This window comes from Leptinotarsa decemlineata, unplaced genomic scaffold, assembly GCF_025532065.1.
Source record: "Leptinotarsa decemlineata unplaced genomic scaffold, Ldec_3_MD MMD2_tig00000505_RagTag_RagTag, whole genome shotgun sequence".
NCBI classification, from domain to species: Eukaryota; Metazoa; Arthropoda; class Insecta; order Coleoptera; family Chrysomelidae; genus Leptinotarsa; species Leptinotarsa decemlineata.
The window spans coordinates 11,717,445-11,835,443 of record NW_027412549.1 but is presented as its reverse complement, the minus strand read 5'-3'; the positions used below and the strand labels follow the sequence as shown (position 1 = coordinate 11,835,443).

Sequence of the window (117,999 nt, the reverse complement as noted above, 5' to 3'; positions counted from 1 at the left end):
TGTTTACTAAGCAAAGAAGATGTCGTAACCAGAAAACAATTGGAAGATAGCACAACTCTAAGCAGTTCGTTTCTGGAGGCAGTTGATTGAAGAAGATCTTTCCTCACTGGTGAGAAGAACGAAGTGGTAATGTGGGCAACTCCGAAATCTACAAGTCGACGACGTAGTCATCATAGTTGATGAAGATTTACGTAGAAATGTCTGGCTGAAAGGCATCAAATCTGCAGTTTTTCCTGGCAGCGATGGCCAAGTGAAAACGGTAGATATCGAGACCAAGTTGGGAACCTATCGCCGACCAGCAATGAAGATTTTCAGATTAGATGTAACAAAAAATGAATAATAGGTTTCCCATCACTGAGAGGAACAATGTTACATGATATTTTTAAATACTCTACAGTTATTTCTTTTTATGTTATTATTCTCCTTGTTAGCTATATGAGAGAGCGAAGACTGAATTTGAATATGTAGAAAGTTAGAGATTTTCTTAGACTCGAAATATTTTAATTTAAGTAAAAAAACAGTACATTTGAAGATTTACACTGTTTTTTTGGCATGGATTATTGATCAAATTACAACTACAAAGTCTTAAATAGTGACGGGTTTGGTGATAAAAACTGTGAGAAATAGAGAAGATTTATTTCTGGTGATTTTGAACTATAATACTATCCCAAAAACTGACCTTCCAGCATTCTTCTGCTTGGAAGAAGATTGAGAACGTATTTCATGAAGAAATATTGAAAGCGATGTTTCTTAAAGGTGAGACCAGAAAACAGATGAAAACTAATGAAGTCAACCAAAAATACGTTATGATAATGTTGTTGATGTTTTTTTTGAATAGGGCGTGTAACATATATTCGTTGATTACATTTTGTAGCATTACTATTTATAATTGAGCTGCTTTGACAGCATGGCACATGGGTGGTCGTTAGAAATCTCGTTGAGAATTTTCCTTGTTAGTTAGTTTTGAATGCCCTTTATGACATTATATAGACAGGTTGTTATACAATTATTAATTGTAATAAAGTCAAGAAGTGTTTAAACTTGGGCGTTATTATTTAACCATAGTCACAAAAACAAGGATAATATATCAAGATTTAATAAAATTAACGTGAAAAGGCATTATCAACTTTTATTCAAAACATTATTTTATCCCGAATATTAAAGCTGCTTTCGTTCACCCACATTCTGTATTGTGATTAGAAAGAATAGATACCTTCTATACCCGAAATCACCTTGTTCTTCAAAATGCACAATTACTAATACACAAGACTCACCAAATCGCGTATAATGAAGACTTGAAAAATATAAAGACTTGGGTGGCAACAGAAGTTACAAAATACTTATTATTATTGACATCTATCTATCTATCTGTCATTCTTCGAAATATATTCAAAGATACTAGGTGTATTTTCGTCACTCTGTATAATCATTCGATCATCATTAATTTAAATCGCCTAGATTCATTTAGTGCAGATGATGGAATGAAAAATAGCTTATCACCAAATGAAAGCATCAATTTATCGAAACTTCACACATTTGATTGTGACCTTTCATGCGAGATACATGTTCAGTGTTGCAAAGTAAGTTTCAGTTTATGCCAATTTTAATTAACCAAGATTTATAAAGATTATTTTCTTTTCTATACAATTATGATCAGAGGTTACCCTCGACTTCATATGAAATGAAAATGTATATGTTTTCAGGGCGCAATTTTAAGCAATCTTGGAATTGACATAAATCGTTTATAAAATTTTTGGGTTGAGGAAGACCAGCATGGTGGCAAACTGTTGGAGTCATAACTTTTCACTGTTTTCAAAAAGTGCTCATTATCTTCTTTTGTGGAATATATGATTTGTTTTATGATTTATAAGTAGGCAAGCTTACCTAGGCATATCATACCTAGGCATACCTAGGCATATCATTTGAGATGAAATTTATTCGGTTATTTAAAGAGTGAAGGTGATGAAAGGATATGGATTGAAATTAATTCAATTAAAAATAGTTATGTGAACTTTTTGATAGGCAAATTATTATAGGCATGTTTGTTAATAAATTATGTTTGATAAAAATATGTCCCATTGAGTTATCTGATGGGTGAAGGTCGATCTCCTACCGGTAAAGTAATTTAGGATGTCTTCTGTATTGATACTTTGGCTTATCTTGATATGATATCGGAAATGGCTAATAGAGATACAGATCATGCTAAAAATATGAAATTATGGAAGATTCAACATATTGTTCAAAAACTGTAACAGGCAAATGAGACAAACATATTTTCAATAAAACGAGTTTGCATTATAATTGGGAGGCTACAATTCTTGGCTCTATTTTTCCATTTCAAAGTCTTGAAGGAACCTTCATTCGCCACCCTTGGGCTTAATGGGTTGAAAAATATCGATAATCTGTGTTTTACTATTAGTGACAGTAATCCAATACTTACCAAACCCGAAATGGTTGCTGTTGTATTTGAAAATGGACCTATATTAAGTGAGAGACTATTTGAGAATTATTTAGAAACAATTTGGAAGTTACCATCAACTTTTTTCTAGAAGGTTTAGACATTTATAATTAAGCAGCATACAATGTGAAACCTGTTCTTTATAATCGTTGTGCGTTACATGGTTTACCATGGTATCCACCTACCAGTAGGTGGCACAAATACCAATAATTACCAATAATGGAATTGGTGATATACCAATATATCACCAATTCCAATAAAGTCCACCTGTTTCTAAAAACAGGAATGGAAGTGAATTGCACATTCGATATGTTATACACTGATACACAGAACAATGAATTATATTTTTGGTTTTTCTGTCTGTGAAGTTCTTATTTTATGAGAACTTTTCAGACCTCAAATGGTATCGAAAGAATATTCAGCAACAATGTTTCAATACCCTGATACTGAATTCAAGTGAAACCTGATGTGATTATTTCTCATACTTTTTCAGATTAGCAGTACCCAAAGAAGTCATAAAAATTAATCACTGAAACTTTCAACTTACCTTAGAGTTTTCTAGAACCTCTACAAGTTTCGTTGTCTTTGGATTCAAAATGTCATATGTATACTCATGGATCTTACAACTTTTGATTGTCTTACTTACTTCAGGAATTTTCATCTGGAAATATAGCACAAGAAAATTCGATTATTGGAAAAAACGAGGAGTATTCAATCCTCAGCCAGTCCCTTTTCTGGGAAATCTTTCTGACATTCTATTTATGAGGAAAAACCTCGCGGATTTGATAAAGACACTTTATTCCACAACAGATTTGCCGTACCTTGGATTTTTTGCATTTGATGAACCCTATCTGATGGTTAGATGTCCTAAACTGATTCAACGCGTCCTAATTAAAGATTTTTCATACTTTTCCGATAGAAGCGTAGCTACACCTCCACATGATGAGATTATGGCGAGTTTCACATTCTTACAAAAGAATCCAGCTTGGAAAAGAACTAGAAACAAACTCACCCCTGTTTTCACATCGGGAAAAATTAAACGTATGTTCACTTTTGTGAATAGCGTGGGCGAGAATTTAGTTGACTACTTACAGAAAAATTTAGGAGATATCGAAGCAAAGGAAGTGGCGTCTAAATATTCGACAGATGTCATAGCAAAGTGTTGTTTCGGAATTGAATCCAAGTGCTTTGACGATGAGGATATAGAGTTTCGAAAATTTGGGAGGAATATGTTTGATTTCACTTGGAGAAATGCTGTTGCTTTCGTAATTTATTTTTTCAGACCGCGGTGGGTGGGTACTTTTCGAGTTGATTTTATAAACCAAAGTTCTATAAAATTTTTTTGCCAAGCATTTTCAGAGACCATGAACTACAGGAAGTTGTGCAAGATGAAAGTGGGAGATTTTGCGGATTTAATCAATGACTTGAAGGAGGCTAGTCACTCACGCGAATCAGGTAATTGATTATTTTTCACACTCAGTTTTCTTAAAGCATAATGAAATCCACTGTTGATCAGTTATTTTATCTGAATTTTAAATTACTTATATCGATTTTTTATGCCATACGTTCCGTTTGCAACTGCTGTGTATATTATTGAAGGCGACGGGGCAACGGCGAAGTTCTTTAGGTAGTCTAATGAACAAGTTCAAAAACATGAGAAATAGAGATAAAGGTCCTAAAAATATGAACGATAGCCCATTCGATTTGGAATCACCTCTAGAAAAATGTTTTTGAAGGATTTCGGTGCAGGTAAAAATTGCAATTGTTATTAACAAAATAAGATTTAAAAAAAGGTATTTAGTTTTTCGTTAATAACTCAAAAAACTTTAATATTTGAGCAATTTTGAAAAAAGCTCGTTAAAGAAGAGGAAATTTCCGATGAAAAAGTCGTGACTCCCGAAACTCTATCTCCATTATTTATAATTTTAATTTGACGTTGAAAATAGGGTTCCACGCGACTGTTACGGCATAAGCGCGCTGCCGCTGAAAAGAGTTTATCAAAAGAAATAATTTTTTTATAACATAAAATGTCACTTTGAAAATTTAAAAAAATCTAGTATCTTCTTAACACTTGAATGAATCGAGTCCCGTAAAAAATATATATATATATATATATATATATATATATATATATATATATATATATATATACATATATATACAGGCTAATTCACGGTGGATGGCACATTAGACGTTTCTGGTGAACCAGACAACGGATCACTTTGAAAATTTAATGGAAGGCATATTCGGACATTCTCTAGCCAACTAAAATATTTTCGACAATGCGGTGTTGCCGCTTCTATTAGAAAGCAGTAGCAACTTTGATTTTTCAAATGGAACACTCTGTATATAATATTATTTTTGGAATCTCCAACAATTGCCCGACAACTTTTCTTGATATTTCCCTATACCTATCTGTTACCGTTTTCGAAATAAAAATTAATTTCAATTTTTTTCTTCGAAAATCATGACTTCTAAAAATGCCGATATCTTTTAGTTAAGAAGTACTATGATATCGAAATTTGGTTTGAAGTTAGGTGATACTTGGACACTTCCCACACGTCAGCCTAATCTCCGTTACTTCAATACAGGGTGGTAAAAAAATACAGTTTTTTCGTTTGCTTGAAAAAGTTGCTGAAATTTGATTATTTTAAATGGAACACACTGTATATTATTGAAAATTCGGAAAGCCGCTGAAATACCTATACCTAACTAGTCAAGTTTCGGACTTATGAACATTTATTTGTGAAAATGTCCCTTCAGAATGGTATTTCCATTCGGTATTTGGTAAGCAGGCCATGATTACTATTTGACAGTAGCGTTGTGACATTCTCCTAATAATATCGACATTTTCGTCACTTCAGAAGTTGCAAATACCTTCAAAACGATGGAACAAAACTATTCAATTGAAGTTCTTTATGAATTTGTTTATTATTTTTGGACAGTGTGACAAAATCATCAGCAGAACATGTAGAAAGTTCAATGAAATGTATCCGAATCTACCGCCAATGAACCTCAAGAAATTTATACGAATTCAGAACAATTTCAATGCATTTGGATCAACTTTAAAAGCACCAACAAACTTGCCTCGACCCGTAACTTTCGAAGACAACCAGATTAATGTCTTAGCATATTTTCACGCATTTCCCGAGTCATCGATAAGAAGTGCTGAAGAAGATTTGGGTATAAAATATTCATCGGTTCAAAGAATCTTGCGAAGACATAAAATGCATGATTATAAATTCACCAAAATTCAAGCAATGAAGCCTCAAGATCCTCAACAGAGAGTAGAATTTTGTGAAATGTTGTTGACACGCATTCAAGAAGATCCACTTTTTTTTAATAAAATTATTTGGACTGATGAATCGAAATTTTCGAGAGAAGGGATTTTCAATAGAAAAAATCGTCATTATTGGTCCAGTGAAAATCCTCACGTCACAAAAGAAGCCGGATTTCAAGAAAAATTTAGTTTTAATGTCTTCTGCATGTTGATGGACAACAAATTGAGGTACGTGATATACGAGGAGTCATTAACATCCAGAAGCTACCTGAATATTTTGGAGAATACTGTAGACAGTTTCGTGGATAATCTGCCACTCGAAGATTATCGAAACTGTTGGTACCAACTAGACGGAGCTCCTGCACATTGCACAAGAGGAGTGAGCGCAGAACTGGATAGACTATTTGACGATCGGTGGATGAGGCGCTTGGGACCATGGAATTGGCCAGCGAGATCACCCGATCTTAATCCATTAGATTTTTATTTGTGGGGAATGTTTAAAGAAAAAGTTTACAAAATACCCGTGCGTTCGAGAGATGAATTGTTAGAAAGGATTGCCCAAACATTTGAAGATTTGGATCCCAATGAAATCAGATCTGCCACCACGAAAGCATTTTAAAGTGCTTGGAAGTGAACGGCCAGCGATTCGAACATATTTTGAAATATTCCACATGATTGTTTTACTTTTTTATAATTATTCATATCAATATTTCCAATTTCAAGTTTCTTGGTGCTTTTTTAAAGTTTATCCAAACATATTGAAATTGTTCTGAATTCGTATAAATTTCTTGAGGTTCATTGGCGGTAGATTCGGATACATTTCATTGAACTTTCTACATGTTCTGCTGATAATTTTGTCACACTGTCCAAAAATAATAAACAAATTCATAAGAACTTCGTTTGAATAGTTTTGTTCCATCGTTTTGAAGGTATTTGCAACTTCTGAAGTGACGAAAATGTCGATATTATTAGGAGAATGTCACAACGCTACTGTCAAATAGTAATTATGGCCTGCTTACCAAATACCGAATGGAAATACCATTCTGAAGGGACATTTTCACAAATAAATGTTCATAAGTCCGAAACTTGACTAGTTAGGTATAGGTATGATACACAAAGAAAGAAAGCAAATTTCAGCAGCTTTCCGAATTTTCAATAATATACAGGGTGTTCCATTCAAAATAATCAAATTTCAGCAACTTTTTCAAGCAAACGAAAAAACTGTATTTTTTTACCACCCTGTATTGAAGTAACGGAGATTAGGCTGACGTGTGGGAAGTGTCCAAGTATCACCTAACTTCAAACCAAATTTCGATATCATAGTACTTCTTAACTAAAAGATATCGGCATTTTTAGAAGTCTTGATTTTCAAAGAAAAAAATTGAAATTAATTTTTATTTCGAAACGGTAACAGATAGGTATAGGGAAATATCAAGAAAAGTTGTCGGGCAATTGTTGGAGATTCCAAAAATAATATTATATACAGAGTGTTCCATTTGAAAAATCTTGAAAAATCAAAGTTGCTACTGCTTTCTAATAGAAGCGGCAACACCGCATTGTCGAAAATATTTTAGTTGGCTAGAGAATGTCCGATCCGAATATGCCCTCCATCAAATTTTCAAAGTGATCCGTTGTCTGGTTCACCAGAAACGTCTAATGTGCCATCCACCGTGAATCAGCCTGTATATATATATATATATATATATATATATATATATATATATATATATATATATATATATATATATATATATATATATATATATATATACGATTCTGCGATAAAAGTTCATAAAAATTTATTAATTGGTTAATTATCATTCTTTATAACTATTGCAAAATGAAATATCTAAAAATTGTTGATATTTTTTGTTTCAATTGATATTTAGCTATGTCTGTTTTCACATTAAACAATGTCAGTTATCAACATAGGATATGAATTTTTTACGTAATTTGTTTATTAAATTGTTTTATTAGCAACGGAAATATCAACAAATCAGCAATTGTTCTGTATTTATATTTAATATTATTTGTAGTGAGGCAATAAAATATATGGTAATTCTCCTGAATTGGAAGTTTTGAAAGAAATAATTTGGGGATTTATGTTTGGTCGTTCATTAAAGGCAGGTTCTGAGAATTTTCATCAAAATGCGGGTTTTCGTCAAAATTCTAAATCTGCTGACCTTTGCAATAATCGTTATAAGCTATTTCTTCGTGACATTGACCTAGGTCATCGAATGAGTAAGTGGGGCAGAACTGACTTTGGGCATCTACTGGAAAATTTTCATCTTGATTTAATTCAGTATTATATAGGGTATTCCATATTCGTTGGTCTATTAGACGTATCTAGAGAACAAAAAAGATGAGAGTTTCAAATTTTGGTTACCGATGTCGATGGCTGTGGTCTATCGTTTGAAAATATTTCCATCACCGCGTTGTTTTCACATCTACATGTAACAGACACAAACTTGGAAATTTCAAATAAAACATCCTATAAATTATATCATTTTTTAATTCTACATCAAAATCCAAGTTACTTTTGTGAACCATGTTCTAAACCTATCTCTCACCGTTTTTAAAATAATAATCAATTTGTAATTTTTTTTGGCAAAAACATGGTATTTTTAATATTTAGTATCGCATGAATTAACTGATACATCGAACTCAAATTCTGGCAACATTGAGATAAGGTATGATGGTCATTATTTCAGAACGGAACTCAAATCTTATTTTATACAGAGTGTCTGAAAAATACGACTCAATTTGTATCTTTGAAAAACGACCATAACTAATTTTTTTCAAAGGGAACGGTAAATTTTCGGACACCCGGCGATTTTGAAAAAATTTTTGACTGTACTTACGTATTTTGATGCGTAGATTACGAATCCGAAAGAAACAAGCGGTGCTCTCCCTTATTTAAAAAGTTACGGCCCTTCAAAGTTCAGAAAAGGGCAACTTTTCAGCCTTCTTTTTCACTAAATAAACTATTTAAAAACACAAGCATTTATTCACTAGGTCACCTTTACACCTTATTCCTCCTTCTTTAACACTTTTCACTTCAATAATCAACATTTTTCTTATAAAAATGTTAAAAAATGTACGGAGCTGCTTTTTGGTTACATATCACTATATTTTACGTTTTTAAGGTTAATGATATGGTTGGTACGACTGATGCAGTCTTATAAAAATGTTAAAAAATGTACGGAGCTGCTTTTTGGTTACATATCACTATATTTTACGTTTTTAAGGTTAATGATATGGTTGGTACGACTGATGCAGTCCATATTCCGTAAGTGATTCAAATGTTTTTTAACTTCATTCTTTAGATCGTAAATTGGTTTTTGGTGGTGTATTACGAATTTGAAATAGTAGGCGACGGCAAATACCAACCGCTTTTTTCTGAAATGTCACTAGTAACTAACCTAAAAATAGAATAATGTCATCAGGAGAAGCATTCGTTTTTAAATTAAGTTTTTTATAAGAAAAATGTTGATTATTGAATTGAAAAGTGTTAAAGAAGGAGAAATAAGGTGTAAAGGTGACCTAGTGAATAAATGCTTGTGTTTTTAAATAGTTTATTTAGTGAAAAAGAAGGCTGAAAAGTTGCCCTTTTCTGAACTTTGAAGGGCCGTAACTTTTTAAATAAGGGAGAGCGCCGCTTGTTTCTTTCGGATTCGTAATCTACGCATCAAAATACGTAAGTACAGTCAAACATTTTTTCAAAATCGACGGGTGTCCACATAACGAAAATTTACCCTTATCTTTTACGTTTCGGATGCCAAAATCTGCCTCCGTCTTCAGAAATGGATAAAAAATTCGAATATATACGCAGTTATTCCTTTTTTGATAGCTTATTTCTTTACTTCATCGACAGATGTCAAAGAAGTTTTGAAACATGAAATTATGTCAATGTTGTTGATTGGCAACTGAAACATTCGATGTAATACAAGGTACTCTCCGATATCAGTTTGTTGCCATTTCGCCACTATCCAAAGTTTTCTTCAAGATGGGTAGCCAAGTACGGTCTATTTCTAAGGAGCTATTCGAGATACAATTCCCTCCAGACATGAGAATATATGAGGAGTAAAGAAATAAGCTATCAAAAAAGGAATAACTGCGTATATATTCGAATTTTTTATCCATTTCTGAAGACGGAGGCAGATTTTGGCCTCCGAAACGTAAAAGATAAGTATTATTTCTTAATAATTTTTTTGATAGGCAAAATTGTTAAATACGACAAGTTACTGATAAATAGAAGATTTTTCTTTGTGAAAAATACTTTGATTTTTACGCAGTAACTTATCGGGGTAAACTAAAAAGTTTGCTCTTCTACACTTGTATAAAGTTCTCCATTATAATTTTTATATTTTTTCAGATTATGGAAGGTAACAATTACCCAATAAAGGTTGATAAAAAATTAATTTTTTTCTCCACAAAAATGACTTTCGTTGAATAGTTTTAATTTAAACATTAATTTTCAATTTCGCAACTGAATTTCGGCAAGAATCATGATCTAAGTGTATCATAATCTAAGTCTGATTTGAAAAACAAAATAATGAATTTGACAATAACTTGTTTAAATAGTTCGACTGTCATATTGAATAGTGAAGATGGATAATAATAATTATTCGAACTCTTAAAATCCTAAATTCGTTCTATATTCATTTATTTCACGACTGATAACATAATAACATCATCAATCGATCAATGTTTTCAAGCGAATGGTCAGCATTTCAAGCACCTGAGCTAGTGAATTTTTGTCATGTCAGTATCAAATGTCGAATAATTGTGAAGCTAGTTTCACAATATTATATCTTGTTTTTTAATGTAGAAATAATTTTGTAATCAATTTAATTTTGAAAAGTGTTCGTTCTTCTATGAAATTTCATTCATGTATTCCATTAAACCTTTCTGAACTAATATAAAGTTATTATTCATTACTCAATGTGTTCAATAAATACTTTTTTCGCCGAATTTTGTAATTGAAATGTTATGATGTATAGAAGCAAAAAAATTATAGAATAATTCATATCTCATAAACGGTCAGAGATAATTGAATAATATACAGGGTATTCCCTTTGAAAAAAATTAGTTATGGTCGTTTTTCAAAGATACAAATTGAGTCGTATTTTTCAGACACTCCGTATAAAATAAGATTAGAGTTTCGTTCTGAAATAATGACCACCATACCTCATCTCAATCTTGCCAGAATTTGAGTTCGATGTATCAGTTAATTCATGCGATATTAAATATTAAAAATATCATGTTTTTGCCAAAAAAAAATTACAAAATGATTATTATTTTAAAAACGGTGAGAGATAGGTATAGAACATGGTTCACAAAAGTAACTTGGATTTTGATGCAGAATTCAAAAATGATATAGTAATATAGTATATAGGGTTTCTTTTTGAAATTTAGAAGTTGATGTTACATGTAGATGTGACAACAACGCGGCAATGAAAATACTTCCAAACGATAGATCACAGCCATCTACATCGGTAACCAAAATTTGAAACTCTTTTTTTTTGTTCTCTAGCTACGTCTAATAGACCATCGAATATGGAATACCCTGTATAGCTCTTCAGAAATAAAGTTTCTTTGTTGGGATTGTCTTGACATAAAGCCTTGCGAATTTTGTTGACAATTGTTTGTCGAGTGGAAACACTCGCAGGTCGTGGAAATATTCGATTTTGTTTGGTTTGAAAACGTTTTGTTTTTGTTGCTGATTATTACCAAAAACTTGTTAGTTGGTGAAGAACTTTTGTGGCTGATTGTTTGGCTTCGAGTGAATGGGAATTGGTTGTGATGGAAAGTTGTTTTGCGCCCGGAAAAGTTTATTTTGAGTATGATTATCAAAAGGTTGTCTTGGCACGGGATTAAAATATCTTTGTTGTTGAACAGGATGAGTTTGTTGTTGTAACGGTGGTCTTATGTTTACAGGAGTTGCTCTGGTTAGAGTTCTGCTAGAATAATTTTGAAAATAATGGATATTGTCTTCTTGAGTGACTAATTGTGATGCTTCATTAAGTGATTTCGGTCTCATACAACGGATAGTAGTACCTAATGGTTCTTTCAACCATGACGAAAGTGTTTTTAGAGTTAGATTGTTGTAAAGTGTTCTTTTTAAAATTTTTGAAGCATCATCTACCTCATGCAAATCTATGTAACTACAAAGTAAATTGAGCAGGTTGAGGCAACGGTCATGAAACTGTTGAGGTTTTTTATTATTTTGTTGCCGCGAGTATCATCTCTTTGGTCTGCAAAGTTTCTAGACAGGGTGGCTTTGAGGTCATTCCATCTAGAAACATTCTGTATATTAATAATTAATTTGGGATTTTCTATCACTTTGGAAATTAGGGAATTCAACAAATCAGTGTTCTGAAAATTATCAGCATTCTGAGCATCATAAAATGTTTTAATTATACTGTCACAAACTGAAATACATCTGTTTAGATCATTTGGATTTCCGTCAAACTGAAGGACACAGCTTAAGTGTTCTGGTTTGAATAGTTGTGCCATTTTTTGTTCAAAGTTTTCGCTAACTGGTTCGATTGAAATATTTGAAACTTGGTATGGGAGATAGGAGTCAGCTGAAGGAATATCCAGTGAGAATTTTTGTACAACATCAAGTTGTACTTACATCAAATAAATTGAGGCTCTGAGCACTTTCCTATAAAGTCAACTTCTGGAATCACAATTATTGTCTTCACCAGGTAGTATTCCTTGCAAATTTGGATAATATTGGTTTCCAATTCCGTTGGTTCACTGCTGATGGTGCCTTCGACGAATCTTCGATAGATTGGGTGTCCTGATATCCAAGGAGTCACTTCGTTTCAAACACCTTCACAAATGAGCACCAACTGTTCGATAACCGATTATTCGTTAATACGAGAATTTTCCGTTCGATACGAATCAATCCCGGTAATCCTACCGACTGCGCCAAATAACTTATCGAACACTCAGTCTTTTTTAAAAAATCAATTTATTTACTAAAACAAAAAAAATTAGACAAAGGTACGTCTTTACAGCAAGAAAGTTTGATTATGAATGCCGGCCAGTTCCCTGGAATCTTCGCAAGTCGGCTTATCTCCCGGTGTTCGCTTTCGTAGACTCAGCATTCTTTCTATGGGAACCGTGTTGGACGTTGATGTAATTCACAGAAGTTTGTCTTCTTGTCTTTCCTATTTGAATAAACGGTCCGAAGCGTATAGAAGCAATATGGTTTCACGCCAGATCATTCCGAGAACATGTTCAGCATAAACATCTAGCATACAGACGGGTCGAAAACCGAACATTGGATGGTAGCTGGAATTTATTTTGCGAGGAGAAATTTTCATTTCAGTTTTCCGTTCGGTCAGTACACATCTGTTTTCTAGGCTGAAATATATGCAATCGTGCATTACGCAATGATCATTGGTATGAAGCCTCAACAAACTCACAAGATCAGTATTTCCATAGTCATCAAGATTGCTTTGGGAAACTGTCGGGTGTTAAAGGTAAGGAAAAAGCTGATGAGTATGCCCGTTATTTCATGTACCTATAAACCTTGAACCAAATGCAGGGGAAACAAAATCTTTGACATGGAATTACTTGGAGAAGTGGGTTTATAAGAATTATAGGAAGACTGGAAAAATATACCCGGGAACACACACGGACCATCCAAGAATGAAATTGTTTCAATGCACTGGACACTATCCATTGAGAGGATACCTGAACCAACTATGACTAAACAATAGACCTTAGCTGAGATAATGCAACAAAGGTGCAAATACAGCTCCCAGGAGGCAAATAGTTTATTAATATTCCAACTACAAATTTATGAGTGAACGTTTTTTTATAAATCAAAGATAACCAAGCACATGAAAACTTTGTTTTAGCAAAATCTGAAATAAACCTTTGAATCATCACATAGGTTCCTGATTTTGGCGCCAATGAAGTCGGGGGCATCAGCTTTGTGAAGAAATTTGATATTTCGATCTCTCATAGTTGACGTTTACAAAAAATTCGCTAGGACCCATTGATTTTCAGTTTGAGGAGAAACTTTTTCGATCACATTTTAACTTTCCAACTCTGATATAAAAGTCGAGTGATACTTTGCTGAAAACGGCATCCATTTCTCTTTCAACGCTATTTACTGTTTTACATCTGATGATATCAAGACATATAACTTTCAATCATGGTTCAATCAAAAACAATATGGAAGCCCGAACTGAAACGTTGGTTCTTTCTCAGATCCTGTTATCTTGATAATTTTGATGTGAACTGGGTTTGATGATGAAGATATATGTTCACTAAATCTACTTAATCCGTTTAAGTAACGAAAACTGATAAGTTCCTGCAATTTTTTAATGAACGACGTGTCGGATTTGGTAGCCGTGGTCTGCAGGTTTCTATACCGATGATCATGATGGACATTATCAAAGGCGATTATGCAACGGACGAAATACTCTGATAATTCTCAAAGCCGATACTACAGTGTTGCTTAAGGTTCTAGATTTTATTTGTTTCGTGGTGCGCCTGGCCTCATTTTTATTATTGAATCAATCGCCACGATAAGCGAGCAATCAAGTGCAGGTAATCAGATTTCATTGATATGGATTTCCTCTTTCATCCGAATTCAAGTATTTCTATTGCCTCCCTATACAGACTGTGATAGTAACTTTGGGTTCTACCGAGAACTTGGGTCTCTTCAAACGCAATAATATAGGTATTTTCTCTGAGTGCACGTTCCGCTACTGTTGACTTACCGGTATGCCACAAGCGACATTTTATTTCGTGTTCAGGGTGCCAGGTATTTACACTTCGTTACTTGGCTCCAATGTCTACCCATCCACAGCTGCAAGGAATTCGTTAAACCCCCGGTGTTGCTGAAGGCCATCTGAGTTGTTTATCTATCCTTAGACTCTCTCTGATGGTTTCAATTCACCTGCATATCGATTTCCCGTTGTGTTTCTCTAGAACTTTCTCGATACTGTCGGCAACACTCTTCATATTGGCAGGAAATTTATTGTCAGGCTTTGACATTTTTTTTCTGAGCCGCATAATCCGCTTGAAATCAGTTTGGCACTCACATCTTTTTTAAAATAATTGAGTTCCTTGGGTAGACTCTCAAGTACACAGATCCGTTTGGCTCTCTCAATTACCCCACACTTGCCGTGGCTGGTAGCTGGGGTTATTGTTGGTTTCTTATATACTATATGTCCCAATGTTTGATCTTAACTAATATGGGAAAGATGTAACCCTCGAAAACAAAGAACTAACGGACCTGACTATATCGAATTAGGAAATTCGATATAAACTAAACCAAACATCTCGGCGGATTCGATGGAAACCTCCAAATGAATCATCACCAATCAACATATTATCAACAATAGTCTCAGTGAGACCTAGAAATATATTTCGCCCCCGTATGATAGGAAAATAGTGGTGAATCTTTCTGAACGGACATTATCTATGACTCTAGCCTACGTATCCTGCGGGCCCATCATTGTGAATATTGAATCAGGGATTCCTGAAGTTATTGATGAGGCAACCCGCATTGGAACATCGAGGATCTTGACAGGCGTAAAACCACTTGAGGCGAACACAACACTGGAAGAGAGGAGCTGAAGAAGCTAAATAATGACAAGGATACACTGGTATTGCCTGTTGACAAAGGAAATGCCAAGGAATACAAGAAGAAAATTGTCATCTCACTGAATCCAGAGATGTAGTATAGAAAACCTATTCGAAATGCAACCACCAATATTCTGAAAAGAACGAATGGGTTTCTGACTGATTTCATAGTAAAATCATGAACTACAGCTTACGAGTTGGTATTCGAAAAATTTATTAAAAAAAAAAATATATCATATGTTTCGCCATCACAGTAACTTTTTGGTAGCGAAAAGCTACTGTGATAGCGAAACATGTGATATATTTTTTGAAACTAAACTTTGTGAAGTTCAAATCTAAAGGTGTAGTTTATGACAAGAACGAATAATCTATTCCATTCATCACGTCTTGTTGATATTACGAAAATGCTGCTCAAAAAATCCGGGGCCCTATCGACACGTCCATATGGCCTGCCATAAATCGACAGAGATAATGTGCCACCTATCGTAATGCGATAGGTTCAGCTACTTCTGAGCTGGCTGAACACTTGCAGCCGCTTACTGGAAAAATAGGACATTTTATCGAGAAGATGGAAAATGTGAGGTTAGGTCCAGAAAACATCCTAGTGAGCTTCAACGTGGTCACGGCAAACATCGCTCTATTGGAACATTGTTCATCATCGACATATTTCCAGTGGGCTGGTGCTTTCTATTCACGAATGGATCAAAACGCAATGGTCAGCCTTTCAAGTTCAGTGGTAGCAATCTTTCTTATGGAAAAATTCAAACACTGAGCCTCAGAGCGAGCGGACGTGAAGCCATATTGTTGACTGCGTTACGTTGATAACAAGTTCGTTGTATAAAACTAATTACTCTCCAAGACTACATAGAGAAGCGATGTAAATTCAGGAAGAGACATTATTTCAACCAAAAGAGATCAACATTAATGAAATCTGGATACCTTTACTCAATTGCTCTCGCATTAGGTCTTTCAATCCAAAAAATATGAACGAAGCTCGTCACTGATGAAATAAATTTATAGACTCAAACCATTTATGTAGTATCAATCTCGAGGACAACCATAGCACTTTGTCCGTTGCCTCATGGCTTTTAAATATGTATACATCAGTTGTGCCCCCTTTCCAATCGAATGTGAAAAATAATAATAACTATTTTTAGCCCTGAACGAAGCATATGGTCAAGCCATAATGTTTTTCGCAGCAGGATTTGAAACCACAAGTGCCGCTATATCTTTCACTCTTTATGAGTTATGTCTCAATAAAGATATACAAGATGAGCTCAGAAAGGAGATATCTGAAACTATTGGAGAATACGGCGAAGTTACGTATGAAGCAATCCAAAAAATGAAGTATTTGAGGATGTGTATTGACGGTGAGTGTTTCCTACATAAATATTGGAACATTTAACGCATCTTGCAAACTTCCAAATGAAATTTTTATTATCAAGTGTTGAAGAAAATGGTAACTATTTATTGAGGTGATGCCTATGTGCTTATTCAGAATTATTTCATCATTACTTTTGATAGAAACAGGTCATATTAAATTAAGCGATTTTTTTTCGCAGAAACCCTGAGAAAATATCCAATAATAGCTTTTTTGGATCGTATTTGCAAAGAAGATTATGAAGTACCAAATACAAATTTAGTAATTGAGAAAGGAACACCAATATACATTCCAATTTATGGATTGCATATGGATGAAACCTACTTCACAAATCCTGAAAAATATGATCCAGATAGATTTCTGAAGAAAAATATCAACGAAGCTGGATTTGTTTATATGCCATTCGGAGAAGGACCCAGAAAATGCTTGGGTATGTATCTTAAGTATATAATTGAGATCATGAAACATGAAATAACATCTATGAAGAGAATAATGTCGATATAAAGTGTGAAATATTTGTCAACAAATTGAAGTTTTATATTAACAAAAATACCACCGAAGTAAGAGTTAAAACAAGATCAACTTCAGAAAGAAAGGGATAATACAAAGAATACTAACATTCATATCACAAAAAAATGATTTATACAAACGGAACATTCCTGACGATTACACATTAGAATAATTTATAATGATTTTGAAAATGAACTGAGAAACCTTATCAAAGCAGCAAAAAAAGTTTTTTCCAAAGTGAAATAAAGAGAAATGAAAATAAGTCCAAAGCTCTATGGGAATGTGTAGATGAAGTCTGTAACAGAAAGATATCACAAAGATATATTGATGAAATTAGATTGTAAAACCAAAATATGATACATGCAAAAGTAGAAATTTCAAAGGAATTTAATGAACACTACAGCGAAGTAGGTTACAAACTCGCAAAAAACATTGGTGCATCGATAGCATTCGAGGAAGTGTCAAACATAAAGTATTTAAAAACCAATAAAAGCATGAATACACAAATGTTGAAAAATATTTCAGAGCTAATTGTAGACCTACATTGCCAACTCGTCCTTAGAAAACGGAAATTGTCCTGAAATTTTAAAAATTGGTGTGGTCAAAATACTATACAAAAATGGGGATGGGGACTTGAGATGGCTAATTACAGACCAATATCATTGATTTCTAATATAGCAAAAATCTAACAAAAAATTATAAAAATTAAATTTACTGGATTCCTTAAAAAATCAACCTTCTGTCAGAACACGTATTATATCTGACTCAAAAATTAGAAGGATTTTTGTTTCGCTTCAAACTATTGAAACAATGGCTCAAAATTTCCTTTATTACTACAGTATATTATGGTTTGGTTCAATCGCAACTCTCTTATGGTATTATAGGTTGGGGAGATATCAGAAATACCCACTTGAGATGTTTGGATACTTTACAGAAAGAATTCTAAAAATTTCGTTAGGCAAAAGTAGAACCAGTGGAACACATGTATAGTACCCGAAGAAAAGAAAATACAGTTTTAGCTACATGATGCCAAAAATTGGTAGTCCAAACACACTCTAGTTATCTTGGCCCAAAGATCTCGAGCATAGTACCGGAAAAAATACAACTTATTAATAAACAAAATGCATTCAAATTCAAGATTTATATATATATATATATATATATATATATATATATATATATATATATATATATAATATATATATATATATATATATATATATATATATATATATATATATATATATATATATATATATATATATATATATACAGTGTGACCCATTTAAAATGGAACCACCCCTGTAGAATGTGCATTTTTCAATCAATCTCAATTTTTTTTTATTGAAATATTAAGCATGAAAAACTGTATCTTGACACTAACTTTCACAATTTTAGTTTCATTTCCAAGGCACTCTATGGTTTTCCGTAGCCCAATACCAAGCATTTTGCGATGAAACTACCCCATTGGTGCTGAAAGAAGCTTCATCACTAAACATTATGCAGTTTAAAAAATTTCTTGTATTCAGGTACTCGCCTTGTGCCCACAAACAAAATTCCATACGTTTCACTTCATCACCTGCCTTTAAAGAGTGAAGAAATTTAGGTTTAAATGCTCTCATTTTGTTTTGTTTAAGACATCGTCGAATAGTCTCTCTCGGTAAGTTTAAATCCAAACTGGCGACTCGTAAACTTCTGTTTGGGTGGTTTCTGAAATAATCTAAAACAGCGCCTTCGTTTAAATTTCTTCTTCGGTGATTATTTTTTGAAATATGTTTGCTGACTGCACCGGTTTCTTTAAATGTTTTGTTAATTTTACTGACGGTGCTTCTGTCAATGGGAAGTCGATTTGGATGTCTGTGATTAAATATCCTAGCTGCTTCTCTTTCACTATGATAATTGTCCCCAGAAATTCTCACAATTTCAATTCTTTCTTCTAATGATAATTGCAAAGCTATTATTAAATGCACGTAACTAACAACTATTATTTTATTTATGATTAACTGTCAAAATCACAGCCTACTGTTGATTTATTATAAAACCTTTGCATAATGAGTTCAGCTTCCTCAAATTATTGATATCTCCTCTAAAAGATTGTTTTAGCTGAGTTATGAAGAATTTACAGGGAACAATTTTTGTCCTGCTCTCTGTTTTATTATTGAATAAATGATTTCCATGCTTTAAATCAATTTGATTTTAGCGGCTATGCGGAAGAATGTACTAAGTACTGCATAACTTGAAAATGAATTTTTAATTTTCTGTTATTCTAGAATACACTTCTCGTAACCTACACTCAAATAAATGATTTTAAGGGAATATTATCCACAAATCCAGTGGCGTAGTCAGATTTTTATTACAAAACGCTTGCACCACAAATCTCTCACATTACCATATTTTCAGGAGTTATAACTGTAGAACGCATTGAGCTGTTGACTTCGGATTTTCACTGTACAAATTCACTGGTGTTCTACTTGGTGATGACAGTGTTGTCAGATCTCAAATATGTCTATAATCTGAATAAAAATTACAAACAAATACTTTGTTTCCAAAATTGAAGTTGTTGTAACTTCGTTGTTAACAAATATTTTTTAATGAAAATTTGACAGTTTTGATTTATAACGACTACGAATCCAGTGGTGTAGTCAAATTTGAAAACAAAAATTGCCTAATAAACTTTTGCCGTTTTTGACAAACAAAAAAAACCATAGAGTGCCTTGGAAATGAAACTAAAATTAGTGTCGAGATACAGTTTTTCATGCTTAATATTTCAATAAAAAAAATGGAGATTGATTGAAAAATGCACATTCTACAGGGATGGTTCCATTTTAAATGGGTCACACTGTATATATATATATATATATATCTATATATATAATATATATATATATATATATATATATATATATATATATATATATATATATATATATATATATATTAATTATTAACGAAATATTAATTAGATGATATCTTGAGGTTGCAGTCAAGGTCAAGTATGAAAACTCTTTGCTAGTTTGTCAAGCTTTCGGAAATGTTTATTTCTTTCTTCAGGACAACTGAAAAGATAATTGTAAAAATACGGTTTTCATTTACAATATTTGCCAAGCTTTCGCTTCATTTTAAAGCTTCTTCAGGGCTATCTGAAGTACAAATTGGTTTGATTTCAACAGGAAAAGGTTAATATTGATACTTACAGTAAATATAAAAAAAATATATAGTACAAAATAATTGTAGAAAGTTTGTAAAAAAAATTATCAAAAGATTGAATTTAAATTGACTTAATATTGGCAAAATTGATATAACTTCGTTCAACAATTTTGAAAAACAAATAGTTGATGTTCATGGAAATATATAGTTATGTTTGATTTATAACAAAATGTCAGAGAAAATTCGTGTTTGACTTAACAAATTGAAAAAAGGAATACGTGATGGAAAATTCCCAATGATGTCACTTACTTTTATTTATGTCTTAATGTAATAAATAAGTATATATTGTACTAAGATGATTGATATCTATTCGTTTGTTCATAGTATTGGGCTCTTTCATAATTTCTACCATTTCAAGAAAAAATCTTTTTTTGTAATTGTTTTCAATTTGTAAAATCATACTTTGTTCGTAATTTGGAAAATGATTTTTTGTAACATAATGCTGAACCCACGAACCCACGACTGCAACTTTACGATATCATCCAATTAATTCATAGATTCAGTCATTAAATATCCTACTTATATATATTTATATATATATATATATATATATATATATATATATACATCAAAAGGGGGAAATTATATATATATATATATATATATATATATATATATATATATATATATATATATATATATATATATATATATATATATATATATATACATATATAAAATGGATAGATAAGTACTTTTTGATCATTCCCATATTGATTTCAATTTAAGAGCCACCAGCTGTCTTGGCTAAGAGCCAAGACAGCTACTACAACCCACCCAGCTAATGCCGCGCAGAGAGTTGAAGTAAAACCATCAGGCACCTGTGCAACGTCTTCGACTTGGAAGATTCGTCGCAAGTTATTTTCCACTATGAAAAGCAGAAATTAATTTCGTTTGGTCGATCCGACCAACGGGGTGATTGAGTATCACGACCAACAAATATAATTCCAGGTAGTCGTAGAATGGGTTAGTCGAATCGACCAAAAGAAATAAATTTCTGCTTTTTTTATAGTGAGAAATAACTTGCGACGAATCTTCCAAGTCAGAATTATTTTTAAGTATTTGAATTTAGATAATAGGCTTCAAATATTTTGTATTAACCTCCTAATGTGTGAGTTCCAAAAAACATAAATCACACTTATCTAAACGTGTGATTTGTTTTTTTAAGTTGTTGATGATGTTTTCAACTCAACCTTTATTTGCTTCTGTTAAATATATTGAATTTTGGTTAACATTTCTGAGCTGTTTTTAATTTCAAGGGGTTGCTATTTTAAGTACTAGGTCCTCACCGATTTTAGTATAATGCCCAAAAAAATTTTCCGCAATCACTATAGGGTCAGTTGTGGTTTTGTTGTTCCCATTTTCAATTTCTGTTACTTCCGTACATTTGGATGGTTTAGAACAAGTAGCATTTACTGTTTTCCATAGTAGTAGTGCACTTTTTTATTTGTATATATTTCTTTCTTATACCTAATAATCAGCCTTAGATTTCTTCAACAATGTATTCAATCCATTTCTATAAGTTCTGAATTGTCTCAAGAGAGAATGATTTTCTTTATTGAGTTTCCATTGAATAGCATTTTCCTTCTGTTGACAGAGTTTACTAGAGCTGAGGTTATCCTAGCTTTTCTCTTTTTTTGAATGTTATTTACCTCTTTTGTAGAAGTAGTCAATATTACTTCAATTTCTTTATGAATAAATAAGTTGCTGATTCCACATTTTCAATTGCATAAAAATTCTCCCAATTTTCGACTTTCATTTTAATTTCGAGTTTGTGACAGTCAACAATATTTTTGCCGTCGAATTTCTCTTTGTTCTGGTTCTTATCAGTTTTGAACTCAATCATGGTCGTGAAGTGATGTGTAATGTGGGTATTCTGTATAAAAGGAGTATATTATTGTATATTATTAATGAAAATATGGTTCAAGCAAGAACCTGACTGTCCTTGTGCTCTGATAGTTTTGTTAATAGTGGAGACGAAATCAAATTCGTTGAGAATATTAAGTTATTCTTAGGTTATATCATTTTCATCTAATAAGTTTATATTCAAATCCCAAAGTTTGAAAGCATAAGAACATGAAGAGGAAGATCTCTGAGCATATGTTATTCTTAAATAGTTTTCAGGTAGTTTGATAGTTACTTTAACAGCTGTTACTTCATATATTTCACAATTCCCAAAATCATAGTTAAAACTGTAACCATTTGAATTGTATAAACTAATGTCTTGAATTTTCTACGTTTCAGTAAGAACGGTGATACCGATATTTATATTGAAGGTACTTATAGGTATTTCAAAATCTTCAACAAAATTTTTTGCCAAGCTTCTGATGTTCATATACAAGATTCTGAAATTTGCTTCGATTTTTATTTCTTTCTCATACTCCATAACAGATTGACATAAAATAATTTCTGGTACATTGCTCTCTGAATCTCTCATAAAACCAGTAAAATCAACAATTATGTTGAGGAGTGAGGTTTTGCATCAAACGTAGGAACACGATATTTATATAATATTTATTTATTTCTAGATATAGAATTAGGTCTAGTAACGGGCCTGTCGGTTGTGTTCTATAAAAAATGTACCGTTTCATGTAGGCCTTCATATTTTTTTATTTCTCGATAAAAGTTTTCAACTTCTTTCTGGGTGTAGTTTTCTTCAATTATTTTTTCATGAACGGATTGACCCGTTACTTGATGAAAACTAACAACACACGAACATTTTTTATTTCTGGACTCGTTTTGCTGACACCAGTAGCTATCGAGGAAGCTACGGTGTTAGCATAAGGCGTTTAGAAAAAAAAATTGTGAACATTATTCAATTATTATCATGGAAAGAATTATCTTTTTCTTGTAGTTTCTCTTTATCTGTTTCATGTAGACAGCTTTCAGCTTCGTATACTATAATTTCAAAATAGTAGGCACCACATTTTTACTAGTTTGGACTTCCATTGTCTAATATTATATACAATGATTCGAAATCCCAGAAAGAACCAATACAAATGAAAATTAAAAAGAATAGCTGAAAATAGTACAATTAAACAAAAAAATGAAAATTAAAAATCAAGAGATTCCAAGCCAAATTACTTCACCAAGTTACTTGTCAGCAAAAGTAAGCAAAGCTCTCACCCCCCTCCCATATTTACGTAAACATTGTGATATGCATTTTTCTTTTAATGTATTCTGTTTTATTTTATTGATTCATGAGCAGCAGTTATGATTCTAGGAATAAAGAAATAGATTCAGGATAGAGGATTTTAACGCACATAATATTATTTTTAAACAAACTTTATTTACCCGGTATCCAACAAAGAGTGAGGCACAAATATTATAATCTCAAGTAATATTACGAACATATTGATTTTAATTAACAGTCTATGACATCCGAATCTATGGTTCTAAGTTTCCAATTACATTGAATATTTGCTGCTCAATGCTGTGTGTCTGTTCACATCCATCCGATTTTGGAATGTCTATGTCATTTTCATTGAGCCATTCAACATCGTGGTCCTCTAAATTTTAAATAATGCACGACGAGCAGCGACTCTTGACGTGCGTATTCATCAAAAAAGCGAGCACGAGCGAGTATGAGCGAGCATACGTGCATGTTTGCTCGCGTTCGCTCATGTTTGCTCGATATATTGATGTCTCGTCCACACCAGAGCGAATATCTTCAAGTTCGTAGTAGAGCAGTGCGTGCGCGGTAAATATGTCTAAAGTTGGGTATTCACCAAAAAAGCGAGCACGACCGAGCATGAGCATGGTACAAGTGGTAAAAAAAATAAAAGGTTACATTTTCACATTTTCATAAAAAAGAAACACTTTCTTCGCCAGTAATCAAACTTGAGCGAGCATTCGTGTATGTTTGCTCGTGTTCGCTCATTATTGATTATTGATGTAGAATTCTCGTTCACTCTTGTGCACTCGTGCTCGCTTTTTTGGTGAATACGCACCTTTATAGGCCAAACTTTGATATTAGTGTTCGTATTTACTTTTTTATGGATCTTTTCTATGTGACGATTTGGTTACTTGACGGAAGCATGATACGTTTTGCATGTTCGACTTGATAGCTTCAATTTTACCATCGGTATTTGTAGGAAATCTTCGAGTAAAACATTTAACATAAAGCTAAATTGAGTGGAAGATTGAGAAATTGCCCTCCATCATCCTAAACCAAGTTTTACTCGTGGTGGAAGAAACCTGTTGTCTAGTAATCTAAATAGGTCCCTTCTTGAACAACAGCATTCTATGTTTCTACATTCCAAGCAAGTATTGGCTTTCACGCACATGTTCTGTATACCATTCAATGTCTGAGAAATCAGGAAGATCTTGTTCGCTTGGCCCAACATATTTTACAACAAAATGATAGCCATCAACTTCCATCGAACTCCATACTTCAGCTAACACATTTCCTGCAAACTCGAAATTGGATCTTTCTAGATGTTCTTTATTTGTAACCCCATGTTCATCGAAATGAGGCCCGTTTGCAGTCATCATCGAACCGATTTATCTTTTCCAAATTTCTGTATCTCCAATTTCATCATGGCTGTTAGAATCTGTAATCACTCTTCTTATTTGCTGTCAAAAATCGTTCTCTGCAATCTTTCATTTATTTCTTCTCCTAACTTTTCTGCTATCTTTTATTTTGGAGATGTCTTATTTGATATGTTTTCTTTTGTTTCTTTTTTTGGCTTCACTGGTATATCTTGTTTCAGTTTCACCATTGTACATATGTGGCCACTGTCGGTATCTGCCTGGTTACAGATCTATTATGTTTTTCAAATCAATACTTGGGCTATTTGATTTTTACCATCTAGATAAATCGACGATACATCAATTATTTAGGTCATCAGTAGAGATGTATTAGCAGCCCAAGTCATTCCACAATCTGAAAAATGAAGAAAGCTTAATTATTGGAGAATCTTCTGAAGTGAAACAATAAGGAAACTGAAAAATTCATCACGAGAAGTTACTGCATAATGTAAACCACTTTTCAATTAGTCAGTAACTTGTCGTATTCACAAATTTCGTCTACTAATTGAAAGGAAATAATGAAATTTCTATATTTAGCTTTCTGTAGATGGTTGATATTTCGGAAAGTGATCCTTTTACATTCTCAAAACACAAAAATCCACTTGGGAGGTACGCCTGAATTGGAAACAGCTGACTCGAGTCGAAAGAATGACATGTCTACTCTTTTATTTCAATTAGGAATAATTATAACACAATTATTGAATGAATTTGGAATCGAATTGAAAATACACAAAAAGAGCATATGTGATGAAATTGGCAGACACTTTGAATCAATAATTTGAATAATATCACTTTCTAGCGACTTAGTGACTGAAAATTTCATCTGCGTTTTGGTAAAAACATGAACATGTAGTAGAAAAAATTAGTGAGTTCCCGAATTCATCAATTACCAATTTCAACATTACGAAACAAATTTATTTATTAAAAAGGAATTATTCAATTCTATTCATTCAGTCGAATTCTTTAATAAATTGGTTTTCAAGCATTCCAAAATATAGAGTTTCAAACCTCTCTCTTCCAGATGTAATGCGCATCATAGTGGCAGTTGAGCTCATGCCCCTAGGCCAAAATTGATCATCATATTCAATAAACTATTCACATGCTCATCATTCTTCGCGACTTTATTAGACACGATAGAGACATAAACTTTGGTGTCTTATAGATCAGGAGTGTATATAAGTTAACTTCTTATTGACCAAACAGGAAGAACTTTTTCCTAAAGAATGAAAGAGAATGTAGAAGTAGTTTTTTGAATGTGGAGATCAATTCCTCTTTCTAAACTGTCTTTTGGCAGACTGTGACATATGAAAGGAAAGTGTTCGAAACTAAATCTTTTGGGATGCCTGGAGATCAATAGATTTGAGGATTCGGAACATTTACTGAATTACGAAATTAATTGAATAATTTTCTTTTTTTGACATTGGTAATTAGTTAATACGAACACTCAGTAATTTCTTTCCTAATGTTGAAATACCTAAGTAGTTTATACCTATACTCAGGTGAAATTGTCAATTATTAGTAAGGTAGAATATTATGTTTTTCAAATTGTTGATTCATATAAAGCATTATTTCGATGGAATTGAGGTAGTATGAATACCATTGTATAGTGAAATACATGTTGGGATTTTGTGAACTGTTCAGTGAAAATCTGTTACGTTATAAATTCTTATAATTATAATCTTGGTCTGAACGATGATATTTCACCTTTATCTTCGATGAGTAACAAATTCATTTATATGGTCACTTCTAACAAAAAAATATATGTCACTGTGGTGATTGGTTGAGAATGACCACTCGGCTATCCTAGCGGTTTTGTAGGGGGTGGGTAAGGTAAATGAATCCACCACTAGGGTGCTGTTTTGAAATTAACCTGATTTATTAATTTATAAATCAATAAACAACAATAAGTATGGAAAGGCCTTCTGAATCTAATTAAAAACAAATAAGAGCTTGTGTGATCACACCTTATCTACAATGGCAGCTACCCCAGTTGTATATGAAATATTGTTATAAATATGAAACATATGAACAATATGAAACCGACAATTACTAATTCGGTGAGATGGCTGTCTGCAAAGCGGATGTCACTATTATGTGCACTATAGTCTATGCATAGCATGCATGAAGCGTTCGATGTGATCAAGCTAACTAGAAATTCTTCGATGATGACTATTGCTGGTTGTTATTCAGCTGTTGACTGTCGCGTAAGCAAAAAGGAAGGTTGCAGCATGCAGGAATTGGAAAATATGATAACTCACCCCAGGCGTTACCTAGCACTTATCTTGTTATAACTTATTCCTGCAATATGGAGGGCTGCTAAACTGCTTTATACCATGCAGTGTAGAAAACAGGGGTGACTTCGGAATGAAGTTGGCCTGGAACCTTGGATCCGACAATCTGTCGATGATGTCGCAAGAAAACACTAAATCTTGCGCCTTGAATTGTCTGCTCTGTTTAAAACTCGAAATGCTTTTCGTAATTGGTAAAAACCACAAATTCCACCATAACATACAGAGAAGACGTGTTGCTCCCATGCACAACCATTACTGACTGCCCCTCCTCTCCTTTTTTTCCTTCCTGTCCCCTTTTTATGCTTCTCACAACACACTGGAGTTACCTACATCTATTCCTCTGTTCTATATGTTCTAAAATTCGCGGAAAATTCAATAACAACAGTTGCGACCGTTAACAGTTGCGTAACGTCACTTGTGATACGTTTAAATAACTAAATTCAAATATTGCCGCCCGGAACTTGAATTGACCAGCTCAGTCATCTACAATCAGTGACATCCAATACCTACTGAGCAGCTGACAAGAATTTGACAAACGACACATATAAAGTTTACAATTTACTAATTAATTCTATATCTGATTCTGTACAATAAATATTCGTTAGGTAAGTAACAAGTTATACTACTATATTTATAAATCACTATATTTCTCTGATTTATTTTTTTGAATGTTATTTCCAGGTACTATTGGACCAGTGACTAATCGACCACAAAGAATGTAAACAAATTACAGAAATCGGATCAATTTTCAAAAATTATTGCTACGAGCATTCAAATGGATGCATATTTACTGGAATTACCGATATAATATAGGCATCGTACCATCGGCAGACGAAACGTGGCCAGTTAGTGTTCGAGTGATAATTCCTGATACTGAATAAAATTGTTTTTAATAAGAGACGACTTGATGATTCAAATACTGTGCATTCTGTTACGGCTCTTTCTCTTGTGTTTTAAATGATATATAAACCATGCTATTTTAGTTTTCATTTATTTCTGCTATGTTTGATATGGAACCCATTATACATCTCCCGATGAACTGGTTGTCTATTTAAAAGGTGAAGAGTACCCAAGAATTATTCCTTCAAATGTTTGTTACGTGGCAATACTTTGGCACGTAACAAATCTTACCATAAAATGCTAAATAATAAATATTATTTCCGTTTTTCCAGGTGAAAGATTTGGACTGTTGAGTACGCAAGTGGCTTTAGTTCATATCATTTCACGGTTTGAGGTTGAAAAATGTGACAAGACACCTGACCCTGTGGAATTTGAACCAAAATGTATAGCTGTTCTGTCTAAAGTTGGTCTTCCAATGATACTGAGAAACTACGAAACAGAAATTAACTAAACACTGAATGCTGCTTTTGGAGTCGTATTTATTAATAACCTTTCGTGGTATTTAACCCACCAATTATCTGAATATTCAGTAATTTTCCAAAAAATAACAGGAACATAATGAAAATTAAATCAGTTTGATGATAGCGTTCAAATTATTTATGTAAAAACGATTTATTTTTGAATGTAAATTGAAGAAAAAGAAATAATAAATTGATGGATGTAGCCATTACTACGTGGTGAGAGATCATCATGGAAATTGGGAAATAAAACTTCCTATGTTTTTTTATCGCTTGTATTTGTAACAAACATTACCGCAGTTTCGTCATATACGAATATTTTCAAAAGTTTATTGTATTCGTTTGACAATGTCCGTATAGGACGAAACTACAAACATAAGTGACAAATACAAGTGGTGAAAAAATAAAAGGTTTCATTTCCCAATTTTCATAAAAAAGAAACATTTTCTTCGCCAGTAATCAAACTTGAAATCAGTAAACGATATTATGTATATTCAGCAGTTACGCTACTGCTATATCGAGTGATGTCTCCACAAGTATACCAAGTCCCCAGAAATTGCTTGATTTTTTCTCAAATTCTTGTTTTATACATTATTTAATAATAGAAATTTTTCGAAGCGGAGACAAAATTATGTATATCGTCCAAACAATAGTCGTATGCATGTTATTCATATAAAAAAAGCAGAGAAATTGCCCTCCATCATCCTAAACCAAGTTTTACTCGTGGTGGAAGAAACCTGTTGTCTAGTAATCTAAATAGGTCACTTCTTGAACGACAGCATTCTATGTTTCTACATTCCAAGCAAGTATTGGCTTTCACGCACATGTTCTGTATACCATTCAATGTCTGAGAAATCAGGAAGATCTTGTTCGCTTGGCCCAACATATTTTGCAACAAAATGATAGCCATCAACTTCCATCGAACACCATACTTCAGCTAACACATTTCCTGCAAACTCGAAATTGGATCTTTCTAGATGTTCTTTATTTGTAACCCCACGTTCATCGAAATAAGGCCCGTTTGCAGTCATCATCGAACCGATTTATCACTTTCTTCGCCAGTAATCAAACTTAAAATCAGTAAACGATATTATGTATATTCAGCAGTTACGCTACTGCTATATCAAGTGATGTCTCCACAAGCATAGCAAGTCTCCAGAAATTGCTTAATTTTTTCTCAAATTCTTGTTTTATACATTATTTAATGATAGAAACTTTTCGAAGCGGAGACAAAATTATGTATATCGTCCAAACAATAGTCGTATGCATGTTATTCATATAAAAAAAGCAGTTTCGTATATCTTTTTCCGAAAATTTTTCTCTTAAATCAATTAAAATGAAAATAGTATATTGAGAAAAATTAATTTTAGGCTCTCTACTTCTCCAATGTTCATATGAAAGTAGTTGTTTCGAGAGGGCTTTTTGCATGATATACATATCTTTATCAAGAGTTCATTTTGAAATTAATTGCATTTTGGACGCTTCCCACATTTTTTGCACAAAGATAGAGAAGTAGAAAGCCAAATATTTTTTTAAAAAACATCTCTCCTTGAAAAATACCTCTTCCAATTTGAACAGTACATAATATATTCACATAATAACCAGAGCATTAAAGTCGAAGTTGTTTTCAATGGATATAGTAATGCGTCTGAGAGTATTTGTAGATATATAAGTGATACTTCAGTCGAATATTTGATTGATGAAAAATGTTTAGAAAACAGCTACAGGCTGCGTCATTTTGATTAGTTTCAAGTAGTTATGTTTCAACTCCATGTTGTTTTTGATGGACTTATAAGTAAACTCTCAACTTGAGAATTGTTATTTTGAATTGGAATTGGCCGCGGTGGTAGTGCGCCCGACTCATGATCGGAAGACCGTGGGTTCGATTCCTGCCTCGACCAGATATTTTTCTCGAGAGAACTCATCTGGTTGGAACTGGGATGATTCTGCAACCGTGTTAGGAATCACACGTTAAAAGGTAAGACCTCGTTAGTCCTTAGCTCGCACAAGTTTCTCAACTTCTGAGAGTTGTCGTTCGTATGGGGGCGACAGCTGATTAACGGATAAACAGATTTTAAACAGATTTTTAAACAGAGCAGACTCAGATATATACAAAATGAAAATTGAATACCAAACGATAAAAGTAGTAGGTAAGTGGATACTTGAGAGGGATTAAAATTAATTATTTCAAATACCTGTTCCTTTTTTGCACGGTAGGTATCGAAGATTTATTTTCCATGTGGTCGAACCTACCTTCCAGCAGTTTCCCTTTAATAAAATAGTTAAGGTGCTAACTAATTTTTTTATTCAATAATCATTGCTGATTATATAAGAATCACAATAATTATATTATATATATACATATATATATATAATTATATTATATATATATATATATATATATATATATATATATATATCTTTAATATTAATGTAAGTCACAAAAAATATTTGCAGCTTTATAACTTCTATTTAATTATATGCAAGCGCTTTCGATAGCTGGTCGTACTCCAGGTTCTTTAGGTAAATTTGCCTGTATTTGCCTGTATTACATCAGGTACTATTCTTTGTGTTGGATCTTCTCTAGGTTTACTGTTTCTAGGAGTGTGTATTGATATATATATATATATATATATATATATATATATATATATATATATATATATATATATATATATATATATATAAATCAAAAGGGAAAATTTGTGGAAACAAAGAATGGAGGCAAACCGCGGACACGTGTTTCTGGCTATTGGCCTCATCAGCGCGGTGCAGCTCTAAAACTTCAATATGTTTTTTAAGTCTGTAGATAAAAAGCATTATGTATAGTTTTAATATATTGAGAAAAGTACTTTTCGGCAGAATCAGAAATACAAAGTCAGTGATTGAATTTACATGAATCTCCAATCAAAATAGATCAAGTTATTGAATAATTGTGAGAATATATTATAGTTTGTTCAACAACCTGATTTCTTAATACATGAAATACACTTTGTATCATTTTCTCAACTGGATTATTAATCTTAATCAGCTGCTGATGGGAGTCTTGCGGATAATATTTCATATTCAATACTAATTATGTAAATGCCATGGAAAATTGTTCAACATGAGAATGAGCAAAATATAAATAAAAATCGAGAAATTCTAGTAACAAATTTATTCAAACAATTAATAAATTATAATAGACTTCAACAAATATTTAAATAAAAATATAAATTTTTCAAAAAAGATTAATCCTAATCTGAAACATTAAAATATTTCATTATTTATTATTATTATTGGTGATATCTACTAAAAAACAATTAGAGTTGATTTCGAAACCTTTCACTAAAGTAATGTTCTGAAATGAAAGAGAACAGAGATTAGTGATTGTCTACAATAATACTATTGGATCAATTTCTACTAACTAGCTTGGATATTATCTCATAGAAATATAAAAATATAATTTTTTTTTTGTACAAATCTAATTTTACAAACGGAAATACCCTTATTTTTTGATAATAGGAAAAAAACAATGACGTACTTCATCACAGAAAAGTTTGATTAGAAATATGACTGTGATGACAAAAACAGAATTGAAAACATCAAAGCTTTCCTTCAGTCATTACATTAAACAATAAGAACTTCAAACCACTTTTATAGAGGATAGCTGTCGTGCTTGAAAAAAAAGATGTCCGTTTATTCAATACATGCTATTCATGATTTTTTCAAAATATGGAATGAAAGAAAGTATATAAATATCAACATACCTGTGAAAACACTGGAAAACTTCAATCCACGTATAATCAAAAAGAAACTGTAAATCTCTTCGTCATTTCCTTGAAAAACACAAAACACATTTTTAATTCTTATTCCATTCGTGATTAGTTTACGGTTCTTGCGAAAACGCAAATGGTGCCGACTGACACTCTATTCCTTAAAAGTATTTCAACTATACCATTTCTTTCAAGGAAACAATTTAATTTTTCAAACCAACAAATAATAAAAATATTGAAATGAAATTATCCATAGGCTTGAAATTATTTCCAAAATTAGTTAAATGTATAAATATGTATTGTTGAAGTGAAAATAAATATACAGCTGATTCAATTATATATTAGTGTCAAAACAGCACCCCATAGTGCTAAACTGATTTGGGAAGTTTTCATTCAACAGATGTACTTTTGATGAAATTATATTGTTTGACTCAACCGAATTATTTTGAGAACTGATAAATGTTATTCTTGAAATGATCCACAATTCATTTGACTAATTAAAAGACCTCTTGAATTGAAATATTAGAGAAAGTAAAATAAGAATTTCATTTTGTCTCCGCAAAATTATCATCTAATCGATACAATACACACGTCGTTTGGAATGAATGATATTTAATCAAAGTGATGAAATAAATCAGAGTAAATAAATTTCTTTGAAGTAACAAATCTTTTTTTCCGTGTTATTATTTTTTTAAATTCAATATAACAATTTATAGTTTCTTGAATTCACAACTGTATAACGTCTCAGATTCTGAGCACTATGAGTAAATTGGTTAAACAAATTTTTTTCAATTGTTGTCACCTTGCATTGGTTTACAAACTGACATGTAACATGTAAAGAACTCTTCAAAATCCATCATTTCATAACACTCGATTTTTTGATTTTGTTAAAATATTTGGTGCTATATTTCAAATTATTCTACACGAAAGCATTTGATTAGAAGCAAAATTTTCAAATTTATAAGGTTCCACGCATTTTGACCAATTGATCTGGATGCGAGGGATTTAAAATTGAAGTCATTATAATTTCAATAATACTAATTATACCCTCAGGCTGATACCAGGTGATAAACCTTATGGTGTCCTCCTCGACCATCAAAGTAAGAAGATTATTGTCATGGAGTTTTCAGCTCCGGGTTAGGCGAATGTTGTCCGAAAAGAGGAAGAAACGGATGAAATATGAATCTCTTTCCGAAATCCACAGACAATGTCTGGACCACTCTGTTACAATGGTTGTTCTAATTGTGGAAGTTCTTGGTGGAACGATGCCTGCCTTGTTCTGGAATTGCAAGATTATACCGGTTTGCCGTAATACGACAGAAAACTTTCAAAATACTGTTATTCTTGTCTCATTGCGTCTGCTTAGGGATATTTTTTAAGAACCAATGATCACTTACCTCATGTTGTGGAATGTGATTATTGGTTGAAGACACTGGCGCACTCTAAATAATAATATTATTTACGCTCCGAAGGATATTGAATCCGCTGTTGAAATGTGAAGTGTCGAATTTATAATAACTATTCATGTTGTGGAATTGGCCGCGGTGGTAGTGCGCCCGACTCACGATCGGAAGACTGTTGGTTCGATTCTCGCCTTGATCAGATATTTTTTCGAGAGAATTTATCTGGTTAAAGCTGGAATAATTCTGCAAACATGTTAGGAATCACACGTTAAAAGGTAAGACCTCGTTAGTCCTTAGCTCGCACAAGTTTCTCAACTTCTGAGAGTCGTCTCAGATTTCTCATTCTCAGGCTGATATAACAGATTGAATTTGATGTAGTACACCTTGAGCATCCACGTGAAATGATTTTCGTTATGAAATTTTCTGCTCCACGTGAGACGAATATCTTGGCTAATTGTACCTTCTCAGGACATATGAGTCTCGGACCCAATGATCATTTACCTCACTGTGTGGTTATTTGAAGACATGGCTTGGCCAACACAACATTCGAAGTTGATGATAATGATAATAATAAATGACTATATTGGCAGATCATAACTATTTATTACAATATTACATTTCTGCATATTTCTGTCAACGGTCACAAAAAGGCATAAACTCACATTAAATTATATATCCATTACTGATTTTTGAAAATGAGTTTCGTACCGTCACTGTGAGTCCAAATCCTGATTTATAACCTTCGTGAAACTGAGCTAAGCAACTGGTGGTCGAAAACCTGCGATTTTCTTCCGATTCTCACTGATAACTCCGTAACCGTGTAGGTTTGGAAAATGTATTATTTTCTTAGTAGATTGAAGTAATGCTTATCAGCTTATCAGTTATCAGATATAATTCAGAAATATCTTCACTAATGACCTCGGTTGGTATATATTTATACTGCAAATTTGGGTAAAGAATCTTTCCAACCTATGTCCATCCCTGGGCTTCTGTTGTAGTCATGAAGATGCTATGATGATAATAACTTCAGCAATAAGACAGAATACCTCCTCTACACGCATGGATAAGATTGCTTTTGTGCAATTTCTTTATGACAACGCTAACATGATGCTAACAGATGATCCCACCCAAAAATGATTCTAGCTCTTATAGAAGCCAATAATGAAACCAAAGCCCATAATGAACGAACAATCAACATATCTTCTTGAAAGCACGAGATATCGTTGAGAACAGTTGTTCCCTCATAGCTCCGTTTTGGAAATTTGTGAAATTGAAAATTATACTCACAGATTGAGATTTGGTTGTTGATACTTTTCCTTGGCTTGTAGGTCCAACTGTGTTCACTCGGTAAACTTGGTTGGGAAGGAAAGTTGGGATAAGGAAATATGAGCAATTCCACAATTTCTTCAAATCGAAAGGACCAGCTAGCCGAACCTAGCACCGTTGTCGACCTTTTGCAATAACTCACAACAAATAAAAAGAACACCGCCGAAAAAAGTACACCCGACGTGCATTGATGATAATATAAAATCTTATTGAATTGTTTTCCCACTCTCTGGTCAGCCCAAGAATACAATGTTGCCGGACTGTCCTTAACTTAAATCAAAACAAAGGCGAGAACATACCCCCGACCCTGAAAAACGTTTATTTTTCAGCGAATTTGTAAAGAAAAGAAAAAAAAAAAACAAAATAACACTCTCTTTGAATAACCATAAATAATAAATCATAGATACCATTTAGATCTACACTCTAGATCAAACCCATCTCCAGACCATCTGGAAATAAAAACAATAATTTCTTATTCAATTCTCATTGAATGAACAGGTTTTTTACTGTGAGGGCAATGGACACAACTTTACCACCGGTCGCGTAAAAATGCCTTTGCTCGTTTTTAAAGTTACGTTACGCACAACCCCGTCGTTACCCGGGTGAACCGCGATAACTACGGCTAACGGCCAATGCAATGGAGGCGCGTTGTCAGTTTTCAAAATTACAACAGTACCTACCGCGATATTAGGGGGTTGGTTATTCCATTTTTTACGAATTTGTAAACTACCTAAATATTCCAACCTCCAACGGTTCCAAAAATCTTGAACCATTCTATCAACTAGTTGAAATCTGTCTAACCGGTTGATAGGAATATTATCGACTTTTTCAGAAGGAAAGCCGCGTAGAGGAGCCAATGTCAAAAAATGTACCGGAGTTAAAGCCTCTGGAGCAGTTGGATCCGCTGATAACTGGCACAAAGGCCGTGAATTTAAAAGTGCTTCAATTTCCGTCAACAATGTTGAAAATTCTTCGTAGGTTAGTAATTGGTTTCCGATGACCCGGTATATGTGATTTTTGACGGCCTTGACATTACTTTCCCATAAACCTCCTTGTTAAGGTGCGAAAGGGCTATTGAAATGCCACTCAATTCCGTGAACACCGAGCTCCGTTTCAAACGCACTAATATATTCTGGAGAATTAACAAAGTTATTGATATCGGCAAGAACCGATTTAGCGCCGACAAAATTGGTACCTCTATCCGAATATAGAGCACGAACAGGGCCTCTTCGAGATATAAATCTTTTAAATCCCTGTAAAAAATGATCGGTGGACAAAGAGCTAACCAGCTCCAAATGTATTGCCTTGACAGACAAACAAATGAACAGACTCACATAACCCTTATATATTAAAGCATTTTTCCGCTTACCGAAAGAAATTTCAACCGGCCCAAAATAGTCCACCCCAGTGTTAGTGAAAGCTTTGGCTTCTTGTACCCGTACTGACGGTAAACTAGCCATCAATGGCTCTAAAATTTTAGGTTTCAACCTAAAACAACGATTACACTTATGAATACGACTTCTGATCAAATTTCTTCCGCCATAAATCAAATATTTTTGGCGTAATATGGCTTCTAATAAATAGGCACCCGTATGTAAATATATTTTATGAAAAAATCCACCAGTCTCTCTGTAAAAACATCTTTAGCCGGTAATAAATACGGATGTCTTTTAGAGAATCCCAAGTTAGAATTCCCAATTCGACCCCCGACCCTAAGCAATCCATCTTGCACAAAAGGGTCTAACCTCTTTAAATTAGAAATGCATTTTTTATTACCATTCAATAGGATCAAATCAGACTTGAAATGTCTGTTTTGTACTAGTTTGACTAAAAGTATTTCTGCCTTTTGTATTTCACTTGCTAAAATTAAACCTTTTCTCCTTGCAAGTATTTTACAGAAACGTAGAGCAAAAACAGTAATCCGTAAATTTTTTTAAAAAGAAGAAATCCTCTCCATTATATTGAGAAAAGGATCGAAAATGTCCGCACTTTCCACAATTAAAGTTTCTAACTTTTCATTTTTGCTCGAAATCTCAACCCCGTTTTCCGAAAAATCAGGCCAATCGTCCTCTGGACGACCAATCCATGAGGGTCCGGTGAGCCATATGGAGTGATCCATCAATTGAGAGGGAGTAAGGCCACGCGATAGGGCGTCAGCAGGATTCTGATTGTCGTCAATATGGTGCCAAAGGGCATGTTTTATATTGTCTTTGATTTGTGAGATACGACTTCCAACAAAAATGTCTTTTAAATATGATGTTCTCAACCAGCTAAGTACGGTACAAGAATCCGAGAAAGCCAAAATTTTAGAAATCAATACACGATCCTGATAAGTCTCCACAACTAGTTTTACTAATTTAGACAACAAATGACTAGCAAGAAGTTCGAGCCGAGGAATAGTCATTGCCTTTGTTGGAGTAACTTTGGATTTTGCACACACCAGCTGAACACAAATACCATTTTTCCCGAAAGATGAAAGTGTTCTCAAGTATACTACCGCACCGTATCCTGTTGTACTTGCGTCCACGAATGCTAAAATAATAATAGGTTGTTTACCGATCGCTCCTAGATGTCGGGGAACTTTGAAGTCTATAAGCTCATCCCATTGTGAACATACAATTTGCCATTTTTTTTCAATACTCTCAGGGGGTTTTTCATCCCAGCCGATCTTCAAGAGCCAAAGCTCCTCAATCAAAGACTTCAAATATAAAATGAATGGAGCTAATAATCCCAGTGGATCGAAACATTTTGCCACCGCTGACAATAGCTCGTTTTGTGCATTTTGACTCTGGTGTTTTGACCTCAAAACTGAAAGTGTCTTTCTCTGGATCCCACTGAATGCCTAAAATTTTTGTGTCCGTTTTGAAAATAACCGTATCCGATGCTCTTTTCTCTAAAGGAATATTTTTTAATACCGAAGCGGAGTTTGACGCCCACTGAACTAAGTCAAAACCGCCTGACTTGAACAAATTAATCGATTCGTAATACAATTGGATTGCTTCACCTTCCGAATCTATGCTGTAACAATAATCATCCATATACAGATCACGTGAAATATAATTTGCCGCCATAGGAAATCTATCACCTTCCTCTTTAACTAACTGTTTTATAGTCCTCAAAGCTAAATATGGTGAAGATTTCAATCCGAACGCCACTACCCGCATTTCATATGCTTGGATTTCATTCTCAGGATCAAACCGCCATAATAATCTTTGGAACCGTCAATGTTCCGGAAGAACTTTTATTTGCAAATACATCTTTTTCAAATCTGATGTCATAGCAATCCGAAATAAACGAAAATTTAGAAGTAAAGAAACAATATCCGTTCGTAATTTAGGGCCGTTGTATAGTATATCATTTAGAGAAACATGATTATCACAGGGGGCACTTGCATCTAATATAATTCTTACCGGTGTACTAAGGCTACTTAATTTAATTACCGGATGATGCGGCATATAATAAGCCATCTCATTATTATTTTCCGTTGTCACTAAAGCCATGTGACCATTATCCAAAAACACTTGCATCGCTTTATTATACGAGACGCGTAAATCTGAATCCCTAGTTAATCGCTTTTCCAAAGAAACCAACCGAAATTGTGCATAAGTCCTCGAATCACCCAAACTCTCCGGTGAAATTTTGAAAGGTAACGCCACTGTAAAACGTCCTGTTTCGTCCCTACTATAGGTCGAACTATAAATTTTCTCGCACTCTATTTCGTCAGGAATTAATAAAGTTTTATTTGGCACCTGTTCTACTTCCCAAAATTTAGTTAATAGATGTTCAATAGATTGATTTTCTTGCAAAGAAAAGTATACCAAAGGATTTTCTTCGCTGGACAACACTGGAATTTTTCCCATCACAACATACCCAAATTCTGTTTCCACCGCAACTGGAGAACCCGTTGTCCCCGTTATCCGATTTTTCCCCAAAATCTTCCGAAAAGTTCAACTCCAATTATTCCATGTATTTCTCCAGGTTTGTCAAAATTATTGTCAGCTAGACAGATACCAGCTAAACCCGGAATCACACTAACATCTACACATACTTTTGGCACTATATCGGTAATCTTTTCCACCAAAAGTGCACTTATAGTATATTTTTTACTTGAATCATACCGTGACGAACAATATTTAGAAACAGTCAATCCCAATTTTTTACAAAAATTTACTGTTATTAAGTTTGCCTGACTCCCGGTATCTAGAATAAATCGAGCCGTACTCTTGGAAATGCAACTATTTACCACTGAAACTACCACTGTAGACAATAAGTTTGTATAATTCGAACCATTATTGCCAGTCAAGTCGGAACATAAATTAGTTGGTGCAGAATCATCCCTTTCTGTAATATTATTACTCCGAGATAGCTTCTGATCTTGTCTGGTTAGTAGGGTGCTAATGCCGACTGAACGCCTCCCCCCACCCCTTTTGACCTTGAGACGTCACACGACCTTGAATGACGTCACCTAACCTTGAACGTCGTACACGTAGTATGAGCTTGAATGCGGTGTTTGACCTTGAGTGTGGGGTTTGACCTTGACGTTCGACACTTCGACTACCTTGAGCTTGCTCCATGGCATTGAATGTTGACCTTGAATGAAATCGTGACGTGTACAGAATATAACCTTGAACAGTGGGCGTTCGGCGTTGTCCACTCCCTTGTTGGTAATTCCTATATAAGTTCAGAATATCGTATGACGTCACCTAACCTTGAACGTCGTACACATAGTATGAGATTGAATGCGGTGTTTTACCTTGAGTGTGGGGTTTGACCTTGACGTTCGACACTTCGACTACCTTGAGCTTGCTCTGTGGCATTGCATGTTGACCTTGAATGAAATCGTGACGTGCACAGAATATAACCTTGAACAGTGGGGTTCGGCGTTGCCCCCTCCCTTGTTGGTAATTCCTATATAAGTTCAGAATATCATGCTTCCACATTCAGTTTAGACACTCTAAAATACCCAAATAGGTAAACAGAAGTACTTGTCGAATTCCAAAGTGAAGACAACGAGTATCAACCCATCCGAGAGGGCGTTTTCGTCAGTGAGGTGAATATATATTTTATTTTAATTAACCGTAATTTCACTATATTTATGAATATGGATAATTTGAAATTTGACATTGAAAAAATTAATTTTTCTATAATTCAACAAAGTGAAGCTTTAGAGCAGAAACCTATAAACGCTCTGGTTATTGATAAAGAATATAAAATTGAAAAAATGTCAATGTATTCCACACGATATGGTAAATCAATTCAAGTAGTTTTATTGGATGAGGAAAGTGATACTCCTTTCAAAGCATGGCTTCCAAAACGTGTCACAGAGCAATTACCAGAAGACTTCATTCGTGAAGTGAATTCATCCAAAGCCAAATTCACACTTACTTATATGGGTCAAAGTTCGCAGGATTATCCTGGTGCTAAAACCCGATCATTGATGAAATTCAATGTTTTAGATTGAACATTTTGAAATTATGATTTTTTTTTGTAAATAGTGAAAATATGGTAGATTAATATAAAATATGTATCAACTTGGTCACTTCATAGACATAGTCAGATTTCAAGTGAGTATTTTTTTTTATATTATTTGCAAACTAATGAATGCCATTTATGAATTTCCAGAACTCACCATTCTATAAATATGTGGATGCAATATTCAGCCCAAGAGTGGCCGGAAGCAGTGGATTTGGATTCCGCCATAAGAAAAATGGCTTGGGAGATGGCTGATCTGAGTTTTGATGCTCTACATTCATCAAATTATGATTTGAGTGTATGTTACGATGCTGAAGAGGTGCGAAAACTTTTGGAGCTTAGTGAGAAGTATGAACTCGGTGTGGCATTGTGTCATAAATATTCATATGGGAGTAGAAATTTGGATGAGTTCTGTGAGTTAATAATTGAAGCAGACTTGAAACATTTTCTTCAAGACATATGCACCTACCTACCGCAAAATATCATAGAGAAATATCAATTGGAACCACAGAGTCCCAACCCGCAACTGGAAGAAGCGATAAATGATGGTGTTGTAAATATTTGAAATCTGTTGTATATGTTTGTGAATAAAATAATGTTTCAATCCATATTTGTTTGTATCTAATTGTTTGATGAATAAAAGATATAACATAATTATTGAGTGTTTTATTATTCATCAATATCGAATATTTCATAGCATATTACATGTCAATCTTATTACAATCCAGTTTGAACAGAGCCATTAAGAGCATTATATGATAGAACAGCATCGTGGAGGATGAGTGCATATACTTTGGTGTTTGCTGGAAACTTCACCTTGCGTGTTTCGAATTCTATTTTGATGTCGACAGTGGATGACTTCATAGCTTCGGGTTGATGGGAGCAGTCGATAATGAATAGTGGGTTGTTGCGAAAGCTACCAATATCCATCATCGGTTCACTCATAGTTTTATAATAGTAGCTACGTTGGAAGTTTTCATATGCATAGTAAGCTGATGAGTCTAACTTCTTGTCGAAATCCAGATTCCAACGCTCATATGGGTATACTTCAGAGTTCAGAGATAGTCGAATATTATTAATATTCACATGTGTGAATTTCGTTACATCTTTTGACATATTTTCGGATTGGTCGGTGTTTTGAAAGCCGATGATGATATATCGTGGTCTTTCGAGGCTGCTGGTTGTCTTCACCGCCCATATATCCGAGGATGTATCACGAAGTGTGGGTAATTCATAAAGGTCCCACATACGATAAGCCACCTTCACTTTAGCATTATTACCATTTTTATTTATGCGATTCAATAGTTTCAGTTTCTGTCGATCTTCCGGCACAATGTGCCTGATTCTCCATTCTATTTTATTGATTTCCAAATCTGCATCGACTTCCCCAATGAATGAATTTTTGAATGAGCGAGCTATAATCAAAATGAGCTCCTGCTTCACATTCATTATCCCCTTATTGTAATCTTCAGCAAAACCCATGAGATACTTCAAGGGTAATTTACCACTAAATACATTGCTAACGGGATCGAATATATCTTGTTTATTCACATCGAGTCCCCATCCTATCGGTAGTAGCGAATTTGCATGCGTTTTTCCGAATGATATCATCGTTTTCATTGTGGTAGTTATGCCGGGTTTTCGAACAACAACCACTTGCTCACCACCCATTTCATAGCGAATTTCGTCGAAGAGAAAGGCGAGAGCATTATTGGATAGGTAGCACCGCTTTGTGGCATCAGATGGTGTGAACTTCCCCTCGATATAAATGTAACTATCTGCAATATCGAGTATGAGATCTTGATAATTGATTGGAATTCGTATTTCATCTGAATTTTTGTAATATGGTGAACCATACGGCTTATATGTATGCTCATGAAGGCTGATGAGGGAATGGTCGAACATGGGCTCCTCGAACACTTCCAATTTATCACTTGTGGTGATTGTCGCCATGTTATTACTATTTTTTATATCGCACCTTCAAGCCAATAGATTTGAGAAAGTTCAGGCTACTAGCACTTATTCTATATCTTGACCGTTTGGCAGATATACGTGGAATGAATCGACTGCTGGATTTTCGCTTCTTTAAATGCACATGATCATAGCCTCCACCAAATACATTATGCTGACTCAACTGCTGCCGCTGCGGCAATCGCTGACTATTGAAGCACAACCCCATTTTTAGAAACGATAATCGCAGAATTTATAGTTCCATCAATGAATATCACCTGCTCAGCGTTAGGAAGTAACAAATACTGAGTAACAATTTGATCAACTTCAGCTTTATATTGACTTTTTTCACAGATGATCATCGCTCACCATCGTTTTTGCTCGATCGTTTGAATGCTTATCGAGGGTTGTTTTTTCAAATCAGATTGCAGCGATTTGATATCCTTATCCATATGCTCATACTTTTTTACAAATTCTACTAATTTCAGTCCAAGCGTAATGAGATCTTCCCTCACTGATACGGAATATTTTTCTACTCCATCTAATTTCAAATTAATTTTGTCAATATCAGTATCTAATTCTCCTCTCATCTTTGAGATGTAAAAACCGACATATCCTCGATTAACACAATCCGTACTCTCTTCAGGCTCTGCTATATTTTTCAAACGTTTATTTTCCATATCAAAGTTTCCATCGGTTGTTAATTTGAAACCAACTCCAGGCTGCCCACGCAAAACAGTATTTGAAACTGCCTTACTTCTGCGACCAAACTTATCGATGCTTCCTTTACTCATTTTCTTTATGATACACTAATGACAGTCATCGATGTTCTGAATCAACGTATGAGGAACGATGATTGTTACTAATGACTGTTGTCGATGTTGTGAATAAATATATGAGAAATGATGATTATTATAGCTTTATCAATTCCAATTTGACTATTATTTTTTCACCATTGAAATTGATCAGATTACCATTATCATCCAATATGCGAAGAGTGATATTGTCGAGGTACTGACGACCACCAGGTCGGATTGGCATATAAATAATATTTTGTGGCTCCTTGGTGAGTTTGTAACCGGGCTCTACATCAATATCAAATTCAAAGATGCTATGGATTTCATCGCCATTCGAATATGCTCCAGCTGTGACATTACAATCCACACGAATAATCCTCACCTTATTGATATTCACGGGCAATGTTGATTCATGTATTTCACCACAATTGAAAACATTGTCATCGAACCCTAGAAGTTCAGCAATGCTGTTTTCATGTTTGAGATGAATGTAATATTTCGATCGCATTTCACATTTCAGAGTGTTGTTGTTTGCACGTAGGAGAAATACTTCGTCGATATTTTCTTCAATTCCATTTTCTAGTTGCACTTCTTTGGATTTCATGAATCTTTGAATCACCTTATTAATTTCATCAATTTCATATGCCCCAGGTGGAATTTTTATAATAGTGGGGGGTGAGATAATTGTCTTCGAATAGCCGATAACATTATTCTTAGCATCTACATTGAATATGGAATTGTAGGAGTAGAAACCATGTAATCCCAGACCATAATTACTATTGGTATCCAATTCGATGGGTGGGTAGAAGTTGGCACTCAACTCGCTAGAGAATCCCGACAATGAAAACGTGCGTGACATGACTGACGAATTTTCGATGATTCATGTCTTTTTATTGCTGACAGCAGAAATTGTGGACCAATCGTCGCTTTTTCGGTGGTCTATCCATATCATTATGTGTGACTACATTCACATCATTCACTTTACAATAACAACAAAAAATTTTTCTTGTAGGTGGACCATCATTCATATCGGAATTACTACTGCTACCGCTGGAATCATTGTAATGCTCTTGACAGTACTGATACTTCAAGACATCAATATCATTTTGTAGGTTTTGTGGTAACTTATCCCATACAGATGCAATTTCATGTGATGCACACCCAATCAACACCTCTTTCGGCATATCAGCGAGTTGTTCTTTACTCATTTTTTGTAAAGTGCGTACTCTGGAATATGCGATCAATGAATGACTCATCCTCTTGATACTCTCCCTATCCTGTACTGGTGTTAACTCCATGTCTTGTTCTGAAGAAACTTCAAACACAAATGGCCACACCATACTGTGTTGAATCGTTGTTCACGCTTATAGTTATATGTGATAGTATTGATAGGATTCGAACCCATATAAAAATAGTGAATCAGTTCTTTGGGAGGGGGTAAATCGCCAAAACTATCAAAATATTTTATCGAAGTTCCCCTTTTTCTATATGCTACCCAATGTGTCCCTTGACCATGTCGACTATCCAAATTTACTATGGCAGATTCATATCGGAGTGGTCCTGATTTTGGTAAATCGTCACGCATATATACCCCCCGAAAATATGGAATCGTCATTTTCTTAGCGTAATAGTTGAGGTCGATATTGGAGAGAGCTCTTTTAGGTAGCAAATTTATGAGTTTTTTGAATTTTGAGGTTTCAAATAGACTCCTAATCCTTTGCGGTAAGGCTTCAAGTAGATACCACTTCCTTGTTTACCTATAGCAATTGCCTCCATGTGTTTATTATGGCGATTTGTCTCACTCAACTGCTCCCTACTCGCTTTTGCTGCTTGAACTGCTTTCGTTATACCAGCAGTAGCACCGGCTAAACTACCTAGTGCTGATAAACCAGCAAAAATTGGAATGAGTGGTAGTATTCCACCAATTTTAGGAATCGGTATGATTCGCGGTGTGCGAATTTTCTTTTTCCCACCTGCAGCCCTCATATATTTGCGTGCTGCTTTGAGTGCAATTTCAGCTGCTCTTTTAGAATTTTTGACAACAAATTCACTTCCACCCGCTTTGTGTAGAACATCACGCACTTTCTGAACGATCCCAGAACCAAAAGCTATCACCTTAGAAGCTTTCAATATTTTTTTAACTTTTTTTTTCTTAATAGAACGCTTTTTCTTCGGAATGTGTGACTGCTTGGGAGATGAGTCACAACCCATACCAAATCGGCGTTTCCCTTTCATTATATTCGTAACTAGCCAAGCAGCTCCTTTTTCTCCAATAGTAGCGTCTTTTGCTTTGACACGATTCCAAGCACTTTCTGCAAGCTCCTTATCCGCTATGTGTCTAGCTGCAAGATTATCAGGGTTCTGTGAATATGCAATATCGTGTTTTTTGCATGCAAAATCCAGTTGATTGACACCCGAATCACCTCTCAACAATCTTTTCTGCAATTTGGTGCCCGGACCGCAATACTGATAGCCAGGTAAGTGTAATTCAAATGGTAGATTATTGATGAGGGAATTGATCAATCCTCTACCAGTTTTATTTGAATGCAATTCAGTAGATCTGCATCGACTCATAACCCCTATTTAAATAAAGGAATCGATGTGGAACCCTGCTTATATAGTCTCCAACTGTCATACAATGCGCATATTGAAGCAGAAGCAGCAATTTTCCATCGATAATTTCGATGAAAAAGTGGGTGGTGGATCGGGAAGCGGTGTCAAACAACGTCACGGATCTTTACTTCCACTTTCTATTCGCGGCCTGATTATTGGACCTTCTAACTGTGGCAAGACAAATGTTATGATTTCTTTGCTAACGCATCCTCTAGGATTACGATTCGCAAATGTTTATCTTTATTCAAAGTCTCTTTATCAACCTAAATACGAGTATTTACGTGAAGTATTATCTCCAATCGAAGGGTTGGGTTTTTACACTTTTGCCAATAATGCAGGTGAAATAGTAGAGCCTTCAGACGCCAAACCTGATTCGATATTCATTTTTGATGATGTTATGTGCGAGAAACAGGATGTTATACGATCATATTTCAGTATGGGTCGTCATAAAAATGTGGATTGTTTCTATTTAGCCCAAACATATTCACGAGTTCCGAAACAATTGATACGAGATAATGCAAATTTTATCGTAATGTTCAAACAAGATGATATGAATCTCAATCATATTTTTTCCGACCATGTATCACCAGATGTAACATATAAGCAATTTCAAGATATGTGTGCGAGATGTTGGGAAGATAAATATGGATTTTTAGTAATTGATAAGGATCGAGAAGTGGTAAATGGACGTTATCGAAAAGGATTCGACGCTTTCATATATCCTTGACGTTCTTGAAGAATTGAATCACTTGAGTGCTAGATAGTGGAGATAACACTTCATTATACAAATTCTTGGAGTGAATTATGGAGGGAAAAAATGATGATGAAATATGTTTAAAAAGAAAGTTAATTGAAGCAACGGATGCCGTTCGGAAGAAATTCAATTATATCAAAAGTAGTCGTCTAGGTGATCAATCAGCACTCGAGAGGATCTATGAGCCAATAATAACACCTTTGAAAGTAATATCTGCCAATACTGAAGGAGCATCTCAAATGAATCAAGTGATGCAGAAAACAAAGCCTGCTACACCATTAACAGCCAAAACTATAATTGAAAGTGAGTGGAAACCGAAATTTGAAGGGGCTTCCTCGAAGGATCTTCAAACCTCTCAATTGACAACTTTAGATTCACAATCACCTAATGTATTCGATGATGGTGATGAAGTACAAAAGCATATAAAAAAGTTACTATCAGGAAATCCCTCTTACGATACAGTCTTTGGAGTACACATGAACACTGAAACGGGAAATTTACAAATGGGAGTAGCTGATGTGGAATTTATCGATGAGAAAATTGTGTTTATGAAAAATGGTAAAACTATTGGCTCTTATCAGGGCACTCCAAAACTATATAACTTGATATTCATGAAAGTACCATCGAGAAATATCCCCTCTTCCGATATGACCACATATGGTGATATACTCAAATTAACAAAGGCTGCATATAAATACAATGAGAGAAAACAAGGTCTTCTATCGAATAATTGGAAGAAATATAGAGAAATAATCCTACCATTATTATCCAATGGAAACCCTAGTAGAGAAGGTGCTGGCATGATCAAAATACCCACCCAGAAAAAATATATCAGAAATAAGCATACAGATTATGTTTATTGGAATGAACTCGAAGAATTGATTGATCGCCTTCGACTACTTTGGAGTTCACGACTGGCTGGACATACCGGACATGATAATGAAATATTAGCCATAATTGAGGAATTACGTGAAGAAGGATTAGTCTATTGATCGCAATATCATGAATATGATGTGTGAAACTGGCTCAGTCGATCACAAACGATCTAACTATGCATACCACAATTGATAAATTTGGTCGTAGAAGAGGTGGTGTTAGTAAACCAATAGTTGGAAGATCTGGTGTTGGATTCATTCTCACACCAAATGGTGATTATGATATTCAGAATAAGCGGTTTCAAAATGTTGGTGAACCTGTAGACAGTAAAGATTCTGTTACTAAAGGATATGTTGACGATCACATTAGAAAAGTCAATGAGACAACTCTGAAGTATTTCCAAGAATTCATTGCATCAACGCTACGTAACATCGGAAAACATATTGATTCAAAACATAATGAGGTGCAAATAATCATTGACAAAAATGCACTCATCACTTCTGCATTAGCTGATCAATTGAGTAATGTGGAAAAGCGAACTGACGTAATAGCTAAGTTGGTTGATACTTTTACTGAGCGAGTCATTGAAGTTTAATAGTCAATCGTTACACTTGCACCTGAACAGTAGAAAAGTGATTCCTCAATTTAATCATCTTGAAGAAGTCTTAGAGCAGTAATATGAGTAATGCAAAATGGCAGGTTGTGAAAGAAATACACAAGCCGGCGCGTCGAAATTTCCCCCGTCGGAAGACAATAATAAAGGGTTTTTCTGACTTGTGGCAGATGGATTTGATGGAAATGCAACCATATTCTAAAGAAAATGAGGGATGTAGGTACATCCTTATAGTTATCAACTGTTATTCAAAGTTTGTATGGTCAAGGCCGTTGAAGAATAAAACTGGTGATTCAGTTACTGCAGCTATGGCAAGCGTGTTGAAAGATGCTAAATATACTCCAAAAAATTTACAATCTGATCATGGTACTGAGTTCTATAATTCGAAATTCTCATCGTTAATGAAGAAACACAGCATCAATCATTACTCAACATTCAGCACAAAAAAAGCTGCAATTGCAGAACGAGTAATCAGAACATTGAAGAGTTGGCTTTATAAGGAGTTTTCACTTCAAGGTCATTACAAGTGGTTGAACATTCTTCCTAGAATTACTCGTCAGTATAACAACAAAGTTCATCGTACGATTGGTATGAAACCTGCAGATGTGAAACAGTCTACTAAATTGTCAATGTATGCCGAATCTAAGAGTCCACATGTGAAACGTAAAAAAAATACGTTTAAAATTGGGGATAGTGTTCGAATCAGCAAATATAAAAATGCATTCGATAAAGGTTATACAGCAAATTTTACAGCTGAAATATTCAAAGTTGTGAAAGTTAATAATACAGAACCTATAACTTATGCATTAGAAGATGTGAATGGGCAACCAATCAAAGGCTGTTTTTATGGGCTGGAGTTGAATAAAACGAAAGATCCCAATACGTATTTGGTGGAGCGAGTTTTAAAAAGAAAAGGACATCGCCTCTATGTAAAGTGGCTGGGGTTCTCTGAAGATCACAACTCATGGATCGATGAAAATTCTTTAGTGTAATGACATTATCATGATTGTACTCAATATTAGATAAAAAATAAAAAAATAGTGTATTAAAATTGTTTTATTTATTAAAAACTAAATAGAATAATAACCTTAGAAATGATGCAAGTAATATGTAAACTATTGGTTTTATTTTTCATAAATTCAACATATTGAAATCACTTCAAGATGTGTATGTTAGCATAAGATTTCCATGAATCCTCCGTCTCTCTATCCGCTCTTCATGGGTTAGACACCAGCACTCTCGAAAGTGGACATCTCTGTTGGGGTGAAATTGGCCGACATTCTCACACAATTGCCAATCATTTCTACAAGCACTGCATAAATTGTTCCAACAATCCACACTATATTCACCACATTGTAGACATCGCTGGACTAATGTATCGCAAGTCGCTACACAATTTATGCATATATTCCTTGAAATGCCCATATTATTACACATAATCTCTTTCGAACATTCTCTGCACTGCTGGCGGTAGTCACTTACTTCTAGAGTTGAACCATTTATCCTCTTCCGAAGTGGGTCTGGATTCCTTGCCACAACACATCTACGACACAGGCCGGTACATGGGTTGATATATGTTTCAGGCCAATACCCATGGCAGTTGTAACACACTATATGTTTGCCAATTTTGATTGGAAAGCCGCGTATTGTCGGTTTTGTATCCCACTCTTTAGGGAAAGACATATTCACTGATAGATGTACAAATATTCAATCGATGAATTTAACTACACTCTCACGCTCCCATGTTTCCCTCTTATAAACAGGTACCGTGAAGAGTGGGGTAGAGTGGAGGGAGCTACCACCACCACTGTCAAAAATCATATAAAAATCGGTGAGTGATTGTAAACTTCAGTCAGTATTCAAGTATCACCACAAGAATACATTAATATGTCTGCCCAGAGAGCTGCTGTGTTAGCATTATTATCTCAGAGAGATATTAATAACCATGAGCTGGTGGAAGAGTTTGAAGACGTTGGACAGATAGTGGGTGTTGACGAAGAAAATGATGGTGGAGATATGCAGTATGAGGTGAATGAGCAAGGTGCAGAAGGTGGCTTAAATATCGAAGACGATGAGGCAATTGAGCAAGGTGTTGGGGATTTAGACATTGATGATGATGAAGAAGGTCTTGTTGAAGAAGAAGATGAAGGTATCGCAACAGATTCGACTCACGAGACTGACGACAGCGGAGTAGTTATTGGCAATGTTGAGTGGTTGAATATCACTGAGACATTGGATGATCCGTTAGATTTGTATTGTGTAACGGATAGCCATGTCAGGATCAAAACGATTGACGGTGAAATAGAGAAGTTGTGTTGGTGTTGCTTCCGCTTTTATTCTGTGCGGAATAACAATGGAGGGTATTATGAGCACGTCGACATTCATTACACCGCCCGCTTCATGGAGATGGGGCAAACATGGTGTAAAGCATGTGATAGGCCTTTGACCAACTTTAGGAGAATAGCCGTCTGTATCATATGTAACAACACCCCACCTCTGGAGATGTAACCGTGGACCTTCGGGTCAACAAAAAAAAAACAGCCCTTTTCAGGGCTACATTATTTAAACAAAGAGTAGATATCTCATAATGAGATTGCAACAACACCCCATCTGCGGAGCAGTTACCGTGGACTTTCGGGTCAACAAAAATACAGCTCTTTTCAGAACTACAAACAAAGTGTAGATATCTAATAATAAGATTGATCACTCAGTCAAAGAAATAGAATATTTTGAGTGTCACATAATCATACGAAGAGTAGTTTGTAATATATGGATATACCTCTAAAATGTACATCCATATACATATGAGGTATGCACAAATGTGTTATAGAATATGTAAGTTCTCTGAATATCTTATCTTTGTAAAATAAATCACATTGAAAAATGATTGTTTAAGCGTCCGAGTGGATTTGAATCTGTTTGATAACATACTAGCTCTCTCTTATCCGAACAATTGCAGAATTCATGTCAAGATTTGGAAATATAATTTTCATAAGACAATATTTCAAATTCGAGGGGTGTTTATTCAGAGTAGTCAATAAGAGTAATTGGTATTGTAATTCAGAATATTTATTTCAAAGGTGGAAAGGAGAGAGGGAGGTAGACACTGCCCCAACCACGCAGTGTCTCGTGTACACCAACCAAACAAAATGTGTACTCCGAGGAAGGATAAAGGATGGGTGAAATAGGGAAAAAAATAGGGAAAAAAAAGGAAAGGATTACAAATCGTCGTCGTCGTCGCTGTCATCGGGTCGGGGGAAGTACTGCCACATCACCGAACCCTCAGAAAACGCCATTTCCTCCGCAAATGCGTCGTCGTCCCAGAGATCGTCATCATCATCATCCGAGCTGCAAGAGTCTTCGGAGTGGTCTTCGGTACTGGTCACATGCAGTACCTGGACCGAAGATGTGGAAGGGTGATGAGGCGTGGTGGTTGAATCGGCCTCCATATCTGGATTCTCCATATCGGAATCCTCCAACTGAAGATCCGGGAGTGGCGCTGTAGGTTCTTCCGCCTGGGGTCCGGTCGTGGAATCGGCTTCCTGGTATGTTGACATGCTGACGATAGCTACTCAACTGAAGATTACATTGAGGAACTCCTACATTTATACTCTTGCACAGGAGGGGTATAGTGGGAGGCGGAGTGGGGGGGAGGTGGGGGTCGCAAAAAACGCGCCCCGGATGCAAGTGGTGGATGTTGAGCGCCCCAGGCCGCGAAGCGGCCTGCTGAGCGATCGCTTCACGATCGCGAAGCGACCTTGTCGAGCCGTCCTTCTTCTTCACTAACACGACTGGGGAAGACCAGGGGCTGTCAGAAGGTTCGATGACTCCTTCTTTTCCCATATCGCTGACTATCTTGTCTGCCTCTTCTCTCTTGGCAAGAGGGAGTCTTCTAGCCGATTGCCGGATTGGTCGGGCATTTCCAGTGTCGATTCTATGCTGAACCACATTCGTTCTGCCGCCTTTTCCTTCTCCAATATCGAAGATTTCCAGGTACCTCTTGACTAACTCCCTCAATTTAGATCGGTGAGTTGATGGTATGTCTTTGGAGGAAATGTCAATTAACTTCTCCAACTCTTTAGGCAAGTTGTTGGCTTGGCTAACTGAACTGCGTACACTCCGTATGACAGAGGAAATGGACGAACAGTGCCCAGCATTGTTCCCTTCTTCAAGGTCACGGGAAAGTAGTTGACATTCATGACCCTGACCGGCACAACTTCATCAACACGCAACAGGGTCTTCCCCAGTGCGATTCCTCGTCCAATTTTCTCGTCATGTATCTTGGGCTCGAACATTACCACATTCCCGCTGCTCGCACCAGTGTCCAAGCGAGCCTCTAGTATGGTTTCAGCCCTCTCAGGTACGCACACGTCTTTGGCCAGCAGGACTCTAATAATCTCTTCGTTTCTTCCATGAAGCACCAGCTCTTCTCCGCCGACACGTAGAACGCCGTCTTGAAAATTCAGCTCGAACCCTCTGGAATTCATTATGTTCATTCCAATAATCGCATCGTCCTCGATGTCCACCACCAATGCACGATGTTTCAATTTTGTGCTGCCCAACACCAATTCAATTGGTAGTTCTCCAAGTACATTGGCTGGCTCCCCTGTTGCAGTGCGTAACTTCCAGCTTGACGGTTCAATTTTTGCCGGTGTTTTGGCAAAGGTTGGCCCGAGAATGGTTCTCGTCGCACCTGTATCCAGCAGCATGGTGCAAGGCTCGTTGTTGATGAGGCCGTCTACGAAAACACCTTTGTCTTGTCGTTGGAGAACGGCAACATGTGCGTTTTTTACGGGATCTTGCTGGGTACAGGCCGACGATTGCCCCCTCTCATCGACCCCCTCTAATTTTCCTCATTTGGGTGTCGATCCTTTAACGGCTGGACATTTATTACGCACATGTCCAATTTCACCACAGTTCCAGCATCTTATTTGTTTCCTCTCAGGCAACACTTCTTTCATTACTTTTCTGATGGTGGCCTCAATATCAGCAGGCACTCGTCCATTTTCACCGATAGCTCGAACTTTGCTCTGGCTCTTGCATGATTGTTTTGCAGCCTCAAACTCCAGAGCGCTTGCCAGTGCATCCACGAGATGTTTGGAATGAGCTAGCGTCAAGGCCTGTCTCGTTTCTTGGTCCATCCAAGAATGCCTGAACTGCTAACCACTCCATTACATTTTCTGGTGTAGCAGGATATGCCAGACGGACCAATCGAGCTATGTCGGCTTCAAACTCCTGTAGGGATTCTCCTGATTTCTGGCAGCGGTTCTTGAGCTGTGAATGGTAAACGTGCTCTAGGTGGGCCTGTCCATACCGCAGTTAAAGATGCTTTACAAGTTGGTCATAGTCTTCCTGTTCCTGGGCCGTGAGGGTTTGCAGGATATTCGTTGCTTCTCCACGCAACGTCAAAGTTATGCTACCGCCTTTTCATCTGCATTTCATCCATTCGCTGTGCCGCGGTAATTTGCCCAAGGAGTTTTTCCGTCGAACTGGGGCGGCTTCATGGAGAGCTTTCCTGGTTCAGAACTGAGTTTGACATCTTTCAGTTCCGGAATTGAGTTTTGCAACTTGCTAATTGTTTTTTTTATATTGCTGATTTCTGCCTCGAATTCGCCTTTGATTTCATTGCCTAACTGTTTTCCCATTTTCTCCATTTCTGCTCCGATTTCATCTTTGATGTCCCCTTTGATTTCCTCTGATTTCGTCTATCTCTGTCTCGATGGTTCGTATCCTTTCTTCGAGTAGGCTTGCCACACTACAAAGCTCTTTCTTCAAGCCTTCTGCATTTTCTAGAAGTTCTTCCTTCAAGCACTTCGAATTTTCCAGAAGCTTCTTCTCCAGACTTACCGAATTTTGTTGAAGTTCATCTTTCAAACTCTTCGAATTTTGTTGAAGTTCATCTTTCAGCGATTTGGTGTTCTCCTCGAGTTTGCTCATTACTGAACTCCAATAACCCCCAGAAACTAAATAAATATGTTTTGGGATCTTCTCCTGATTCAATCAAGTTGTCCCATAGTCTCTTCTGGAGTACTGATTTTTTTCCGGAAGATTCTAGTTCTCTCTCCTCCAATTCTTGCTTCAATTCGGCAACTTTCAAGTCCACTAGGCGCACTTTCCTTGAACACATTTTATCTTTTACTGTCTATTTTACTCAAAACTGAATATGTCCGCTTATTCAATGGATTCCGAAACACTTATTTATTTTCACAAGTCTATTTTTCGCGAGAAAGGTCTATCAGTTTATATTTCCGTCGTCCGTTACTGTTCGCTTCGCGAAACACAATGAATCACCAGTCTATCTGCGCGAAAGTGCGAAAGTTTTATAGTCAATTTCACTGTGATACAAAAATTGTCCACCAAGCGCTCACCAATTTATTTTGAAAATCCACTTCTGATCACCAATTGTAACGAATTGAAGAATTAACTGTCTTAAACGAATTTATTTTAACAATACTTCACTATCACAACTAATTTATTTACACCACTCAGTAACTAACGCTTAATTTATCTTCACCGTTTGTTAACCGCTCGATTCGCTTTCTTGGTACAGACTACTTTCCGGGGCGGAGAGCGACGTTTTTATATCGTCAACGAACGTTCCGGATCCCTCTGCGGATTTCAGGACCCATCCGGACCTTTCGCGGTATTTCGTGATGCGTCATGCGTTTGCTGACTGGGACATCGGTCAGGGCCGGCTTCAGATTCATTACAATATCATTATACTGCATGCAGCTTTTTTAATCTGTATTATAATGACGAGGAAACATTGACGTGAATGTGATATATATAAAACACTTTTGGGTCACAACTGGTGGAATTTATGACAAAGTGAAAAATTCATCAGAAGAATGATTCATTGAATGGGTAATTTTCAGAAAATTATCGGTGTCATAGAAAAATTAACTCCCATCACTTGAGTGGAATAGTTCGCTTCCCAAACTGTGAATTGTCATCGATTATGTCCGAGTGAAAACTGTTATCAGAGAAATGATATACTGAACACTGAATTTTCAGTCCTTCAAAAAAGTGGGGTCATAAAAAAATACCCCTTCCACATTAGATATTTAATTTTTTCCTTCTTAAACTGGCTTGTGTCCCCGAATACGACTCAATGAAAAATGTTAATGAAGAGATGACATACTGAACTCTGAATTTTCAGCCCTCCAAAATACCGGGAACCAACTAAAAAAAACACCCCTTCCACAATAGATGTTTAATTTTTCCCTCTTAAACTGGCTCGTGTCCCCGAACAAGACTAATTGGAAAATGTTAATGAAGAGATGATATACTGAACTCTAAATTTTCATCCGTCCAAAATACCGGAAACATATAAAAAAAGCACCCCTCCCAAATTAGATGTTTAACCTTTTACGTCTTGAACTGGCTCGTGTCCCCGATTACGACTGAATGGAAAATGTTAATAAAGAGATGACGTACTGAACTCAGAATTTTTAGCCGTCCAAAATACCGGGAACATAGAAAAAAACACCCCTTCCACATTAGATATTTAGTTTTTTCCCTCTTGAACTGGCTCTTGCCCCCGAACACGACTAACTGAAAAATGTTAACGAAGAGATGATATACTGAACTCTGAATTTTCAGCCGTCCAAAATACCGGGAACATAGAAAAAAACCACCCCTTCCACATTAAATGTTTAATTTTTTCCTTTTCAAACTGGCTTGTGTCCCCGAATACGACTATCTGGAAAATGTTGATGAAGATATAATATACTGAACTCTGAATTGTCAGCCCTCCAAAATACCGGGAACATAGAAAAAAACCACCCCATCCACATAAGATGTTTAATTCTTTCCTTCTCAAACTGGCTTGTATCCCCGAATACGACTAGCTGGAAAATGTTGATGAAGAATTAATAAACTGAACTCTGAATTTTCAGCCCTCCAAAATACCGGGATTATACAAAAAAACCACCCCTTTCACTTTGGATGTTTAATTTTTTCCTTCCCAAACTGGCTTGTGTCCCCGAATACGACTAGCTGAAAAATGTTGATGAAGATTAAATGAACTGAACTCTGAATTTTCAGCCCTCCAAAATAACGGGATTATACAAAAAAACCACCCCTTACACTTTAGATGTTTGATTTTTTCCTTCCCAAACTGGCTTGTGTCCCCGAATACGACTAGCTGGAAAATGTTGATGAGGATTCAATATACTGAACTTTGAATTTTCAGCCCTTCAAAACACCGGGAACATATAAAAAATCACCCCTTCCACTTTAGACGTTCAATTTTTTCCTTCTCAAACTGGCTTTTGTGCCCAAATACAACTGACTGGAAAATGTTGATGAAGATATGATATACTGAACTCTGAATTTTCAGCCGTCCAAAATACCGGGAACATACACATTAGATGTTTAATTTTCTCCTTCTCAAACTGGCTTGTGTCCCCGAATACGACTAGCTGAAAAATGTTGATGAAGATATGATATACTGGACTCTGAATTTTCAGCCGTCCAAAATACCGGGAACATAGAAAAGAACCACCCCTTCCACATTAGATATTTAATTTTTTCCCTCTTGAACTGGCTCGTGTCCCTGAATTCGACTGAATGGAAAATGTTGATTAAGATATGATATACTGAACTCTAAATTTTTATCCGTCCAAAATACCGGGAACATACAAAAAAAACCACCCTTTCCACATTAGATGTTCAATTTTTCCTTATCAAATTGGCTTGTGTCCCTGGATACGACTAACTGGAACATGTTGATGAAGATATGATATACCGAACTCTGAATTTTCAGCCGTCCAAAATACCGGGAACATAGAAAAGAACCACCCCTTCCACATTAGATATTTAATTTTTTCCCTCTTAAACTGGCTCCTGTCCCTGAATTCGACTGAATGGAAAATGTTGATTAAGATATGATATACTGAACTCTAAATTTTTATCCGTCCAAAATACCGGGAACATACAAAAAAACTACCCTTTCCACATTAGATGTTCAATTTTTCCTTATCAAACTGGCTTGTGTCCCTGGATACGACTAACTGGAACATGTTGATGAAGATATGATATACCAAACTCTGAATTTTCAGCCGTCCAAAATACCGGGAACATAGAAAAGAACCACCCCTTCCACATTAGATGTTTAATTTTTTCCCTCTTGAACTGGCTCGTGTCCCTGAATTCGACTGAATGGAAAATGTTGATTAAGATATGATATACTGAACTCTAAATTTTTATCCGTCCAAAATACCGGGAACATACAAAAAAACTACCATTTCCACATTAGATGTTCAATTTTTCCTTATCAAACTGGCTTGTGTCCCTGGATACGACTAACTGGAACATGTTGATGAAGATATGATATACCGAACTCTGAATTTTCAGCCGTCCAAAATACCGGGAACATAGAAAAGAACCACCCCTTCCACATTAGATATTTATTTTTTTCCCTCTTGAACTGGCTCGTGTCCCTGAATTCAACTGAATGGAAAATGTTGATTAAGATATGATATACTGAACTCTAAATTTTTATCCGTCCAAAATACCGGGAACATACAAAAAAACCACCCTTTCCACATTAGATGTTCAATTTTTCCTTATCAAATTGGCTTGTGTCCCTGGATACGACTAACTGGAACATGTTGATGAAGATATGATATACCGAACTCTGAATTTTCAGCCGTCCAAAATACCGGGAACATAGAAAAGAACCACCCCTTCCACATTAGATATTTAATTTTTTCCCTCTTAAACTGGCTCGTGTCCCTGAATTCGACTGAATGGAAAATGTTGATTAAGATATGATATACTGAACTCTAAATTTTTATCCGTCCAAAATACCGGGAACATACAAAACAACTACCCTTTCCACATTAGACGTTCAATTTTTCCTTATCAAACTGGCTTGTGTCCCTGGATACGACTAACTGGAACATGTTGATGAAGATATGATATACCGAACTCTGAATTTTCAGCCGTCCAAAATACCGGGAACATAGAAAAGAACCACCCCTTCCACATTAGATATTTAATTTTTTCCCTCTTAAACTGGCTCGTGTCCCTGAACCCGACTAGGTGGAAAATGTTGATTAAGATATGATATACTGAACTCTAAATTTTTATCCGTCCAAAATACCGGGAACATACAAAAAAACCACCCCTTCCACATTAGAAGTTTAATTTTTTTCCTCTCAAACTGGATCGTGTCCCCGAACACGACTAACTGAAAAATGTTAATGAAGAGATAACATACTGAATTCTGAATTTTCAGCCCTCCAAAATACCGGGAACCAACAAAAAAACCACCCCTTCCAGATTAGATGTTTAATTATTTCCCTCCTAAACTGGCTCATGTCCCCGAATACGACTAACTGGAAAATGTTAATGAAGAGATGATATACTGAACTCCAAATTTTCAGTTCTCCGAATTGATGGTGTCATAGAAAAAAAATCTTACGTCTGAAGAATATTTTTTTCTCTGTAAACTAAAAACTCTGAAAAATTTTGGTGAAGTTATGATTTGAAAAGAATGAAAATATTTTTCACATATATTTTTTGCCTACATTATAAAAAATGTCACTATTTGGAATTGTTCAACAGTAAAATTATCAAGAATATATTTTTATTTTGGCATTTACATGAGAACCGTAATATTGTGAGAAAAACTCAAGAGACAAAATTGAAAGGCAATACAATTTTCTAAATTTCAACAAAAAAAACATTTTGGTATGTAGCGTAATTACTGAGTTATATGTATTTCAATGTGATCTCACTCACCTTAGTAAATATTGTTTTAACGCGCAATGACACTTCTGCTGCATGATTTGCTTTTATGCTCTTGGCTAGTACCTATTTGGCGGCGACCAAAGTTGAAATATTTAGGAGTAGTAGTGAATTGATTTTATCTGTTTTACGCATTGGTTGTGAAAATATAAAGTCCCTTTGTCGTTTTGAATTATTAATGTTGAGTTGATTGATTTCATTAGCTATTTCCAATTATTATTTCTTTTATTTTATTATTTTGTGGTGTAAAACCGTCGAGATTTAGTTTTATTCTCTTGGGGGAAATTATTTCATTACGTTACGAATATATATACGATTAAGAGGAACATGGAAGACAAAATCGAAAATCTTGTTAATCGAATAAAATATTTTGATAGTAATATTACTTACGATGAACTAGTCGTAATTGATTACAATGATGTATTTTATGAGCATTTAGTTGCGCATGTTCACAATAAACATCAACTGAAAAATAAAAAGAGATGGATCTATCAGACGATTCAACGAAATTCTGGTAATATAAAAACAATGTTTGAAAAATAAAAGCAAATCGCTAAAAGAATATTCTGCTTAGTTGATTGAAAGTAAAAATCAGTTTAAAGAAGGTTTGAATTCTTGTCACTTATACGACAACCCGATATATGAATTCAACCTACAGAAAGAATCTGAGTTGTTTAAAGTTTTTCTATACGACGAACAAGAAACATTCTTAAATAAATCTGATGATGAACTCCAAAGTTAGCGCTCTTTCCGATGAAAAACTATTAAGTAACTTGAGAGAGGAATATGCAAAATATTCAACAATCCAGATCCAGAAAGTTTCAAAAAAAAAGATGATGCTAAAATTGAGGTTGACGAATTCAATTCATCCGCCATGAGTGCAGACTCTGAGTTTTTAGATATTGCAAATAAAGATATTCATTCCAGACTGCAGAGGCAAGGAAATGAAGAGTTGATGTTGAATGGTTTTACGAAAAAAAAAAAAGATAAATGTATATATGGAAGCTCTTTAATCGATTCAGACGTCATCTTCTCTGACTCGTCAAAGTCGGTTATAAATGACAGTGTAACAGATTCATCAATTTCAATTCCTAATGCTACAATATTCCATAAAGCATTATCTAAACGCCAAGTACTTCCAATTGGAAGCAAAAATATTGATCCTGCTCAACATCTGAAAATTAAAAGAACGGATTATTGAAAATGTACATTTCTAGAAGGCAAATTTCACATTAGTGAAAAAGAGTGGAATACAATAACTGTTGACGAGAAGTTGTCAAATAAATATTATCCATTTTTCTTTCGAAATAATATAAAAAAGTTCGTAAATAATAGTTGTTCAGTTGCATTCGACAGACTAAAATATTTAAAAAACAACATAATACTCCTAGCCTATTGCCGAAATAATTATAGAAAATGTATATTTCCATTGATTCACGATATGACAAAATGTTGCGGCTTTATTCCACGTCTCGCGATTACTGTCATCCTCACAAAATAACCGACCAAGTGAGAGGTGTGGAAAGAGACACAAAAAATGTGTTGAAGAATATGAAACCTTCGGAATATAGGAAAAAAAGCATTTTAAAAGCGGATAAATCTGCTATCAAGAGAGGCCACTTACAAGATATAAAATCGGAGGAGATGCTAAGAAAACTCCGCAGCGAGGCAAAAAATGCTTTGAAACGACATGAAGACGCCATGGTCGACATGTTTTTGTACAAAAAAGATCACCCTACATTCATACGACAAGTTTGTTCGCCACTAAATGTGAAAATATTCAGTACCGAACAGTTAGAAGTTGCGAAAACTTCTTCGGTTTTGCATTTTGATGCTACAGGCGCAGTTGTTTGTAATACAGGAAAAGACGAAAATAGAATTCTTTATTACGCCGGTATTCTTACTTTACCCGAAAGAAGACTTTGCCCTATAATGGAGATGATTTCGTGTGAACACGACATTCTGGCTATATTTGATTTATTTTATAAATTCAAAAAATTTTGCGAAGAACAGAAGTCGTGGCCTGTATTTAAAATTTTCGTGAGTGACTTCAGTTTTGCAAGTTTAAACGCAGCATCTAAGGCATTTAATAATATAGATCTTGAAAAATATTTTCAATATTGTTTTGAACATTTGCAAAAAAATGTCAAATATTCCCAAAGAAAAAAATTGTTTTATTTTTATGTTGTGGTCATTTCATGAAAAATTTGGTTCAGTTAATTGAAGACCACACCAAAACTGTTGAAGACAAAAAAATAAAAAGATGCATTGAAACAATATTTGCAGTAGCTTTCAATTTAAATAAATTACAAGAGGCTGCAGATTGGTTCAAATATGTAACAATAATTCTTACTTCGGAATTCCGAAATGATAGTGTTGAAAAAGCTCTGTTGAAATTGAGTCTGATGATTTCATAAATAGGCGATGATCACGATAATATTTGGAAGTTTGCCTTCCAATTCTCCGTTTTATAAGTTTTTTTCAGATATATATAAACATAATAAAGTATTAGAAAAGAAAGGGGGTGAGAGAAACGAGTTTTTCTTTCCTTCTTTAATAGGAGCTGTGTTGGAAAGATATATGGATTGTTTCCTCTGTGATCGGTAGTCATCACAAAAAGTAGACTGAGTAATGCTGTGATTGAGAAATGGTTTGGTTTTCTCAAAACCGACATTCTGAATGGATCAAGGGATCTAAAACCGACAACATTCATAAGAAAAGTTAGAGGACACGTAATGAAAATTTATAATGAAATTGATTTAGGCATATCAAAGCAAAGCTTATCTACAGTTCCGAAGGAATTATATTTATTAGATGAGAATTCAGATGAAAGTGTTACAAAAGCTGAAGAAAAATGGAATAGAAAGCGTAAATCAAAATTTACATATTTCTCCGGAAAATATCTAAAAGTATAAATCTGTAGAATCGGTTTTGTTGAATTCTTCGAAAGAACAAAAAATCATATTGAATATTTTGGAAAACGATGTTACGTATTATAAAGAATTCCGAAACTGGTTATATTATATCGGTCATTATGATTTTGTTACAGGTGATAAATTTGTAACTTCTCAGGATTTCAACATATTGAATGCCAATAGCATGTCCCAAAGTATAACTAAACAATTTTTCAATATTTTGGGTATGGTAATTATTAGAAAAAATAAAAGACAGTCAGATGTGGCATTATGGATAGCTACAAATACTTTTTTCTATTTAGAAAAAAGACTCGTTTTCGGTAAAACATCTCCCTCTAAAAAACTACATTTATTCCTTTTCATCTACACGAAGAGAAGTGGCTATTAGTCAAAATAAATTTTGTTGATAAATCTTTGGAAATATTCAATCCATATGGTAATACAAACATAGAAAATGAGGAGTTCCTCAAAAACTTCATCAGATTCTTGCAACTCTACAACGAGAAAAGAGCTGTGTAGGCTACATATAAAAAAATCGAAGAGAAAGATTGAAAGATCATCAGTTCAAAGTATCAGTCGGTACAAATGACTTTTGAAGCAAATATTCTACCTTTATACACTTTGGATATACTCACTTCTAGAATTTTTAGTAGCCAGCTACTCTCTGAACCTTTTGATATAAAGAAATATTGTAACGATTTACAACTCTAATACCATTACAATTTTCATCGGATGTTTCTAACTTGTCCCCAATATGTGATAAATTCGAAGGTGAAGAAAATATGAATTGGATAAACTGTGATCTTTGTACAAGATGGATTCATTTGAAGTGCGATACAAGTCAATTCACTTTCAGTGAGCCTTTAGATACTCCAGGGTTTATATATTATTGCCCTATTTGCACCAGTAATTTCAATGTGAAGTCATATTTCAAATGAGAGCATCAGGATATCAAATCAAATGATCTCATGAAGAAAATTGACTATTACAGGTCTAATATTTATTTGGGCAATTATGTTGTTGCGCGGTATAACTGTACTTATGATTTAAAAATTGAAGATTATTCTACTTTGGACAAATTTTCGTATATTTCCAACACTGTCTTCTTCATAATCGCTGAAAATTTGCAAGCTGATTCCCAAAATCATAATGTAAAAATGTGGAACATATATAAAACAGAACCAATGTTTTTCAAACTCAACTCACTAGATACAGAGTTTTTCGGAGATATTTTCAAAGGCCTTCATAAAAAAATTAATCTGATACCTATCTTGCATAACAGACACTTTACGCTTATGGTCGTCAATTTCACAGATAATACATTCTCATACATCGATCCAAACGTAGCAACGAAAACATATCAGTACAATATGTTCGAGAAATTCAGAAAATTCATCAGCATGTTAAATGGTCATGTAATAAATACTTACAACTTGGCTGAATTCGAAATAAAAAACAAAAATCACATTATCAATTGTATTCTCAATAAAATTGAGTTAGATAGAAGTTTTGACCTCGATAATTACCGTTTAGAACTTAAAAAATACCTGTTGACGAAATCAGAAAAAATGATTCCGTATTGTTTGATATGTGGTCGATACGTGGATGAAAGAGAAAAATGCTTTGAATGCAAAACCTGTAATGGGATTTTAGAACCGAAATGTTTCCGATTATACTATGAGTTTGATGAATGTTGTCCTTTATGTATGTCTGCAGAAAAGAATGATGAATTGTGAATTGAAGAGGAGTGGAGTGAATAGATTTAACTGAGAAATAAATTATACAATCACTATAATCTGCGCAATCTCTGTTCAAATCTGTATCTTAAAATTCCGTTTACATTTAAATTTGGATTCGGTTGATATAAGTAACAAAAAACGTATTGATCAAAGAAAATATCATTACTTTCAGTCATCTGAGCTCAATTATCAGAACTATTGAAAAAACAGCATTTTTCAAGTCATAATCACTTCATACATTTCACTAGGAACAAAAAGTACGCATAAATAGAAATATAAGGCCAGATCACGTTTCCAATTGAAACTGAACCATGTCTGAGAGTAATATTCAATGTGGAAGGAATGCTTTTTTGTATGTTCCCGGTATATTGGAGGGCTGAAAATTCAGATTTCAGTATGTCATCTCTTCACTAACATTTTCCAGTTAGTCGTATTCGGGGATACACGCCAGTTTGAGAAGGAAAAAATTAAACATCTTATATGGAACGGGTGGTTTTTTCTATGTTCTCGGTATTTTGGAGGGCTGAAAATTCAGAGTTCAGTATATGATATCTTCATCAACATTTTCCAGTTAGTCGTATTTGGGGACAAAAGGCAGTTTGAGAAGGAAAAAATTTAACATCTAATGTGGAAGGGGTGGTTTTTTTGTTGGTTCCCGGTATTTTGGAGTGCTGAAAATTCAGAGTTCAGTATATCATATCTTCATCAACATTTTTCAGTTAGTCGTATTCGGGGACAAAAGCCAGTTTGAGAAGGAAAAAATTAAACATCTTATGTGGATGGGGTGGTTTTATTCTGTTCCCGGTATTTTGGAGGGCTGAAAATTCAGAGTTCAGTATGTTATATCTTCATCAACATTTTTCAGTCAGTCGTATTCGGGGACACAAGCCAGTTTGAGAAGGAAAAAATTAAACATCTAATGTGGAATGGGTGGTTTTTTTCTATGTTCCCGGTATTTTGGAGGGCTGAAAATTCAGAGTTCAGTATATTATATCTTAATCAACATTTTCCAGTCAGTCGTATTCGGGGACATGAGCCAGTTTGAGAAGGAAAAAATTAAACATTTAATGTGGAAGGGGTGGTTTTTTTGTCTGTTCCCGGTATTTTGGACGGCTGAAAATTCAGAGTTCAGTATATCATCTCTTCATTAACATTTTACAGTTAGTCGTGTTCGGGGACATGAGCCAGTTTAAGAGGAAAAAAACTAAATATCTAATGTGGAAGGGGTGGTTTTTTCTATGTTCCCGGTATTTTGGACGGCTGAAAATTCTGAGTTCAGTACGTCATCTCTTCATTAACATTTTCCATTCAGTCGTATTCGGGGACACGAGCCAGTTTAAGACGTAAAAAGTCAAACATCTAATGTGGAAGGGGTCTTTTTTGTTGGTTCCCGTGTATTTTGGAGGGCTGAAAATTCAGAGTCCAGTATATCATCTCTTCATTAACATTTTTCATTGAGTCGTTTTCGGGGACACAAGCCAGTTTAACACTTGGTCATAAATTCCACCAGTTGTGACCCAAAAGTGTTTTATATCTATCACATTCACGTCAATGTCTCCTCGTCATTATAATACAGATTAAAAAAGCTGCATGCAGTATAATGATATTTTCAAGTTTGAAGTCGATTCTAGGAGGAAATAATCATGTTAAAAATATTGGTTGCCAAATAAGCGATGTTTATGAATCAACATTCTACTAGTTGTGTGGTGTAAATCGGACTCAGGAGTGGGGGGCGGGTGTTAGATTTGTACGCTGGCGTCCGACGCTAACTTCACGCAAGTTTTAAAATTTTGAAATTTCATGATATTCTACTGATAAGTTTGTGTGTCATTGTGCTAAGAGTGACATTAATTTTGTTATTCTCTAAACAATGAATCAAAAACAATTTATTGTTTGAATTTTACAATGCTTCTTGATGGAAAAAATACCATTCAAGAGAAACAATGGCTTAAAAAGTGTTATAAGGACTCCGCTCCATCAGAAACAATAAATGAAAGTTGGTTTGCTGACTTTAAACTAAACGTGGTCGTAGAGACACCAACGATGCAGAACGCAGTGGACGATCAAATGAGGCGGCAACATCAGAAAACTTAAAAAGACACAAAATCTTTTTGAATGATCGAGAAATGAAGTCGCGTGAGTTAGCTAACATTGTAAAGATATCAAAATAACGTGTTGGTTTATATTGCATGAGCATTTGACTGTGAGAAAGCTCTGTTCAAAGTGAGTTCCGCGCAAGTTCTTTGTTGATCAAAAACAAGAACGTCTTTATGTTCCGAGCAGTGTTTTGACATGTATAAACATAACAAACCGGAATGTTTGCATTGATATGTGGCAATGGATGAAACATGGATCTATCACTTCACTTAGAATTCAAAACAATCGTCATCTGAGTGGAGAGCAACCGGTGAACCTCGTCCAAAGTGCCTGAAAGCACAACAATCGGCTAAAAAGGTTATGACCTCGGTATTTTAGAATGTGCATGGTGTAATATTCATCGATTATCATGAGAAGGAAAATACCATCAATATAACGTTATTGGAACGTTTGAAGGCCGAAATTGCAAAGAAACGGCCGCATATGGTAAAGAAAAAAAAATGTTTCATCAAGACAACGCACCGTGTTACAAATCAATAAAAACAATGGCAAAACTACATGAATTGAACTCCGAATTACTCCCACATCCACCGCCAGATTTGGCTCCCAGCGGCTACTGGCTGTTCGCAGACCTCAAAAAAATGCTCACCGGTAAGAAATTTTGCTCAAATGAAAAGTTAGATTATTGCTGAAACTATGGTCAATTTTGAGGCGAAAATGGTATTAAATGATTACGAGCGGCACTGGAATGATTGTGTTGCCTTCGATGGAGATTACGTTGACAAATAAAGCCAATTTTGAACAAAAAAAAACGCGTTTTCTTTCTTAGGTACGGGACTTTTCAGCCTATGCTTTGTATTGGAATTGTTGATGATTTTGTTAAGGATGGTTTATTGATGTTTCAGTCAAAACATTCTGGCGATTGGCGTGAAGACACGAATGACGAATATTTGTGTTTGAAGAATTTTCTTTTAAATTTTAAAAATTTGAAAGAAATCTGGTATCTTCTTAACACTTGAATGAATCGAGTCCCGTAGAAATGACATTTTATGTTATGAAAGAAATATTTTTTTTCATAAACTTTCTTTAGCGGCAGCGCGCGCATGCCGTAACAGCCGCGCGGAACCCTATTTTCAACGTCAAATGAAAATTATAAATAATGGAGATAGAGTTTCGGGAGTCAGGACTTTTTTATCGGATATTTCCTCCTCTTTAACAAGCTTTTTTATCAAATATTAATATTTTTTGAGTTATTAACAAAAAACTGAATACCATTTTTAAATCTTATTTTATTAATAACAATTGCAATTTTTTACCTGCACCAAAATCCTTCAAAAAAATTTTTCTAGAGGTGATTCTGAATCGAATGAGCTATCGCTCATATTTTCAGGACCTTTATTTCTATTTTTCATGTTTTTGAACTTGTTGATTAGACTATACTTGCTACGGTTCTCCGTTGGTACTTTCTAGAATGTCTCCTCGTATCTCAAAGAACGACGTGTATGATGCAACTATAGTTTTTTCGAAGGATTTCTCCAATTACCAGATAAATATGCCTTGAAAGCTTTTTTTACCACCAAAAAAGAATAAAAGGTCGGACAGTACTCGATGTGAATCTTTCACAGGTGATCTTGTTATTCTTCTCCTAAAAACCTGAAAAAATGTGTTATGGAATTCTGTGTTGATATTTTATGAATAGGAAATGAAAATATTGAATTGACTAATTTGACTGACCTTAGATGTTTTTAGGTTTCGGACAGTCCCTAGCTAGAGCCTTGCTTTCGTGTCGGCTTTACGATAGATACTAATCTGAATCGTTTCTAAATCCTGACCGTGAAAATCTCCTTGGTTTTATTTACTCCTGCCTTATAGACAACCTACCATCCCTGCAATAAAATAACGAACCTACAGGGCGGCTCTACTGATTCTTCTGAATTCAGAAATTTAAACCGTTACACACTACCAATATTAAAATTAAAATTCTAATTCGAGATATTCATTCACTGAATGAAATATTCCTGAATATTTTCATGTTACAAATATTACAAATGTATTTAAATTAGAATGTTCCTACTCACAAAAAATGTATACTGAAAAATATAATAAAATGACAACTCTGTGAATTTATCAGCATTAATTAAAAATAATGAAAATATCATTTCATTGAAAAAGAAAAAATGTATAACATGAAGAAATGGAGCGAGACATAGGTTTCTTACTTCAAAAAATAAACCCACAAATGAAGTATTATAAAGGAGTGGTATGATGGGTTCTTCAATGAATTTCACTTACTTAAAATTACCTATCCAAACTTTGCTCACCAGAAGAGTTTTCCTGATATTTGTCTCACAATGTATCAGCCAGCCTGGAACAATTAATAAAATGTGAAAGTGGCACAACAAAATTGGAAAAAAATCAATAGATATTTTTGTCATAGGTTCCTCATGAATATTTACAACTTTTTATGACTTGGAGAGCAACTTGCATTCCCTTGTTGAAAAGTACTCATTACGTTTTCAGTTTCTTGGCGTCCCTGTCTGTACCACTCCGTGTCCTTTTGGGCATATTGATGCTATCTTGAAAAAGAGTGATAAAAATTATGGAAACAAATGATGCAAAAGAATGTGTCATTCACTTACTGGATGTGTAACTCTACTGTTTGAAGATGCAAAAGCACCGCATTGCAAATTGGACAACCTAAAACTACAAGTGATACACTAAATATGAGAGAATGATACTTTGATAATATAACACCAATACTACACCATGCATTACACGCGGATCTACCATGTCAACCGCCATGTTAAACCAAATGTCGATTTCAACGCAAAGTTGCCAAGCGTTAAGGGGCAGCTGCTTTCACAGAGTTCCGACTGTCGCGCGCTACACTTGAATTGACCAATGAGAAACGTTTATTCCAATACTTCACTTTCCCATTTCTCTGGTGCCAGGATTTGTCGCTTTGTAATTAAATAATTTCAAATACAAAAAAACAAATAGAATGAGAATAAACCGATTTATCAATGAAATTTATTCATTTATTGGCCCATTCGAATTTTTTTGTCGTTTCCAACAGTTGGAGCAATTTATCAGAATCTTCGCGATGAGTTCAAATACTGGTTTATTTTTGTTTTGATAATATCGAATTATTTGAATACGTTATCATAAGATAATTCAAAATTCCAGTAATACACCGTAGAGAATATTCCAAAATATACCGTGGAGATTCATTCTGAAAATATACTTAGAATATTCTCAAATTATTGTGGTATATTTTTAGACAATATTCTTAGAATATTTACGGGAGAATAATGCGTTTATAGACATTCTATGGACATTTTTTCGGGAATAATCCCTGCCATATTCATTCAAGCATTATCTATGAATATTCTAAAGGCACGTATATATTTCAAGAATATTCTATGAATATTTGGAATATATACATTTTTTTTATGACATAGAGGAATATTCCATGAATATCTGGTGATGTGTGGAGTAATGGATGATGCAAGATATCATTCCATAAAAGTTGAGAGATTACAAACTAATGCACGGAGAAAAACAGAAATCATAGAGTGCCTTTGACAAAAAAATATACAATTCAATGAAAAGTGTGTCAAAAAAAATGTTTGTCCTTACTATGTTCAGATAAAGCTCATTTCACAGAATGTGTATGGAATATGAACTCGTTAGGGCTCTACTAAGGGTTTTGTTGTAGAAACACGTCATTCAAAATGAAAGATTCCGAAATACTCTTTGAGGAGCCCTTGAAAAATATCGATTCCAAAAATGGTGAAAATATATCGAACATGTTATGAGAGGAGAGGATAACATATGGAAATCAGACCTTTGAAATATTCGATGGATATTAATCGAATTCATCTGATTATAACACACCATATTTTTGCTCATACCGAATATCTTCTTGAGTGAGTATTTTTGCTTAAATACGAAAACGCACACCACTCCAGATATAAAATGCCCTAAGCGCTGTGAAGACTTTTGTTTGCGACCCATTTGCGATAACAGGGTGGACCCGCTAAAGTATTATAAACTCGCCTATACCAGCAGTGGCAAATTATAACTAAATCACAACATTTATTTTGTGTGAGCACTCTATTAGTGTTTTCAATCATTATTAAGCGTTTATTAGAAAGCTTCACAATAAACGAACTAAAAACAACTGAAACTTGCCTCATAAATTGAATAATGCAGCGAAGAGGTCACAAAAATTGTAACAAAAATTTATCTTCGATTTCCTTCGGACAACTATTCTAACCAAATGGAATATTGGATATCAGATAATTATACTGCGGTTACATCATTTTTCAACTTTTGAGAAATGCAAAATAAAACAGAAAATACAAAATGCAAATTAACAAAAGTGTAGACCAAGCTCAGAAAATAGAAAAGCAGAATGAAGAAATGAATATCTACTCCATTGAGACTAAAGTCACAAAAAATTAGAGCAGTGACATATCATGAAAAGAATAAACTTTCATAACAAATTCCATAAGATTTGAAAAATCATATTAAATTTATTAATGGTTGTTGTGTTTGCGAATGATATCCTTGATTTGAGATTGGAGATACGCTACTGTAGTAGATCATTAAATATTATCAAGGCAAAGTAACTAACCATTATCGTTGAAAATTTTCTGAGTTCGCTAGTGTTGTTCATTTCTAAGTGTGAACGGTGAGTTTTACAATTTGAGTTTTCTGAAACCTGAACAAATTGATTATTATTTATATACCGATGGTTATTTTGATGATTAAAATCTATATTTTGATTAGAGGATACTTTTAAATATTCAATTGTTCTCCTCAAAGTGTTTTACTGCTCTTTAATACTTCTGTAATGAAGATATTTTTCGATAGAAGTGACCGTATAATCGGAGGGGGCCTTTATCACACGATGACTTCGAAATGTATATTATGTTTGTTACCTTAACAAAAATTCTCACAAAATACACCTATTCATTATTGGAAGATAATACTATACCAAAGTTGAAGACGAGGCAGGACAATCGTGAAAGTTTTGTGAGGTAGAGTATTTAATGAAGAGAAAAGCGATTGCTCTTTGCTTATAAAAATCTTTGTATCCTCTCGAGGTAAGGGTAACTCTGTCATCTCCAACGACTTATGTTAATAAATCGAATCAGTATGATTTCTGTAACAAATCTTCATAAAGAGAATACAACAAAAAGCAGATTGAAAGCAGTGATGATATTAATTTTGTAAATAATATATTCATATTATAATCTCAACAATTCAAAGTGATGCGTATACATTGTCCTCTTATTGGTAACATCAAACAGATGAGGGTTATTGAAAATAAGATTATAATTTGCTTTGAATTCAACAATATGATTGTTGCACTCTAAAACCAGACGAATAACCTCAGTTCAGATAAATCCAAAACAAGCCCGATTTTAAAACACCAGAACTGTAACGCAGTAAGGGAAACGCGCATCAAGAAGAGTGTTTCCATTCTAGTATTTGGGAACACTGGGTATCTGTATCTGTAGAGTAGATTTGTGAGTGTAGGCCCACAGCACAGCAGGCCATCCTGTCCTTTCCAGCAAGGAGGACAGGTCACTAGGAGACATATATCGGCACACACTCTCTATTTGACGATAACTCCGGACACTCGCATAGGACATGCCTGACAGTTTTATCTTCCTGTTCACACATGCTGCATAGAGGTGTGTCCGCTAGCCCCATATTATGGAGGTGCTTCCTTGGTTGACAGGGTCGCCCAGGGTGATCCTGTCAAGATCAAATCCTTTGATTCAATCCCATCTCTTTAGGGATTGAGCATAGGTGTGTCATTTGGCTAATAACGCAATTGTCGAAGTCATCAGGCCGTAGGTGTTACTGAGTCCTAAAATTCTTAGTCCAGCCGCTTCTTTGGCTAAAGAGTAGGCAATGCGATTACTTTTACTCGTCTCGTGCCTTTTAACCCACATCGGTAATATCTACCGAGGCTTTGGCTAATTCTTGGTGGCTCTCTAGTACTAGCCCTGAGGTGATACGTCGTCTGTTCAAGGCTTATAGGGCTTGTCTACTATCAGTGCAGATTGTTTTGTTTTTGCCAGAAATTCCTTTACTGGTTATTTCTTTTGTGGCGATTGAGATACCAGCCAGTTCTGTTTGAACCACGCTGGTATTTTTCCCATTCCCCAATCAATCCTTAGGTTAAGTGATCTGGAGTACACTCAATATCCTGAGCCTTCTTTGGTTTTTGAGCCATCTGTAGGTATATATGCGTATTGAATTTGTAGCATCTGACTCTGTGTTCTGTTTTATTTGTATTTTGTCGGGTTTATTAAACACAAACCTGGGTTCAATTGCATCACCGGTTGCCTGCAGTACAGGTTGCGCAGTGAGCGCTTCTCGTCATAGGCTCAGCCTCGATTGACCCATTCCTACTTCGAGGTTCACACCAGCCTTGCGCAATCGTAACATGGCCATTAACGCAACCTCCTTAACTGTCCTCTGATATTGCTCATAAGCCACATAGGCTCTTTTTGCTCTACTCTGTAGGTGAGAGTTCCATGTTAGCTTCCTGTCGAGGGTAGTACCAAAGTATTTCACCTGTTCAGAGAAGTTTAGGTTGCTTTTGAAGATTTCGGGAGGTTTTAAGCCTGATAAACTTCTTTTCCCGGTGAAAAGGACCATCTCAGTCTTCTTGGGATTGATCGACAGTGAGTTTTCCTTACACCATGTTTCTATTGATTTGTGACCATCTTGCGCTCTATCGCACAGTATGTTAACAAATTTGCCGGTCTTCAAGATAACTATGTCATCTGCATATGCAATTGTGTAGAATCCATTATTGTTGAGGTGATTAATTAGGGTATCCAGAAATATGTTCCAAAGAAGGGGTGATAAGACCTCTCCCTGTAGATCAGTCCTCTCACTGTGGTGTCTTCTACATTGCTTTACTAGAGAGCATCTTGAGTATCCATTTTCCTACTACCAGAGGTACATTCCAGGAGTGTGGTTGCTGGGTTATTGTTGGAAAGGTTGTTTTATCAAACGCTCCCTCGATATCTATGAATATACTCATGGTGGATTCTTTGTTCTCCAATGATCTTTCGATTCTGTCAACCTGTCAACCACATGCTGAAGGGTCGAATCAGTAGACCTTTCCGTAGTATATGCATGCTGACTTGGATGAAGTGGGTTGTAAACTAGTACTTCATCTCTTATGTACCGCTCACATAGCCTCCCCATAGTTTTTGAAAAGAACGATATTATACTAATTGGTCGGAATGCTTTTGGTTAGGTGTAATCCATAATCACCTGGTTTGAGTATAAATACCACTAGTACTTCTCTCCACTTACTGGGAATATACCTAAGAGCTAGAGAGGCTCTGAATATTCCAACTAGGTGCGGCATAAGAATATCCAATCCCCACTGAAGTAGGGCTGGTCTTATACCGTCAGGTTCTGGTAACTTGAAGGGGAAAAGCCCGATATGGCCCATCTTATCTTGTCCTTATCAATTACTGCACTAGCAGATTGCCAGTCGTATTGTGAGGGTGTTGTTGGTACTTCTGTCCAGTTCGTCGTTCCCGGAAAAAAAGAACCTGAGAAGTAAGTTTTCATAAGAATCTCAGCGCTTTGTTGGAGGTTGGCAGCTTTGTCACCATTTTCCCTCGTCAAGTTGCCGATACTCTCATGGTGGTCATTTTAGAGTGCTTTCTGTGGCATAGAAGCTAGTGGGAGGTCTTCGACTACCTCACAGTAGACTTTCCAGGCTTCTCTTTGTTTTTGTCTGCAGATTTTTTTGAACTCTCTGAGGTTGGCTTGATATATACCCCAGTCCTCTTCGAGTCTTGTACGTTTTGCCTTGTAAAAGGTCGTTCTCGCTGTCTTCCAGTTCAGAGCACCACCGTGAATTGGTTGTGGGATCTGTTTGAACCATCCTCATCGGACAGGATTCTATGTGGGCAATGTCTATTTTATTTTGGATGAATATCGTGTACCTTACCAGTTCTTCATTATTGCCAGAAGTCAGGACCTCTGTTTGCCGCAGAGCACCTTTTAAGAGTCGATTGTAGAGAACAGTAGGTATTTTGGATTTATTCTAGGCTAGAGCTTCCAGTTCTACCTTTCATTATGTTCATTTATTGAATAATGTAAAATGCTTGAAGACGAATGTTATTAAAAAACATTTTATACATTATCCCGTTGTATCTGTATTATGGTGAAAGTAGTTATGAGTTTGTTCAGTTATCTTCATATCTATTATATTATAATAGAAATATATGACAATAATTTCCAGATGCTACTGATACCATCTTGGATACTCCAGCTGATTATTTTCATAGTGTTCCTAATATGCTTCCTTTGGATGTACAGTGTAAGAAATTTTGATTATTGGAAGAAACGAGGTGTATATTCTCCAAAGCCAACTCCGTTCTTGGGAAACATAGGAGAACTAGTCTTCTTGAAGAAATGTCTTTCTGAGTGGTTATCTTCTTTATATTTTTCTACGGACGAAAGATTTTTTGGAGTATTCATGTTCGACGAACCTTCTTTGGTATTGAAAGACCCTAAACTGATTCAACTCGTGATGATGAAGGATGCGGATTATTTCCCCGATAGGAGTAATGCCGAACCTCAAGACGAAATCATGTCAAATTTTATGTTTTTTCAAAAAAGTCCTCGCTGGAAAAGTGATAGAACAAAATTGACTCCTGTTTTTACATCTGGTAAACTGAAAGCTATGTTTTCTCTGATATACAATGTCGCTGAAGAAATGGTGAAATATCTTGAAGATAACGTGGGAAAAATTGAAGCGAAAGATATATCAGCGAGATATTCTACCGATGTTATAGCAAAATGTGCCTTTGGAATCGATGCATATTGTTTTGACGATCAAGAATCTGACTTTAGAAAATATGGTAGGCTTATGTTGGAGTTCTCTTTGAGAAACGCCTTCTCTCAAATGAGTTATTTTTTTATACAGACCTGGGTCAAAATTTTCCACATTAACCTTTTTTCCGAAGAGGTAAGGAACTACTTTTCCCAAGCGTTTACCCAAACTATGAAATCAAGAGAGTTGAGCAAAACAAGGGTCAATGATTTTGTAGACCTGCTGATTGATTTGAAAAATTCCAACCAACTACCAGAAGAATTAGGTAAATATTTGTTTATTGTGTTAATAAACCTTCAATTATTTTCATTTCGAAATGGGAATTCGTTCGTCAGGTCAAATCTGTTTTTACCAATTATAAAGAGTTCTGATTTTGACTCATTCAGTTTCAAATTATGAAGACAGGAAATTTCATAAATATATTTTAGATCAGAATTAATTTTGGTACAAGCAACATCTCTATCTGCCATGGAACAAAATAGATTTGTGTATCGTTAGTATACTGATGGATTCTGCAGAACTTTGAGTGTCGATAAAAATCAGCAATGTAAGCTAAAACTGATAGGATACTTTCCTAGGACACTACAGATATAACAGATTTTAAATCAGGTACATCACTGCCTATCATTGTGCATTGACATCTCTTATTTGAATAACTTTCGAAGGATATTGCATAGTCATCCAGACCAAAATGCCTCAATTTATTACATAGAAGTTCATGATTGACGAGGTCGAAGGCTTTAATAAAGTCAACTAAAACCAGACAAGTATTGAGTTTGGTATTAGGTGCTCTAAAAATGTCATCAGTGACATTAGCTTGGACAGTAGAAGTGCTGTGGTCTGCTCGGAATCCGGATTGGGTGTTAATAAAAAAATAAATAAAAAGTTGATCAAGAAAAATTTTTCAAGGGCTTTAGAAAGGGTGAGTGATATTGAAAAAGGCAAAACGTGGGGCCAGTCATCAGGGTTAGTATTGTTTGGAATGGGAATAATGTATGACATTTTCCACATATTCAGAAAAACACCACAATGTCTTCAAAAAGATGCACCATATTAAACATTATGAAAAATCATTTTTCGGACTCAAACCCCATTTATTCCAAGGTTTTTCACCCTCCAAACAACAAAAAAGAAGCTTATTCGCTAAAATTTGTGAGAAAATATTTTCAAACATCTATTATTGGTATGTGGTATGTTATTTTTTCTCGACCAGTGACCAAATACAAAACATTCAACATACTTGTTTAGGATTTGCTTGCAACATTGTAAACATTAAAAGTATTTTTCGTAGGAGTGGGATATAACCTAACCTTTGGTATGGTTATATAAAGCAAGATTCGTCGACATTCCATAATTCCCATTTCATCATTTTATTCTAACTTCCACACAATCTTACATCAACTCCCTGAGTGACGTCGGGTACCTCAATTGATAACTAATAATAATGACCTTAGATAAAATTCACTCGAACGAAAGTATGTTCTCAATTATTAATGCTTATTTTGAAATAGATAAGTATTTTAATAAAATATAAAACAAAAAACGTGTAAGTTTGCCAGGTTGCGGCCGGACCGCTCGAATTTATTTTCTTGCGTGATAGTTTCAGTTTTGCGATAATTCAACTAAGATCTCAATTTGGATCAATTATATGGTGTGTGAAAGGCAATTAGGTATAATGTGCATGGAATGCTTAAGGTGACTAACGTTTTGAATTTGAAAGGGATGAATATCCTATTCGTGTAAATAGCTTTCCCAGGATCACATTAGATGTGACCATTATTCAAAACACTAATATGTGTGTACTAAGCCAACTTTGAAAGATAGACAGACATAATATGTCATCGCGGGCTATTTTGAGGTAGCGTTTTCAATGAAAGTTCGCAGGGTAGAACCATATCGCCTCAACTTCTCACGGATAACATCGTCATATTTCAGACAATTCACACAAAACATTTATAATTTATACACATAAACCTTCCTTTAGAACCACTTTGTCCACTGGAATTTTGGTAGTTTTTTAGTTTTATAGTTTCAAGGCAGATAGACTTTGTTTAATTATAAAATATTTACTGATACAATTTTCTTTTTCAGAAAATGTCTGTTTCTAAATTAATTATTATCTTTTTTCAGCAACCAAAAAAGCTTGCGGACAAGCCCTGATGTTTTTTGCAGCTGGATTCGAAACTACCAGCTCTTCGATTTCTTTTACACTGCATGAGTTATGTCTTAATAGAGAGGTACAGAATAAGGTTAGAGCAGAAATTTTGGAAACGATAAAAAACCATGGAGGAATAACATATGAATCAATCCAAGATATGAAATATCTCAAAAATTGTATATACGGTGAGTTTTTGTAGAATCAGTTTTTGAATGTATCATCGAATGGTCGGTCGGTTCGACGTGGGTGCTTTGTTCACTCACTTGATTCACTGAGCGATCGATTTTCACTTGCTACCGTCCAACCCGTGTTAGGAATCACACGTTAAAAGGTAAGACCTCGTTAGTTCTTAATTCTTAGCTCGCACAAGTTTCGACTTTTTAAAAAGGGTTGTCGTTCGTAGGGGTGCGACAGGTGGCTAACGAAAAAACAGACAGAACAGATATGTTTCTACTTTCCAATCTAATTTTTGTGCCGTAGTGTACTTTCCTTTCTATCAATTGTCATCCGCATACTTGTGAATCATAGCGAGTAGAAATGCCCGCCGATTGATTTTGATGTGAAGTTTTGTAATAGAGCAAATTGTTATTGTCTGTATCTAGATAAATTTTTTTCTGCCTATTGAATTATTTCAAACAAGCACACCCCAAGTTTAGGCATATTCAAATGAACATTAGTTTTGTTAATAGCAAATGAACTAATTTTTCTACTCAAACCAGGGGACATTGAAAGATGATATGAGTGCAAGATTGCTTTAGTGGAAAATAATATGTTTTATCAGAAGGAAAAGTGGTGTTTTGTGTGATGAGCGTAGATGCTGATAGTCCGTCAACCATGCGAGCTACACAAAACAACACTTTTTTCTTGCATGGTTCACTTAGTTCCAAAAGAGACACTTCAGTGTATTTTGAAAAGTTTGGAAACTTCATATGAAATGATGATCACTACATATTTTCATTATTTGCTTCTTGGAAATTCCGTCGTAATTTCGAGTGAGGGCGATGGCATTTCCCCTTACGAAGATGCCATCTATGGGATCGACAGTTAACTCAATCCTCGAATATCAAAGATAAATGAGTCTCCTCAAGGCCAAGTTTCGACATCAATTGCCGACGAGACTTATCTTTTGTCTTTCTCCGCAGCTTCCAATGCATGACAAATATTTGTAAACTAGAGCTCAAATACAACGAATTCATGATTCAATATCGGACAGCACCGTTTTGATCCGCCACAGGCATCATCAGTGGTGCCAGGCTGAACCACAAATGCATGTAATCTAGTCCAGCAATGGATATGTGTTTCAGACAAGCATGTCTGAAACACTGATGAGACCTATGGCGAGTCGAAACAGTGCTGTAGAATTGTATCATAAATAATCTAATTAACAACTGGTTGCCTTGCAGTAAAAACTAAAGTGAAAGGCAAACGACGAATTTCGTCGGCGATCGATGTCAAAGTTTGGCTTTGCAACTGAGCGCCTTGAGGAGACTTGTAAATCTTTAGCCTTGTAGGACGAAACTGCAGTAACTTCAGTTACAAATAATTCGTATTATAAATTCGTAATATAAATATTTCCAGAAATCAAAATAACTCTGAAGACGTTATCTTCTCAGGAGAAATACAAACGTATAAGAAAATAAATATTTCGACATACTATCACGAAACAATTATCTGCGAGACTAACCTCTGTGAGGTATCTTGTATAACTGTCTGTGGATATGAAGCAGTGTTGTATTAGCCGGGGAAGTAGTTGTTTTCCGGTAGGCATTTACCAGAACCTACGGTATACGTAGTTGGGAGAGATAAATTTTTCCACTTTTTTATTCGAAACATTCATTTTTTCATGAATATTTCTATTTCAGTATTCATTTAAAATCAAAACACACATCACAACAAAGGCAGACTTGATGATGAACATAGTTGCTAATTCTAGATTCTTATAGATTCACAAAAGTAATTCAAAAAATTATACCTATGCCTACATAACCTAAAATAATATTTTTTGTCAGTGTCATCACAATTCACATATACCTTTCAATTCACATACGTTGTAGAATACGTAACACTTTATCGTCACACGAATAATTATATGAACGATATATAACGTTATTTTAGAGAAAACCAAATTATATATAGTTCCACAGATTTGCACGAAAATTACATGTATGAGTCACTAACACCAGTGTACAGAAATCTCTAACCATAGCACCGTATAGAAGTAAACACAAGTAAGTTCACTCTCCGCCATATTTGGGTCAAGATTCCCCACCTCGAATTCTATGCTCAGCCAATCTACAGCGCAACCGACTGAATCTGATGGGTTTACTAAGCGAGCCAAGTTGAGGCATGTAATATTATTACAGAGTGAGTCGTTGTAAGTGGTGGTTTTGTAGTTGTGAAAAATTCGTGTCTAGTTTCAAAATGAACAAGTGTCGAGCTGTGGGTTGCTGTAATGTGCAGGGTGATGTCGGCATTGATTTTTTTCGATTTCCAATTGAAGAAAAAATGTATGTTTTCCTAGTATTCATCATGTAAGATTGAAGGAATGAACATATAACGAAAATCATAAAATGAATTATTACATTCACTTAACTAGTTTAGTGATTCAATAATTTTTCAGAAAAAAGGTTGGTTGGGTAACAGGATCAATTTTTTCTTGAAAAAACAATTGTTTTTTTGCCGACGTTTCGAATTCAAGAATTTAGTTAAATTCGAAACGTTTTAAGAAAAAATCGATCCTGTTACCCAACCAACTCTTTTCCTGATAAATTATTAGAGAGCATATTTATGCAGACTTTTTTTATGAAATTAATTTGATGAAATTGAACTCTACGAATAGTATATGCCTCACAAGTAATGATATAAAATGACAAAACAATCGGAGTTCCACTGGAAATCCACAAAAGAAAATAATTGTTGAACCACATTTTTTAATTTGGCTAGTATACGTATCTGTAGGAAAAATAGTACTTCCACTGAAATATCTGTAAAATCAAAGTATCAAATGTATATTCAAATACCCTTTTTGGAGCCTACTGTTGCATACTTTTTCTGATTGAAGATGTTAGGCAATTATCAAAAATTGGATTAAGATTTAGGGGTATCATTTCAGATTTAGGTTTGAATTATTATACACTTGCCAGAAAAGATGTCAAAGTGACTGTAAAGCAGCCATATTTCTTTTTTGATACTCCCCATCTGCTGAAATGTAGCAGAAATCTTTTTTTCGATGACTTTTGGAAATTTGATGAATTTACAACGAACAAAAGTCATCTTGGACAACTTTACAACTTGGATAAAGGAAAGCAATATAGACTAGCACTCAAACTTACTGATTTTCATTCATTTTCAACTAATTTTCAAGGGATGAAGGTTAAATTAGCCAGTCAAGTTTTCAGTGATTCGGTAGTTACACTACCGCCACTTTCAATCAGATACCATCAGTAGCAATAGCGACGGCTATATTCATTGAAAAAATGGATATAGTTTTTGATATTTTGAATTCGAATCGATTTGACGGTGTCAAACATTTCACTAAACTTTTTTCAGAACATCAAAGCAAATTGATTTTCTGAAAGAAATGAAAATATTTTTCAGCAAATTGACTATAATATCAAAAAAAGGAAGAAAACACGACTGGACAAATGAGATTCATTGAGGGGTGGCAGATAACAATTTCAGCATTTCTGCAACTTTGAGAAAAACTACATAGTGAAGGATACTCCCACATATTGACGAGGAATATAAATCAGGAATGTGTGGAAAATTATTTTGGTCAACAGAAAAATACTTGTGGAAATGCCAGAAACCCAACTCCTGTTCAAATTGCCAAAGCTTTCAAAAATACATTTACTCTTCATTATTTCACACAGGCAGAAGGAACTAACTGTCTAGAAGATACTAGTGAGATTCTATCTAATATTATAGATGCTGACATAAATAGAGTGAATATTCTTGTGGAAGTTCCAAAAAATCCCTATCAACCTTTGAGAGTAGAGATAAATGATTATAGAACTCTAGCCATAGCCCAAGCTGTTGCCGAGGGCAACAGCTTGGCCTATGTTTGCGGATATCTTTTGGGAAAATGTTTAGGAAAACATTCATGAAAAGTATGTACAAATTTTGAAACGACGGCTAGTATCACACTGAATGAAACAAATGTATATAATTATTTCAAGGCATACAGTGATACAGAAGTCGAACAGTTTGGAAATTTATATAGTAATAATAATAATGAAACGTCTTTATTATTTTCCACATACAGTACATCTATATTGAAAAAATATTTTTTTAAAAATTTGGAAGATAATGAGCGAAGTTCATTTTCTCCAATGAAGCAATCACTTACTTCATCAGGAATATGTTCCATATAATTTATGTTCCACTGATTTCATATAATAGATTAACATAAGTTTTTGACCTGAATTGTATAATCTCACCTTGTTTATAAACAATTTCAAAAACTCTCAATGTCTTATGAACGATCAAACTGAAATGAATAATTCGCCATTATTGAATCTGTTCATTTCCAGGTAAAAATAGTTAGGTATATTAACGATACTTTCGAAAAATTTATTGATATAGTTAATGAATCCATACCTGACCGTTTCAGGTTAGAGGATACAAAGGTTGTAATTTGGAAGTAATTTTTAGTTTATGCTTGAGAAAGCTATTGTATAGCGAAACACGTGTCGCGGTTTTTGTAAAACGCTCTATAGTGAAAATCATACAATAAACTGTATTTATTAGTTTCAATATGGATTTTCATCAAGTGTCGGCCAGTTCTATTCAATTAATTTTCCTTTGCATTATTTATTTTCTCTTTTCACAAGGGTAAGAATTTATTATACTTTGAAATTTGACAATAGAAATTTGAAAACAAATGTTGAAAAAAATCAAAATCTCAACATTCTGAAAAACCTTTTGAAAAGATTAGCATAAGTTTTTGAACTAAATTGTATAATCTCACTTAGGTGGATGGCTCTTTTCTAGATGAAATCAGCAGTTTCAGGGTATGCTTAGGGATGGAGCTCCATACATGAGAACAATACTCCAAAGAAGTTCTGATCTGAGCTTTATAAAGCATCAAAACTTGCTGAGGTGTGTACAATTTTCTGGTTAGGAACAGTGTTCCAAGCCTTTAGAAATAGCCTTTGCATTTCCAGCGACATGATTGTGCCAAGACATGTTGGTGTCCATTTTAACCCCCAACAAACTTATCGAAGTAGAAAGCCTTCGTAGAGAGCGGACGTGTGTTTGGGAGCAGTTAGAATTGTTTTCTGAACTCTAGTAATGATGTGGTGATAGTGAAAAAAGACACGATAAGTAAAAACAGGTATGAACAATAATATTACCAAGTTTTGAAATAGACAAATTGAAAAAGTTGTGAAGTAAAGCAGTGATGCATGCTTTTTGTTCGCTTACAATATTCATGGATTAAATAGCCCATTTAAAATAGCCGAAACTCGATGAAATTTTCAGCATTTTTCCAATCTTATCGGTCGAAACTTTCGCCAAAAAACCTTTCCCAATTTGTTGGAGCTAAGGCTTGGTTTACACGATTGAAATTTTTTATGAAAATTATTATTGTATGAAAAGTATTATTGGAGTGAAACATCGATAAACACAGAATGGGCATGGGTGACAAGGATATTGAAGATATTTTTAAACCAAGGGAATCACTAAACAGGACGCCACCTGAAAAAAGAAAAAAATGATTGATTCAGTGAGACAGGAAGCCAAAGCTGCAATGGAGGGGACAGTTAAGTATATACTTAATAAATCCAACGAAAACATCGAACAGCTTCGGGAGGATTTAAATAGAACGCTGAGGGATAGCGAGGAAAGCAGTGAAGATAGAGAAGAACAGCAGGAAAATAATGTATTGGGAAATTTTGCAATGGGAAGGAGAGCACACCTGGAGGCAGATACGTGGATGGCCATGATTGGGGATATGGTCGAAACTATCCACATAGCGACCACTAGATTTTTAGGAGGGAAAATTCAGTTCAATAGGGAAGAACAGAATGTTGTAATCGGACGTTTACAGCAGGAAGGGAGTGACAGTGCCGATAATAAGATTAGAAGGTTTGGTAGGGTGGATGAACGGTATGGGTGGAGAATGGCAAAAAATTAAAAAAATGATGATGAATATTGATAGACAAATAAAGAGTGGAGACAACGGAAGAATGGATATAGAGAACAAAACTCAAAGATCTGGGCTTCTAACAACGACTGAAATGGAGACGGACTTAGAAACAGAAGCCGCGGATGTCGACACAAAGGCCGGATTCCGTGAGGTGCAAAACAAAAGGAAGGTAAGAAGAAAAAATAGAGGTGAGGAAACATATACCACAGAGCTGGGAAAACCCAGACAGGCTAGAAGAAGAGATCATGATAATGAAAGCAAACCAAGAAGACCAGGTCCCAACTGCAAGAATAGTCGGCGAGAGGCTACGCAGAGGAGACTGTAACCAGGAATCAGTCGGGCGTTTTGGTACTGAAGGGCAAATCAGAGGAATGCAGAAAGCGAATGAGGGACGTACTCCATACTCCAGTCATTTATGCTTAAATTAGGTAAGAATCTCGGAATTCAAGATACCCAGCTGTAAGTCTGTAAATACTTGTATATTGACACCCTAAAAGTTGTCTGAAAACCTACATATTGTAGGGTGTACGCAACTATTAAATTTCAAGGTAAAAGGTCACAAAAATCGGTTTTTTGCGCTTTTTTTGTAAATATCTCATTTCCTATGGGTTTTTTGCCATTTGTATTCATTATCAATATTGTAGAATACAAAATTCTCTACTAATTTTGTTTGAAAAAATTTTTCATACGGTGAACCGTTTTTGAGATAGAGGGCGGAGAGCGCGCGGTCACAGGATCACTTTAGGTCAACCTTCAATATGAATTGAGTCCGTATCGAACAGCTCTATTTGATAATGATGGCATGAGAAAAACAACAAAATCGTCATTGTATGACAACATGAGCCCAATTGATTTTGTTCTCAATGAAAATAATGTGACGTTAATTATTGATGGCGGACTTCTTCATCATGTTGTATGGAGCAGAGAAGATACTTTTTCTATTATTTTTGATAAATACATGAATTATATTTACAAAGGCATTACAGTTCCAAAATAATTGTTGTATTTGACGGATATTCAGACTACAGTAAAAACGTAAACGCTATGGAGCAGCAGAGAAGAACTGCTGCACTTTCAAAAACGTATGAAGTCTGTTGAAGTTGGGAAAGGAAATGTAAAAACGGAGATATACTCGGCTAAAAGTTTTGATAATTATCCTCATTCCAAAACACATATTTTATTTCTGCACGCATTAAGTGGCTGTGACACAACTTCTGCGCTTTTTAAAAAGGGAAAAAAATAATTTTTAAAAGTTTTTGAGAAACTGACAAATTTGGATGAACTAGCTGCAGCATTTGAGGAAGAAAATTGTTCGGCCCAGAGATTATTAGAGACTGGAACTTAAACCTTATTGGTAGTCTATAATGCTCCGAAATCTGTGAAAAGTCTCGATCATCTTCGTTATATGCATTACGTCAAGTCTGCAAAACTAAATAAACCTGTGCAGCTTTCAAATATTCCACCAACAAGTGCAGCTGCTCATCAACATTTCAAACGTGTATATTATCAAGTTCAAACTTTGTTAGGGCATGATTTGGACCCCCAGGTATGGGGTTGGGCAATGCGAAACGATTTTCTGAAGCCTATCATGACAATTTTACCACCTGCTCCAGAAGATTTGCTAAATACAATTTTCTGCAACTGCAAGAGTGGTTGTGGTTCGCGATGCGGATGCAGGAAAGCGGGCTTGCAATGCTCTTTAGCTTATGGCCAATGTAATGGGCAAGCTTGTCTCAATGCTCTACTATATCAGAGCGACATTAACGAAGATGGAACCGGAAATCATGGAAGAACTTGAGACAAATGTCGTTGAAGACGATAATGAAGACCAGTTTGAAATTTAACAGCAGCCGGAAGACGACGATGAAGAGGAAGAAGATGATTAAAATTATAAATTGTAGTTTTTGTACCTTTATTCCATTTTTTTACTTTTAATGAAAATAAATGTATTGAATATTTTTTAATAAAAAGATTAATTCATAATTTATTTGTTTTTTTCATCATGTAAGAAGTTATTAATTAGGTTAAAACTCAAATATAATTTCTATATTTTCATTAACAATTCTGCAATTACATGGGCAGGTAAGTGTTGTTGAATAAATTAATACTGAATAAAAAGTGGATAGGTTAGGAAAAAAATTATAAAATATAATATAATAGTTTATAAAAATTGACAAACATTTATAATCATTGATTTATCGATAGTTCATCAACTATATATGGCGCGTTTTCGACCAGAGGCACCGGTTGACCTGAAGTGATCCTGTGACCGCGCGCTCTCCGCCCTTTATTTCGAAAACGGTTCACCGTATGAAAAATTTTTTTAAACAAAATTTGTAGACAATTGTGTATTCTACAATATTGATAATGAATACAAATGACAAAAAACCAATAGGAAATGAGATATTTACAAAAAAAGCGCAAAAAACCGATTTTTGTGACCTTTGACCTTGAAATTTAATAGTTGCGTACACCCTACCATATGTAGGTTTTCAGACAACTTTTAGGGTGTCAATATACAAGTATTTACAGACTTACAGCTGGGTATCTCGAATTCCGAGGTGAACTTACTATAATGACTGGACTACCAGGATGAGTACAGGGTTAGCATTAAGGCGGATCAGAAACCGAATCCCCATGTCCTGCTTACCGGAGCGGATAAGGGATATGGGGATGAAGAGCTGATTCAACTCCTATTGGAACAAAATCCAGACCTTAGTGTAGGTCTGACATAGGGGGACGTGGAAAGCATGTCAGTGAGGAAGAGGAAAACTGCAGGAGTGGAAGGAAAGAGAATATATGCAAGCAATGAATGCCAAGCTTTTCTGGGGGATAATGACCTAGTTAGCGTGTACGTGGAGGAGCAAAATAGCGTGGCGGTGTGCTTCAAGTGCTGTCACTTTGAGCACACCTATAAAGCATCCACACAGGAACCGGCATACAATAAGTGTGCGAGACAACATGAGGGACGTGAATGCAGAGGTGATAGGGGAATCAGCTGCATGAACTGCAAACGAGTCGGTGTGGCTGCGAATGAAAGGAGACACCCGGCGCTTGTGCCCAAGTGTCCAGTACATATGAGAAGGGGTGGAGATGCAAAGAAGGAGAACGGACTACATTCTAGGTTCTTAAAATTAACGTGGGAAAAGGGAAAGGAGCCACCACAGTGCTGCGGAGGGTTGCTGCAGAGCGAGGTGCCGCAGTAGTGTATATTCAGGAACCATGGATTAGAGCACCTGCATGGGAGTGGTGGGTTGAACAGGATGGATGAGAACGGACCAAGGTTTGAATCTAGGTCCGATCCACCATAGATAGCCTCGCCCTTAATAATTGTAGGAAACGAAAGAAGTAGTGTAAGAATTATGAATGTATATGATGTGCCAGGGGGGAAGAGGAACTTGGGACTGGATACAATTCCAAGAATCTTTGATGGTTGGGAAGGAAGAAAGATCCTGGTTGGAGACATGAATGTGAAGAACAAAGCATGGGATGGCAACACCACGGATGAAAGGGGAAAAGATGTTCTAGAGTGGGTGATGGAGAGAGGGTATATGGTAGGGAATGACTGCGGGACTCCAGCCACTTTCTTCAGCACCAGGGGTGAAAGTTGGGTCGACTTGACCATTAGTGAAAACGCGCAGGTGAATGAGTGGAAGGTGTGCATGGAAGAAATAATGAGTGATGACAGAATGATTGACTTTTGCTTGATGGGGTTACCAAAGATGAGAAGGGCAGTAGTAACGAATGTCAGAGGAAATAACTGGGATGGGCTCGAGCGTATGATGTCCGAGTACCATCCAAGGAGGTTGAATACAAAAGAGGAGATCGAGAGGGAAGCGACGATGCTTCAAGAGAGACTGAGAGAAGCATGTATGAAGTTTATACCTAGTAGTGAAAAGGTAATGGACATGGAGGGAGAAAGGTGGAATGTAGAGCTGGAAAGCCTACGAAGACAGAGAAGCTTAAGACTCGAGAGAAGAAGAAGGAAAGAGGAGTACAGGAGGGAAAGGAGTAGGTATAAGAGGATGATCAGGATTGCAAGAGTTACATTCTTGAGGGAGAGAGTCGAGCGGATCCAGGATGAAAATCCGTGGGACTGAGCCTATCGACTCCTCAACAATGATAGAGCGAAGGAGATGCTGTCGAATACCTTGAAAGAGAATGATACCTTTACCGAGGGGAAGGAAGAGACCAGAAGGCATATGCTGAGCAGGACGATCCTCTGAGATACACTCCAGTCAGGCGTTGGTGGAGGGACAGAGAGCATGAAGCATGGGAAGAGAACCAGCCTGGCTTTTCGATAGGAGTGCTGCGGGCAGTGGCAGAGCAGCTTCTAGACGGAAAGTCGACTGGGGTGGATGGGATCCCGAAAAAAATTATTCGTAAGGTGAATGGAAAAGCGACTGTATGATGGAACTCTTCAACGCCTATCCGGGAAGAGGGTAGTAGATGAACAAGGCGGATTCTGGACCATTTCAAGTTCGTGCGTCGCTGGTAAGTATTTCAGAGAGAAACTTCAGTGAGTGGAAAAGAGAAACGTGTGACGTCATCGACGCATGATGGAACGAGTATCGTAGCGATTCAAGCGTGGAACTCGGCCCCCTTTGTACTTCGCCTCACCTAACGGCCCCTCTTGCGACTCTGCCTCACCCCCCGGCCCCCTTGTCACGTTCCAGTCACGTGATTCTAATTAAAAAAAGTTTATAGTTATGAGATCGTTCGCGTGGTAGACATTGTCCTTAGCCTCTACACCAACGTAAGATATTGAGAGTAACTGCGAATGATGGGTATTTATAGCGTTTGTTTTGTCGAAATTGACTCATTCATTATACTTGAACGCATTTTTTTGATTTCCGTAGAATGTTAGGGAAGTTGTAATCATCATTATCATGTTGAAGATTGGAAAATATACTTAGATTTGGGATAGATATAATATTTCATATAAAGATGTGTATGTGTGTGTAAGAGCGAGAGGCGCGTGTGACGTAATCGAGGCAAAGAGAGATGCAGATGGTATCGAGGTTATACGCTGCCAAAGCCAGCATGGCAGGTTCGGCGTTGCCGGTTGTAAAATTTATTGTTGTTTATGAGGCAATGTAGCGTTGCCGGTTTGAAAATGAAGGGTTAGGAATACGACTGTGTACGGGATGTCTCAAAATACATCATTAAAAGAAAAAACATGGCGTCGAAGTGTACAGGGTGCGTCAAAATATATCATTTAAAAAACATGTCGGTTTAACAGAAGTCTAGCGTTCCAACATGTCAGAAGGGCACTAAGGTTACGTGTTGTGGACTCAACGTGGGGGCAATGGAGGAGCGAAGTATTTGACAATGACATTTCAAAATACGTTGTTTTGCATGAGTTTCGAGCGTTTTGCTTGCCTTTATTCGTTATCGTTTCGTTGTCATTGTCGTGGCCGTTTTCGTGTTTGAATAATTGTACACCATCAGTCAGTTACTATCAATATGAGATTGGAAAGGAAAACGATGTTACGTACGTCGTTGGTGAACAAAAATTAGTATTATAATGGCATTCAGAGAATACAGACGTAAAGTAGGGGAATTTGAAAGACGTGTCCAACAAATAATTAATGATATTCAATTATATGGGGAAAAGAAAAATGTTCTGAAGAAGTTGAATAATTTAGACATTCAAGACAAAGTGTTCCAGCCTCAGAGTGTAGGATTTGTCGTGAATGATGCTGAAAAACAAATTTTGTACTTCCGACTACAATAATGGCTAGTGATTATAGATGTAAACAGTGGAAATCGATTCGTTCGACATCAGTCAATGAGGGTCAGTTAGCAGTATTTGCACAGGCGCAATTCCACAGAATACACCATTCAATTGTGAATTGAAATTGATATTTCAAGATCTTTGTCATTTAGATACAAAAAACTGTTGAATTTGTTCCAGAACAGGCAACAAGGCTAGGAAAAAGGAATCACAGACGGAATTTGACGTTTATAAAGTTATCATAGAATCTACGATGTCAGCATGTATTTTGATTAGAGTTGTACAACAATTATATGAAATTTAATTAAAAGAAAATGGATAGTTTGATTAAAACAGTAAAGTTTTTGTTTTATTTCAAGTTGGTAAAAGTATATAGGTAATATAGATATGCAGAATTATCGCTATCATTTTTCGATGAAGCAAGACACGTGGCTTCATAAAAATTTGGTACGACGAAACAAAGGCTCTTTGTTTGATTGCATAATATGTTATCACCTATTTTCCTATTCTTACCCAAGGTGACATTGATCACTGTCAATGCTGAATCAGCATCCAGAGATATGCAGTTCTCAAAGCGACGGAACAAAGGCTCTTCGTTTGATTTCATAATTTGTCATCACTTATTTTCCTATAAATACCTCCTGCGAGGCGAAGTGATGAGTTAGTTGTAACAGTTGAAGGTGATACCAGTGACAAGTGCAACGATTTCATCTGAAAGTAAGTGTTTTTCATGCTCACTTTATGAATTTTTATACGTTATGAATTTTTATACGTTTTTGACTTTTTCTCAAATTGAATTATTCAAATTTAATTTAATTCAAAGGTGGTGAGAGTTGTTGAATTATCATTAAATTTCCAAAATTTCTCTCAGATTTCTTTACTTGAGTGTTTTTTATGCATACTTTTTGAGGGTTATCGTTTTTTTTCAATTATTTTGTAATACAAAACGGTTTAGAGGTATTTACGTATTTCTCAAGCCAACCCTGGACAACTATTTTTATCCTACATACATCAGAAGATAAGAAATGACAATTACTGATATTATATTTTTCAATCTTCAATAATGAATGAAAGATAAGAACTGGACATCCATTTTTCTCGAATACTATCTCTTACAGTAATTATTGTATAGTACAATTTGTTTTGATGTGATTATTAATTTTACTCGAGAATCATCCAAGTTAAATAAGAGTTTTTCTCGTATTGTATCTATTTGAATTTGACAATGCCATAGCTTTTCTATATACACATTTATAATATAGTAAACAGACTCATTTTGTGACCAGCTTTCTAGTTGAATAAAACGCATAGTAAGGTACGAATAACTTTTATTTATGTTGCCGTTTATTGAGAGAGTGTTCGTATGATTTGAAACATTAACTTTTTTTATTTTTGGTTCTCGCAGGTGGATTTAGAAAAATTAAAGTTCGGTCGTTGAGAGGAAACCAAATAACAAAATGAAAGATTCACCTGTAGAGACGCCGCAGAAGATATTGACAGCCAACATCGTGAGAAGCATTTAGAAAATACGTTGTTGTGTTGTTTCATTTGAATTTATACGAAATTGAGGTTTTTTTCTCTGTTCGATATATGTATAGAGTTTGTGGTTGTATACTATATTTTTTGTTCGACTCAAATTTTTTTGACTCATAGATATAATCTGTATAAAGTAGTGTTTTCAATACTTTTAATGTGTTTAATACTTGCAGAATGACTTGTGTTTAGTACTTCTTTTGAATGACAGTTGATATTTTCAATTATAACTGTAGCTCGCTCATTTTTCACAATCACTCCATGAAAGACAATACCCCCACTATTGAATTTAATTTTTCTTTGATGTATGTTCGTATTGAAAATCAAATTTATTTCAGAACACTACATCAACGTGTGCAGTATCAGTTCAGAGTCATCTCAACAACTACATCCAACATCGTCTTAGCAACCTTTTCCACAACGGGTTTCAAATCACAGCAGCTTCCAGAACCATCTCAACAGTTTCCACAGAATGAGATTCAATTCTCTGCAGCTTCCAAATACTACATCATACCAAAAATTTCATTTGTGAACAAAATATCGGTGAGTCATGTCGATAAATAAAATCCAAATGATTGATTTTCCCAAAAACCAAGTCGGTAATTGATAATTACCTTTTAGTCATTAGAGATAATTATTCAGAGTATATTGCCAGACAAGCTATACAATTTATTAATAAACATATAAGGAAATGCGTTTTAGCTTTGAAAAAAAAATTAAATTTTCGGTTGGGGATAAAAAAAAATAATTACAAGAATTGGGGAATTGAAACGCTTCAAAGTGATTATCAAAATGATGAATAATAAGCATATAGGCTTAGGTTCGAAGCGACGAAGCTCCAGGGTAAAGTGGCAAACTATTAATAATGTTTTCAATCGTAGAGTAACAATTTAACTCATAAAGTTTCTAGGCGATGCTATTTCATTATTCAAACGTGAAATTTACCAAATTTCAAAACGAATGTCATTTCTCAAAGTTAATTTTACATTTTCAGGGGATTTTATCAAGAAATCGAATGATGGGGAAATTGTTCATCGTAAATATTTCAGTACACCAAATAAAGTTATCGATTCGGGTACGGACTGCTTGGTACAATAAAAACGCTTTGGATGTTATATTGAATAAGTTAGGCGAATTTGAAGAACAACTGTCGTGGTGGGCTTTGAGTAAAATTCTTTTGTTGGAAGTAGCAATTAATAAATATGTGATTGGTAACGGTTCTTCTTCCACTTCATTGCTACAAGAAATCGCAAGAAAGAAGGCATGCATTAATGTACAAAACGATGACGAAATGTGCTTCTTTTGTAGTTTTATTAGCGCCTTGTATCCTGTAGCAATACATTCTAATAGAGGGTCAAAATGTCCACACTATTCTACAGTTCTGAATACTACAGGGCTAAATACTCCAATGGATTTACATCAAATTTCCAAAATTGAAAAACTCAATAAATATTTCTTTAAATGTTTACACTTCGGAATTGAATCAAGCAAAGGAAAAGTCATGTTATGTAGTAGTACCTGACAGACTCACGACAACAAAACGAATGATTATGAGGCTCCACCAATTAATGATGATGACGAGACTGAAATTAAATTCCATTATTGTTGGATCAAAGACATGTCACGATTATTAAGTAACCAATTGAACAAAAAGAAAGACAAAAATTCTTTTGTGATAGATGCCTCAATTATTTTTCAAGTCAGCAAAAATTAAATGATCATACTGTTTTGTGCGAAAAAGTTAATGACTGAAAAATTTCCTTTCCTACATACGATTATGTGGAATTTCGAAATTATGTTTATGAACAAAAATGCCCGTTTGTAATTTTTGTTGATTTTGAGTCACTGTTGGAAAAATATAACGGAAGCATATCTAACAAAACTACAAAATTCCAAAAACATATACATTTCAGTGCAGGCTACTACTTCAAGTGTTCCTATGACGACAGTCTTTCTCATTTCAAAAGCTATCAAGGTGAAGGCTGTATGAAATGGTTTGCCGATGAGTTGTCTGATATTGCAAAATTTGTTGAATCAAAAATAAAGAATATTGAGTCGATGACAGTGCCTTTAAATAATATCGGTGCTACAACGACTTGTCATATTTGCAAAAAACCGTTCGCCCCCAAAGATGTTATTGTGTACGATCATGATCACTATACGGCGGCGTTCCGCGGATTTGCGCACCAAGCCCCCTGTAATGTCAACTTTCGAAAATTATTCGTGGTACCCATTACTTTTCATAATCTTTCAGGAAACGACAGTCACAGTCGCAAAAAAGGCTGTGTGAGCATACTTTCCTCAAATAAAGAAAAATACATTTCCTTCACACAAAAGGATGCTGAAACTAAAATCAAATTTCGATTTATAGATTCTTTTCGATTCATGGGAACATCGTTGGATGAATTAGTATCCACATCGGATCAAAATGATTTGAAAATTTAAAAAAAAAAGAGTTTAGTCATTTAGATGATGAGAAATTCGCTCTTCTCACCAGGAAAGGGGTATTTCCATATGATTATATAGATAGCATGGAAAAATTGAACATCACCGAGTTACCATCACTAGAAGAATTCTATAATAAATTAAATGATGAATACATAACAGAAGAGAAATATGCTCACGCACAAAATGTTTGGGAATCATTCGAAATTACAAATTTGGTATCGTATGCGGACTTATATTTGAAAACAGATATTTCATTACTGGCAGACGTTTTTGAAAATTTTCGTCAAAAAAGCATGGCAAAGTGGGATGCCATGTTGAAGTATACGAAGTGTAAATTACAAATTTTAAAAGACATTGACATGATTATGTTTGTAGAAAAGGGGATAAGGGGCGGAATATCGGTTTGTTCGAATAGATATTCTGAAGCAAATAATAAATATATGGAAGCATACAATCCCGAAAAACCTTCAAAATATTTTTTATATTTAGACGTTAATAATTTATATGAGTGGGTTATGTCAGAATTTTTACCTTACAACGGTTTTCAGTGGGTGTAAAATTTTGATAAAGATGTAACTGAAATTCCTGACAATGCTTCAGAAGACTACATATTGGAAGTTGATTTGGAATACCTGAGAGATTATATGATCCACATAAAGATTTTCCGTTTTGTCCAGAGCATCAAGCACCACCAAATTCCAAACAAAAATGTTAATGGGTACCCTGTATAATAAAGACAAATATATTTTGCATTATCGCAACTTGGAACAAGCATTGTAAATCGGTTTGATTCTAACCAAAATTCATCGGGTTGTTAAATTCAAACAATCTGCATGGCTGCGTCCCTACATTGAGTTGAATACTCGTCTAAGGGCTGCAGCCACCAGTTCTTTTGGCAAAAATTCATATAAACTAATAGTAAAAGCTATTTTTGGGAAAACAATGGAAAACATTCGGTTACACAAAGTGGTCATTCTTGTGAATTCCTGGAACGGTCGTTATGGCGCCAAAAATTTAATTGCGAGCCCCCGATTTCAAAGTCGAACCGTTTTCGATACAGACTTGGTGGCTATTGAATTGAGAAAGACTGAACTTGTTTTCAATAAACCTCTGTACATCGGAATGGCAAAATTAGATATTTCAAAAACATGCATGTTTGATTTCCATTACGATTTCGTGGTGCCCACTCTAGGTATAGAAAATTGCAAGTTAATGTATACATATACAGATAGCTTCATCTACGAAATAACGTGTGGAGATGTCTATTCAGAACTCATTAAGAAGAACTTATCAAAATTTGATACTTCCGATTATTTGCCCGAAAATGAGTTTCAAATTCCACTTGTGAATAAAAAAATTTCTGGGTTGATGAAAGATGAAGCAAATGGTAATCATCACGCACTTTGCAGGGTTACGTTCAAAAATGTACACCTACAAAGTGCAAGGTGGAAAAGTTATCAAAAAATTAAAGGGAATTCGATATAATGTAGTCAAAAATAAAATTGATTTCAAAGATTATATCGATTGTCTCAGAAATTTTAAAGAAAAAATATGTGAGCAGTCTAATATTCGATCATACGCTCACAACGTTTCAGTATCAAGCAGGTGAAAATAGGCTCAAGTCCACATGACGATAAACAAAAATTAATCCCCAAATCATCAGACACTTTACCTTGGGGGCACTGTAGCTTGAAATGAGGTTATCATTTGGATTTTATTTTTACTGATGTGATTCATTGATAAATTTTGTCCTTGCTTGGATATGACAGAAAGGTGTGAGTTCAACAACGGTAGGAGTCCACCAACTTTGCAAGAATTGACTGCAAACAGAAATATGTTTGAGTATTTCAGTTTTTGTATACTATTTATTATTGTACATGTACACGTTGATATAATTTGAATGAAATATATTGATATTTTGTATACTTATTTATTGTTGTACACACACGTTGATATAATTTGAATAAAATTCATATTGAAATTTTGGTATTTCATTACATCAAACAACTTTTCAAAGCTGAATTTTTTCCACCTTATACATTCAATGAAACAAATGTTACAACATTTTCTCACTTATTACATAAATCATACACTATTTTTTGTTTATAATAAAATAAATATTCACGTAAAGCATTAGCATACAGACTATCTGAAGCTGATGCTTGACAAAAACCTTCTATGATTTCTTCCAAAGTTAAATTAGTTTCATTTTCACGTAACCATGCTTTTGTTATATTGAAAACACCTCGATACTAATCACAAAAGTTCAAAGCATCCAGCATAGCGATACGGTCAGAGAGCACACCAAGGTGAGTATTCAGGATCTCGTTTACATCTCGTTTAAACAGCTCCATGTTCGTCGTGTCATTGGAAATGGAAACTTGTTTGGTATTACTTTCGATGTACTGTATGACGTGAATGTAATCCCCGCAACGTGTTGTAATTGGATCATATTCGCCTACATATTCATCGATTTGTGATTCAAAGAAATTTTCCTTTATTTGTTGCAGGATGTCAATGAGAGTCGTCCATTCATAACTTGTTACATTGATGAAACGAATGGAGAACTGCTGCTTCAAAATTATGAATGGGCTGAAGTCTCTGCATGGACTTTGACCACATCGAATTTCATAAGATGACATGGGGAATGCCATCAACAGCAATTGGTGTTCGTTTCGAGCGGCCATTTTGTATTGCTCCAACGCTCTGTCTATTGCATTCAGATCACGTGGTCCATCTCAGATATTGTGCGTTTGTTGAACACACAAATATTTCTTCACAAAAGGTCCTCCCAATACACTGTCAGTGTGCTTGTATTCCATAAGATTCTATACAAAATCAATATTTTCGATCCAACTGTTGTGTTTGTTATCCAAACTCAGCCATTTAACGTACATTTTCATCTTTCTTCCTCAAGACTTTTTCCACTAGATATATATCAGGATTTACAGTTTTTTGTAATTCTTTCCCGTATAAAGCACCCCTAATAGGTGCAGCCTGCATATCTTCTAGCATGAAGGTGGCGGGGTTGGTAATGTTGATTTTAATAATTTTGAATAATTCCGTAGTCCAATTGGGTGTATAGACTTTTTCGAAAACGTGTTCCGCCTTACTGATTTGTCCAACATCACCGACTTTGAATTTTCTCGGTCCAGCTATTTTCAGATGGGTATATGTTGATTTGAGAAATTTGTTTTTCGTTGGTTTTGGTGATTTTCGAAGGTTGTATGCCCGTCTTCGAGTGTCGCGTATCATTGTACGATTTTGTGATTTCAGGCAAAACATTCAACCATACGTAGATGCCATTCAGACTGAAATATTTGAAAAGTCTTTCTTTCAACGTTCTAATGGTACGTTCAGCCATAAAAGCCTTAGTAATGCTGTACGTATTGTAGTGATTTATTCCACGTTTTTTCATCAAAGTTTGAATCTTATTGTTGTAAAATTCTTTACCTTGATCGGTTTGTAAATTGTTTGGACAACGTTTCGTATGTGTCAAAATATCTGCAAACGTTTTGGTAATTTTCTCTCCCGTTTTTGATTCCAGTGGTCTAGTCCACACAAGTTTTGAAAAACAATCTATGACGACTAGAATCAGTTTGAAATTTCGATTTTGGTGAGCGAACGATCTCATCTCAGCCAAGTCCATCTGCCGTTAGTCATCTATTCCTTTGATAACTGTACGGCGTCGGGGATAATTTTTTCTAATTGGTTTATGTAGTTCGTTTACAAGTTGAATCTTGTCTTTGGAAGTCATGACGACTGATGGTAAAGATGTGTGAACCCCGCTCTTTTATTATGGTTATGCTCAAAATTCATTTTGTATCTTGTTGATTTCCTTGATAGTAAATTGTACCTTGGCTATACTCGAATTTATTTCGGTGATGTGTTTGGGGATGTCACCTTGGAATTTGGTTAGTTTTTCATTTACTTGGGTTATTTCTTTTTCGTGTTGCTTAGCTAGCTGATATATAGATGGAGCAAGTTCTTTATCGGTTCCATCCACATACTTCTTATTAGCAACATCGTAATCAGTGGTGGGGCTCTTCACATGACACAATTTCACATCACCACAATGAATATTACCATCTGAGGTATAATACAACAAAAATCCTCCAGAGGGCGTTGGCAATTTTCGCTTTCTGTTGCCATTTTGAAAATGATAATGTATTGGAGAACGTAGTGTATCTTATAGAATTATTTTTGCCTCTTTGAGTTCATTCGAAATGGCAATGATTTCATTGTTGAGTGAAGTATTTCCTGCATCTCGAGAGGCTAGCAATATTTTGAGACGTTCGCATAGCTCGTTGGGATCGTCCTAATGAATGTATTCAATGGGTTTCGTATTGAATGTCATTGCAAGAGGTAACGTTTTGGGTAGACATGATGTCATCGCAGTAATAGTAGTAAGAGGTGTTTCAGGTTGAAAAAACCCAGAACCAGTTTTACGACGATTTCCTCCTGTAGGAAACAACGGTTTGATTATGTTGCTGTACTTGTATCTCTGAGTGCCTTTTAGATGCCCAACGGAATTCTTGTGAGCGCTCGATAAATCCAAAATCTTTTTGTTCACATTCAAATCCTCCGCATTATAATTTTCAGGTATGTCGAGATATAACAGTTCATTTATACCGGGTGTTCCTTTCCAGTGATACCCAGCCATTTTTATGTATCCACTACGCTTGTCAAAATCGATTTCCTTTTGACCCAGGAACCATTTTGAAGATACCCCATCATATATGGGACCGTATACTTAGTCGATTTCCTTGGCATTTCCCCAATGTTTTTCAATGTACGGTTGAGACATTATCGGATATTGATCGATATATTCTTCTAAATCTTGTTCATTAATGCCTGACGCAACGTCGTCTTGTTCGTCTTCTGCATACCCACTAAAGATGTTTTCATCATCATCATCCTCATCTGTACCAGCAACATGTACGAAGGATTGGAATGGAGTCGTTTCAGGCTCTTCCACTGTCTCTTGTTTGACTTCGGTTTTTGCCTCAGTTTTCAATGGGGTACTAGCTGACTGTGTTGCTGTTTTATTCGCTATTTTCCTCAATGGAATAGACAGAGGTTTGAAAAATCTCTGCAATGACTCATCTTCTTCGGATTTACCCAATTTCAGAGCCAAATATTTTTTTCGAATGATGCGTGCAATTTCGTTGATTGTATTCTTTCGAATAACATCAACTTCTTTGCTCAACGGTTTCATGATGGTGAATGATACTACATCACTTACTGTGTATACTTATATATATATAACGTCCACCATTCTTATCGAAATCTTTCATTATTACAACGGTTCCATATCGATGTTGCCAACATTCGGCACACATTCTCTTGAATTCATCGAATACATGTTTCAAATTCATTTCATCCTGTTTGAAAAGTACAATCATATTGCAATTGTATCGTATCAATTGTTTGGGGATTTTTGAATATGTCTGACAAAGATAGGCGGCGTCAATGTTCTTATGCCTACATACAAAATAATATTCGCGAATTTTCTGTTGACCATCGCATGCGACATCATCGAAAATGAATATGGAATTTGATTTCGCTTCGTGAGGTTTTATAATATCCTCATTTTCCCTGAACGGATAATATCCCAACCCTTTGACTTTACTGAAAATTTCTTGAACCACTGGATATTTAGGTTGATACAATGATTTTGAATATACGTAGATATTTTCAAATTTGGCGCCATTCTGGTGGAATAGCAATGTTAAGATAGCGTTTGTCTTTCCACAACCACTCGGCCCACAAATTATTGCACGAAACGAATTGGGTAATAATATACCATGCTTCCCAACTACATTACTATTGTTGGCTTCATTCGAAAAGTCTACATTTTCAATAGGTAATGTCTTGTCTTGTTGAACGACTTTCATGATGTGATGTTGGACAATGAGTGCGCTACGGTTATAAAAAAACATCACAGTCATCAGCCAATCATTCTCAATGTTGACTTACTCCGGTGCAGGTGTCGTTAATTCGCTTATAAATAAGCTCCCGTTTGAATTACATCTACTTGGTTATCAGTTTTGCGGACCAGACACCAAATTGAAAAAGAGATTGGAACGCGGTGACACCGGTGTGAATCCTTTGGACGAATATTGTAAAGATCACGATATCGCGTACTCTCAAAGCGACTCATTAGAAGACCGTCATAAAGCAGATCAAGTGTTGGAAAATAGAGTTTGGGAACGTGTTAAATCGAAAGTCGCTAGTTTTGGTGAAAAAGCTGCAGCTTGGCTCGTAACTACAACAATGATAGCGAAACGTAAGCTCGGTATGGGGTTGTCCTTTTGACGTGATATGCTTCAAAAAATTAATAAAAATTGGAAGCCACATCCTACCAATATTAAGAAATCTAGTTCTTCGGCTTTGCGAGCTGCTAAAATGGTATCGAGACAAGCTGGAGGACGTAAAAACATACGGATACCTAGGATAATCCCATTCGAAGCAAAATCCGGAGGAATCCTACCACTCATACCTATATTCGCTACCCTTTCAGCTTTGGGTTCGTTGGCAGGTGGAGCAGGCGCTATCGCAAAAACCGTAATAGATGCTGAAAATGCAAAAAAGAAACTTGAAGAAGATCAAAGTCACAATAAAGCTATGGAACATTTAGGTTCCGGTTTGTACTTACGCAAAACACCTCGAGGATTTGGTCTGTTCCTAAAGAAACAACAGCAACGCAAAGGGCGAGGTCTTTACTCGAAAAAGCAAAAAAAAATCCTTCTGAAGCTACCGCATTGTGCATTATATGATTCGGAAATTCAAAAATGTGTCCATCAACTGAGAATTCTACATTTTCGTGGAGTCTTTATGCGCGATACGTTGCCAACTCGTGGTCCTCGGCTGCGAGGATGTGCTGTATTGAATTTGGATTCTCAATTGAATGCAGGCACTCATTGGGTAGCTTACATTAAAAACGGCAATGCTGTACAATATTTTGATAGTTTCGGTAATCTCAAACCTCCAATGGAATTAGTAAGATATTTTGGAGGGGATATAACGATTTCATATAACAATGATCAGTATCAAAATTTTGACCAGAGTAATTGCGGACATCTGTGCCTACAGTTTCTGCTCCATAATATCTGCAAAAATGGTTGGAGATAAATCTTTGCGAGAGATTTAACCCATGCTGAATTGAAAACTTTATCGATCGACTATTTGATTGGGAATGCTAAACCTTGGGAATTATTGGATGTTTGGCATAGATTACCAAAGGACTACCAACATCGATTTGTTTGTAGATTCGTTTATCATGTTTCATCCATTACCAACATGAGGTACCACCACCTACATCAGCTGCGTCATCGCTACAAAAAGCAATGTATTATGGTCCTATGGTCGCAATTGACGAAACACCTAATTACCCCATTTACCTACCTATTGCACATAGAGACGAAATAAACAATATTACGCTGCGAGTACTCGAACAACATTCTAGGCTCACTTATTTCCGAAACGAAGAAATAATAATTCGTTTGGAATAGAAGCGAAAGTAAGGTGCAGACTATCTATAAAAATAATTCAACTCCATACCCCAAGTCAGTCTCCAAGACCTTCATTAGTCGACAACTATTGACAACGAAAAATAAATTGTTTCTGGAATCTCTTGGTTATCATGTTGTCCAATCAAGTGTTCAACATTTTCCGAAAACCGCAAATCGATGAGTCCATACAAAAGGTAGAGTAGCGTACCTACTATCCTTATGTCAAGTCTTTTCGCAACAACGATTTTATTGAAATCAACATCAATCAATTTGATGCCTACGATGCTTTGTACGATAGTCTGCTGTTCATTAGTGGAAAAGTTGAGAAGACCAATGGGGACGGTTAGTTATCATTCGTAAACAATGCTGGCGCTTTCATGTTTCAATCTGCTAGTTATGAGCAGAATGGTAAGGAATTGGAAGCATTTCGTGAACTTGGAATTGTTAGTACTGTTAGTACACCGACGAAGATATCAAACACTTGACCACCTCCGCTTGGACTTTTCCCAACAATACAGGCGCCATCAACACAACTCACCTAACATTCAACATGCTCATACCCATCAAGCATTTTTTTAATATCTCCAACGATTATCAGTGTGTTTCCTACGGTAAACATACCATTCGATCAGTACGAGCTGGAGATGATAGCAACTGTTTCAAAATAGAAGAGACTCCTGCTGCACTAACACCGAAAACGGAAGTTAAATTGGAAATTGAAAATATCGAAGTGAAAGTTAAACGAATCTTTCCGCATGATCAAATTAAATTGCAATTTTTGAAAGCTCTCCAAGCAGACACTCCTATTCTCATACCGTTCAGAAAACGGGAACTTCATATGCTGCCTGCTCTCACACAACGTGCAAAAAATGAACAATGAACGAAAGACCTCGCTATGTGATTGAATGTTTTCAAAAAAATCGTGATTACACTAAAGTCAACAATGATTCAATAATATTCAATCTTCTGAATATCACCAATATAACGCTCACTCTAAACGGTGAGAATTACCCCAAGGAAAATATGCATTTAAATTTTGCAAAGGGGAATTTTTCACAAGCTTAATTAAACTACTACAATTTGGTCTCAGCTACAAATTGACTAATCAACATAATCCTCTTCTCACTTCCATCGTCTTTACGGACAAAGCTCTCTTTGTCATCGATTGTTCCAGAAGGTTTGAGAGCATCAAAAGTTCCAGTGTTGACGTTGAACTTGAAATCGAAGCATCCGAGGGATTTCCTCAAAATACTAGAGCCTATTACATCACACTGTCATAGAACACATCCCACTCAGCGAAATTATTAAAAAATGGAACTGAACATGTGATTTTGTTTCAGTATCAATCGAAGAGTCAACATGAGAATAGCTGTTGTATATATTCAAGGCTTCACCGTCGAGCAAAAATTCCATCCTAAAGAAATAGCCATTAGGATTGGAATTCAGTGTAATAACTTTTTACTGCTGCCAAAAACACCATTTTCCTGTTTGAGTAAAAAAGATCGCCGTACCGATTGTTACTTGGAGCGAAACATTCACGGATTGAGGTATTCCTCTGGCTTTGTGGAATATAGTCAATTGGATACCATCCTCATGGAAAATCTACAAGGTGTCGATGTCATTAATGTGCGGGGACATCAAAAACATGACTTTCTAACTGAAAAATTTCACGAGTTGAATATACCTACACGCGTTTGTGAATTTGGAGGGCTATGACAACACAACATGGATGGTTCCCACATTCGACAACAATGAAGGTGTCATCACATTCGCAACCGACCCAACTACAATTGCAGTGTCCGAAACGTAGATATTTTATACAAATGGCTTTGCGATATATTACCAAAATAAAAATGTATAATGAATTTCTATTCTAAATCTTTTCATCTAATCTCACCGCCTCAACCCTCAACAAAAATAGGAAACGTATGCAAAACGGTCGAAAACGCACGAAAAAACGATCGAAAACGCATGAAAAACGATCGCACGCAAAACGGTCGCACGAAAAACGATCGAATACTTCGCTCCTCCACAACGTGTAACCCCTCAACACTTTTGGGTGTCATTTCCTCTTTCTCCTGATGATGCTAACTTGGTTAACAAAGATACGAGACTTAGTGCCCTTCTGACATGTTAGAACGTTAGACTTCTGTTGAACCGACATGTTTTTCCTTAAATGATATATTTTGACGCACCCTGTACACTTCGACGCCATGTTTTTTTTCTGTTAATGATGTATTTTGAGACATCCCGAACACAGTCATATTCCTAACCCTTCATTTTCAAACCGGCAACGCTACATTGCCCCATAAACAACGATAAATTTCACAACCGGCAACGCCAAACCTGCCATGCTGGAATTGGCAGCGATAACCTCGATACCATCTCCATCTCTCTTTGCTCCGATTACGTCACACGCGTCTCTCGCTCTTACACACACATACACATCTTTATATGAAATATTATATCTTTCCCAAATCTAAGTATATTTTCCTATCTTCAACATAATAATGATGTTAACAACTTCCCTAACATTCTACGGAAATAAAAAAAAATGCGGTCAAGTATAATGATAAATTCAATTTCGGACCCGACAAAACAAACGCTATAAATACCCATCATTCGCAGTTACTTTCAATATCTTACGTTGGTGTAGAGGCTAAGGAAAAAGTCTACCACGCGGACGATCCGGGTTCCAATCTCATAACTATAAACTTTTTTTAATTAGAATCACGTGACTGGAACGTGACAAGGGGGCCGAGGGGTGAGGCAGAGTCGCAAGAAGGGCCGATAGATGAGGCGGAGTACCAAGGGGGCCAAGTTCCACGCTTGAATCGCTACGATACTCTTTCCATCCTGCGTCGATGACGTCACACGTTTCTCTCTTCCACTCACTGAAGTTCCTCTCTGAAATACTTACCAGAGACGCACGACCTTGAAGTGGTCGAGAATACGCCTTGTTCATCTACTGAGGGTTATTCCCCGGGGCATGGAAGCGCAAGAAGGTTGTCTGGATACCAAAGAAGGACGGTAATCCCTGGCTAATCAGTTTGTTGACGGGCATAGGAAGGATGTTAGACAGGTTTCTTGGCGGTATGATGCAAATCTGGTGCGAAAGAAAGTTGAAATTCTCACCAAACCAATTTGGTTTTAAAGGGGGGATGGATATTGTTATGGCAGTGGAGAGAATGGTGAATAGGAATAGGATAAGAGACATTAAGAGAGGAAGGAGATATAGTCTGGTTGTGGCGTTGAACCTGTCATACGCCTTTAATACCGCGTGGGCACCAGCAATTGAGGTGAGTCCGAGACGAATGTGAATGCCGGAAAATGTGGGGAGGACATGCATGAGCTTCATAAGAGAGAGAACAGTCACCTATGGCTCATTTTCTGAAACGGTGAACAGAGGCTGTCCACAAGGCTCAAGTCTGGGAACGACACTATGGTTGATAGTGATGGAAGCATGGTTCGAGCGAATCAACAGTATGAAAGTTAGACAAGGCATTGGGGTAACTGGAGTGCAAGTGCAGGCCTACGTGGATGATCAGCTTGTCATCATCGAAGGTAACTCCGTCGAAAGCATAGAGGAGAGATGGAAGTTGGTATGGAATGAATGTACGGCATGGGAGGAGGGCATGTGGTTGAGCTACAACGAAAGGAAGACGGAGTATATGTACATACCAACTAGGAAGGATGAAAGACCCCCGGTCCTAGAAATGAATGGGAGAAGTATGGAAAGGAGAACGAGTGTTAGGTACCTCGGAACTGTGGTGGACTCAGGATTATTGTTCATAGACCACCACCGGGAGACCGGGACCGGGACTGGGAGAAACATTGGCCTAAAGAGAGGATTGTGAGGGTGATATATGATAGGGTAGCCAAACCTGCGGCTTTGTATGGAATACAGGTGTGGGAGAATAGAGTGTATAATAGCAGGGTGAGGAGACAGCTGAGTGTAGCACAAAGGCCTTCCTGTTAGTCTCGTGTGGGCTTACAGGACGACGCCAACGGCTGCACTCAGTGTCATCACAGAAATGGCACCATTGCAGATAGAAGAATGGGCCAGATATCGAAAATGGAGAAAGAACGGGACTAGGAAATCTAAGGATAGGGTAAAAGGAGTAGATAGCATATTTCTCTGGTCGCAAGGGGAGTTGCTGGAGGAGAGGGAGGACGAAGAAGTGATTGAAGTATATGTAGATGCCGGAGCGAGGACTGAGGAAGAAAGAATGGGGATAGGCTGGGCATATGAAAGACGAGAGGATGAATGGAACACAGAGAATGAGTCACCGTACAGAGCAGCGTGAACGAGCCAGAGTTGATTGCGATCTTGCGAGCGATCAGCATGTGGAGCATGGATGAGAGCCTGAAAGTAATCAGTGACGCTGATATGGCTGTGGAATGTGTGAAAGCAGGAAGAGTGGGAAGTAAAAAGGTAGCGATGATTCAGCGGATGATTGAGGAAAATAATAATAGGAGAGTACGTACCCTGATCACGTGGAAGAGGGGGCAGGATCGTTACAATATAGGAAACACGAAGGCTCATGAGGAAGCCACAAAGTGCATGAGTAAAACCGATATTACATGGGAGGTAAGAAAGGCACATAGCTAAACGGATAAGAGCAAAATAATAAAAGAGAATATTAGGAGAGAATGGCAAAGGGATTGGGAGAGAGGCACGACTGGTTGGATGTTCTACATGTTCTGCAGAGCATTCGGATATCTGCCGGGATACCTGGCAAGATTTAACTTGGGTCCGGAGGTTCCCTACCCCAGTGAGTATTGGGAGTGAATGACTGGGCGGATAATGTTGTGAAGGAAGAAAGAGAAGGATAGATGTAGAGCTGCACACAAACAAGCTAACTATGAGGAGAAGTGATGGACTCTCCAATCAATCATGACCGGAAGCGGTACTGCTTGATTGTAAATACATCCAAGGATGTGCAATAATTATCATGTACAACTGGAATACATGGGTTGGGTCAAATAAAAGTTTAATTTTTTGTTGTATTTTTGTTAATATGTATGATTATTTTTGAAGGAGCCAGAATTGTTTTAGGTTTTAATTGATGTACTATTGAGTAAGGAATTATTTGTAAAATTTTGGGAAATAAAAGCAAAAAAGGGTCCTGTACTCCGCTGATTCGTCTCTCCGTATGGCCGGCGCCTTGCGCCGATGGTACGAGGAGGGGGTGAGTTCGGAGGAATAGGGGTTCCCTTGACAGTGGTGGCGCTAGATAGAGGGAAGATGCCTGATGTAAGACCTTCGGGATAGGATATTGATAGCAATGGCGTTACTCATGTCCTGACATTATTATATCCGCTTCGGATACATTTATATTTTTGGAGAAAACCGATGACTGGGTTTTCGTGACATTGAATTGCATCTGGATTCTCATTAAGATATGCAATCTCCGGCTGCCGGTGAAGATGTGCATCCGCAGCCGATGTCCTAGAATCCAAATGGAATGACGAGACAAGTGTGATGTCATAATCAAAGCAATATATTGCATTCTTGGTTTTCTCCAAAAAGTCGTTGATATACAATGGAAAGAGGATTGCGGAACACCAGCGTTGATGCTAAAAGTATTCGAGAGATATCCATCGACGGGCACTTGCAGGATAGATGGAAAGATAGATAAAAATGGCTGAGTATGGGGAACAAATTTTATGACACACTGAAACCGCATATCGATTTCTATCATCGTTTCCGAGTTACAGCATTTTTTTCGAAAATGTGCATTTTCGGAAAGTTTCTGTAACTTTTTTATTGTCGAAAAATGTCATTTATATGGAAATATTTCCGAAGCACTTTTTTACGTAGAATTCAATGGTGTAAAAAACTAACTTTTTCAAATGAGATATCAATATTTATTGATGGAAAGCTATTTTTTCAATGAGACACTCTGTATATTCCTGCATATTTGAATAGAGCCTGAAATTATCTTTCCAAAAATGTAGCACACTTGATGTTTTGCTAGAGTCATCTTTGAAAAACTGAAAAAATACCTCACAGAGGTTAGTCTCGCAAATAATTCTAGTTCATTAAGCAGCAGAACCATGCTGAAATTATTCAAGTAGATCATCTACAGACCGGTTTCGAGGTATTGCCTCCCATCAGTGCAGGATACAACCCAAACAGTTAAGTCCCTGGGACTAGATCAACTTCAACGCTGCTCACCTGCATGTATGAAACCCTCGTCTTAGAGAATATTCATTAACTAGTACCAGCTCCGTCTCGTGAACAAAGCCTCAAGCGGGAAAGAAACATTTTATGTACCAATACTCTAACAATGTAGACTGTATCGAGAACCATTTTACTGTTTGGATCGAATCTTTCCTGCACTGATGAAAGGTAATACCTCGACACCGGTCTGTAGGTGATCTACTCGAATAATTTCAGCATCGTCCTGCTGCTGGATGAACAAGAAACATCTGCGAGACTAACCTCTGTGAGGTTAAAAAAAATGTTTAAAATATGTTTCTCCGTTAAACAGCACCCCTACGAACGACAATCCTCAGAAGTCGAAACTTCTAGCTAAGGACTAACGAGGTCTTACCTTTTAACGTGTGATTTCTAACACGGGTTGGACGACAGCAAGTGAAAATCGATTGTTCAGACTGCGGCTTGAACCCCCGACCAACACGGCGGTCAATTGAGTGATTGAACAAAGCACCAACGGTGAACCGACCGGCTACCGACCTGCATGAATGTCTGTCGGCTATAATTCAATATCCAGCGTGGTATTAGCATGGGCGGTAGTTGTTTCCGGCAGACATTCACCAGAACCTACGGTGTAGGTAGTTGGAAGAGATTAATATTTTGAAATGTTTGGTACTGCAAGTTTCTTTGAACACGGCCCACCAGCTGGGATTTTGTTTTCCTTGAATATATTGAACAACTAAAACTCCTTTCAGAGAAATAAGTTGTTTTTTCAATATTGGTCATTATAATCTCAAACTTTTGTGAAACATTTTATTTAAAAAATACATACGATTTGAAAAGTCACTTTGTAATACCAGATATATTTATTTAGCACGTATTTTTATTTGACTTTTGAATTGATTGCCTACTTTCACTTTTTGTGAAATCTACTCACTGGTAAGGTTTGAAAATATTTTTTCCTTTACTTTGATGATGTATGAAAATATTTTATGAATTGTATTTGTTTATTTCATAGGCTTTGAGGCACCTGAATTTTCATTTTGTTAATATATGATAAAAAAAGTAATAAATAGCACATCTCCATTGATTTTATGTTACAGAAACTCTTCGGAAGTATCCTGTTTTAGCCTTTTTGGATAGATCTTGTATCGCTGATTACAAACTACCAGGGACGGATTTAGTGATTGAGAAAGGGATGAGGGTCTACATTCCACTAGCAGGATTGCATTTGGATGAAAAGTATTTTGAAGAACCTCGAAAGTATAATCCAGATAGATTTTCTGAAAAAATGTATAACCAAAATGGTTTATTTTACATGCCTTTTGGAGAAGGACCTAGAAAATGTTTAGGTATACGTAGACATTTTACCTGATTGAAAACAATAGTATATTACGTACCAAGTAGGATAAGAAGCCCACGAGCGAAAAATTGTGAGCACGAGGCGTCAGTCGAGTGCGATAATTCGTGAATGGACGTAATTGAGCTCATCCTCGAGGTGCGTACTATACTTTTTCTACAACTGACCGTAGAAAGGAATGGTACAATATATTTGTTCGAAATTATGGCTTTGGATAATAAACTCATTCAGTTAGTCAGTTAGTCAGTTAGAACTGACACGCATTACCGCCGAGCTACTCTGTGATGTCTGTGATGTGATGTATGATTGTGATACAAGTGCGAACAGGTATTGATCTGTAAAATATTTTCAAATCGCTTGGCTGTTATAGTTCACAGAATTAACGAAAGTAGGCTTTGCTTTAGAGGCGTCTGGCAATATGATTGGCTGTTGGCTGGTGAGGTTGAATAATTCAGTTTTAACCTTTATGTTGTGTCTTCGTATTTTGAAAATTGTCGTGAAAACTTCATAAAAATTGAATAGAAGAAAAAAGGGGAGTTGTGTTACCTTCGAAAACAAATATTTGCCATCTGGACCTTCCTTAATGAATGGATTTATTTGTTCATTGGTGAGCGTCGACGATTTCTTCGGTTTATAACCATCAGATTTGCGTTTTAGAGAAGCACGTTATTTGGAATATGTGATGATGTCTACAATTTTATTGATATTCAGGGTACTTCTCAGTAGGTAGTAAATAGCCCATAATGACGATGGTTTCAAAGTTTTTTTTCGGAAAACGGAGTTATGTTTTCCTTCTCTCTTCAACTCATAAAATTTTCGAAATTATGTTCGTATTTTTCTCTTGATTTTGTTGGCAGCAAATTTTTCATCGCAATATTTGCTTGCTCGGTAATATCTACCACAAATTTCTTGTTCGTAATCACTCATTTTGAATTTTTTACGAGATACTGATCGACAGGTCATAATTAGAACAAATTATTGTTGATTCACAGATATAACTAGATTCATTACCAACCCACAAACTGTTGAACAATAAATTCACTGATTTTGGCTTTTGGACAATTGAATGTATTCATGAGATCATATTTATCAGAGTACATGTTACATATCTCATAACTTTTTAAATTTCTTATGGAAGTGGTCGTCATTAATTTAGAATACCTACAGGTGTATTCTAAATGAGCCATTACCTACCTGCTGTCAAACGCATAATGATTAGTTTAAAATGGAGGGAGTAGAAAAACGCTTTTCTGATGTACTATGAAGAGTCTCCCCCTTTAAAATTTCGAAAATGATAAAATATCAAGGTCAGATAAAATGTTCGTAAAAATTACAAGATTTGATTGTTTCTGGTTCAACAGGTAATTTATAGAAGAATTTCGGCCTTTGAAATGTATGTTTTAATGTTATGAGTGAAATGATATTCATTTCTTATTTGATGTGGATGTTGGTCAGGAATCTTGTTCGCTCTTGTTTTTCCAAAAAAATTCGTCAGTGGCGAAGGAATGGTTTTTCCACAGATCATTTTCAGAATCCTTTCTTTATGTTTTTAAAGAAGCCAGATGATTATACGTATTTCTTCAAGCTATAATTCCGTATTCCAATTGAGATTTTACCCGCGTCTGATATACTCTCTTTGAATAGTTGATAATAATTATTTGTTTATAAAGCGTAAATATTAAAAATTGACTTTTGATTTTCTGATTCAATTTATTCATGAGAGCATCCCATTTTAAAAAACTATCAATTATTCGATCTCTAAATACACTTCAAATTACTTTTTTCTCATCTGTTTAGTATAATTTCTGTACGCCACTGCAAGACACAAGATTGAAGCAAAAACGTCACAGCAATTTCTGAGAATTTAGTGCTTACTATGTTGAAATTATAGTAGTTTGTTTTTAAAAATTTATGGTTGAAAATCGAGAGTCAAACCAACTTTCAATAGTCCTTTGCTGTGTCTATGAGTTCATATGAAATATCAAGTCAATTGAAAACAGCTGTGTCAACTATTAAAGTGACTATTTTACCATTTGTTTCAACCGAGAACAAATTATTGAGATTATGTATATGTTGAACAGACTAGGCCCAAGCATAACTACTCAATATGAATTTCTATAAAATAAATAGGACATCAATTGAAGAAGTCAAACAAATTCTCTCGTGGCGAAAGCTTTAGACAGATCCACTGAGTTACAAAACGATGTTTTCCCTTTATCGAGAAAATTATACAGGGTGTTTATTAAAAATGCGGCAAAAATTCAAGAGATTATTCCTCGGACTATTCTAAAGATATTTTGTCCTTCGATGATTTTTGATAGGGCGAGAATAATAATTTATTACCAAAAATTACATGCAATGTTTCTTAATCTACAAGAAGTGTTGAAAATGACTACCCCCGCTCGGATGCAAGAATCCAATCTTCTCCTCATTGACACGCGAACTCTTTCAAAAACACCAGGATCGTGTCTGATTGCGTTACACCCAGAAAATTGAGTGTCTGCAGCCGTTTGTAGTAATCGGAATGTTGTTGATAGGTACCAACGGAATTGTTAGAGTTTTCATTACTTGGTAGGTCCAGTGTAGTACGCTATACTTTTATTGTGGCTAAGTTGATAATTTAAAAATTACCAAAATTGTTATTGTCAGAATTTGTTTTCGCCCCGTATCTTCGAAACAAAGCGCTCTATCAAATATCGTCAAAGGACAAAATATCCTTAGACTAGTCCAAGGAATAGTCCCTTACTTTTTTGCCGCATGTTTAACGAGCACCCTGTATATTTTTGACATTACAAATTATGATGCATCTCACGCGAATCTGGCAATTCCAAAGTCGAACTGTGAAGGAGAAAAGAAATGAAATTTATCCATGAACATGTTGATTCTATTTTTTATAATTATTTTCTATAAGTTTTGCTTGGCATACATATCAAATTATCTGAAACAACAATTCGCATAGGCCAGTTTCAGCTCACCTACACTGTAGGGTAATGAACTGTCAGAAAACAACTACTCCCCTGGCTAATACCACGAAGGGAGTTGGATTATATCCGACAGGTGTCAGTCACTGAAGTTATTCCTGCGTATGATGTTGGCGATACAACTGCTGAAATCGATTTTTATTTATTGAAATCTTCGGGCTGTTCGACCACTCGTCAGTGCAAGGTAGTGTCTATCATCGACATGAAGTCGAACCGGTCTGCAAGTGTGTTCAATAATTGAAAATAGATTCTGGTAGTTGTATCGTCAACAGCATATGCAGGAATAAGAAGAATCCTGCACTGACACCTGTTGGATATAATTCAACGCCTTCGTGATATTAACCAGGGGAGTAGTTGTTTTCTGATAGGTGTCAGTCCATTACCTACACTGTAGGTAAGTTGAACGAATTGTTCTTTCAGATAATTTGATATACAGCCAGTCTTCAAGTATGTCGATATACGATTTACTCACACATACTGTCGAAGCACATTTGCAATATTTCTGCAGTAATAAGGTCAACAATATGAGCTTTGTTTACAATATTCCTTATTTTTTATGCCATTTTTTCTCCCAATTATGCATATTAATCTATATGAACACATTCGCCACCTCAAGTGAATTAGTAGCAGTATTGTTGTTAGCTAATGATTTTTTAATTCAGTTTTTGGTTACGCTCCAATAAGTGTTTTAAACTATTATTATAATCATTGATTTTTTTCATAGAAGGAGGCTTTGAGTTACTTCAACAGGCTAATTATTTCATTTCTAATATCTCGAATTTTTTTGTGACTCAACATTTCCTCTGATTTTCTGGAATATGTGGCCGGAAGAAATTTTTTTTTTCTTGAGTGTATGTGTTAATAATATTTTCGTGATATCTGGATGGGCAAGATAATGAAAATGAATAATTTTTTCAACGCCATTACAGTTTTCAATCTATCATACACACACGGGGGGTACCTGACAGTCACCAGTCCAAAATTTTATTTGTAATGCGTAGCTCACGTTCCAGTGTACAAAGTATAACGGGTAGCATGTTGGATGTTTCATGTAAGATATAGATAAGACAATAACGAGAGTAGTTCTGGAAATAATACAGTTCAAGAGTTTCAGACTTGAGATAGTCTGATTATCTGCGGCTTCAGTTTTTGGATTTCCTCAGGTTTCGCATAATTAATGTATATTTGCTAATCTCTAATTTATGAGAAAATCGTTTTAAAAACTATAAATGTAGTTACTCAAAGTTTCAGCTAAATTTATTGAACAGTATTCTTATACTTTTTTTTGAAGTATAACTTTTATACGCGCGCTTGACTTCGGCAGTAAGCTGGTAAATGCGTGAGAGAGCGTTACGAAAAGTGTGATCGGGCAAGGCGAACGGAAGTTAGGAGGGACGTATAAGTTAATGAACATAGAAAGAGAGACTTACGTTTCGTATATTACTGTAGGGGCAAGAGAGAGAGAGAGAGAGTGTGAGGTCCGAGCACAGATTTACGATCGAGAAGGCACTGAAGAGTTGTGAGAAAATTATCATACGTTGCCATTATTTATAGCAGGAGATTTCAATGTTAATTTTGCGTCCGAAGAAGGATAAATTGTGGTAAACTTTCTACCAGATAAATCAGAACTACAAATGAAATGAGCGCTTTCGACAGTTGGTAGTACTGTCATCTTCTGGCCAGAAGATGACAGTACTACCAACTGTCGAAAGCGCTCGCAGATAATTAATAGAAGATATAAAGCTTCAAATCCTTTTCGTAGAATTTAATATTAAAACACTCAAAATAAAGGAAAATTAGTTGCATCAATCAATATATATATATATATATATATATATATATATATATATATATATATATATATATATATATATATATATATATTGCAACTAATTTTCCTTCATTTTCAGTATTTTAATATAATATGTGCTCGCATATAATAAATAGAAGTTATAAAGCTTCAAATCTTTTTTGTGACATATGTCAATATTACAATTTTTGTTAAAAGAAGCGACTGTGCTTTAGACCACACGACTGAATATACAGTGCATTCCATTCAAAACGAACCACTCTGAATAACTTTTGATACAATGATTTTCAGGAAAAATAAAAAAACACGTCAACCATAGTATAAACATTCTGATATATTCACCTTTGATGTTACTTCCCCTATCTCACCCTCAGAACATGTCACCAATTTTTTTTCATGGTTCACCCTACATTGTTTCGCATTATCAGATACTCTCCTTGATGAGCAGATTTCAACAGTAGTCTGAAGCTTATGGTTCGGGAGATACAAATTACTTGAGTTGAAAACGAGCCACATTGAATAACTTTTGGAACAATGATTTTCAGGAAAAATTAAAAAACACCTCAACAATACTGTACAGGGGGACATATTTTGACATATTCACATTTGATCTAACTTTCCCTATCGCACCCCCAAAGCGTTTTGCATTATCAGATGTTCCATGATGACAAAGTAGAATACATTATGGTCTGAAACTCATAGTTTGGAAGCTAAAAATTATTTGAGTTGGAAACGAGCGACCCTGAATGAATGTCTGTACAATCTGTTACCTAGGTTTCATAGGTGTTTTTGTGAAGTATACTTATTTTGCCTAGTTAAGTTTGAATTCGATATTCTCTTCATTTTGTATTTGTCTCATTCTACAATAACGATTACCTATCAGGTAAAGTTACAATTGGTGTATCTGTTTTTGCGAATTCTTGAGAAGCAATGGTTTATACTTTCATACGCTTCGATAACGGATTGAAATAGTAAGTTTATACTACCAGAATGGACATAGTGCTAGAGCTGCTGCCCGTATGTTCAATGATAATCATCTAGGAAAAAATGTACGACACAAATACGTTTCGAAATTATTGAACAAATTTATGGAAACTGGATCTGTTAACAATAAAAAGCATAACCGTTCAGGAGTTGTCAACGATGAAGTTATTTGTACTGCAGTTCTCAGGCATGTTGGACTAATGGAAAATTTGCAATCTCTTACTAAGTTATTTCTAGAATATGAAATCAGTAGTACAAATGTTTACAGAATCCTTCATAAGTACAAATTTCATCCATATAACATTAGACTAGTTCATGAATTGAACGAAGATAATCTCGATAGACGTATCGAGTTTTGTGAAAGTCTCGCTGAACGGATCAACATCCATCAGAATTTCTTGTATAAAATTTGTCTTTTGGATGAATTAACGTTAAGTTTGAATGTAGAGATGAATCGGCAACATTGTCGAAATTGAAGTGATACGAATCCTCATTCATACCGTCAAGTAAATAACCAACGACCTCAAAAACTGAATGTTTGTGCAGGGAGCTTTTTTATCGATGATAATTTGACTAGTGATAAATATTTGGATATGTTGGAGAATCGAATAATACCATGCATAAATTGGGCAATTGAGGAGGATATGAATTTATTCGAAAACGAAATAGTTTTTCAGCAGGACGGTCCACCTCCAGTGCTACAATTTTTTGATGATCATTTTGCTGGTCGCTGGATTGGTAGAATAAGTCCTACAGAATGGCCACCATGAGGCATTGCAAAGAAATAACTGCCGAGATTGTCAACCATGTGAGGGCGGTAATGAAAGGTCGTTCGTACCATTGTATGGAAGCTGGTGGACAAGTTTTTGAATATTTACTATAGAAAAAATTTTTTTTCTTCTCATTGTCCAGTCATCAGATTTTGATTCAAGAATTAATAAAAAATCTCTTTTTCTGATTTATTTCTTCCATATTTGTTTCTAGAACGAATATGTCAAACTGTGTCCCCCTGTATACTATTGTTGAGGTGTTTTTCTATTATTCATGCAAATCATTGTTTCAAAAGTTATTCAGGGTGGCTCGTTTTCCAATCAAATAATTTGTAGCTCCTGAACCATAAGCACTATAGGGTGATCCATTTAAAAATAATTGGTGACATGCTCTGGGGGTGCGATAGGGGAAGTAACATCAAATGTGAATATGTCAAAGTGTTTGTTGACGTTTCTTTCATTTTTCCTGAAAATCATTACACCAAAAGTTATTCAGGATGCCTCATTTTAAAGGGAATGCACTGTATATTCAGTCGTGTGGTCTAAAGCACACTCGTTTTTTTCAACAAAAATTATACTTTATTTATAAATCGATTGAAATGAATGAAACAGTAAATGTTGAGTGTAGTTTACCACCACACATTAGTAAGATATACTTAATTTATATTTCTTCAAATTTGCTTCCTATTATTTTAATTTTTCAACTCATTCGAAGATTCCGGTATTTTCAAAAAAAATCATACATCTATCTTTCAAATCTATTGTGGTCTATTTTTCCAGCAAATAAAAGTTCATACCTCTGACATTCAAGGAGAATTTCTATCATCACATTCAAACGAAAGTTTTTGTCTGAAGGTGGTTAAATATTTTCCATTCAAAGGTTTAGCATCAAATTCAAATAATGAAAAACAATCTGAAAATTCATTACCAATCGGTTCTTCAACAAGTTGCCGTTATCATTTATATTTATTGAATTTTTTGAATTTTTCAGGTGGGCGATTTGGATTAATAAGTACCCAATTGGCTTTGATCCATATCCTATCCAAATTTGAAGTTCAAAAATGTGCAGAAACTCCTGACCCTATCGAATTTGAACCTAAAAGTATATTGAATCTATCCAAAGTTGGTTTACCGATGATTTTGAAAAGACTCACAACTGCAGATTTGTAAATTTTGATTCATAAGGAAGTATGTGATAACTCATATTCTATAAACCATATTAATTATCTTATTACGAAAATAAATATTGAATCCCTTCGGATTTCTTCATTTTACATATTGATTTGTGTTGAATATTTGATTTTCCCCGCCAGAGATACTTGGTGTTCCAAGAAAAACTATTTTAGCAGTGTTCAGTAGGTATAACCAGTTATTCACCTACATTAATACCACACATTTTTTGGAAAGACATGCCTCTCATGTATTCTTATAGAATCTATTTTGATTCATACTCAGATTTCCAGTACATATATCACTCATAATTTTTGATATGAAATATTTCAGATAAATATCATGAGTCCACAGGAATATAACATTGGATTTCTCAATGAGGTATTGCTCTATAGAGTCTAGAGTAAAAATCAATTAAACAGATTGAGTAAACACCAAATAATAAGTTGAACTACTTAAAATCAGAGCCAAAAAAGATACGTAGGTACTTGCAGTAGAAGCTGCAGAGAAAGTATTGATTTCTCATTCGATAGTCGATGTCAAAGCTTAGCTTCGCGTCATGGGGATCTTTGTTTATCTTTGTTAGAGATTTTTGTTGATCATATGGATGGCATCTTCATAACAAAATAAATCCATTCTTAGGTCAAATCTGTTACAATATTCGCCACTCTTGGTAGTTTTCCAGGATTCACTGCTTTTGGTAAATGGGGCCTCCAGTGTTTCACAGTATCCATGGCCTTAATGGATGCCTTTCTAAATGAGTCTTAACAGTTTCTTTATCCTCCATGTTCATGCCCAGATATTTTAAAATTTCTATTGGTTTTATTTCAGTATTTTCTGAATTATAATCATGAAAGTTGGAAGTTTCAAAAATTCATCAATAACAAATTTTATTACTCAACATTTATCATACTTTCTGCAAAATTTTTTCATTATCTCAGAACATAAATTAGCACAAATGATAATAATATACAAGCATATAGGTAACAATATTGAAAGAACTGAATGTTTCTTGAATTGGCACACCTGCTTATGATGAAAGTTGATATGAAGATTAAGGTTGCAAGCACATACATTTTTTCAAATGTCATTCTTCTCACAATGATTTATGCATCCTCATGGTCAAAAAACATGCTCACAAGGTTTACCCTTTTCTCTCATTATTCCGACTCCCACCCCGAAGGATGTTTGTGGAGTTGTTTTCTGGCTCTGTCTGCAGGTGGCGCAGTGGACATCCCACTGAATCAACTGCAGAAAGATTTCATGACTAGCTGGAATTATATTTGTTTGGTCGTGATACTCAGATGGTTCACACCGTTTTGAAGAGACCATGCCCGGTACTGAAGATTTGAGCACCGAAACCGGTGCTCAAATCCAAGCTACAAACAGACATAGTTTATTAGTTCGTGCTGAAACCTCTGGCGTAAAATGAATCTATTGAAAACACTTTCCCAACACTAGGACAAAAATTACGGCTCTTGACGCGCGTTTCATTAACCAAGTTAGCGTTCTCAGGAGATCATTATGACTAAATTTTACTAGTATGTTAGTGTTTTCAAATGCTAGTGGCCTAACTACTACCTGTTAATATAACCTAACTACTATCGGTTAGTATTACCGAACTACTACCTGTTATTGATCCTATGCTAAACTATCTGTTTTTTATAGAACTATGAATAGTGACAAAGGTCTTATGCGTAATAATTCTAAAGAAAAAACAGATAAATATTAGAGATAATCACTAACATAAAGGAAATACATAACAAATTAGAGGTGTAAAAATACAGGTAGTTTAGCAGCATATGATCAATAACATGTAGTAGTAGGTAATACTAACCGGTGTAGTTAGGTAATACTAACAGGTAGTAGGAAGACCACTACCATATAAAAACACTAACATAGTAGTAAAATTTAATCATAATGTTCTCCTGAGGACGCTAACTTGGTAAGCGAAACGCCCGTTGAGAGACCGTAACTTTTGTTCTTGTATTGGGAAAGTGTTTTCAATAGAGACATTGTTTGGCCTTGGGACTCAATAAAAGTCATTACATATGCCAATCTAATTGGAAATTGCACACGTTCAAAATGACATGGCACATCTGTAGGTATAATAAAGATTCGTGATATTGATATATTTCCACCTCGGAACTTGTCATTCAAAATGTCATTCAAATTACAGAGCGATTATACGGGGTTATTCCTAGCAAATCCAACGAGTTCAAAAACGAGAGGGATGAGAACGAGACCGGCTTCGTTCTCATCCCTACTCCGTGCTGTTTACTGAGTGAGAAGTGACACCGGTTGACGCTTGATCTATGAGATCTTTGATCTAAAATGGCTACTAAAAAATAGGGATTGACAATTTCTTCAAAACAGTGTATCTCAAAGAACTTTATCAATATCTTGACGAAAGTCACAACTTCATCAATTTATAAACTAGAAAATGATCGAGTATTTCCAGATCACATTAAAAAAATGGTACCGAGTTGATTAATTTTCCAAAAAACTGTAGTAAATTCTGAAAAGCCCATAAACTTATATAATAGTCGTATACACATGTTATATCGTGAGTAGGACGATCTCACCGATATCAGATTACCAAAATAACGACTTCCAAGACTTTGAGTCAGCAGAGTCAGCA

The 117,999-nt window shown here is 35.4% G+C and overlaps 2 protein-coding genes and 3 long non-coding RNA genes across 7 annotated transcripts; 3 read left to right on the top strand and 2 right to left on the bottom strand.

Moving 5' to 3' along the window:
• Nucleotides 1-1,429: 1,429 nt before the first annotated feature.
• On the top strand, nucleotides 1,430-115,470 carry LOC111508686 (cytochrome P450 6k1). 3 transcript variants are annotated; one of them, XM_074173942.1, is made up of 7 exons: nucleotides 1,430-1,580; nucleotides 2,952-3,913; nucleotides 16,511-16,723; nucleotides 16,916-17,164; nucleotides 76,713-76,925; nucleotides 107,387-107,635; nucleotides 115,180-115,470. In XM_074173942.1, exons 2-7 carry the CDS (start codon nucleotides 3,055-3,057, stop codon nucleotides 115,356-115,358), a joined length of 1,962 nt encoding a protein of 653 aa, XP_074030043.1. In that variant the 5' UTR covers nucleotides 1,430-1,580; nucleotides 2,952-3,054; the 3' UTR covers nucleotides 115,359-115,470. The 3 variants fall into 3 exon arrangements, with proteins under 3 accessions (XP_074030043.1, XP_074030045.1, XP_074030042.1); XM_074173944.1 differs by having other exon boundaries at nucleotides 1,476-1,580; nucleotides 3,809-3,913; XM_074173941.1 differs by lacking the exon at nucleotides 1,430-1,580 and having other exon boundaries at nucleotides 1,587-3,913.
• Nucleotides 23,721-37,345, bottom strand: LOC141481779 (uncharacterized). The gene is made up of 2 exons (XR_012465171.1): nucleotides 35,076-37,345; nucleotides 23,721-25,336 (listed from the first exon to the last, which is right to left on the bottom strand). It is a non-coding gene; the product is annotated as an uncharacterized lncRNA (long non-coding RNA).
• On the top strand, nucleotides 25,332-28,249 carry LOC141481776 (uncharacterized). The gene is made up of 2 exons (XR_012465168.1): nucleotides 25,332-27,877; nucleotides 27,954-28,249. It is a non-coding gene; the product is annotated as an uncharacterized lncRNA (long non-coding RNA).
• LOC141481778 (uncharacterized) lies at nucleotides 66,967-67,523 on the bottom strand. Its single transcript, XR_012465170.1, has 2 exons — nucleotides 67,430-67,523; nucleotides 66,967-67,348 (listed from the first exon to the last, which is right to left on the bottom strand). It is a non-coding gene; the product is annotated as an uncharacterized lncRNA (long non-coding RNA).
• Nucleotides 85,292-94,529, top strand: LOC141481775 (uncharacterized). Its single transcript, XM_074173949.1, has 2 exons — nucleotides 85,292-90,194; nucleotides 90,497-94,529. The coding sequence occupies exon 1, from the start codon at nucleotides 86,251-86,253 to the stop codon at nucleotides 86,986-86,988; it is 738 nt and encodes a 245-aa protein (XP_074030050.1). The 5' UTR covers nucleotides 85,292-86,250; the 3' UTR covers nucleotides 86,989-90,194; nucleotides 90,497-94,529.
• Nucleotides 115,471-117,999: the final 2,529 nt, after the last annotated feature.

Bases quoted from the DNA above. Each gene is read 5' to 3' on its own strand.
- LOC111508686 (XM_074173942.1), top strand. From the start codon at position 3,055: ATGTCATATGTATACTCATGGATCTTACAACTTTTGATTGTCTTACTT. The intron at 16,724-16,915 runs GTGAGTGTTTCC...TTTTTTTCGCAG, and splicing joins TTTGAGGATGTGTATTGACG to AAACCCTGAGAAAATATCCA. The intron at 76,926-107,386 runs GTGAGTTTTTGT...TTTATGTTACAG, and splicing joins TCTCAAAAATTGTATATACG to AAACTCTTCGGAAGTATCCT.
- LOC141481775 (XM_074173949.1), top strand. From the start codon at position 86,251: ATGAATGTATATGATGTGCCAGGGGGGAAGAGGAACTTGGGACTGGAT.